The sequence below is a fragment of the Barbus barbus genome (assembly GCF_936440315.1).
Source record: "Barbus barbus genome assembly, chromosome: 50".
Taxonomy (NCBI): domain Eukaryota; kingdom Metazoa; phylum Chordata; class Actinopteri; order Cypriniformes; family Cyprinidae; genus Barbus; species Barbus barbus.
Genome location: NC_136728.1, coordinates 6,112,233 through 6,230,064, shown reverse-complemented (window position 1 = coordinate 6,230,064; position 117,832 = coordinate 6,112,233). Strand labels below are relative to the sequence as shown.

General features: G+C 35.9%; 7 protein-coding genes across 8 annotated transcripts; 5 read left to right on the top strand and 2 right to left on the bottom strand.

Moving 5' to 3' along the window:
• The first annotated feature begins 5,262 nt into the window (after nucleotides 1-5,262).
• LOC306868446 (troponin I, fast skeletal muscle-like) lies at nucleotides 5,263-6,817 on the top strand. Its single transcript, XM_079414613.1, has 6 exons — nucleotides 5,263-5,284; nucleotides 5,719-5,755; nucleotides 5,852-5,980; nucleotides 6,060-6,149; nucleotides 6,228-6,404; nucleotides 6,492-6,817. The coding sequence occupies exons 1-6, from the start codon at nucleotides 5,277-5,279 to the stop codon at nucleotides 6,585-6,587; spliced, it is 537 nt and encodes a 178-aa protein (XP_079270739.1). The 5' UTR covers nucleotides 5,263-5,276; the 3' UTR covers nucleotides 6,588-6,817.
• A 9,455-nt stretch (nucleotides 6,818-16,272) lies between these two features.
• Nucleotides 16,273-21,867, top strand: LOC306868448 (troponin I, fast skeletal muscle-like). Its single transcript, XM_079414615.1, has 7 exons — nucleotides 16,273-16,337; nucleotides 17,030-17,061; nucleotides 17,162-17,198; nucleotides 19,353-19,481; nucleotides 19,972-20,061; nucleotides 20,176-20,352; nucleotides 21,606-21,867. Exons 2-7 carry the CDS (start codon nucleotides 17,054-17,056, stop codon nucleotides 21,690-21,692), a joined length of 528 nt encoding a protein of 175 aa, XP_079270741.1. The 5' UTR covers nucleotides 16,273-16,337; nucleotides 17,030-17,053; the 3' UTR covers nucleotides 21,693-21,867.
• A 1,551-nt stretch (nucleotides 21,868-23,418) lies between these two features.
• LOC306868447 (troponin I, fast skeletal muscle-like) lies at nucleotides 23,419-25,147 on the top strand (the record flags this gene model as incomplete). The annotated part of the gene is made up of 5 exons (XM_079414614.1): nucleotides 23,419-23,463; nucleotides 23,600-23,728; nucleotides 24,606-24,695; nucleotides 24,775-24,951; nucleotides 25,058-25,147. The coding sequence occupies 5 exons, from the start codon at nucleotides 23,419-23,421 to the stop codon at nucleotides 25,145-25,147; spliced, it is 531 nt and encodes a 176-aa protein (XP_079270740.1).
• Nucleotides 25,148-40,042: 14,895 nt separating this feature from the next.
• LOC306868055 (uncharacterized protein) lies at nucleotides 40,043-69,834 on the top strand. Of its 2 annotated transcripts, none has more exons than XM_079414046.1 (13): nucleotides 40,043-40,172; nucleotides 47,768-47,914; nucleotides 52,743-53,109; nucleotides 53,201-53,340; nucleotides 54,059-54,317; nucleotides 55,794-55,934; nucleotides 61,248-61,291; nucleotides 62,170-62,251; nucleotides 62,590-62,730; nucleotides 63,405-63,503; nucleotides 64,456-64,548; nucleotides 64,666-64,774; nucleotides 69,637-69,834. In XM_079414046.1, exons 1-13 carry the CDS (start codon nucleotides 40,114-40,116, stop codon nucleotides 69,660-69,662), a joined length of 1,707 nt encoding a protein of 568 aa, XP_079270172.1. In that variant the 5' UTR covers nucleotides 40,043-40,113; the 3' UTR covers nucleotides 69,663-69,834. The 2 variants fall into 2 exon arrangements, with proteins under 2 accessions (XP_079270172.1, XP_079270171.1); XM_079414045.1 differs by having other exon boundaries at nucleotides 54,056-54,317.
• prr33 (proline rich 33) lies at nucleotides 66,182-72,297 on the bottom strand. The gene is made up of 3 exons (XM_079414044.1): nucleotides 72,040-72,297; nucleotides 71,695-71,745; nucleotides 66,182-69,480 (listed from the first exon to the last, which is right to left on the bottom strand). Exon 3 carries the CDS (start codon nucleotides 69,463-69,465, stop codon nucleotides 66,481-66,483), a length of 2,985 nt encoding a protein of 994 aa, XP_079270170.1. The 5' UTR covers nucleotides 69,466-69,480; nucleotides 71,695-71,745; nucleotides 72,040-72,297; the 3' UTR covers nucleotides 66,182-66,480.
• Nucleotides 72,298-76,147: 3,850 nt separating this feature from the next.
• On the top strand, nucleotides 76,148-79,932 carry LOC306868067 (troponin T, fast skeletal muscle isoforms-like). The gene is made up of 9 exons (XM_079414060.1): nucleotides 76,148-76,278; nucleotides 76,367-76,412; nucleotides 76,513-76,629; nucleotides 76,728-76,805; nucleotides 78,149-78,262; nucleotides 78,351-78,463; nucleotides 78,540-78,630; nucleotides 78,764-78,804; nucleotides 79,718-79,932. The coding sequence occupies exons 3-9, from the start codon at nucleotides 76,609-76,611 to the stop codon at nucleotides 79,752-79,754; spliced, it is 495 nt and encodes a 164-aa protein (XP_079270186.1). The 5' UTR covers nucleotides 76,148-76,278; nucleotides 76,367-76,412; nucleotides 76,513-76,608; the 3' UTR covers nucleotides 79,755-79,932.
• Nucleotides 79,933-81,464: 1,532 nt separating this feature from the next.
• LOC306868164 (myoblast determination protein 1 homolog) lies at nucleotides 81,465-83,498 on the bottom strand. The gene is made up of 3 exons (XM_079414215.1): nucleotides 82,791-83,498; nucleotides 82,424-82,502; nucleotides 81,465-82,268 (listed from the first exon to the last, which is right to left on the bottom strand). The coding sequence occupies exons 1-3, from the start codon at nucleotides 83,295-83,297 to the stop codon at nucleotides 82,042-82,044; spliced, it is 813 nt and encodes a 270-aa protein (XP_079270341.1). The 5' UTR covers nucleotides 83,298-83,498; the 3' UTR covers nucleotides 81,465-82,041.
• Nucleotides 83,499-117,832: the final 34,334 nt, after the last annotated feature.

The following is a 117,832-nucleotide window of genomic DNA, read 5'->3' as shown; positions in this document are numbered from 1 at the left end:
ACCACAAAATCAGACTTTAGCATGTCTTTTTACTTTGAGATCGTTCTGATTTTTGCTTTTTAAATTTCCAGCACTGGAATGCATTTTTATTACTCAACTTTGTGGCAACTCTCAGACAGGTTGTAGCCTAACAGTGCGTTCACACCAGATGAAACTTGCGCAAATAAATCGTGCGTAGTTGGACGCTTGAACATGTTGAGTTTACTCGCTTCATTCGCGCGTGAAATTCACTTCACAACAGACGCGAATTCGCGTCATGGGAGGGGCTTCTGCCAGGAGGCTCCAATCTCGTTGCGAAATGGCTGACAAGGATTTTGTTGAGAGGGTAGTTGCACCGTGAGCAGAATGTCTATTCGCGTCTTTGCATTGACTTAACATGTAAATCACTCGCGCTTAACGCTTCATTCGCGTCTGGTGTGAACGCACATGCTTTCAACGGCAATGTGGTGCGCTGCAAATTCAAAGAAAAGCATCAGAATAGCATTGCTTTACTAAACAACCTTTTAATAGCAGGAGGCATTCTGCACATCAAAAACAGACAAAGCAATAAATTAATATTAGTCAACATATCCTAACTTTTTGCAGAAAATATTTAGATGTAAATATTAGATGTAAACATTTTAATAAGTAACTGTAATTTAATAATTACACAATTTTTTTCAGTAACTGTAATGGATTATAGCTGCATTTATTGTGTAATAAAATTAGGTAACACTGTTACTCCCCAACACTGCCCATCCTTTAACTGTTGAGGTTGTTGAATGCCGCGCTTCATTAACATCACTGCCGGCTGGCTTACGTCACTTCAGAGTTCCTACTGGTGGTGCAAATGCCATACATTTTGTTCTAGGTGGACCTCCCTGGTGGCTAGTTCCTATAACAGAGTTCCTATAACTCCCTGATGCGAAATAATTATGTAACATTTAGTTATAATATGCACCCTTTAGGTATTAATATGTACCGTTAATGTAAATAAGGTAACAAAGGTGTACCTTTTGAAAGGGTGCCACCCAAGTAACAGCTTTTGTACCTAAGGGTGCATTCACGCCAGGAAAGTCCGCTAGTTCACTTGCTTTGGTCCAGACCAAATACAATAGCCCCTTTCGCACCGCTTTAGTTCCAGAACTAAAAGTACAGTACTAAAGTACTGGGACGATTTTGCACAAACTATTTCCCAGTACCATTTAAAGGGTTGCATTCGCACCAAGAGTGGGTACTAGGAAGTGACGTAAGCCGGCTGACAGCAACGTCATTTGTACGCGGTGTTCAACAACGTAAACAAAGAAGAATAGCGTTAACAACAGGAGGATGGAGGACGCTGTGATCAGAGCTGTGTTTTTGTTGTGTCTGGCGGGTCTCACAATAATGGACATGGAATGTTTACACAGTATGTGTTTACACAGCGTTTTAAATCATGGCTGGTGACGGCGTTTTCATACGCGTTTAGCCAATCAGCGTACACTTACGTCCTATGGAACTGTTTTAGACCCTACTCTGAAGAAGGAGCTAATTTAGTTCCTCCAAATGCAGTTCCGGGAACTAAAACAGTTCCTAGTTCCCGTGGTGCGAACACGCCAAAAAGTGGGTAGATCCACAATTAGTTCGGGTACTATGAAAAGGTTCCTGCGGTCCGAAAGGGCCTATTGTTGATTTTTTTGTTTTGTTTGGCGTGGTTCGCTTTCACACTGCCCTTTTTGCAAGTGAACCAGATATTGTAAACAAAATCACATGTGTGCTAAGGTAATCCATTCATTGGTTCATCCATTCAACCGTACCAGAGTTCGTCTGGAACCGGACCGAGACCACCTCTTCAGCTGGGTCTCGGTACGGTTGTTTGGTCTGCACCCGAGTGCGATTGCTGTATTCACACCTGCCCAAAAGTTCCGCACCAAGAAGGGATACAAACTTGAGTTCGATTCAATCGAACCAAACAAGACAGGTGTGAATACACTATAAAGGCCTTTCCACACGGAGCGCGATGCGGAAAAGCGAGGCGAATTGCCCGCAAATGTTGCTTTTACACCGAGCGCGAAACGAATGTTCGCCTTCTGCTACTTCACGCCTGCACGCTAGGGGGCGCCGACCAACAATGTTTTTTTTCTTCACGTAGTGTATGTATCTCGTGTGGTTTACATCGTCCGCTGCTCAATATACAGCATTAAATTAAGATAAATAACTTGCGTTTCTTCATCAGAAACACAAAATATCCATAATGCTTACAAGAATACATCTGAAATAATTAGAGGTACGCTACATTGAAAATGTAATTATTAAAGTTTTTGCTCAAAACCCACTTTAAATCATCATCGAGTGCTTGTAATAACTTGTGATACAAAATGGATTTTGATTCTATAATAGGCAGACATGCAATCTTTGCACGTTTTATACTGGATTGATTGCTTGTCATGTGTCATAAACCTCCTTTATTGTTAAAATAAATACCATGAACTGCATAAAAACATATACAGAAAACCTATCTGCACAATTATAGGTCTATTTGCTTTCATATTTCATGTGTAGAAAAATATTTCTCTCTTTTTTATATATACGGAAGGGCAGGAGATACGATTACATGATTGACAGGTCTAGATGAACGAGCTATGACTCATAAACACTCGCGCTTGTAGAAGAAAATGGACGGTGCTCGTCAGATCACATGATTCAGTGGAGAATTAATATGTTACACTGTATAAAGAACATGTGAGAGTAGTCTGTTCTTAAATACCAACAATAACAAGAACTCGGCATTCACTCTTCTCTCGCAGAAAAAGTCCTCTACTTCGGCGTTTTTGCGCTCGTGCTCAATACAGTCTTCTGAGCTTTTAGCACCACCGCGTTGACCTTTTGGGTAACAGCAGTTGCTCTGGTCAGGCTCAAATCTTATTGGACTGCCCGTGTTTTCGCTTTGCAAAAAGATTCGTCGGACTGGACGGAAAAAAAAAAACATTTGCATTGTCGGTGCGCAAATGTTCACGGTCTGTGTGGAAGCATCCATAGGAAGCTGTTGTTTTATTGCCGTGCATCATCGTGTGCAAAATTTGTTTCGCTTTTTCGCGCTCAGTGTGGAAAGGCCTTAAGTTTGTAGATCCAAATTCTGTAAAAAAACAAACCTTGGCCTACCACCACTGGATTCTTCATCACTGGATTCTTCATCATTGGATTCTTCACAAGTTGTTGTACAGTAAAAATTGTGGTCAAGCAAATGTTTGTGCTTGTTTCTATATGATATAATTGTACATATAGGCCAGGGCTCGACAGTGCGAGCATTTCACTCGCATTTGCGACTAAAAATAGATGTGTGCGAACTGGAAAATGTATTTAGGAGCACAAGTGCGAATACAAAACAGCCTAACTTATACAGTAGCCTATAACAAACGTATTAATTTATTCTGTTTATTTATGGAAAAATTGCGATGCAGCCTCATATGATTACTTTAGAACTTTAAAAAGGCAACGGTTTAATTTAAATGAGCACAGATGAGAAGAAAAGCGGAGCGAGTTAAAGTGAAGACGCGCTGAATGACGCACATTCGCCACTAGAGGGCGCTGCCGCTGCCGTTACCCCGGTAACCCAGTAAACACATCAGCTGCGCTACTTTCCTAAAACTGTGTAAATAATGTTTCACACTCATTTAGATATTTATATTCGCTTTAGTCTTCACAATAGCATCAAATAATTCTTACTTAAAGACTTAATGAACTATTTATTTTCAAACATTGTTTAATTCTAACCTAAAACATGGCCCATCCACTGATCTATAATAGAGAACAGTGGGCCTATCTATATATCAACGACTGATTCGTTATTATTGTTCAGTAACACAAGCTCCATTAGTTAACATGAAAAAAACAATGACTGCATTTATTAATAATGCTATCTTAATTTCAACTTTTAATAATACATTATAAAATCAAAAGTTGTCTTAATATAATTCAATGGAGCTAACATTAACTAACCCTGATAGCACACATACATCTCGGAGACATCTATTTGACGTCTGCATTTACATCTGCAAGACGTATTTTTTAGGGTGTTTGCTCATCTGCAATACATCTATAGGACGTTTCCTTTTAGATGTCAAATAGATGTCTATTAGATGTCTTTAAGATGTTTATGATTTAGAATGTATGTAAAACTTAAAGACATTTTCAGACGTTTGTAGACAGCAGATGCTTTCCAGATCAAGAGATCTTTAACAGACATCTTGCAGACGTACGTGTGCTATCTGGGAACATAGTTGTATTTTTTATTAATCAACATTAACAAAGAATATTAACTACTGCAACAATTAGCTATTGCACATTTTTAGTTAATGTGTTAACCTGCTTTAACTAATGTTAACAAATGGGACCTTACTTACCTATTGTTCTTTCGTTCATTTGAACAATCTTTTGCACTCTAATCTTGAAACACTTGTTTACTTTATATTTTTATGTATTTTTTATAAAAGTCTTTTAGTAAATTATCTTTAATAAAGTTATTTAACCTGTTAGGAGGACAACACTTTTTTTTCACTTAGAAATTATATATTGTGATTTAAAAACAAAAACATATACCGTGACAAAAGCTTCAATGATTATTGTGAAAATTTTATACCGACACAGTTTAATAGGATTATAACTAATTACATAATTAGCCTATTAAATAGTGTCTGAAGTAAAATTATTTAAGAACCTTGTGTACTTTCTGTATTCTGATAAATTAAATAATGGTGCTTGTAAATGTCTCTTTGTATCCCCTTATTAAAACACCTAATTTGAAAAATTTGCATTGCGCCCCTAAATTTTTTGACTTAGGAGCACATGTGCTCCTTGGTGAAAAGGTAAGTGTCAAGCCCTGTAGGCCTATTAAAATACTGATATTCTGGTCTATAACTCCTCCCCGAACTTCCCTCTGCCCTGTATCTTTGTCTCTCATTGGCTGAAGGTCATCGCCGATGTAGTTTTCAGTCAGAAATCATTGCACAAAGCGTGATTGTGAATCGGCGACATGATCTGATGATCTGAATCAGGTGTGTAAATTAGGGAGACATGCAAAATGTGCAGAGCTGTGGGTCCCCAGGAAAAAAGTTTCAAAACCACTGCTCTAGATCATATAATGGTTATTTAATTTTTTTGAGCTTCACTGCTTTATTTTATTGTACAGTAAAGTTCAGGAAGCAGTGTAGGGAGAGGGCTCTGATATATTTTGAAAGTATGCATAACCCACTGTGCCACAGCTCTGATGCATTTCTCTTTTTTCTTTCGATCAAAAAGGTGCAAATAAACTCTTGGAAATGTCTGAGTAAGTATGCCTTTCCAAAACTTTTTTTTTTTACGACCCTAACTCCCGGTTTCACAAACAAGGCTTAAGCCTAGTCTTGGACTAAAATGTAAATCTGAGCTGTTTCAACGGACAGAAACTTGCACTGACTGATCTTAAAACATGTCAGTGTCTTTGTTTTGTCTTAAGATGCACACCAGTAATGCTTTTTTCTAAGGCATGTTTATAAAAATTACTTAAATGCCCTAATTAAACTATGGCCTAATCCTGACTTAGGCTAAGCAAAAAACAAAACACAAACCAGAATGCTTGAGGAATATTATTGCTTTGCTGCCTTACAAACACTGTTAATATTGTAGAGTGCATTCCTAACAAAGCACAATCTTACTATGGTGTCACAACAGAGAAATCAACATCCTAATGTAAAGTATGTCCTTATTTCTCCTCTTGATAAGAAAACGAATGTCTAGCAGTAAAAAACACAGCCTGAAGGTAAGAGCTCATGACTTATTGAACCAATCCAACATCAAACTGTTTCATATAAAAGTAAAAGAATAATGAGTCTTAATGAGTCACATTTGCTTGTAGGGCATGATGCTCCAGGTGGCAAAAGAGTTACTGGAAGCAGAGGAGATTGAAAAGAAAGAGGAGAGGAAGAGATACATGGAAGAAAATTGCCCTGCGTTGTCATACCCAAGCTCCAAACAAGAACTACAGGTCCAATTCAATTATTACTACAACTAGAAGTTGGACATTTTTGGAAATTCAAAGCTAAAGCATGAAATTCTGTCAACAGGAGCTCTGCAAAGAGTTACATGGAAAAATTGAAGTTGTTGACGAGGAGAGATATATTTTAGAGCACAAAGCCATCATGGTTGTCAATGAGGTAAGATGTTTCACATGTATCTCCTTCTATGTGGTCCATGATCAAGGTGCTCTTTAGATTATTTTTTGTGTGTTTTAGGTTAAGGACTTGAACATCAAGATTGTCGACCTGAAGGGCAAGTTCAAGAAGCCTCCTTTGAAGAAAGTGCGCATGTCTGCGGATGCTATGCTACAAGCTCTGTTGGGATCCAAACACAAGGTCTCCATGGACCTGAGAGCCAACTTGAAACAAGTCAAGAAGGAGGTCAAAGAGGAGGCGAGTATAACAGATGACCAAATTTTCACATGATAAGGTCAAGAAATTCCAAGTTGCAAAAGCTGAAAATCTCACCTTCATTCACAGGATAAAGAACTGCGTGATGTTGGTGACTGGCGTAAGAACATCGAGGATAAGGCTGGTATGGGTGGCAGGAAGAAGATGTTTGAATCTGAAGCTTGAAGATGTTGATTATGAGTATTCCACCATGATCCTTTTATTGGCTTGGATCTGGATAAAATGCACTGCTTAAAGGTTTTGCAGGGACTGTTCAGAGGACAGTTCAGTTTATAATCCATAAAAATGCCAGTCAAAACTTGAATTGTGCTCTTGAACAATGAAGTGTTCAGTTTGTAATTCTAAACAGATTGACTGTCAAAATTATGCTTTTTCTAAATAAATAACCCAACTGTAATAATCGTTGCTTTCTGCTTTTTCTATAACCTTTTAAACTATAATTGTAACCTTTACCTTGTTGTATTTTTATTTACTTATTTATTTGTGAACAAGGAATCAAAATCAACCCTATTTACTTTCTTACAAGACATTCCTGGTCTTACTGTGATCAATTTGTTGATGTTAAAATTACGTTCTTTTTTGTTTGATTCAGTCCCTTAAAACCACCTGATACAACTTTGTATATCTCACAGACCTGCCCTACGTTTTTTTCACATTGAATATCCCATTTCACTCTGAAATCTGCCACTTTATGCAAGTAAAATGGGTTACAAACAAGGTTTCATTTTGACTTTACACACAATTTTTATAATTCAGTGTAACTTCAAATCTAAAGCAAGTACTGCTCGTTTTATCTTCAAGGTAAGATTCCTAATTTTTTGTCTTTATAAGGTTAATATTCAGCATGAGGTTAAAATCTAATTAGAATATTTTATAATTCTTGCAGAATGATGTCCTGTATATGTCTTGATGGATCATTGGGTGAGTAAAGTCAAGACCCACAACATCTCCCTGTATTTGCTGGTGTATTTCTTCATCTTAAACTGTATATGTCTCTCTTTTTAGCGTAATAACTTTAAGTAGGCACCAGATCTAGCAGAGGTCTCTAAAAACATAAATTAAATAAATAAATAAGAAAGACATCTAGGTTAAGTTATTTTTAAGAAGGGAACATGGAAAGTATTTGTGGTGTGAATTTCAGATGTGTGCTCTGATCCACTGGTCTTAGCAACACAGCAGTGTTCCTTAAAGAGATATCTGAGGTTTTGCTGAGCTATCAAAGAATGCCATTAAAAACCCTCATTGCCTGTCAACAGCATGTGAATCCTGCTCGCCGCCTCCTCTATGGGTGGTGAGCACCTCTCGGTTGACTCGCCTCAATCTTACCTTGGATCTGAAGGATTTAACGCACTCTTTCTTTACTGGATCTAACTGCGAACACCAGCTTTCCGGATTAAACCTGTAATTCCACTATTAATCTATTTAACACTATTGAGAATAGCAAAATTTACATGTAACCTATGCAAGTTTATTTATAAACTGTCAAATTGTTTGCAGTGTGGCCTGTGATGATATACTAATTTTGCAATAATAAAAGCCCTTTATTATTGCATATGTAAATGTCATGGGAATGTGTGCATTTCAAATGTGTGTTTGGATTTTAAGTGATCGGATATTGTTAACTTTAATGGCATTATTTAACATGTCATTGTGCCAGCTACTTTAAGTCTAATATATAATATGATTTTTAATAGTTATGAATTATGAATGCAAACCGATCTCTCATTTACATTGAATAAACATGGTCCTGTTCAGTATGGCTCGCATGTTGCTCGATGACTTATGAAGTGATGATTTGACACTTAGTAACCGAATACCACTTTAAGGGGCTTATTTGGGCTATGATTTCACTTGGTTTGCATTTGCTCAAAATTTATGTATGCAAGCATAAATTTTCTAACAAAATGAGAGGGATAATATATGTGCTGTGACAACTGATTGTTTCACTGCACTATTATTTGTAAAGTGAAAAACATGCATTTGTCCAGGATCTTAAGGCATGTATGACTAAACTAGGCAGTTACGTAGTTTATCTCTGTTAACATCTTAAGCATGAAACCGACAAAGACATGATGACTAGACCGTTTTTGTTAATCATATAAGATATTGCATATATCATTGCATATATTCCAATATAAGGTTTATGCAATTTAGTTTCCATAGTGTTCCTATTAGTATTTTACTTTTAAAACTATTTTAAAGGCAATGTTAATATCATGAATGCCTAAGAAACAAAAAGCTGTACTTGCAATGTCAGTTCAATGTACTTCAAATGGAAGCATTGCTAACAAGTCATGGGGTCGAAACAAATCCAACATATCAAAGTGTCTAAAGTAGATATATAGCCCTGATTTATAGGCTTCACCATAGTATGAAAAGTATACCTTATTTAACGACCCATGCCAAATTTCACCAAAATTGTTACTAATACAAAGAAAGAAAGAAAGAAAGATTACCTGTGGTAATTTTACACCACCGTCATCAAATCTGTCATGGAAATTAATTTATTATGCCCTAAAAATGTACAAATGAATAGTTCAGATGCAAAAGCCTTCTTCTAAAATGAGCATTTTTTCTCAGGCTCCTTTGTTTACGTTCAGTTATTTCACTTTAATCAAAAGAACCTATTCATTGCCATTAAAGTGAAATAACTGAACCTACACATAGGAGTCTGACAAAAATGCTAATTTTAGAAGAAAATTTCAAACGGCTCTCAAAGGCTTTGGCAAATGAACTCTTCAAATGTATGTATGCAATGGAAAAATGTGCATTCAAAATGATTTATATGTGTATTATCAGAACTCTTTACTGGTTTAACAAGTTTATTATTATTAAATATTGAGTATATGTATAGGATATAGAATGTATAGAGGTATATGTATATTATATATATATAGAAATATTGAGTCTGACCCCGTGTATTAATTAGACCGCTTGTCAGTCTCCGTCAGTTGAAGGTGGGGCTCGTGTTTGTCGAATAACTGGAGAAGTGTTTGGTAACCTGTAAGCATCTGTCGGTTGAAATATGACTTAATCACTCACCTTACGCTTGGAGCACCGGTTTCTGTTTTTAACCTCCGGTTTGGTGCTTCTCTTCAGGGACTGAAAATGAGGAAGGGAGATGGATGGAGAGTTGGTGAAGTCTGTAGCGATATCTGCTGGTCATGGTGGGAACTGCAGGTAATACTGCATGCGCTTCCTCCAACCCTAAATATATATATAAACCTAAATAGATTCACATTATCGTGTGTTTAATGCATAATACATAACTGAAATTGACAGAACAGTATACTAACCACTATTTTTTTTCAACGCCATACAGTATGCAGTAGGCAATGATAGGCTACTGATAGATTTGTGTGGTCATGTGATCTCAACATGGCAGCCACCATGAGGGGGCGACCTGCCACTTGTACAATAAAAAGCTACTCATGTGACTCGAGTTTTCATCTCCTGATTAAACATACAAAACTACTATTCCTTCAGAACTGGAAATAGAAACTTTTTTTTCCCTCAGTGAACAAAGTTACTTAAGTACAGTGCATCCGGAAAGTATTCACCGCGTTTCTTTTTTTTTCCACATTTTGTTGTTACAGCTTTATTCCAAAATGGATTAAATTCATTATTTTCCTCAAAATTCTACAAACAATGACAACGTGAAATAAGTTTCTTTGATATCTTTGCAAATCTATAAAATTAAATGGGAAAAAAATAAATCACGTAAACTGTAAAAAAAGAAAAAAAAGAAAAAAGTTGAACCAACTTAAAATTTTAAGGCATCCAGCTTCAGCAGATTTTTGAGTTCTCTCAACTGTTTTAAGTTTATACAACAAAAAGTTGAGAATCTCCTACAAAAATAAAGTTGAGAGAACTCAAATCTGCTGAAACTGGTTGCCTTAAAATTTTAAATTGGCTCAACTTTTTTTTTTTTTTTTTTACAGTGTACATAAGTATTCACAACCTTTGCTCCATACTTTGTTGAATCACCTTTGACACCAATTATAGCCTCAAGTCTTTTTGAGTATGATCAGTGTTGCCAAGTCCACGGTTTGCCCACGGAATTGGGCTACTTTAACACTGTTACCACGGGTTGTTTTTCATGTCCGTGGGATTATTTAGCCCCTAAAATGCAAATTTAACCAATGGAACCCCACCAAAAAAGGGGAATTCCCTCGATTCTGTCTAGTCTCCCAGTTCCTGCTGCAAAACATCCTCACAGCTTGATGCTGCCACCACCATGCTCCACTGTAGGGATGCTATTGGCCAGGTGCTGAGTGGTGCCTGGTTTCCTCCATACATGACGCCATTCAGGCCAAAGAGTTCAGTCTTTCTCATGGTCCTTCAGGTGCCTTTTGGCAAACTCCAGGTGGGCTGTCATGTGCCTTTTACTGAGGAGTGGCTTCTCTCTGGCCACTCTACCATACAGGCCTGATTGGTGGAGTTCATGGCTTGGTTTGTGCTCTGACATGCACTTCTTCTTCTTCTGTGGATTTATTTGTAGGTCGCATACCAACTTTTTAGGTGCATACTGCCACCTCCTGTGCTGGAGTGTGAAGTGATTTTAGTCAAGGTATATATTATGATATCTATCTATATTCTATTCTTAAATCCACTATTCTTAATGAATTTTAAAATTGTCTTTATTATTTTACCAGATCCTTGTTTTATATTTAATATGTTGCAGATTGAAAATTCATTGCTTCCTAAATTCTGCAATTCTCTTTGTAGTTCATTCCTTTCCTGGTCATACCTAGGACAGAGTAACATCACATGATCAACTGTTTCCTTTACTTGGCATATTTCACATAATCCAGTACTGTGTTTTCCTATTATATGAAGTGTAGAATTAAGTTTTGTATGACCCATCCTTAGTCTTGTTTAAATGACCTGATCTATTTGCCAAGATGGCGCCGCTGTGTTCGGACGCCGTTCGGGTCGCTCCACTGAGATTTTGCTTTAACTTACTTTTTTACTTACTTTTACTTTCTCTTTTTACACATTTCACGTCGGCACTGATCACCTACAACATAGAAACACTTTTGGACATTGGAAACCGCTACACCAACCTGCTTCAGGACACCTTATCCACGAATCCTGCGTGGCCTCTGGAGATTCTTCGGAACGCGGAGACGAACAATAACCCCCCGAGGCGACGGATCAAGAAACACCGCGGGAAGCGCGCTGGAATTCGAGTCAGACTCAGGAAAAGGGCTCACAGTCCTCCTCTTCGAAGCATTCTCCTCGCTAATGTCCAATCCTTGGAGAATAAGATGGACGATCTTAGAGCCAGGATTAGTTTCCCACGGGACATAAGGGACTGTAACATCCTTTGTTTGTCAGAAACGTGGCTTTCGTCCTCGGTCCCGGACACTGCTGTAATGCCGAGTGATAACTTCTCTGTCTTTCTGGACAGAACAGCAGAGGCCGGTAAATCCAGGGGTGGAGGAGTATGTTTCATGATCAACAAGAAATGGTGTGATCCCAGGAATATCTCCATTCTGTCGCGTTCCTGCTCGCCTCATCTGGAACATCTTTCCATTATTTGCCGCCCATTTTATCTGCCCCGGGAGTTCTCATCGATCATTGTTACTGCTGTGTACATTCCAGACACCGGCTTGGCTTTGTCTAAACTTCACGATGTGCTCAGCGGCTACATTAACAAACATCCTGACGCTGCCTTCATCATCGCGGGGGACTTTAACAAAGCCAACCTCAGACAGGTCATGCCGAACTTCCATCAACATGTATCCTATCCAACTAGAGGACCGAACACACTGGATCATTGCTACACTCAGTTCAAGGATGCCTACAAAGCCTGCTCACTACCGGCTTTTGGCAAATCGGACCATGCCGCCATTTTTCTAACACCGGGATACAAACAAAGGCTCGTTCAGGAACCTCTGGTGCAGAGAGTAGTGACGCGCTGGTCCTCCCACTCAGAGACTATGCTGCAGGCGGCGCTTGATGACGTCGACTGGGACATGTTCCGGGCGAGTTCTTCTGACGTCAGCGAGTTCACGGATGTAGCATTAAGTTTTGTAAACACGCTAACCGAACAAGCTACAGAAACAATAACGATAAGGACATTCTCCAATCAGAAACCGTGGGTGGACAGAACAATCCGTGCCGCGGTTAACACACGCACTGCCGCTTACAATGAGGCTCTTCTGTCTGGGAATACGAGCGAGTACAAAGCATCGTGCTATGCTCTCCGACGCGCAGTAAGAGCCGCCAAACACAGATACAGAGAGAGAATTGAGTCTCATTTCCAGCTCAACGACTCTCGACGGATGTGGCAGGGACTGGGGACCATCTGTGACTTCGGAAACAAATCCTCCGCGGAGGTGAGAGCAGATCCGTTGCTGGCCGACGAGTTAAACATCTTCTACGGCCGCTTCGATGGCAACGGCATCAGTTTGCCTATCGCCCAAATAGATCCACGGACAATGCAATTTCTCACGTTCTCCACTCTTCCCTCACACACTTGGACAGCAACAATGGGAATTATGTAAGGCTGCTATTCATTGACTATAGCTCAGCTTTCAACACTATAGTCCCCATCAAGTTGGCATCTAAACTCACAGACCTCGGCCTAAACTCCTCACTCTGTGACTGGATTCAAGACTTCCTCACCGGCAGACCTCAAGTGGTGAAAGTTGGCCAGTTCACCTCAAACTCCATCACTCTGAACATAGGAGCCCCACAGGGCTGTGTCCTGAGTCCCCTGCTCTACTCTCTCTACACGCATGACTGCGTGTCCTCTCACAGCTCCACATCGATTGTCAAATTCGCTGATGATACTGTGGTTCTGGGCCTCATCTCCAACAACGATGAGACCGCATACTTGGATGAGGTAGAGAGACTCACATCATGGTGCCAGGACAACTGTCTCTCTCTGAATGTGAGCAAAACTAAAGAGCTGATCATGGACTTTAGGAAGAGACAGCAGCAGCCCTACACTCCTCTTATGATCAGTGGGACCCATGTGGAGAGGGTGAGCAGCTTCAATTACCTCGGTGTAAACATCTCAGAGAACCTGACTTGGACTACACACATCCAATCACAGGTTAAGAAAGCCAGACAAAGACTGTACCATCTGCGACAGCTGAGGAAATTCAGGGTCTCACCAGCAATCCTGAAAACTTTCTATTCAGGGACCATAGAAAGTGTATTGACTCAGTGCATCTCAGTGTGGTATGGAAACAGCTCCAATCAGGACTGCAAAGCACTACAGAGAGTTGTGCGCTTAGCTGAGCGCATCTCAGGGTCTGCTCTCCCCTCTCTGCAGGACATCTACCTCAAACGCTGCAAAAACAGAGCTGTCAAAATTATCAAGGACTCAAATCACCCTGCTAACCGACTATTCACTTTGCTTCCATCTGGTAAGCGCTTCCGTAGCCTGATGGCAAAAACTGAGAGACTTAGGAGGAGCTTCTTCCCCAGGCCATCAGGCTCCTAAACTCTAACTCTGTGTCATAACATCACTTGACTCCATGTAAATATCACCATATCAATAAGCTATTCATAATTTTTCTCCATGTAAATATCATATATTAATAAGCTATTCATAATTTTTCTCTACCTCATATTGCTTCTATTCTAATACCCTGTACAACTTTTTGCACATTATTTTTGCACATTCCTCTTATTACTATTTAAGTCAACAACATACTGACCTGCACATTTATATTTATATTTTTTATCTTATCTTATTTTATTTTATTTTATTCTTTTATTTTATTTTATGTTTTGTACTTCTCCTTCTTAATATTTGTATTCTATATAATTGCACTGTCCTTGGAGCGGACCTGACCTACATTTCACTGCTGGTTATACCCTGTATAATTGTGTATGTGACAAATAAAAACTCTTGATCTTGAATCTTGAATCTTGAATCTTAAGTTTAATATCATTTTGCTTTGACTTACCCTGTTCTATATATTATAAAAATGTGTTCCTGTTTTACAATCATTCAAATTCTCTTGCCATTTCCAGTTGCAAGCTTCTTTAATTATACTTTTCCCCTCCATCCTGCGTAGTGAAACTGAAATAGTAGGATTATTCAGATTAAGCGACGCTTTAGCCATTTTTATCAGACTTTTCATTTCCTAATTTCTATAAAAATATAATTTCTAACGGTTTAAAAAGTTTGAAGACTGATAAGTGAGGCCATTGAATCTGAAGAAATCACCACCTTATTTGGCATCACTTCTTCTACCCAACTAAGTGCCATCTGAATTGCCACCATTTCGGCAGTGCATGCTGAAGTCCCATCCGATAACCTCCCATATTTTCCGATTTTAAATTCTGGAACATAGAATGCAGATCCAGTACGACCTATCTCTGGGTTTCTTGAGCCGTCTGTGTATATTGGAAGAAATGCATAATAAAAGGTTCTGATATATTCTGTTGAATATCTTTTGATATTATTGTCAATCTGTCCTTTTTGAATACATTCATGAATTTGTAAATCAACGCCAGGTTGACTGAAAAACCAAGGAGGTATTGGGGAAATTGTAACTGTTGATGAAAATGTAATATTATTTAATGACATATTTGCAGCCCAATCCTTAACTTCCCATGCAAACCATGTTCCCGTTAAATTCATTGTCTCCCAACTCCCCTCTAATATTGATTTTGTAAGATGATCTAAATTATGCCCTTGGTAATGTCAACCAAAAGCCAACAATTCAGCCATTGTTTTAGCAAACTTGGATTCAGGTTTGCATCAATTTTGGAATGTAACACCTACTTTTATGGTATTTTGGTATCAGAAATCACTTCAAATAAAGGTAATTAATTTATCATGCCATAAATGAATGTTGACTATAATAACATTCTGCATGCAAGTATAACATACTGTCCCTTGGTTTCTTTGTTTTATAAATTTTACACCTACTTTTTTCATGATCCAGTCAGGTTTTGTGGGAAAAAAATCAAGCCCCATTCTATATATATATATATATTGCTCATGAAATATCCAATTTCAAAGGGAAATACATCACATTATAGAAGTCAAATGAGTTGTGAATGTTGACTTAAAACAACCAACCTTTTTTTTAACTGACTAAAATGTAACTGCAGAACCTACTAAAATAATAACAATAGTTTTTTGAGCATCAAATCAGCATATTATTATGATTTCTGAAGGATCATGTGACACTGAAGACTGGAGGAATGATGATGAAAATTCAGCTTTGATCACAGAAATAAATGACATTTTACAATATATTCAAATAGAAAAGAGTTATTTTACTGAGTTACACAATATTACTGTTTTTACTTAATTAATTATTCCAAATGTTTAGCCAGCAGTGTGCACAAAGCTAGACCTATACAAAAAAAATATAGGCTTTGGAGTCTGCTGAACATGCTATTGCCATCTATATTTACAGACTGAGTTTGAAAATAACTTCAAAATAACCCACACTTGTAATTTGGCCTAAATAAGAACGTAAAACATTGCATAATATATATCATATCCTGCTGGCAGCACAATGATGCACTCAGAGGAGTGTCTGAAAATAGCTTAACAACTGTGTATGTATTTGTAAATGATCTTATGTTTATTAGTCAGCACTGCTGACAGAGGAACGACTCCTGGCGGCCCACACATCAGATCACATTCAACAACCACATTGACCCACTTCTTCCTCTTAGTTTAATCTTACAGACATCTGGAAATTATGTCTTTCTCATTCGTCTATTTTAAGCAGTTTTATTGGCAGACATTAGAAGTGGATATTTCAAGGGCCTGGCAAACAAACTGCGTTTAGTTCCTTACCATAAAGAGGGAAGTCGTATGATGATGCCACCCTTATATACGGTTCTTGAGCACAGCTCTGCTGCTAGTGCTCTGCTTCCCTCAGACGTTCTTCTTTCAGGTCTGCACGGCTGCCTAACTTTCTCATATAGGTGAGGAAAACATCTTCCTTTTCTGAGTTTGATTCCATTTTGTCCCTCTTTTTGTTGCTCAACATTTTGAGGGACTAGACACTTGGAAATGATGGTATTTTGTGCCAAAATGAGCTTGGCACAAAAGTGAGATATTTTAAATGGATGATATGTTTGTTGACATGCCAATCAGGTGGTGACAGAATTGTATTTATAATGCATTCTGATTATAGTATTAATGCATATGTGAAAAGAAAAATTCAAAACCCGCAGTATTCATGGAAAAGCCCTCCTAGATATCTCTTGAACTGCTTTGAAAGGATCTGTTATATTTATGTAAGAATTCTGAATACAGCAAAAAATCTGATCTATGTGATTTATGCAGCTGTCTGTGGACAGGGTTTAAGATTGGTTGTATGGTTGGCATCTGTATAGATTTTTCCAGAAGCAGGGAGGGGGTGTGTGTGTGTATATTCACACCCCTCCCTGCAGATCGCGGTGGGCATATTTACAAGTGCTGGTTTCAAATTAGGAATGCAGAAAATATAGTCCACTCTATATGATGCAAATGAATACTGATGCCCGCCATATGATTCTCTCTGCATGCATATATTACATAAGGGCATCTAAGCAATGTATACCATTGTCTAGTCAATATATCAAAGTTGTTTGTTGACATACTTGATATTTCCTGTGTTTTGCTCTCTGTACAGGGGTGAAGAAAACAGGTGGCCAAGATGTCTGAGTGAGTATATGAATATATCAGTTATTTACATTTAATATCAAACAAATGGGAATCTGTTCTTGTTTTGCTAAATTGTAATTCCTTCATCTACTCATGACAGAAAAAAGATGACATCGAGCCGGCGGCACAATCTCAAGGTAGAGTAAATAATGCACAGATGTCTTCAATATAATATAATATAATATTTGTATTATTTATTTATTTGTTCGTTCATTTATTTATTTATTTATTAGTTCATTTATTTATTCATTCATTCATTTCTTTATTTATTTCCTCCCTCCACATTTCATTACGGTTGTCGGCACGTCACTCAGTGGGCGGCGTCACATTTCAAATTCGATTTCTTTGGTCTTTCTAATTTAGACGCCTTTTTCTTGTTTTTCGCATCACGAGCTATGGCTGAGTATGGTACAGTCCAATAGGTAGCTGAATTTGTCCGCACACTGCCAAGAAAAAACTGACCAAAAAAGGTCTAGCAAAAATCAAATAATTTATTTTTCAAATGCAAAAGTGAAAAAGTGACAAAAGTGCAAAATGTATTAAAAACAGACCAGAGAGCAGACGTTTCAGCCCATGCTTTCTTCAGTGCTCTCTGGTCTGTTTTTGAAATGAATGAATAAATAAATGAACTAATACATAAATAAATAAACGAACGAATCAATAAATAAATATAATGAAATTAATATTTATATATTTATTTCCGCATTTAATTATTTCAATATGTATTTAACGATTTATTTATATATTTCAACATTTATTTAATTATTTACTTTTGAGTAATTTGGCCCTCCATAATATAATATAATAAATATAATATAATATAATATAATATAATATAATATATTAAATAAAAATTTAGAATAATAGCATTTTAGAATAATATAATTTAATGAAATGAATGTCTTGTAATCGAAAAGTTGAGGCAAACAGAGTGATGTCACACCACATTAAAGAGCATGAAAAACATTATTGTTCTGCATTTCGCTATAAAACTGACAGAATTTGAAAGCTGATACTTTGTTTTATATTAAAAGTACTAAAAGCATAAATATTATTATTATTATTGGGGGCTATCCATCCTAAATTCTATGTGATAGTAGTAATTTTCAATACTATTTAGGATGGATCAGATGGATCAGATAGGATGGATAGTATGCATGTTGGGACGCAGGGATTGTGTGATTATGAGAAGCAAACACAGAGAGAGAGAGAGAGAGAGAGAGAGAGAGAGAGATGTATACTCATATTTGGTAAGGGTACAGCGAACCAGTGTTGTGGTTTTCCTGCACAATTGGGTTATTTTGAAAATACAGTCGCGGGAATAATTACAGAGCCATGGGTTGCGTTTTTTGTGCTATTTTTATAATTTACCACGGCTGCCCAAAGTAGCCTATACACATGTGAGATCAAAAGAAGTTGTTACAAACACTTGATGGTGGTTTAAAGTGAGTTCTGAGTAAAAGTGTACTATTAATCTCATAAATTGTCTTATGTAGCATGATGTTAATGTTAGCTCTAATGCACCTGCAGAACAAGTCCAATTCTTCTTCATAATGCATTTTGTCATAATACTTCATGTAAGGTCGCATGAAAATGTTTTGTTGTGTTTATTTAGAAATACTTTTGATAATAGTTGGGTAAATGTGTTCTGGGATTGAAGCGATGTGGCTTGGTAAACGTTTTATTGTCAGTATAAAGGCTGATAATGGCTGAATTAAAACAAAAGAATAATAAGGATTATGTCTCAATCCTGGCGGAGATGTGAAAGGTTCTGTTTCTTTAAACTAGTTTGTCATGCATTCCTTTATTTCAACACATTTACAGGTAAATCCTAGTATTTTATCTAGTCCAGGACTGTGATTAACCGCAATTCAATTTTTTAATTGATTGACAGCACTAATAACAATGTAATTATTAGTAACCACATCAAAATAATATTTGACTTTTGTGGCTTTTAGTTGATGTCTTTTTGCATTATTTGACCTATCAGCTCCTGAATGTTAATTAAATAAACTTTCACCATATACATACATTTCAATTTTACTTCTACAAATACAGAGCAAAACATATGACTTTGTCCAATCAAATGTTCTGCAGGAAGAGAATGACCCTCCATTTAATACCGTCTGCAACTGGCTGTAATGTAACTAATAATCTTAGTGAGTACATGGGGTCTTTATAATAGTGTTTTTTCACTGACTGCTTCTGTTTTTGTGTGCATTTATAGCTGTAAGCAACACTGTAATGGTGTTTTATGAGATTCAGGGGCTCAGTAATATATTTGTCCACAGAGTTTGGTGCTCAGCATTGCGAAGGGTCTTCTGGAGAAAGAATCCGTTCAGGTCAAGGTAGACAAGGAGAACTACATGGCAGAAAACTGCCCTCCTCTGTCCCTGCCCGGATCTACACAGGAACTGCAGGTCTGTTTCCTCACTCACGGTCCGTTCAGAAGGCTAAAGCAATTAAACGTCCTTAGCACATGTACGCCACTTAGATATTTATTCCTATACATTTTCACCAGGAAGATGGCATTTTTGTGTAATTATTTTTAAAATGTTCCTTACAAAAACAGTAATAGCTATATATATATCACCAACAGCAATAACTCCATGATTATTGTAGTTAAACTAAAACTTAGCCATAAAAGCATTTTGTTTACCTGAAAGGAAATAAATGTTAATTGAAATATGTACATGTATGTATAGATATAATTATTATTATAATATAATAATAATATATATATATACACTAAGTTGTAAATGAACAGATTCCAGATGTTTTGCAGAAGTTTCGGTGACGTGTGTACAGTACACTTGGGGCTGATCGAAGTTGTATTGCACACTCTTGAAATAATATGTTGCAAAAGATGGTTTGAAAACAGAATCTGAATATTTAAACATCTCCATTTAGGATCTGTGCAAGAAACTTCACCAGCAAATCGACAAGGTTGATGAGGAGAGATATGACTTGGAGTCCAAAGTGGGCAAGGCCAACAAAGAGGTAACATCTGATAACTCAAACATACCTTATTATGATGGTAACAATGTTTCTGATGAGTCTATATACTGGATTCTCTGAGCTTCAATTTGACTCCTGTTTCATGTGTGTGTATAGATTGAGGATCTGAAGATCAAGGTGGTCGACCTGCAGGGCAAGTTCAAGAAACCTGCGCTGAAGAAGGTGCGCATGTCTGCCGATCAGATGCTTCAGGCTCTGCTGGGCTCCAAACACAAGGTGTCTCTGGATCTGAGAGCCAACCTCAAACAAGTCAAGAAGGAGGTCAAAGAGGAGGTGGGTTAAATATGATATTGTGACATTATTCCTATGCAGAGAACAGAGTAGTTATGGCTGTGAAGTCTAATTGGATGAACAAAATGAAAACCATCTCATGGTTTACTCCTTCGATAAAGATATTTTAAAGGTTTTGATGGTTTATAATGTGTTTTTGTGTAAGTGACCCTTTGGTTTATATGCCAAGTGAGGTCACAATTATTTATATAGCACTTTATACAATACAGATTTTTTCAAAGCAGCTTCACAGGAATAAACAGTAACAAATGCATCACTTATGAAAAAAACAACAACATTTCAGCTGCAAAGTAGCTCAACAGAAAATAATAGTGTCATTATTCAGATCAGTTTATTTCAATAAGAGTGTCCATGTATTGTCATTATTGGATAAAAGAATAAAAAAAAATGAAATAATAATATACAGGGTTTCTGCTGGTCTTAAAAAGGTCTTCATGCAGTAAGTATTAATGAATTAATCCTTCCTTCCACAAAAGCTCTGAAATAGGAAAAGAAAATGAGAATACCTTCCTCAATATTTTTGTTTTCTTTTCAAATACAAATATCTGAGCATAAGCTACATGAACATAAGTCAGAAATTGAACACAATTGAATTTATGCGTAAAACAAGAACATGCATCTGAAAATGGGGAATGAGAACTTGTTTTGCCTTTGTTATGTGTGTGTGTGTGTGTGTGTATGTGTGTGTGTGTGTGTGTGTGTGTGTGTGTACCTACTTAATCATATTTTGGGGACAAATTTGTACCCAAAAGTGAGGTAAACCTGACAAAATCTCCAAAAACCTCTCTTTGGGGACGTCCTCATTTGTAAAACCGGTTTAAAAATAAACTAAACAAAGTTTTTTTGAAATTGTAAAAATGCAGAAAGTCTCCTGTGAGGGCTAAGTTTAGAGTAGGTGTAGGGCAATAGCACACACAGTTTGTACAGTATAAAACCCATTACGCCTATGGGATGTCTCCATTTAGATAGCTAAGTAAACGTGTGTAATTAAAATTAAAGTAATGAAGCTCTATAGAAAGTTGCATTTTTATTTAGAGACCATATTGATGTATTGAGTTCCATTTCATTTATTCCTTAAATTTTCTTTGCTTAGTCTTACATTCTCTTAAATTGACCTTCATGAAATCTGCATGAACCCTGATAGAAAATAATATGCTGTAGGTGTGTATGTATAATGTATGTATGTTTTATATGAGTAGCATGCCTTGACACTCAATCCCTCTTTCATAATCCAGGGTGCAGATGTCGGCGACTGGCGTAAGAACATTGAAGACAAGTCCGGTATGGACGGCAGGAAAAAGATGTTCGAGGGCGAGGCCTAAATTCCTGGACGTTTCTTTGTTTAATAATCATAGGAATTTGTCAGCGCTGCACGGTCATTTATCTTTGTGCCATAGTTTTATGTCTTTTCTGCATTTGTTTCACGCAGTATGTACGTCCTGAAAGGGAATTGTGTATCATCACTGAGCCACTACCATTAAATGAATGCTTCTGAGGAAAATCCTTTTTCACGTTTGTTTTATTACGCACTAGTGGTTTGTTATGACTTTAATGAATAAATACTGCAGTGCTGCTATTACAGCAGTAGTTTCTTCTGCCTTTCCCAACTTCATTGCTTCATCATTATTCCTTTAAATTCATTTGATTTTAAATTATTTAATTTTGTTGGTACACGACATCCAAAAGAAATATGGATGGCATTTCAGATCATTATCGACACTTTTGCTGTATCTTATCTGTATCTTGGTGTGTTAAGCATTGCTTCCGTTTACAGCACACACACACACACACACACACACATACGCGTCTTGAAGGAAGGGAAATTTACGAGGCTTGCCGAGGATGGGCCGGGGATATTTCAGGAGCTCATGGCCTATTGGTCTGAGGAGGAATCCACTTCCATAAACAGTACTCCGTGGATCTGCTGAGCCATCAGACCACAACATATATATCCTATTGAATTTTTTCTCTCTCTGGGGCTCACCAGTCTTTCCAGTTCTGCTTCCAAGTGTGTACTGCCCTCTTCTTCTCTCCTAGGTGAGCGTCAATCCAGAACTCTCTCTAGATCTTTATGTAAAAGACAAAGGACAAACAGTTACATATCAACTGTGTCCAATATGTGTCTAGACACTTATTGCTTTTTTATATATTCATGACCTGTTAGAATATGTTAATAAGTGTGATTTTAATATGTTAATTTTAAATATGCTATATATTATGATATATAATATGTTATGAATTAGCAGAAAGTATACAACTTAATTGCTATGTTTTCAATTTCTCTTATAGGTGAGCGTCACAAAAGAAGTGATATTTTGTTTCTTGAATATTAATTATTATAAATATAATAAATATATTATAAATGATATGACAGTCTATCACATGACCTGGACTGTGGTTTTTATTAATAAAATCTGCTATGTAATGCTTGCAACCAGCTTACAATGTGACATACATATGCAAATACTTATATTTGATGTAATAGTGTGACTATAATATACTATAATCTAATTGAATTTGAATTGAACACAGCAGCTGATCTCTGGTATCGTGTTTAATGTGTCAAATTAACTGTCCACGAGGACGTCTCAAGACTGCTGGACTAAACTTAGACTCAGATGTCCCTGATTGAATGTATTTCTTCAAGTGCTTGCCCTGGATTAGCTGATTAACTCAGCTGTCTCCACTGTAAAAAAAACTAAATTGTTCCAAAAAGTTGTTTCAACTTTAAATTATTTGTTTCCCCGCTGACTTAAATTTTGTAGTTTAGTTTAATTTTAAGTTACTCAATGTTAATTTAAGGGACGACTGGAATATTTTTGTAATTTTAAGTCAGTGGGGTAACAAATTATTTTAAATTGAAACAACTATTTTTTTTTACAGTGTTGTAAATAACATCGCATAATTGATTTCTATCCAATCCAGGTTGAGAACACACTAAACCGCCGAGATGTCAGAGTAAGTATTCTGATTCTGGTTGGATTGTGATTTGTTTTTTATTGAGTAATCCAGCACAAGCACAGTGTGTCTCATGATCAACTTGTTTTCATGAACAGAAAAAAGATGACCTCCAGCCGTAGGCATCATCTGAAGGTAAGACGTGTTTTTTTTTTTTTTTTTACTGTAATTTCATAAATTTGCTGATTTTAAATGTAAAATTTGGCTAAAATGACTGTAAAAAAAAAAAAAAAAAAAAAAAAAGTTCTTGTTTTCCTGTCTGTGTCGTTAGAGCCTGGTGCTCTCCATTGCCTTCAATCTACTGGATGCTGAAGCCAAGCAGCTTGTTGTTAATAAGGAGACTTATATGAATGAAAACTGTGCTGCTCTCGATCTGCCTGGATCCATGCAAGAGCTGCAGGTGCCAATGCTATATTATTATTATTAGTAATAATAATAATAGTTAAATAACATAATTATTGGATTGATTATTATATTAATACTATTGTATCAATTTTCACCTTTTTTGTATTATTTTGCATGTATTATGTTATGTATTATATATGTGTTTACACACACACACACACACGTTATATTATAATTATATAGTTACATAAAAGTTATATATAGTTTTATTTCTTTACTATTTGAGCTACAGTAAGACAAAACCATAAGTATTATAATTATTTTAATGACAACATATTAATACACTTTAAGTATCATTTTTACACACTATTATAGTTTTTATTAATATTTTGAATCTTTTCTGTTAATTTTGTGAACTTTTAAGTAAATGTGTTGGGTAACTCTTTATTTTAAGGTGTCCGTGTTTCGCGTTACATGCACTTACTATTATAATAACAATAAATTATGCATAATTACATGCAAGTAACCCTAGGCCAAACCCTAACCCTAACCATACAGTAAATACATATTACACAGTACTTAAGTGTATAATTACACTGTAACAAGGACATCTTAAAATAAAGTGTAACCCTGTGCTGTTTTTGTCATTTGTAGTTTTTCTTAATATTTATTTCAGTTAATTCTTAATATTTAAGTCATTTCATTTTATTTTAGTTAATTTAGTACATGAAGTAAAAATAATGAATGTAGAAATAGCTGAAACAACAACAACAAAACCGTAACGTTTACCTCATTTCAAGTAACGGAAATGTTTAATTTTAGTTTCAGTATTAGTTAACTATAATATGATTACATAATTTTATAATAATGTATTTATGTAATATACTGTAGATGGATGGATGGATATGTATAATGTTGTTTTGGTCTTCCAGGAGCTGTGCAAGAAGCTTCACCAACAGATCGACAAGGTTGATGAGGAGAGATATGACTTGGAGGGAAAGGTTAACAAGGCAAACAAGGAGGTAAAGATCGTGAAACCTCAAAGAGAACTATTTGGTTCTCTGAGCTCCTATTTGACTCCTGTTTCATGTGTGTGTACAGATTGAGGATCTGAAGATCAAGGTGGTCGACCTGCAGGGCAAGTTCAAGAAACCTGCGCTGAAGAAAGTGCGCATGTCTGCTGACGCTATGCTTCAAGCTCTGCTGGGCTCCAAACACAAGGTCTCCATGGACCTGAGAGCCAACCTCAAACAAGTCAAGAAGGAGGTCAAAGAGGAGGTGTGTTGCAGATTCTGAAATGTTTCTTGTCTTTGATTGGCCGTGTTACCCAGTGTTTGGTCTGGATCCTGCTGTGCTCGCGTCTGATGTTTTTGTGTTTCCACAGTCTGCAGAACAAGTCGGAGACTGGCGTAAGAACATCGAGGATAAGGCTGGTATGGACGGCAGGAAGAAAATGTTTGAGTCCGAGGCTTAAGATGTATTGTGTTTATTCTACAATATGTCTTAAAAATTCTCTGGTAAACATCTTTCTATCCCGTGAACCTCCCGTTCCAATAAAAATATATTTCCTGGACTGTTTTGCACATTGTACATTGTTCCAGTGTTGAATGGCATGGCATTAAAGATTAGTGTATGCATATGCACTTGCCTTTGTGTTTTTCTCAGAGTTACAGCACTATTGAACAGCTGATAATTATATTACCATGTACACTAACACTTGGGGTCTATAGGAGTTGTTTTATGTTTTTGAAAGAAGTTTCTTTTGCTCACAAAGGCTGCATTTATTTGATTAAATATACAGTAAAAACTGTAATATTGTGAAATATTATTTGAATTTCAAATAACAGTTTTCTGTTTTAATATATTTTAAAATTATATATAGCTGATTTTTCATAATCATTACTCCAGTCTTCAGGGTCACATGATGCTTCAGAAATCATTCTAATATGCTGATGCTGCTCAAGAAACATTTCCGATTATTATCAATGTTGAAAACAGTTTATGGAAACTGATACGCTTTTTTTTTCAGGATTCTTTGATGAATAAAAATTTAAAAAACATTTATTTAAAATAATAAAAAACATTATAAATGTCTATACTGTCACTTTTGATCAATTTAATGCATTCTGGCTGAAGAAAAATATTAATTTCTTTTGAGGATTTTTTTTTTTTGCATTTTAGCATTTTTGCCTGCAATATGTCTTTATTTTGATGAAAGATATTAAAAGGCATAAAGGAAGGCATTAAATTACTGTATTAACACATTTATTATAATAACTTATACTGAAGTAGTACTTCTATAATACAGTAATAGTGTCATATGATAAAAACCAAGGTACTATTTAAATAAAATGAAATGCTACTAAATGATTCCACCATATTCACGTCCCATTTTTTTTTACGTGGTCCCCTGAGAAAACCATGGTAATACCACGGTATCATGCACAATTACCAATAAAAGATGGTAATTACATGGTACATTAGGTATTTTTTCTTAGTTCATTACACTTTTGTAAACATGAATGAAAATACGGGTATAAAACATTAATGGCTGATACAGCTGTTTATTAATAGGCAAATATGATTCTTTAAAAAAGTACTTTGCTACCATGGTACTGTAATGGTATCAGATGGTAAACCATGAAATTTACATTGGAATTGATAACGTTGATCATGTCCAATTACGATCTTTATATATATAATGTTTGATTCTGTAACTTTTCATCTCATAATTTAAACTTTTTGTCATAAACATGACATATTTAATAATTTTGACTTTTTAACCTGAAATTCTGAATTTATGTCCCAATTGACTTGAATTTTATCACTGAATGTTTATCCTAATTTCATAATTATTATTCATAATTTCAGCTTTTTGGGACTACTATGACTTTTACCTCAAAGCTTTAACTTTCTTATCTCATCATTATGACTCAGTATTATAGAATTTCACTGTTTGTCATAATTAGGACTTTTCGTCTCATAATTTAAACTTGTTGTCATACTTATGGCTTCTCTCATAATTTCAACTTTGTATCTCGAATTTTGAAAGCTTGTCTGAACTGACTTTGAATTTGATAATAGAGGTTTTTATCTCAGAATTTCAACATTATGAGACTACTATGACATTTATCTCAAAAATTCAACTTTTTAATCTTATCATTATGACTCAGTATTATATAATTTTGACTCTCATAAATATGACTTTACATCTCATAATTTAAACTTTTTGTCATACTTATGACTTCTCTCATAATTTCAGAAAATCTCATGATTTTGTAATTGATTATAAACATTTTAAATGTATGCAATAATATAACAAAGTATGCTGTGTTTTAGTATTATTAGTGAGTATATTATTATGAATATTTCCAGGGTCCTTTATTTAGATTAAAAAAAATAAACTATCCATCTCAATCATCCCAGCTGTTCCTACTAACAAATATATTAGGCTTAACCATTTAATTTTTGACAAATACAACACAAGAACCCCCAGCACTTTCACTGTGGGACCCTGAACCATTTCAGGCTTGCACTTTCACACCCAGTCCACCCATCAGCTCCTCTTTCTGGATCCAGGGCTCTCATCGCCTCCATGTAAGGGCAGGCCGGCCTGGATTTAATAGCTTGTGTGGTCCGGCCATGTTTAGGGACCCTCTTAGATTTCTCCAAGGAGCTCAAGTGTCGAACTGCGAGGAGCTAACTTGCTAAGTATATCTCCTGACCCCGCTGCACCAAATGCAAGAAGATGCCAAACTATGTTGAGGGCACATAATTTGCACAGGCACTTAGAAAGACACCCTGAAACCTAAAACAAGGGTTATAACATTTGGAAAACTGCCACCATGAGATCTGATGTCATTTGGGTCCATTTAGGAGATTGAATTTCAGGTTAAAAACAACCATTTACATACATATTATTAGCGTTGTCATCATTTATTTTTTAACACTCTGGATACTGCATTAGAATCAAATGCAAATGGAATGAATGGTAAGAGTTTTTAATGGCTAATGGGTTTCTGCTCCATGCACTGCTGTGACACATTATGATGTCAGTAATGTCACGACCCATCTGTGGTCTCTGGCCTTGCTCTGTCACATGAACTTATGAGAAACAGCTGCTTTTAACTGGCACATACAGCCAACATGCACAAGCCAGGGTTTAACACAGGACTATCACAGCTACTGCTCTGAAGTTTTGCAGTGCTGCAGAGTGTTAAGATTCATTCACACCAAGGACGATAACTACAGTGGTAAATCTTCAATAATCACCCAGTAAGAATTGTGAAGTCCACACCACAACTATAGTATAATGATGATGACAGGCATGGAATCCTATTCCTGTCAAATGAGAAGAAACGTCAACATTTTGAAATGAAAAGTCATACTTTTTTAATCTAATACTGAATTAATTATTATCTCATAATGGCTGTATGAACTTTAATGTAATAATTCTGACTTATCTCATAATTGACGTTGTATGTCATAATTTAGACTTTTTAATCTTATCATTATGATTCAGTATTATATCATTTCAAATGTTTATCATAATTATGACTTTTCATCTCATACTTTAAACTTTTTGTCATAAATAAGACTTATCTCATAATTTCGACTTTGTATCTCAGATTTTAAGTTTATGTCCAAATTGACTTTTGAATTTGATAATTGACTTTTTATCTCATAATTGTAATTTTCTGGGACTATTACGACTTTTACCTCAAACTTTCAAATTTTTAATCTCATCATTATGATTCAGTATTTTATAATTTCAAACGTCTGTCATAATTATGACTTTTCATCTCATAATTAAATTTTTTGTCATTAACATGACTTCTGTCATAATTTAAACTTCATATCTCAAATTTTGAAAGTTTATGTCTAAATTGACTTGAATTTGATAATTCACTTTTTATCTGATAATTTCAACCTTTTGTTGGTCTACAACTTTTATCTAAAAATGTAGACTTTTTATTCAAATTATTATAACTCAATATTATATAATTTAAACTGTTTGCCATAATCATGAGTTTTCATCTTATAATTTAAACTTTTTCTCATAATTATGACTTACTTCATATTTTATACTTGGTATCTCAAATTTTGGACGTCTATGTCCAAATTGACTTTTGAATTATCTCATAATTTCAGCTTTTTAACACTTAATTTTGACCTTGTTACTCATAATTATGACTGCATTCCATAATTAACTTAAATTGAGTGACCATCTTATATTTTTTGTATGACTCAAATCATAAAATTTATTTATAAATTTATAAAATTCATTAAAATGTACAACAGTTACGTTTTCTCATGAGTTCGGAGAATAACTATTTCTGCATAACTTGGCCATTAAAGTGAATGGGACTTGACAAACAATACATTTTATACATTCATATATACATTTTTTTGTTGTTGTTGCTTATTACATGATCAGTTTACACTTACAAAACGTTAGCAACCAATGGTGGCAAATTATCTCACATTTATATTAGAAAATTTAAAAATGTTTAGATTTCATATTTACACTTTAACACTTTTATACCTTGTAATTTAATTTATGCATATATAAAAATTAGAATTTTATGTTTCATTTGTATTTTTTAAGAGAGAGAACAGATTTTGGATAGCAGGCAGAACTGCAAATGAGGCAGCAGTGTTGCGTTGGCTGTGGGTTTCAGCTTCCACTGGACTGCTGGTCAACTCTACCACCATCTGGGCAGTCGCTGGAAATCCAGTGTCAGAGACAAATCCATGTTAATACAAAACCTGATTACTCCAAATCCAGAATATTTCTGTGCAGTTCTGCGTGTGCCATCGTCCAGGCCATGAGAATGTCACCTTGTGTCTTGCTTGTGGATATTGCACTTCTGTTCCCATGGAAAGAGCTAGGGACTGTGATTACATCAGCACAACAGGAATGTGCCTGGGTCTCATCTGGTGTTTGTGTATTTGGCCATTAGAGGGCAGATTAAGTCATATATTTGTGTGTTTTCTTTACCACATATAGGAGTCCATACAAGATTAATACAAATGACAGAAAGGAGACTGGCAGCAATAGTAACTACATTTCTTAATAATTACTACCGATCATATGTCTTTCTTTCTTTCTTTCTAAGAAATTAAGCATGATCACATCACTTTATATAATATGTTTTTAACACTTACAGAAAAATGGGATATCCATTTTTTTCCTGCTGTCTGAAGTTTTGATGGCATTTTTTTTTAGGTTGTTGGATAATAGTTAACAAATGAAAAGCTGATGACCTCTCTAGTAGCTAAAAGGTAACAAAATTGGTAGGGACTTTTGTCATGGCTGGTAAGTTAAACTAAAACTAATTGTAATTAACTATTAATTTCAATTTACTACATTTATTTTTCATTATTATTAAAAAAAACTTGAAAATGCATAATGAACATGATATTTTTTGCTTCAAAATCTAATTTCTAGATAAGAAACTAAATACGTTTGTTTCCTCAGACTCAGTCTCAGACTATAAATATAGTTCATGGTTCAAACTGGGGTATCAAAGAATGATAAACACTTGAAGGCATTCAGAGAGGGTCTGAGAAAGAATGATGGGATTGAGATGTCATGGGACAAGCCCTATGATGGGAATCCAAGTCATTATTCAACATTTCCTTGCTTAAAGTGGTTGCGTTCAGTTAGCGTATTTCCAACTGGACAAGCAAATGTGAAAAATGGGACGTTTTTTTATGAGTTCACATTTCACAAAAGGTCATTTTTGAGGTATACATATGTGTAAATTAGAACAAAATGTAATTAAAAACACCTTTGCTTGCCACCTTACTACACCAAGAACTACAAACATGTATGTTTCTCATCAAATCTCCTGGATCTGACAATGAATATAACCAGCCTCGTGACCTAACATGCTCTCTTCTTCTCTTAGAACAGACTCTATCGAGCCAAATATGGTTGTTTTTATTCTTCCATCAAAATTCTGGCTTTTTAAATGGCCAATTTGCTTACACAGGTTTCACCTGGGCCTTGATCAGCAAGCAGACGTTGTTGTAAACATCCACTAACGTCAACCCCATTTGCACCCAATCGCCCACTTGTAAGAAGTGAACCACATGGCATTTGATTACCCTATTAGAAAAAGTATCACCTCTGAGCTGTTATCTCAGTCTGTTGGTATGTGCTGCATGCTGTTCCTATTCCCAATACACAGCAGGGTTAACAACCTCTGGAAACTCAATTCCTCATAGTGGGGGCAGATTACTGGGGCATTAGTCTGTCAAGACTTGATGCTTTGCCTTTGTGCTGAAAAGCTTTACATTGAGACAATGCTAGAAACAAAGACAATGCAATGGACCACCACTGATAAGACAACAACTAATTAAACAGGTACAATAATTATAACAAAATTGCTCTTTAACATTATGCTTGCGCTACTGAATAAGATAACAGTGAGTGTTATACCCTAAATGTGGCTATAATCAATAACTGAATCATATTAATAACCACTGAAGATTATAATCGACTACGAATTTCATTATCAATTAGTCATGAAAATCCACCGTTTTAGAGATTCCCTATAGTGCACAGTTTACATTTTATTTTTATAGCATCATCTGCATATATCAGAAATTCATGTGAGTATTTACATTTTGTATAATACTCATCCGAACTCCTAACGGCAGGAAAATCTCACAGTTACATTTCGCATTGCGCATGCGTGTAAACAGACGGAATGCATTAGAAGTGCAACAATTTAAACAGTACGTTACTGTTTTTACTAAAATATTTCTGTTGAACTTAATTTTTTCATTAAAAAAAGGTAATGGCGAGTTTACATCTTACAATTCGATCTCGTAATTGCAAGTCTATATATGTGGTAGAATTCTCAGAATTGTGAGAAAAAAAGTCAGGATTGCGAGATAAAGTTGTAATGACATTTATTTAACTTTCGAGAACAATCAAGAATGGCAGCACAGGTTTGTTTGAGCTGCGCCCTCTAATTTACAGACGTGCATTTACATTTCCTTCATCGTGAGGCTTATTCGTTTCACTTTTGGTGAAAAGGCTTTTACATTTGCCAAAAATTTTACTTTTTATATTAAAAACAACCAATCATGCCCAGCCCAGATGAGACAAAGTAATGCAGTAAATGCATTACTTTCCATAAAAAGTATGCTTACTTTTTGGGGAGTAACTCGGTATTGTAATCCATTACTTTTAAAGTAAACTTTTCCCAACACTGGTTAACAATTTGAGATTTTTTTTTTCTTTATTAACCTGTTTATTTTGGTAATTTGAATTTTAGATTTAGAGCTGAAAACCAGCAATTGTATTTGTATGAAATGTGTTTTCTATTCAATAAATCAAAGTTATGATTGACCATTTAGAGTATTTATCTTCTCATTTATTCTTCATGTTTAGAGTATGGCTTTGACACAAATTTGTGTTATGCTTGGAGTCTCTAATGAGATTGCAGTTTAACGTAATGGCATGGCCTCTGGTTTTCACTCCATTTTAAAAGGCTATAAAATTGTCCTGCAGCTTTGTCCAAACAACCTGAAATTTATGGAAAAATAGAGAGCAGCTCTATGAAATTTGTCATGATATTGGCCCATGAAATCTGAACATAAAGTCCATGATGCATTTTAGGGAGGAGTGATGGTGAAGTGGTAGTGTGGTGTGCTAATTTAATCCCTGCTTCATCTACAGCAACAGTCCGGCCTCGAGCAAGACGACTAACCCCAGACTAATTGTCCCTATAATAAAAATAGGCAGAAGGACACTTCAAATAATAGCGAATCTTCATCTCCTAGTGTTAAAACATGCTCATAAAGGTAGCAAATTTCTGGTATTTGTATCTCATTAATAAATGACTGGCATCAAAACTGGCTGGTTTTATTGTGCTTTATCAAGGGTTTATAATAAACAGATAACTACTAAGGCCTGTTTTGCGATTTTTTCCTTCTATGGTAAAACTCTAGGTACTGTGAATCAAAATGATAGTTGTGTAAAAGTATTTGAAGTCTTGTGTCATAGTAATGACTGAACATAAAAGCTTATTTTGTTTTTCCGTTGCATCACTGTGCAGATCTCCAATCTTGATACTTTGACATTGTGTTCTGTTGATGTCAGTTTGTGAGTTGGTGTTTGAATGTGTAATAGATTGCAACCTTTTGAAAATAATGTTGCCAGAAATTCAGAATCCTAAAACGAAACCAGATGAAGAACCATCTTACTTATATAGAGCAAACTAAATTGGAGAAAAAAAAAGAATTCTTTCAGAATTCCCTATATGATATCAAAGCAAAGCAATCATTGGTCCACTAATTTATGATTTCAATAAACTCAAGACAGTGAATGAACCACTGAGCTCCTAAGGTGCTCAGTAGCTCAGAAAACCAAATGCCCAATTTTTTCCATTAAATAATCAAATATTAAACCAATAAATACCTATAAAATTAAATATATATAAAAGTGTAAGAGTAATGCATAATTAAAGAAACAAATGCTTCAGAGGCACAAATTATTATTATTATTTTTTCCTGCTGAGAAATGTATTGTGACAATGACATTTGTAGATAGTTGTATTAACATTTTTACATTATTTACACTGCATTTATGGTATACATTTTATCATGGATTTTCTGGGAATTGAACCCACAAACATGCGATTGCTAGAGATAAAATATCTCTAGTCCTGAAATTAAGGATTTTTTTTTTTTTTTTTGAAGAAATTATTTGAAAGAAGAACTTTTTTGGTAACTTGCCTCTCAAGCAATTTTTCTACAATCATTAATATTTCACCGTTTGTTCTTGATTAAAATATTAACAAATATTTTAAGAATCAGTCTTAAGAATCAGTATATTTTGTTTACAAGCAATGAAACAAGTGACAGATTTTACAATTTATTTTCTTTATTTACTTTTTTTGGCCTATAATCTTGATCAGTGTCATGAATAGTTTCTTTCACCAGCAGAATTGGTTAATATCTTAAACATATAGGCCTATTGACAACTTGAGATAGCATAAATGAGATAAAAAAGCCAAATAATTAAGGTTAATCAATTGACTTCATGTATCAAACATTTTATGTCAAAATTATTTCTTAAACATGGGCAAAACTGCATGAGCAAAAATAAACAGTTGCTGCTAGTCAAAGAACTTTGACAGGAATGAACACTTCACAGGCAGTGCCACACATCTCTCTGACCTTAGAATTTATGGCAGGACTGGGACGGAGTAAGATAAAAAAAGAGTAAAATAATCTTCTGAGTCATCTCTTACCCTGAAGACCTTAATTCTTGTCTCATCAGGACAGAGAATGTTTTGTTCTTGCTCTCAGGGTCATATAAAAGCCATTTGTCAAACTACAGGGGGTTTGTCATTAGCCTCTAAAAGTAATGTCCATCTAGCCACTCCGCCATAAAGAGCTGTTTGATAACATCCTGCTTAGAGGGTCGTTCTTCCTGAAGGTTCTCCCATCTCAGTTTGATCTTTACCTGACTTTCTCCATGTAAGTGCAAGCATAATATCTGGACAATCACAGCCAAGATTAGCAGTACACAATTGGCCAGTCCATTTTTTTAATGGGTGTCCCCCAGGGTAATGTTATGGGCCCTATTGTATTCTCTCCACAACTCCAAATTTAAAGTACATGGAGCAACATATTGTCACATAATTTTCTCAAAAGATGAATGCAATTATTATAGAATTTGAAAATTAAATATATGGTTTGCTTTCCCTTTTATTGAAGCCCGTCCACAGCCATAAGGGTATTCCTGGTGATGGCCAGTGTGTTGCTATGGAGCTTCTAAAATGTTTAAGATGGTTGTTAGGGTATTGCTTGGGGTGTTCTGAGTGGTTGCTAGGTAGTTATTTATTAATCTACGCAAAAGACTAGTTTATGCGTGTTTTTGTATTTGAGAGGGCAGGACTGTGTGAGTGGGAGACAACAAGAATGTGGGTAGTGGCTTGAAACTCTTGCTGTGTGTGTGTATGTTTGAGTGAGGGAGTGCAGGACTCTGCATTATCATGGTGAGTCATAGGTCAGCTCATAGTCCTGCGAAATGACAGTGTCTATTTCCTGTGATAATTAGCATTTTCTTTTTATCTGTGAGTTGAGACAAGCAAAAAGTGAAAGGTTGAGCAATAAATACACAGTCAACTCTTTCACTAAACCCACAACACCACTAGCTCAAAAACTGTATGATCCTACATTACAATTATTCAAAGGTGGTATAAGATATGTATCTACATATAGATAGATTTTTTTAATACCACACATACAGTGTTCTCACTACCAGGCAGATGTCACTGAAATAGGTGTCCAAATTTTAGTGCTCACCCAGGGATGGCTAGTGGGAGAGACTAAGTTCTCTGAATATTTCTCTCAGTGGAGTTGTATCTTGGAGAGGGAGGCAGATGGCTGCAGGTGCTGAAGTCTCTAACATACCCTGTGAGGATTTTGAGACGCAAAGGTTTCAACGCAGCAGTTTATTAATGTCAGACTGCTTTTGGTGTGCTTCAACTTCACTACCAGACATCATGCTGAGCATGAGGTGATACGAAAAGGTATAAATTATTGCCCTCATGGAATTAAAGGAATAGTTCACCCAAAAATAAAAATTTGCTGAAAATGTACTCACTCTTAATTTGTTCAGGATGTAAATTAGTTTGATTCTTCATCAGAACGGATTTGAATTTTTTTTACATTACATCACTTGCTCACTAATGTATTCTCTGCAGTGATTGGGTGCTGCCAGAATGAGTCCAAACAGCTGATAAACCCCACCCACCCCCAAAAAACATCACAATAATCCACAAGTAATCCAATTCAAACCATTGCTTTCAGCTAAAGAATGTCCATCATAATAGTTATGTCTCCCAAGAAAAAGTCTGAATTAGAGAGTTTGCAAAGATCCAGTACCATTTAAAAGTGATAACAGTTCAAAACAGTACTAAATACATATATGAGTGAATGTTGATGTGAAAGGATAACAGGGGATATACTTTTTCACTGGAGGAAGTGTTATTATGAATTATGAACTCGTATTTGAAGTAATGGCTAAAACACATAATGATGGATTTGTTTCTTACAAATGTGCATCTTTCCACTTGACAAGATGTTAAGATGTTAACTGATGAACTGGAGTGGTGTGGATTACTTGTGTATTATTGTGATGTTTTATCAGCTGTTTGGACTCTAATTCTTATGGCACCTATTCATTGCAAAGGATTCACTGGTGAGCAAGTGAAGTAATGATGAATTTCTCCAAATCTGTTCCAGAGAAACAAACTCATCTCATCTTGAATGGCCTGAGGGTGAGTACTTTTTCAGTAAGTTTTCATTTTGGGTAAAGTATTCCTTTAATATTCTATACTTTCGAGATATCCATGAATCCACAAGTTCTAAAAGCTGTTATAGAACATTTCTATAATCAATAAATTAATTTTGAGATGCAAAAATAGGAACAAAACAAGGCAAAATCTGACGGCAACTGGTGTTTCATTCCTGGATGAATCAGTGTTTTTAACAAATTGGTTGAACAAATAATTCAATGACTCACTCATACTGTCATGAGCTTCTTTTGTCAAAGAGTGATTTCAGGTTTCACATAACATGACTCATATTTATGAGTCTGTGAGCTGAACTGTCATTAGCACAGCTGTGCTGGAGTGAGAGAGTATTGACATGTTTGACAAGATCTTGGCCAACATCCTGGAACCCATCCTAACTTTTGTGTCATTATGTGTGTTGATTTATGTTGATGTCATTACATGCAGTACGTATGCAAATACAATATTTAATACTGACATGAAAACCAATAACAACAGAAAAAAAAAATCTGGATATTTAAGAGTTTTTAGTTACAGTAAGTTCCAACTTTGACTCAGATGTTTCTCAGCAAAAGTCTCAATTCATACAGAATTGAGAATTCAAACAGTCCAGATTTTAAGTGACCCCCCCCCCCCCCAATGAAGAGATATCAATTTCACATTATAGAAAGAAAGGCATCCTATGGAAACATGAATTGTTTGAGCACTAATGGAGATCTGTGAGTTCCTTACTATATGCTTTGACTTACTCGCAATCACATTCACGATCAGATGATTCACGCAGTAAAACTGTCATGGTCTAGACTACAGAGTTTTCCAACCGGTTTTGTCATATGTCCTGACACGACGCCAGCAGTTAAAAATCCTCAAAACTCCTTCATGCAGCACCATGTATCTTTAGGTGTTATTTACTACAACTAAAATTATAGATTATTTCAGCTTTATATTTTATATATATATATAACTGAAAAAAGCTGAAATAATGTAAACAATTTACAAATAAATGAAAGAAAAATAGAAATATTCAAAATAATAAAAATAAAAAAACTATTAAAAGTAATTTTTGTTAACTGAAATAAAGCTGAAATAAAGTATAAATATTAGATGAATTTTCTTTTTTTTTAAAGTTGAAATACTAAAATGACTAAAACAATAAAAAAAAAAAAAAATTAGTAACACTAATAAAAATGACAAAAGTAAACTATTTAAAATAGTTTTTGTTAAATGAAATAAAATAAAACATAAACATTAAATCAAAAATAAAACTTGTTAAAAAGTGTTTAAAATCTTGCTAAAATACTAATACTGAAAAAAATAGAAATACACAACTTAATCTAAACTTAAACAAACACATTAAAGATAAATAGAAATATTAAGCACATCATAAAATGATTACAACTCTAACTAATATTAAAATGAAAACTAAAAATTCAAACATAGCTCATCCACAATAATTATAAATACTAAAATAGCATGTATAAATAATACTAAAATTACACTGGTAACTTTAATTCTAGATATATTATTATTATATTAGCTGCCAAATATGTTAACATTTCCCTTGCTATGATTCACTTTTAATATTAAATTTAAAAACTAATCAGTATTGAGGGTAAAAATCAGACTCTTGAGCTTCCTCTAGCAATGATTTGGGGATTTTAAACTATTCCATTACAAATATTAACAAGGCCACTAAATCTGCAACTGAAACTCAAAGTCAAACAGAAAGTTCAGCTGTAACTCAACCGAAGGACTTGAGTTGTTCCTGATGTATTTCTCTGTGTGGGCCGGTGGGCCAGTGTTCAAGCGAGGGCTGGACTTGTTAAACAAGGCTCAGTAAAGAGCTGAGGGCTGCCATGCTGAGTGCTGGTATTGTCTGGAGAGAGACCCTAACAGTCTACAGGCCTGAATGCTGTGTAGTTTACCATAGTAACCGGGTTAACGAGGCGGTCGCTTCAGTGGATTGAGACAGCCGTGTGTTTATGTGTGTGAATGTGCCTGTGTGTGGTGAAAAATGAGAGCAGAGACGGTGTAAACATGGAAATCTGCTTTGAACAAATGAGACACTGATTAGCTTCAGTTGCTGAGGTTGAGAATTAAAAGCGAATTGTGTGATTATTTTCCTGGTTAAAATGTCAGTTTAATATGCAGAGATAAATAAGCAATCCGTAGGTTGATTTCCTGAAAAGTGTAAACACTGCATCTATTGTGGTTACAAAACATTGCTCTGTTTGTTTGAGAGACCCTTAAAACACTGGCTGAAGACAGTCTGCTTGACAAATCAATGGAAAAATTACACACTTCACCTTTAAGTATCAAGCAATATTTTGTTTAAGGAGTATAGAGTTTAATAAGGTGAATGAATTAGGGAAATCCAATATTTATGTTCTGTGATTGATCATAATTTATTGTGTTTTCACCATTTTTAGTCAAAAATTCCAAGTATTTGCTCATAAAAAAGAGTGGAAAACTTCTCATGCTTTGTTTTGCTAAAAGGTATTATTGCATCTCACATTTTATATGTGACCCTGGACCACAAAACCAGTCATAAGGGTCTTTTTTTTTTAAATTGAGATTTATACATCATATATCATAGAACAGGACAATATTTGGCTGAGATACAACTATTTGAAAATCTGGAATCTGAGGGTACAAAAAAAAAAAATGAAAAATCACTTTAAAGTTGTCCAAATGAAGTCCTTAGCAATGCAGACTAAACAAAAATTAAGTTTTGATATATTTATGGTAGGAAATTTACAAAATATCTTCATAGAACACGATCTATATTTAATATCCTAATGATTTTTGACATAAAAGAAAAATCGATAATTTTGACCCATACAATTTTTTGGTTATTGCTACAAATACCTGTGCTACTTATGACTGGTTTTGCGGTCCAGGGTCACAAATAAGTATTTATCCTAAATATTTGTCTTCATTTGACAGTCTGGGTTTGGAACAAGAGTAAAACAATTAAATACATTAATTAATGTCAGAGTCATTAAAGGCATGATGTGACTCCTTGACGAATGACTTTTGTTCATCTGCTGCAAGTCACTTTGGATAGAAAACATAAATGTAAATGTAAAATAAATGCATGAAGTGCATAAGTATTTCTTATTATTTGCAGAAATACACTACCATTCAAAAGCTTGCGGTTGGGTAAGATTTTGTAATATTTTTGAAAGAAGTCTCTTCTGCTCACCAAGGCTGTATTATTTCATCAAACATACAGTAAAACAGTAATATTGGGAAATATTATTACTATAACTGTTTTCTATGTCAATATACTGTAATATGTCATCCATTCCTGTGATGCAAAGCTGAATTTTCAGCATCATTACTCCAGTCTTCAGTGTCACATGATTCTTCAGAAATCATTCTATTGATTTGCTTCTCGAGAAACATTTCTGATCATTATCAGTGCTGAAATCAAACCGCTTAATATTTGAATGGAAACCAGGTTTGATGTAAACAAAGCTCAAAAGAATAGCATTTATTTGAAATATCATTTTCTTGCAACATTATAAAAATCATTTCTGTCACTTTTGATCAATTAAATGCATCCGTGATGAATAAACATATTAAATCTTTAAAAAGTAAAAATCTCACTGATCTCAAAGTGTTGAATGGTATGATTAATATTGCAGGTATAGGAGACAAACAATGGGAAGTATCAATATATTTGCTGAAGTTTGTTTGTAAGCATGTCTGAGAGCTTTGTTGCCAATGTAAACACAGTTAAAGAAAGACTGAATTCTGGATTTGGGACGGGGGTCTTGTGGGGGGCTAGATTCATAGCATGGGATGGGGGGTATCAACTTACATTTTCCCCTGGGACGGCCACATGACCCTGGAAAAGAGGGAAAAGGAGGGGGAAAAGATGTTAGGTTATGGTCTGAGCTCTCTCAATGAGAACCACATGCAGGAAAGAGAAAAAAAAGGAAAAAAAAAAGAGGGAGGAGAGGAGGAGGGGACAGAGTGTGACTAAAACCAGTCTCTGAAACCAGACCGAGTGCCGCGTGGATCTCTCCTCAAAAGCCAAGCGTCCGAGGAAAGAGCGTCAGCATTTGTGAATCAGATTCCACGGAATACCAAACTCGCAGAAGAAAGAACAATGTCAAGTGCAATCATGAGACGAAGCTCCAGCAAGCAAGGCTTGCAGAACCTCCTGAGGTGAGGACTTTCGCATCAAATCATTTGAGGCTTGCAGATGGGATTTCAGGTGTGATGATGGGCATATGTTTTGTTTTCTTTGTTCTTTTGCAATTGCTAATGTCAGTTTTATGGGTAATGATACAACATTGGTTATTCTTGTTTGAAATGAAAGGGATTCATGTTAATATTTAATGCACTAAATGCCATTTGAATGCCATGTTGTGTTCTTTAAGAACCTGTCATCCTTTGTTATGAGAAGACCAGAACTTTTTGCATTTGAGTAATGAATGTGTCTTTTTGGGGTAGTTCACATTAAACATTAAGATTGTAGTTTAAACTTTGCATATACATGAAGGAAACTGGTAATCATTTCTTTTGTAAATTATATTTTTACTAACTATTTTATATTGAGTCATTCTTAATCATAAAATTAAAAAAATAAATGTTTTTCTTAGTTTAAAATGGGTTTGTGGAACATCAATATGAATATATAAACTGAACAGTATGAATATTCCCACAATTTACTTGTAAACTAATAAACTTTACAATAAATTAACCAACAAGAAATGGCAAGTAATACATTGTGATTTGTGAATATGGAAGCTTATTTCTGCCACAGGATGAAAAAAATAATAATAATAATTGCGACTATTTCTCTCAAAATTCAAACTTTTTTTCTTGCAATTGGGGGAAAAAAGTCAGAATTGAGAGATATAAACTCAGATTTCTGAGAAAAAAGTCAAAATTCAGAGGAAAAAAGCCAAAAGTGTGAGACGTTAATGCAATATATAAACTAGAAAAACCTGGGTGGAGGGAATCTGAATTTTGAAGCAAAAATAATAAAATAGTATTTTCTTGTATTTCTGTATTTATTTATTTTTTTGCAGTGTCCCTGTTTACACACATGTTCGTGATTATGTTCTTCATAGACATTTTTTAACAAGAAAACTTTAAATTATCAGCATTGTGTTTGTTTTAATTGCTTAACAAATAGGCAAATACCTAACAAAACGACCTAAAGAAGAAGACCAAAACAAAACCTGAAAAAAGTACTAAGATCAATTTACATATATTTGAAAAAATACAATAATTAACTCATAGCACATTTTACTACATCTTAGCAATTTGTTGCACCTTCATCCGCTTCATCCGCATGGAGAAATAGTTTAATGTGACTTTTATAAACTGGAATGTTGTCAGTGTTCTAGATGAGAGTTTATTGTTTCTTCCAGAGGTGCTGCGGGATTGTGGATGTGTGATGGGACAGGACAAGGGAGGAAGGGAGGGTTGACGCCCCCTAATTAAACATGTGACCTGTTGACAGTCATTGTGACACATATGCCCGGTTATCTGTAAAGGTGCTGCAAACCAACTGTAAGTTAGGTAGAAAACTGCAGTTTGTTTACTGTAAACAATGAAGCAGTATACCAATTCAAATACGTAAAACTAGCCGATTGTGTTTTTCCACAAACACAAACGTGTCTGTTCAGAATTTGACTAAAATGATCCAGAAACAGCTTAGTTCAACTAAAAATTAAACTTCAGTCATTGTTTAGCCATCATGTCAAACCCCTATAGCTGTCTTTCTCCCGTGGAACACAATGGTTTAATGTGTAAATGATGACAGATTTAATTTTTAATAGCATGCACACATATAGTGAAAGACTATACAAATAGCATAACCTTTGTGGATGTGTATGCTGTGTTCATTTCGGTATGGAGAGGATTTGAGATGGATCAGGTGTGCTTTGTCAAATACAAACAGGTTGCATTAATGGCAGACAGGATTTATTTCCCCAAGGCTTTTCAGAGCTGCCAAAAACAGCCTTTTCTCACACTCAGCAAGCTGCTACATTCATCAGAACCATTGTGTGGTTTGCTGAGACACATACCGGATACATCAATTATGATGATGTGTATACAATATGTTGTATACACTTGTCACAGTATTTTGAAAACCATTACAATGCCTGCAGATTGTACAGTACACATAGCATGTTAAACTGACACTTACCGCAAAACCAGCTGATGAAAATCATTCCAAAAGAAAAAAAAAAGTTGTAAACAATACAAAGATAATAAAAAATTCACTATTATGCAAACTCACAATTCTGAGAAAAAAGTCAAAATTCTGAGGAAAAAAAACTCAAAATTGTGAGCTGTTAACTCAAGATACAAAATAGAAAAATCTGGAAAAAATATGACTATAAAATTTTAAATAACTATAAAACCAGTATATACCTGTATTTACTGCAAATATAAACTGCAGTTCTGAAAAGAAAAGTCTGAGTTGTGAGATAGAAACTTGAAATTATAAGAATAAATTGTGAGATAGAAATTCACTATTACCTTTATTCTGAAGCCAAAAATAAAATAAAAATAAAAAATAAAATAAATATAGAAAAAAGAATTGTGAGACATAAACTTGGAATTCTGAGAAGAAAAATCATAATTCTGAGTTTACATCATACAATTCTGAGAAAAACAACAACAAAATAACCCAAAACATAAAAATAGTCAAATATGAAAAAAATAAGTTTTTATCCTTTGGTGGAGACAAACTTCAATACTAGCAGTTTATCATGAATGAAAATGGTTTCTATGCCATTTTTCTCCCACTGCAGATTTGGCAGGCTGTCAATATTAGTTTTGTGGTGTTGATTCTGTAATGTAAAAATTTCACACCATTGTTTTTAACTCGAAAAATCTCTCTCTCTTTGTGGTCTAAGCCATGACCCCCTGATCCATGGACTTTACGTGAGCCGCTCTTCTATTTACGATACTCTGATAAGAGCTGCTGGAATGCAAGGGGTTTAGCCGTTTGACTGAAAGGGGGAATAAATTTGACCATCCCTGTGGCAGTGTGTTTTTCTGAAGGTTTTCGGCAGCAGAGTAAAATAAACACTGAGGGCACAGTGTTATGTTTAGTTAAGCATTACAAGAGTATTTAGAGAAGTATATGGGGGGGGGGTCGGGGTAAGATGTGCCACCGAGGATATTCTCTATAGGCAATGAGACAGAGGTAAAATTAGGGTTAGTTCATGTATATATCAATCAATTAACTAAAATGAGAACAAGTGTCTATTCCTGGGCCATAGAAAAACAGAGAATCAAACAATTCATATTCAAAATTCATATTTCACATAAAACATTTTTTTATAAAGTGATAATTAATTTGAATTTTAAGCACGGCCATTTATGAACCTATCCTCTCTCTTTGAAGTGTGCTAGGAAATAAACCATTTTTAGAGCTCTCCCATTAAATGACACAATTATAGATATTTCAGTTCTCATGATTCATAACGCCACACTTTCCACAGCTTAGATCAGTGCTTTGAAATGTCGTCAGCCGTTCAGGGAACACTGGGAAACATATGTGAGGTTTGCAGTGATGCGACCACACACTGACAGCAGGAAGACACTAACATGCCTGGGAAAATAACTCTTCTTTGCTCTTTAAATCTGTCGGTAAGATGACATCATCTGACTCGCAGAGTCAGTAAACCTCACAGCTACCCTGCAATGCAGCTACAAAATGAGAGAGGAGCAAATAACAGCATCCATCAGTTCTCAAAGAGCAGGATATGCTTCCCTGTAAACAAAGAAAAAACAAGGACTTGCTTCCCTGTAAACGAGAACAAAAAGGAGCATTTAGATGGTTTCAATTAAGAACAATGATTTGTTCTTTCATACAAAGAAGATCAGAAAAGAGTAAGGTTAAGAAAAAAACTTTTTTACCCTTCACATTTTAGTCTGAGATGGAAAAACTGAACACAGTAAAATGGATGTGAGTGTTTTTGCAATTGCAGCTGGCTCCATTTGCATAAACTGTAGGTGTTTTTTAACCTCTGCTGTGGAGATTTCCTCTAAAATGCCTCAACCTTATTTTGTGCATATAACTGTTTAATAATGAATTTAGGGATATGATTTACTGTAACGTTCTTTTTTCTAGTTTATTAACACGACTGAATGACTTTGCTGAGGTAATGTTGCGTTACGTAGGTATTGATGTCTTTCCGCGGCTAAAATATAGATAAAATATATAAATAAAATATATATATATAAAATATATAAATAAAATAAATTATATGAGAGCTCATGCAATTCAGTAAGTTGTAATATACCCTTTTAACATACCTTTCAATGTCTCATTCGTACAAAAACCAGCAGTAAAATGGAAGAGATGATTGTTATCATGTGCTTCGCGCTGCCATTTAAACTCCAGGCGCGAGTTAAAGAGCGCCAAAACGTCATTTATTGTTTGAATTCGGTAATAAACGATTTACACGCGTTGTTTTTATGTAGACATATATAAGTTCCTCACAGTAACATTTACCTGTTTGTATTTCACATTTGCTTCTGTATTGTCCTGTCTTCTATTGAACAAATGGCTTCCATTTGCTTTGTCACTTTCAGTGTAAACAGGGCTTAAAGGGACAGTTCACAAAAAAAAAAAAAAAGAATCTCTGGCTCCATTCAAATATCATATGCACTATACATAGTAGGTGAAAACAAGTGTTTGAAAAGAGTATTCTGGATTCTGGAGTGTACAACCAATGGACAGTTTACTATGAGGCCACGGGAGAGGAGTTGGTAGTGTGCAACACATCTAATGTTGGTAAGTCACATTACAATAGCTGGGTTTCCATCACCCTGTTTTAATGCACATTTTGAAGTATCGCATGAGAAACAAGTGATGTAAACGCAGAATTTCGAATAAAAATGCCTCAATTCACAAAAACGTTTTTATGCTCGCTTGAGGTGGTTTTTGGCTTATGCGAAAAAGGGTTAATGCGAATAATGGGAGATGGAAACGCATTTTGCAAATAAATTCCTCCAAGCGCATCAAAAAAGTCATGTGACAGCAGCATTCCCTAACAGCAGCATTCACCTCCGAAAGTAATGACGGCATTTATTGTGTTTCATCTGCTCGCTCTGAGGCGCTAGTAATTTTTCATATATGAAAATTATTATATTCAGTAGCTTATCCTAGTTTTCTATAGGCTATTTAGTGCCAGTTTGCCAGGAAGTGACGATTTTGTTCTCTTTGACTCGTTGGATGGAAACGGTGCTTGTTCGCAAATATTTTATGCGATATTGCACAAGTTAAATTCGCAACTTTGAATGGCTAACCTGACAACTTGATGAATGTTGCTGGTGTAAACAGGGCTTAAAAGTAGTTAAATCAATCAAAAAAACTAAAAATTTCTATGAAAAATGTTATGTTCTGCAAATGGATTAAAGTCATACAAGTTTGAAACGAGGGTAAAAATGAGCAATCACTTTCAGCCTTCCAGCATTAATAACAACACCCTGTCTGGAGATCATATATCAGACAACTGACATTTACTGAGCAGTTTCACTTTAGTAATTAAGGTTAAGAGCTGGAAAGGGAAACTCAGGTCGGAGGTCAACTTCTATGTGACCCATTTGAGACTGACCAATCTAGCTCAGCTGGTGCTTTGCAAGACCAGACTTGGCTGTGGCAAATTAGGGCAGGCAACAGTGGCGAAAAACATATCCCAATCCGTCAAGCCCTCCAAATCCTTTCAGCCTCAGGGCACCAGTCTGTGGAAGTTTAGTCAACACATTGTCAGGGGAGGTGATACATGCTGAATATAAGCCAGGCTCTTGTTTTCTTTTCCAGTTCCCTCCCTCTCACTTTATTGTTTTCATTTAATTCAGAAATGGGCCTGAGAAACATTTTCTCAGTCTGCGTTTGACAATATGCTCACCATGACTGAAAATGTGTTTTCACTTCCATAACTCTTGGAAAACTGTATTTCCAGACATGAAGGAAAAAGAAAAGCAGGCTACATAATTGGACTGATAGTGGTAAATAAATCAGATATTGAATGACATCACTGGCAGGATTGACATCATTCACATGGTTTCTGCCAAAAAATGAAGTAATCCTTTCTGGGTGATTAACAGCCTATAATAATCAGAGGCACAAGAACTGTGTGTGACACATCAGATCTTGCCTTAAGCCCTTTGTGAAACTTTGGGTTATTATGAGTAGAAACTTGTTCTTGTTCTTGAGGCTTGTTCTTAAAAAAACCCCACTATTGCTGCAGGCCGAGCACTACAGGTAAATGAAGCTTCGCTGATATTCAGAACATCTAGATTACAATGATGATAGCACTTTTCTACGTGGTTAAATACATTAACCTGTTTCAGCATAAATTAACCTGTTTCAGAACAAATTTAGCCAGTTAGATTGCATATTTTTCTTTGCTAGTGAAAATAATTCCAAGATACTCTAGTTAGAGTAAAAACTTTGCTGCAACAAATTTGATCTGCAAGTCAGTAGAACTTTCTGAGAACTTTATTAATGGTTCCTCAATCACCCTTAGGAAATCCACATCCATGAGGTGTTTGCTTCTCTGGAACGGGTTTGGAGAAATGTAGCATTGCATCACTTGTTCACCACTGGATCCTCTGCAGTGAATGGGTGCCATCAGAATGAGGGTCCAAACAGCTGATAAAAAAATCACAATAATCCACAAGTTATCCACACCGGTACATCGATTAACCTCTATAAGAAACATCTGCAAGAAACAAATTCATCATTAAGGCATTTTAACTCAGAACAATGCTCAAATCTAGAATCACGGTTCTTTGCCCAAGAAGTTCATTGAAGGAGTGTTGTGGGGTTTGTAGATTCTTCAGTTGCTATCTGCTTCTTTAGCAATTTAAAATATGTTTTTGGAGTTACATTATAGGCTCTTCATGTCGGTTTCACCACTATCATTGATAAAGAACTCAAAAAAAGTTGTGGAACCTAAAAAGATTTACCTATGGTATCAGTCTGAAAAACCTTTTTGTTTCTAACTGGAACTTTTTTTTTAATGTTGATAAATGAGTTTTGATCTGTCAACATCCTTTTATGGCTAGCTGTAAACTCATCATAGCAAGCTGTGACCTCAGCTGTAACCTGGCCTGAAATTCTTCTGAGGGTCATTGGTGACCAGTGTTCACCTTTTATTGAAATCCAGACTGAGTCCCTAAAGTCCCCAAAATAATTACTCAACCCTCTGTCCTTAAAAACCGGTGTGAAGATTTTACTTCTACAGAGCTCAAAATATTTAGGAGAATCTTGGGGTTCATTACATTGGAGCCCATTGAATTCCATTGTACGAACAAAAGCACTGAGTGTTTTCAAAATATCCTCTTTTGTGGTCCACAAAAGAAAGAAAGTCATACAAGTACAAGCACATCCACCAAAGTTACCATGAACATTTAGCAAGAACTAGCATTAGTAAATACAGCTTCAAGTAGCAACTGAAATTAGTTTGTTTGGCCTACGTTTTCCAGCATAGAAGACATGAAGAACACAGAGATGCTTCAGAATCTTGAGTGTGAGTTTGCAGGGTCTCTGTCACTCAAGCATTGGTGGTTCGAATGCCAGAGCAAATGTTCCACTGGCTCTGAATCTCAAGCAAGGGACTAAACAAACAGATTTCTTGAAGGGATCCATGTATCATAGTCAATAGCACTCTTCTGGGCTCAGGCTCATTCATCATTCGAGCACGGCTCTCACATGGGTCAAGAAAGAAAAATGATTGTCTTCTGGTGTAACAAGGGGCTTGTTCTCGCTTCCCTTCTTGCAGAGTGACGGCTCAGCGAAGTATTGAAGATGCGGAGGAGATCGAGAGAGAAAGGCGACGTCGGGCCCGGGAGGCCTTCCGCAGTCAACAAAGCCTGTCTGGATCTGCCGGTTCCCCTCAGGACTGTGTGAACCCACCTGAGACCGGCCTGTAAGTCTGGTTTTTGGTTTCTGGTTTTTGTTAGGCTTGTTTTGTTGCCTGGCATATTTCTTTGTGAAATATGGAAATACAGACTTGCAACATGTCTGGTTCTCATTGCCGCTTTTTCTGTCCAAAGTCTGTCCACTTCAACAGAAGGAGACCGTCTGACTGACATGCAAAGCAACTAACCACAGTTGTTTAGTTTTAAGATCAAATATAAGAGTGTCCATGATAATGTAAAGTAAAAATCTCGTTTAAAATACATGTGCCAAGTTCTGCGAAATGTACTCTTTGTATTCATGTTGGTTTCATTCTCAAGACAAGTACATTTACATTTAGTCATTTAGCAGATGCTTTCAAAGCGACTTACAAATGAGAAAAACATGGAAATTAAATGAGTAAATATAAAAAATGTAAAGTAACATATTTTGGGAGTTACACCACATGACATTTTACAATCTTAACTAACATTTGCTTGTCATAAAAATGTTAATTATCTGACATTTCTTTTTTTATCTGACTTAATTCACTAGTTCTCTTCATTATACAATTTCTGTTTTTTAGTTTTGAATAGTTTTCTTGCATGTTTCTGCACGTTGGTCACGCCACTTGACATTGTTTGGCAGATATTAGTTTTGCAAAAACTAATACTTCACTGCTTTATTATTATTATTTTTAGAACAAATATTAAGTGTTGTCCCAAACTACTTAATAAGGTTTATTTTCAAGAACTGTTTTCTTCATTAAAGCTCTCTGGTCAATTTGACAATTTTGACTTTTTAACATTAAAAATTAAATGAGAAATTAAAAGCATGCTAAATTATATAAATACACAAGCAACTGTATGTATGAACTGCAGTTTTAATGTATTTTTGAACACAGATGTGGATGAAAAAATGACTCATATTATGTGATTAACCCTATCACATGTCTTTTAGTGTCAGGATTATGGTTTTAAGGTTAGGCTTAGTAAAAGGTCAGATTAGTTTTCTTTCTCTCTCTCTCTCCTTTTCTCTCAACTAAACCTACATGTGCATATACAGTGGCACAGCTGTTCTTTCATCATTACCTAATCTCTGAAGAATTTTCAGCAAACATGCCTTTGGAGCAGGGTTTATGTCATATCCCACACCACAGCGCCTTGCTTTTAATCAGAGAAACACAGACCTCACATCCCACATATTTTTATATGTGTGAAGTTAAACACAGCTGTCTGAGTCAAACTGTTTAAAGCAGAAATAGGTCATCTAGGGGCACTTTGTAATTATCCTTGATCAGAGAAGATTTAAAGGCTCACTCTTGTCTTAGAGACACTTGAATCATTTTCAAGACTTTTTAGAACGGTTCAACGCGGAAATCCCGTGCAAGAGTTTTTAAACTGGGCTCATTCAATAAGCTTGGGTGTAGTAAATAAGCATTGAGATTTATAACTGTGCAATTGAATTGTATTGACTGATTGTTGATGTTCAGTCATTATGCTTTGCTGAAAATCTGCTTAATAATCTTGTGGAATGTGCTTTGCATTCCTTTCCGGCAGCTCCTGGGCAGATGAAATAGATTTTAATTCAAGAGTGTGCAATGAACAGGGTGAAAGGGGCAGTTGGTGTCAGTACAAACAGCCTCTGTTATCACTATATGAGCTTGAGTGCAGGTGTGTGTGTGTGTGTGTTTAAACCTTTTGTGAACTCTTTGAATAATCCCTTATACAAATTTACCCTCGCAACAATAGTTAGATTCCAGTTTCCAAGTAGTGTGGGTCAGTGATGTTAATCTAATTTAAACAACAATACATTTAAATTGCATTTCAAACATACAATGACAATATGTTTGAAATATGTTTTAACATTTGAAATTTTCATCTGCCAAATCAAATATGATCAACCAACCAATCAGTGGAGTGGAACTTACCAAAAAGCAGAAAAAACTAAAGGAAATGATGTCATAGAGAGGGTCCACTTTCTAATGACTTTATGTAAAGGTCAATAAGTCTCTTATAAATTAATTAATTAATAATTTGATCTTTCTTGACAAGGCAAGGTTAGTTGTAAAGTTGTAAAATGCCATATGGTGTATCTGCCCAAAAATGTAATGATATTTATGAATCAATAATCCAAGCAGTGTTGCCAAGTTTGTGATTTTACTGTAGTATTGCGCTTTACACTGTTGCTGTGGGTTGTTTTTTCAGTCATCCCCTGTGCCCTCCCAGAATGCGAATGGGCTAGTTTTGGCCGTGATTGGGCTAGTTTTGATTAGCAATTGGGCTGGTTTTGTTACGTAGACCTGGCAACCTTGAAACCAAGATATTTGTATTTTAAAATACATAAAAATAATAATAAAAAAAATTAAAATAGTAGTGGAAATTTTTGTGTACATTTCTTGCACATTTCTGTGAATTAGCAAATTTATTTCTTTATTTATTTTAGCAAAAAACAAAACAAAAAAAAAAACAGTTTACTGTCAGTAGAACGAAGCCTTGCACGACATATAAAAATTATGTTGTTCATTTCCCGGAAATTATTAGTTGTTTTCCTCTTTTTAGTTAAATTGTGGCTATAAATTAAGAATTGCTACCCTTGTTTTAGTAAATTGTGGCCGTGTTGTACTAATTTCTTTCCTCATTTTGGAACTAATTTGTACAATGTGGCCACAATCTCCTAAAATGAGGGAAAACATTAAGAAGTCACAGGAATGAATTTCTAATTTGTACCCAAGATTTAATTAAAATGAGGGAACAACTAGTAAATTGTGGCTACAATATACAAAACGTAGGAAACAAATTCTTAAGTTGCGGCCACTATAAATATGTGTACAATAATGTTGTGTTACTTTTAAACCAATCAGCTTTCTGTTTGTTAACCTGATGAATTCACATGACAAACTTTGGCCCTTCACGAAATCTGTGCACACTGGATACTGTGCAGTATACACAGCATACTGCCTATTTTTAAAAAAATATTATGTGAAATAGTTGGCATTATGCAACAACTTTTCATGGCACTTCATCAAAATCCTCTGGTCGCCCCTGGCAAACGAAAGAAAACAAAAACAAACTAGCACCTGCCAGATCCTCACACGCACCTCTGTTCACATCTGTTTTGTGAGGAGCATGTTTGAAGTCGGTCTCTGGTGTTAATAGGCTGGCACAGTGACTTCAGCACATAGTTTCTCTCGTCAAAGTAACAGGTGTGTGGGCCCATGTGCTGCTTTCACTGACTGGAGCTGTTCATGACTGACTGACTGTTAACTTGCCCAGATTCCCTATGAATGTAATTATATAGGTCTGCCTCTCATCCCTCTAAGAATATCCAATGTCTCACTCCAAAGTAATGTCTAGAGTCTGTAATGGAGTCCATTATATATATATACACTCACCTAAAGGATTATTAGGAACACCTGTTCAATTTCTCATTAATGCAATTATCTAATCAACCAATCACATGGCAGTTGCTTCAATGCATTTAAGGGTGTGGTCCTGGTCAAGACAATCTCCTGAACTCCAAACTGAATGTCAGAATGGGAAAGAAAGGTGATTTAAGCAATTTTGAGCGTGGCATGGTTGTTGGTGCCAGACGGGCCGAGTATTTCACAATCTGCTCAGTTACTGGGATTTTCACGCACAGCCATTTCTAGGGTTTACAAAGAATGGTGTGAAAAGGGAAAAACATCCAGTATGCGGCAGTCCTGTGGGCGAAAATGCCTTGTTGATGCTAGAGGTCAGAGGAGAATGGGCCGACTGATTCAAGCTGATAGAAGAGCAACTTTGACTGAAATAACCACTCGTTACAACCGAGGTATGCAGCAAAGCATTTGTGAAGCCACAACACGCACAACCTTGAGGCGGATGGGCTACAACAGCAGAAGACCCCACCGGGTACCACTCATCTCCACTACAAATAGGAAAAAGAGGCTACAATTTGCACGAGCTCACCAAAATTGGATGGTTGAAGACTGGAAAAATGTTGCCTGGTCTGATGAGTCTCGATTTCTGTTGAGACATTCAGATGGTAGAGTCAGAATTTGGCGTAAACAGAATGAGAACATGGATCCATCATGCCTTGTTACCACTGTGCAGGCTGGTGGTGGTGGTGTAATGGTGTGGGGGATGTTTTCTTGGCACACTTTAGGCCCCTTAGTGCCAATTGGGCATCGTTTAAATGCCACGGCCTACCTGAGCATTGTTTCTGACCATGTCCATCCCTTTATGACCACCATGTACCCATCCTCTGATGGCTACTTCCAGCAGGATATATATAATAATAGCTACTTCCAGCTATTCATTTGTTATGTCTCCCAAAATGCGTAATAAACATGTTTTAGTCCCGGTGTCCTCATATGTATGAAATCAACATCCTGTTTCGTAACAGAAAGTCATATTTTGATTTGAAACCCCATAACATTTTCCTGAGATGTTGATTTATGACACACAATTAAAAAATTAGACAGATTTAAATTATAATTTCAAAATATTAGCATATTTCCATAAGAGTGTCACTAAATTAATTTCATAAATTTTTGAAGACCAAGGAGAGGGAATGGTCATGGTGAAACATCCAATCATTTGGTATCTCTGAAAAGCCCTGAATGTGTTCTGTACAGGACATCCAGACTGTGGCATGTATAGTCTCAGAGAAATTCACTAAAATATAATGTCCTCATATGAGGCCGCAGGGTCTTAAGAGGTTAATTTTAGTTTAAGTTTAAAAGCAAGACTCAAATCTTCATTTCATACATGAGCACCACAGCTCAATGTACATGCTGTAACTGTTTAGCCATGGCTCATGTAAGATTGTATTTACTTATATGTACATAACTACATAATGTTTTGTGTTTTTTTCAGCTATGAAATTGAATTCAAACCTAGCAGTCCAACCGCTGTGGATGAGGATGAGGGTTTCAGTGACTGGACCCAGAAGCTGGAACGGAGAACACGGTCCAGAATGGCTGAGAACGGCAGTGGAGAACAGTTACAGGATGAGAAAAATGTGAATAAGAGATCTAGACAAAGTGACAAAAGCAGCTTTACTACTTCTATACAGTATCAGCAAATACAGGACAGAGAGAACGAGGAGAAAAGACCAGAGAGTAGGAGGAGCGCTGAAAGACGAATGGAGATCAGTGAGAGGGTGAGCAGCCCGAGACCAGAGGAATGGCATGACGACAGCAAAAGGAGACAACAGGAAATAAAACCACAAATGGAGAACAAGGTGCCATGCGAATTAATACAGTACAATATCAGAAGTACAGAACCTCATATCATGTATGTTACTATATCTAAATCAATACCATCACTCACAGATGAAAGAGGAGAGGAAGGAGGTGAAGGTGTCATACACGTCGAAAGTCTTCCTACAGCAAGACAGAATGCCTAATGGCAATGGAGAGGCAGCTGCAGAGGAAATTACATCACATCTGGTCAAAACCAAAAGATCACCCAGGTAACTTATTTCCATGCACTTTGTCATCTGTAGGTTTTTGGGGAAATCTTATGAAGATATGCTTAGGTCACATGTTTCCTCCAAACAAATCAACCAATCAATCAATCAATCAATCAATCAATCAATCAATCAATCAATCAATCAATCAATCAATCAATCAATCAATCAATCAATCAATCAAAATGAAGCCTGTTTTAGGATCATTACAATTTTGTATGTGTATAAATCTATCTATCTATCTATCTATCTATCTATCTATCTATCTATCTATCTATCTATCTACATATATATATATACACTGCCTTCCAAAAGTTTGGAAACGCCCAAGAAAAGTGGGGTTTTGGACAATATTGGCATGAATCCTTTTTAATTTGTGATAATTTTGCTCTGATAAGGGACAACACAAACCACGGAAATATATTTTATTACATAAACAAATTATACATAGAAAAAACTAAAATATTTGATTCATCAAAATATCCATCATTAGCAGCTTTTACAGCTCTGCATAATCTGGGCATCCGAGCTGTCAGTTTATTCAAACATTGACTTGATACTGTATATTACTCCAAGCCTCCTGAAGGATTGCCCAAAGATGATTCACACTGGTTGGACACTTCTTACGGACATCACGGTCCAGTTAATTACTGATTGTTTCATGACCACCATGCCGTCTGAGACTAACCCCGTTTTCCTGTTCTCCACTCTTCTCCAGCAGGATTGTAGATGTAGATCAGGTCTTTGAGACTAAGAAGGACATGCACGCTGGTCTGGAGACCGAGCTGAAGCTGGAGAAGGTCAGACGTAGTCACCAGGAGAAGGAGAGCCAGGAAATCGAGCAGCTACGGCAGCGTCAGGCCGAGGCTGAGCTGGAGCTGGAGGAACTGAAGAAGAAGAGAGAGGAACGACGCAAGGCTCGTGATGAGGAGGAGCGGAAGAAAGACGAAGAGGAACAGCAGAAACTAGCCAAAAAAGAGGTGGCTGAGATGATTTCTATTCGTCTAAATCCAAAGTTCTGGCATAAAACTCTAGATGGCACAGTCTGACATAATGACATGTCACAGCTGATCGGTTCTTTTTGTATCAGCAGCTAATGAGCTTGTTGCTTAACATTCAAATACTTGGCTAGTGCTTGATGTAGCAGTTGCAGCTTGGTTTAGAAACCCTTCACCTCCCCCAGCTCCACCTTTATAGAGTTATTAAACATTGTATTGTTAAAGTTGGTATTATACCTTATTTTGCTATCATATACTGTTGTGTACCAACATTAACACTAACACAACATTTCCCCAAAATCATGTTTAATCGGAGATACAAGATTTATGACTTGGGAGCAGGGAGATACGAGATTACCCTGTCATTGATAAGAATGGTACGGACACAGACGTCGCTGCTGCCAGCAGTTTTCACCAAAGTCTGCGGTCGCGTTGAGCCTTTTGACAAGAGATAAGGCTTTAAGAGCTAATCAAAGCTAATGATTGTGGTTACATACATCTTCCTAAACTCTATTTTAAAGGTTTAAAAGCTATAAGTGATGCAATACAAAAAACGATGAGCTGACTAGGCTGTCTAATAGGTGGAAATTAGCCTAATCTGCTTGCAAATTTACCTTCGTGGCTCACGGGATTCCTTCTGCAGAGAAGCACTACAGCTATCGATTTTTAACAAAACAGGCTCAAATGTATCTAACCTAACTATTTTCACTCGTTATTGTCTAAAAAACAGACAGAGGAATCCAAAGATAGGCTTACTTGGTGCCAGTAGACAGCCCTTTTTTCTCCCATAAATAAAAATAGATCAATATAAAACTTATAATATATTAACTGTTATTATATAATTCATATAACTGAATCATGAATAACCAGTGTTTTGAGGACATTTACCTCAGAGGACGTGTTGTTCGACAAGGATTGAATCTTTCAATCTTGAGGAGATATAATGCCGCAAGGCTCCCGTGGAGTGAAGAAGAGGTGGAGTTACGAGACTTCTGAGACAGTTGAAGTGTCCAATGGAGTTAAGAGATTTGCTCCCAAGCTATTTTCAACACTTTAGATTGGTTAATAATTTGTAAAAATAACAGACCAACGTGGGGACTTACCAATAGCACCGATTTGTGAAAAAATATGAAATTTGGACATAGGAGGTTTCTGCCCGACAGCGACGATATGTTATATGTGCAACAGCTGTATTTCTTACATGCTCACAGCAGCATAGTATCTGTAGATGTATGGGCAGTAGCAAGTCTCAGTACTTGCTCTGCCACAACAGCAGCAGGAGCAGCGTAGCAGATCTATTCCACCAAGACCAAACACATTAACATTGTCATGTACATTACCATGCCAATCCCTCCGAGAGTTGTCATGATAGAACTCTCGGAGGGATTGGAAATAGTAGAAAATTATTTATTAGGGTTTGCATAAAACATAGTCAATTTCATTTTGTATTAATTACAGGAGGACAAGAGACAGATGAAGGAGGACATTGAGAGGAGGAGGATGGAAGCAACGGAGAAGAGAATGAAGAATCTCAACATCATACCTACAGAAGGTGATGATCCATTTAACCCTCTAAACCCCACAAGTCCAACTTTCAAGGTAACTATACATATCTGCATAAACATTCTCAACCTTTTCTTAAAAAAATGTACCATGGCAGTACCATAGTATAGTGATGGTATCAGTAATTAATGCCATTAAACTTTGACAAACACCATGGTACTGATTGATAACCATGCATGTGGTTTTTCATGGTACTCCAAGGTACCAAAAGAAAAGAGTAATTATAGGTGCTTTCGCACCGCAGGAACCTTTTCATAGTTCCTAGATCTATTGGTGGAAGTTCCCACTTTTTGGCATGTTCGAGGGAACTAATTTAGCTCCTACTTCAGGTCTAAAATTGTTCTATAGGAACTCTATAGGCCTCTAAGATAACACTACAAGTTGTCAATGGAGATTTAGTCAGATTTTCATGCTCTTTCAATCACGTAAATTGAGTGTTTACGTTCCATCTCCATTTTTGCTAAACCCATGACACGCAACAAAAGCAGCTCTGAACACAGCGTCCTCCATTCACCGGTTGTTGATGTTTGTAAATGCCACGAATAAAGACATCACGGTCGGCTGCATCAGAGCTCCTGCTACTGGTGCAAATGCAACCAGTAAAATGGCCCGAAGGAGAAATTGGTTCTCTAGGAATGACCCTGCCGGCTAATTCCTAGAACTGAGTTCTTTAATGGTACACTTTCAAAAATAAAGGTTCTTTATATTTTGTCATCAATGGTTCCATGAGGAACCTTTATCATCCAACGCAACTTTCCATCCACAAAAGGTTCTTTTGATTAATTAAATGTTCTTCACACTACACTCTTAAAAATTAAGGTTCCAAAAGTGGGTTTTAACAATGATGCCATAGAATAACCATTTTTGGTTCTGAAAACAACCTTTCAGCAAACAGTTCTTAAAATAAAATTTTTAAAAATCTTAAGAACTCTTTCCAATATAAACAACATTTGTGCAATGGAAAGATTCCGTAGATGTTAAACTTTCTTCATGGAACCATCAATGCCAATAAGGTACCTTTATGTTTAAGGGTGATTCTATTGGATCACTATGAAACATCTGGAAACTTTTATCTTTTTAAAGGGGACTTTACAACCTAGAAATCAATCACAACAAACGAGCATTTCTCAGACATTGAAGAATTATAACAAATAATCCTGTTCTTTTTTTCCAGAATACAAGCTCCATTTTATTTTGTAAGTTGTTTGTGCTTGTTGTGCTGTGAACATACCCACATGTTTGCAGTGCATAAGTGGTTGAACACATCTTCTGAGTCAACTAACAAGCATGCATATTCATATATTGGTCTTCAGATAAGGGTTAAAGGAATATTCCTGGTTCAGAACAAATTAACATGTTTTGAATATTCCATAAAATAATTATGACCTGCATTTTAATAAAAACAAACAAATAAAATATAAATAATAATACTAATAATAAAAATAGTAACTTGGTAATTAAATTGCATGTCATTAGAACATCACTTTGCAACTTGGAATATTCCTTTAAATTGATTTAATTTATTTTTAGGGCATGTTTTTTTTTTTTTAAGTTTAATAACCACAACTGCTCGATGAGTGTAACTTGTTTATTTGCTGCACTTGCTTTACAGTGTGTGAAAAGATTTGTGGTTTTATATATGCACTTATATTACTTTCATTATTGTAAATATTAATTTGGACTAATTTTTCCACCCATTTCAAGATGTTTCACCATTCGTTTGAGTGATTTCAACAGTTCAGACAACTGGCGAGTTAAATTTCTTCAATTTATGAAAAAAAAAAAAAAAACATTCAGAGGCTTTTTAATAAATTTTACATGACATTCAATGATTATTGAGCATTTGCATTCATTAATGAACTGCCTAAATTTACTAAAAACATAACGTACGTATAGAAAAAAATGGAAACTCCATAATGGTAGATTCATAACCAGTGGTGCTTAAGGCACAACAACAAATAAACCCCTAATCACAACAAGAGACCAGAGTATTGAGAGAGTTGTGGACAAACTCAAGTAACCAACTAAAACATCTTAACAACTGTTTAGCGATGCACTGGCAACTACACAGCATTATGGCGTTGAGGTTTGCATGGTTCTGCAGACTGTTTAATGTCAAAGGTGATTCGTCTCTAGTCAAATCTTACTGACATAAAATAAAATGACTCAGTCTAAACACAAACTGTAGGTCATGAGCCTATCAAAAATAAGATTTATCCACTGGTACCCCAGGTCAACCCACAAAGATGCAGAACATAGTATGAAGAGCACAAAACCAAAAGAGTGCAAAAATTACAAATGAAGCCCCAGTCCCTGCTATTAAGTTTATTATACTAGTATAAGGTTAGGTGTTTCTGTTATTGTATCTATTCCTTGTGTTTATCCACTGCTATGATATAGCATTTTATCTACCCAAAATGTGAAATCGACTCTGTAATGGCTTAATACAACAATATGTTAGGAAAACACTCATGCATGAATAATGCTTGTATTAATGGCATCAGACTTATAATGTCTCATGAAGATAAATCTGAAATGGCTGACACCACAAAAGTAAGGTTAGCAACATTTGAGAGTTTGTTTGAGGACAAAAAAAATCCCCATTGCACAGATTATTGTTTATCGACCACAAAACAACAAAAGTGTGACCTCATCTATGGTAGTTTTTCCATTAAAACTCAAATGGACCTTATTATGTTTGGATTTGCAGTCTGTGTTTTGAGGACCCTGAGTTTTCCAGTGCTTTTCTGTGTAATTACGTAAGAAACAGACGTGATTGACAGTTGAAAGTACATTCTCAGTGAGCAGAGGTTAAAAAGCCAGCGGGCCCAAAAGAAACACAAGGGATGCTTTTGTGAGCCTGAAACAGGAGCTTAACATGTACAATGTTCGTCTGAGGAAGTGAGAAAGGACTAAATGGAACTACAGTATGGATTTCTCTGGTTATTATAAATTATTGCAATAGATATTTTTTAAGAGGTTTTACTCAGGTCTTGTCAATATAATGACAGTTCAGAGTGACCAGGACTCCTCCTAAAAAACAAAAAGACCAAAAAGTACCATAAAAGTGGTCTGTTCTATATCTGTATATATATATATATATATATATATATATATATATATATATATATATGTGTGTGTGTGTGTGTGTGTTGTCAATTGATTAATCGCAAGCAAAATATACTGTGTATATTTATTATGTATATATAAATACACACACATACTGTATATATTTAGAAAATATTTACATGTTTTATATTCCTATATTTTATATTATATATAAATATATTTAATATATAAACATGACTTATTTTTCTTAAATACATGCATGTGTTTATATATACAATACATAATAAATATACACAGTATACACACATATAAATATGTAAACAAAAACTTTTATTTTGGATGCGATCAATCGCATATTATATACACTGAAAAATTTTTGAAACGCAACACTTGTTTTTGCCCCTGTGTTAGTGAGCACTTCTCCTTTGCTGAGATAATCCATCCACTTCACAGGTGTGATTATTGCACAGGTGTGCCTTAGGCTGGCCACAAAAAAAGGCCACTCTAAAAAAGGCCACTCTATGTGCAGTTTTATCACACACCACAATGCCACAGATGTCACAAATTTTGAGAGAGCATGCAGTTGACATGCTGACTACAGGGATGTCCACCAGAGCTGTTGCCCGTGAATTGAATGTTCATTTCTCTACCATAAGCCGTCTCTACAGGTGTTTCAGAGAATTTGGCAGTACATCCAACCGGCCTCACAACCGCAGACCATGTGTAACCACACCAGCCCAGGACCTCCACATCCAGCATCTTCACCTCCTAGATTGTCTGAGACCAGCCACACAGACAGCTGCTGCAACAAAAATCGTTTTGCATTACCAAAGAATTTCTGCACAAACTGTCAGAAACCGTCTCAGGGTGAGCTCATCTGCATGCTCATCGTCCTCATCGGGGTCTCGACCTGACTGCAGTTCGTCGTCGTAACCGACTTGAGTGGGCAAATGCTCACATTCGATGGCATCTGGCACTTTGGAGAGGTGTTCTCTTCATGGATGAATCCTGGTTTTCACTGTACAGGGCAGATGGCAGACAAGCGTGTATGGCGTCGTGTGGGTGAGCGGTTTGCTGATGTCAACGTTGTGGATCGAGTGGCCCATGGTGGCAGTGGGGTTACGGTATGGGCAGCCATATGTTATGGACTACGAACACAGGTGCATTTTATTGATGGCATTTTGAATGAGATACCGTGACGAGATCCTGAGGCCCATTGTTGTGCCATTCATCCACGATCATCACCTCATGTTGCAGCATGATAATGCACAGCCCCATGTTGCAAGGATCTGTACACAATTCCTGGAAGCTGAAAACATCCCAGTTCTTGCATGGCCAGCATACTCACCGGACATGTCACCCATTTGAGCATGTTTGGGATGCTCTGGATCGGTGTATATGACAGCGTGTTCTAGTTCTTGTCTATATCCAGCAACTTCGCACAACCATTGAAGAGGAGTGGACCAACATTCCACAGGCCACAATCAACAACCTGATCAATTCTATGCGAAGGAGATGTGTTGCACTGCATGAGGCAAATGGTGGTCACACCAGATACTGACTGGATTTTGGACCCCCCAATACAGTAAAACTGCAGATTTTAGAGTGGCCTTTTTTTGTGGCCAGCCTAAGGCACACCTGTGCAATAATCATGCTGTCTAATCAGCATCTTGATATGCCAACACCTCTGAGGTGGATGGATTATCTCGGCAAAGGAGAAGTGCTCACTAACACAGATTTACAATATTTGAGAGAAATAGGCCTTTTGTGTACATAGAAAAAGTCTTAGATCTTTGAGTTCAGCTCATGAAAAATGGGGGCAAAAACAAAAGTGTTGCGTTTATAATTTTGTTCAGTGTATATATATATATATATTACTACTATATTTCTTCTGTGTTCTGAAACAATATCATGACCTAAATTTAAGCCTATTCACTGATATATATATATATATATATATACACAGTATATATATCTATATCCACCAGTGAATTAAATTGAGAGCTGCTGTGACTGGTTCATGCAGAGAATCAGTCCAGATCAACCAATTCACTGAAAAGAATAAGTTCAAAAGAGCTATTCATTCACTAGTCTGATTCTTTAGTTCAGCTCACTGACACTGGCAGTTTTCAAGGGAAACAGCTCACTGGAGGGGAAAACTAGACTTTTGTTGCTAAAAACACAATCTATAATTAAATATGACATGGAATCCTCTGTTATTTATTTTTTTCAAACTCTGCTTGTAACTTTTTTAAAAATGTAACTTTCTTTTAATTCCAGATCACAGAGAGAACAGAATCCTTGAATCGATCTTTAAAGAAGAGGTGAGTTCATTCATCAACATAAAATTAGTAATACGACACTTCAAATGAGAAAGTGCACGGTCTACTTGACTTCAGTGAGCTTGCTATAAATGGCAGATTCTTGACAAAAACTTACAAGTATGTTGGCAAAATGGCTGTCTAAAAGTAAATATTGACATAGGTGGCATAGGTCACTGTAATACTTTGTTAGTCCATCGCCTTGTCAGCAGTGATTTATGGGTCAGCTAACTTTAACCAGATGTGGAGTGTACATTTTCCTGATGTCTGCTAAGATATTGTGGTGGATCGAAATTAGACTTATCTATACATACAAAACATTCTAACACTATGCACCATAAACACTATGTGAAATAATAATAATAATGATTTTTTAAAAAAGTTATGTTTTTTTATTTGGTACTTTCTTGGTAAATGTCATGTTAGATGCGATTTTGTACGTTTTTAAAAATGTAAATATGTATTATGCGTATTGTTACGATATATGGTAGCCTTACAAACATTGTAAGATCGAACTTATTTTTTATGCTTTTTGCCTTCTCATTTTAGTATTATTACTATTATAGTATTCATTTAGCTTTTATTTTTAGATTTTCAGTTCATTTTAAATTTTAAAATGTGATTAATTTTGTAATGTGCTTTTGTTATTTCTTATTTTTTATTTCTATATACTGTATATTCCTAAATGCAGTATGCTTTATTTTTATTTCAGTTTTAATAATGTTTGTACTTCTAACTTTTACTTGTCTTATTATTTTATTAGTTTTTCATCTAATATGTATATTGCATTTTAAAACTTTAAAACTAAAGCATATTTTTTAAACTTTTTTTAAATGAATAAAAACGAAACTAGTTCATACGAATCTTTGTTTCGAAAACAGTAACAGTTTCAAGAAGACCCAGAGACCTGTACTTCTGCCCAAGATTGATGACAAACTGGAACAATACACTCATGCAATTGAGGTTCAATTTACAGTCTTATATCTTGCTATGTTATGCTTTTTATGTATTGATGATATTTATGTTAATTTGCAGTCAAAGTGTGGACAATACATTCTATAATTGTATTATCTAATGCCTGGTTTAAGAACAATCTCTTAGTCAAACCATTATTTGAAGACATCAGGCCTGTCTCTGGCAGCATTTAAACAAATGGATCAGATGGTTTATATTTAGAGTGATTAAATGGGATCTCTTCTTGTACCACCTCCTGAGACAGCCTATTGCTACTTTTGCAATATTTCTTTAGAAACAATTTATCGCTCTGACTCACTGAGCCTAACTGTTTTAATGTGTTGCAGATCTCCTCTAAAGAAGCAAAATTGACTAAGTCAGCATCAGTGGACATGCCCAGTGTTTCTGCTCCGGTGGCCTCCAAAAAAAACCTGTTTGAAGCAGGAGAGGCCTGGAGTCAAAGCAGCCCGAAAGGCACACCTTTAAAGGTCAGAAATCAGATGTTTCTTTCATTGACTCACCCAAAAAGAAAACTCGGTCATCACTCACTTAACTTCACGTTGTTTCAGAAAAACAAACATTTTGAATATTGTACTGGTCGTTCTTAAAAAGGGTGCTTAACCTTTCAAGCATGATAAAATCATAAAAATGCTCTGTACCTCAAGCCTTTATGGGAGTAATAGTGGAGGAAGCATTCAGGAAAATGTCAAACTAATAAGAAATCAGCTGTTTCATATCACCCCTTTAAATATTATGAGGGAAAACAGTGATGTCAGGACACTTCTATTATTGCTTCGAATGAGTCTCAGATTGTGCAAGTTTGGAGGTCAAGAGGTGGCTCCAGCATAGCAGCGGCGGCAGTGTGAGATAGGTCATGTCGTCATGTAGTGTGGAACAACATCTGCTCTTTACACTTTCACATTCACACCCACACTATCCATTTGCCAGAGTCTGACGCACATGAACAACCAGCAACGGGAAGCTCTTGTGTAGGAGTTCTCGGGAAATGTTTGCCAGATCAATCATAAACTTATGAATTGCGCTTCACCACTCCATCAACATATGAAGCCAAAACTAAAACATACACAAAAGAAAATCATTTAGATTATTTGTAATTCAGTTCTGTTATACATGCTATTCTGAAACGGTTTTATATGTGTAGGATACAGACTGTGTGAAAGTGGGTGTAACAAACCTGATCAACCATTGGGTGAAAGGAAGTCCAGAAGTCGGGAACAGACACTCTCCTTCCACACCATCTGTAAGTCTATTAATGAACCTTGAAAATCTTTAGATGTAACTGGGGAGAAATACATGTATTTGTCCCATGGTGGAATGGAAAAATGAACTAATAATTTCATTGGCATAGTTTTTGAAATACAGAGATATTTCTGTGTAGAACAGACAGACATGTTAATTTAAATGTAATAATAATAAAAAAAATTATACGTACAGTAAAATAACAAAAATGTACATTTATGTTGTCCCTTATGGTAGACTGAGCTACTGCAACTTCACTTATTTTCCCAAAATCCAGTTAATCAATCATCATGCAGTAAACTGCAATGTTCTTTGATGTGGGTATGCGGTTTATAATGTTAGCAGTTAAGGTCTGAAGAAAAAAGTACAGATGTAATGAACATTGTTTCTATCAAAAGAGCTTTTGAAGACCAGAAAAAAAGATACATGATTGAATTTTATCTTTGAATCATTAATTGAGTGATAGTCAATTATGACATCTGGTTTATGTCAAAGAAATTGTTCACCCAAAGTCATTTACTCACCCTAATGTTGTTCCAAACCTGTTTGATTTACTTCATGTGGAAAACGAAAAAAGGAGCAATTCTGAAGACTGTGCTGGTTTCTCTTTTGCATGCAATTGCAACGAGTGGAGGACTGAAGCGTTCAAATTTCTAAAAGGAGAAAAAGAGCACCATTAAAAGTCATTTATATTACTTCTCCACTATATTCCAAGTCTTCTGAAGTCTTCTGAGTTTGTTAATCCGGTTCACAATATCAACCTAATGACTCAAAGTATCAGGCTAATCTGGTTCTCGAGTTCAACTCAATGACTCAAAGTTTTAGTCAGTTAATCAGTGAATAATGACTTAGATTTCAGGTCAACTATTCCATAAAAGGATATTGGGAGTACAACAGCAGATTTAGGATAACAAAGTCACTCTTAACAAATGCTTTCTAATGTTTATTTCCAGGATGTTAAACCTGGAGATGTTCTGCAGAAAAAGAACATGTGGGAAATTATTGGAGAAGGTTCTGTAGGAGAGAGGCCAGGACTGGGAGGAAAGGTAAATAATCCGATTTTAAAAAATCTTGTACTGATAACCTTCAAATTATATATAAAAAAAGTTGAATAAATCTCTTGCTTAATGCCACTCTCACTATTTCTTTTACTCACCGTTTAGGGCTCCTCCTTGGGTAAACAGTACAAGTTTGTTGTGACAGGCCACGGAAAATACGAGAAGATTTCCACTGATGGTGATCATTACAGTGTCTACCCGAATGGAAAAACAAGTGAGGCGCTTTCTTCTCTTTTATATCATTTAAAGCTAACAAACATGTACATTAGTTTGTTTAATGAGGAAAAGAACTTCAAAATATGTTTCTTTAAATAAAAATGCCAAAACAACAATATGGATACATGGTCTTGATGCTTTTTGCAGGCCAACAGAGGCATGCTAGGTAATGTTATCTAAAATTAACTAGCTACCAGGCTAGTACCAAACTAGCTACATAGCAAGCTAGCTAAGATTAGTTTTAAAATACTGACTGTTGTAGCATTAGCATAAAATATGCTTTTAGAATGCTTTGAAAAAAGACAAAAACCCAGAGCGACTCGATTTTAAAATAGACTGAAAACACCTGAACATTTTTAAATCTTGCTGTCTAAATATTTTTCATACACCTGCTTGATAATACATTGATAAATATCTCAGACTAATCACAGCAAGCTTCTAACACAATGCAAATGTTTTCATTCAATAGCTAGTGTCATAAAAGTAGTCACAAAATATCCTCTCAAAACAGGTATTTTATTAAAAAAAATATAAAATAACGTTCAATTTAGTACAGTGCACCTTAAAATGCAAAGCATTATACACATCAGCATCAGTAAAGAGAAAGTATTCTCAGTCTGACGGTTTCTGCAACAAAAGACAAACATGCAAACTTAACATTACCTAAGCCTGAAATAAGAACATGCATGAGTTGGAGTTGACAATCAGCATACACTGTAATTCATTTAATCATACTGAAGCAATCAGAGCATTTATATGAAAGGTTTGGAAAGCCCCTTTTGTGGCTCCATCAGTGAAAGCTCTTTGTCAACACTAAGCACCAAGCAGAGTGCGCCATGCCTTGCTTTCTATACTAATAAGGCTTAGAACAAATTTCCAAAACTTAGCATACTTACTGTATACATCTCTTTCTTATCTCTTAATTCTTTCTTCCGCAGTTAACTGGTTCCACTGGCCCACCCACCTAAAACTCACTCTCAATTGCCCCTACACCTTAAAAAACATACAATTGCAATCTGTCCCTTAACACCATGCTATCTTGTATATATATCTTATCCTCACAAATACTTTTTATGCCCCATTAAGCACCATAGAATACTGGCTGTAGAGAAAAAGGTGTGGTGTATTTTATTGCAATGTAAAAAAAAAAAAAAAAAAAGGTAACTGAAAATGTTCGATACCTAAAACCTGCATTATATTTTACATGTTCATACCCCAAAACACTCTCTTGTTTTTGCTTAGATTTTTTCTTGTGGCAGGCTGGAGTGATATTTCTGTATTATTAAATCATTTAAATTATTATTATTATTATTATTTGATGAAGGTGTTCAGGGATGTAAGTATTATCAAAATTATTACCATATTTAACATGCTCATAAAAAATGCCGAGATGAGCTTTGAAAGTCTTAAGCAATAAACTCTTTAATTTAAAAGCTTCAAAACTATATGATTTTTCTTTATTCAGTGTTCTAATTAGCTTAAATGGGTAAAGCCAGTTGACAAGTGGGCTACTACCTACTAAAAATAAGTTACTGTGCATTTGACACATAGACATTTTTTAGTTTACTTGCCAATTGACCTGTTATGACGTTATAAAAGCATATGTAAAATATTGGACTGGATAATAAACAGAATTCTACCATCGCAATGAAAGCTAACAACATCCTTGCCCACTATTTATATGTTATCCAGTTAGACGTCAGTTTAAGAAGTACTGAAGCCTCTGGCTTTTCTATTAAAGTCTTTTGGTTCTTCGTCTTTATTTTTGCGGCCTATGAGTCCCATTTCAAAAACTGTTGCAATCTTTGTTGCTGGTCGCGAAGCTGCCTCTCTTAGTCGTCTGGCATCAAACCTCGGGCTGTACAGGAGAACTGGCAAACGATGCGCAAATGTGGGAATCTCTTTTGCCGTTTTCTGTTCTGCCTCCATCTTCTTTTGCTCCTCGGGTTTATTGGCTTCAATTTGTTGCATTATATTCTCTTTGGTGGAGAACATTTGGAAGAGGACAGCATCCCACATTTTTGCTGCCCTTGGGGAGTCTCTACTGTCCTGGCTCTCAGTAGGCTTAGCTTCAGCTTCAGACTTATTTTGCATTTCATTTACATTTTGATCAGCGCTGGCAGGGACATCTTTCTTTGATGCAAGCTCTGCCTCTGGAAACTTGGGCTCCTCTGCTTCAACCACCATATGTTTCTTAAGGCGAGACCAGCCACTGAGTTTTGACTTCATGCCTTTTGGTTTCTGCATCACCTTCAAGAGAGGCTCTGCAGTTAGGGAGGAACCTTCCTCGCCCTCCTCCTTCTTTTCCACTGCAGATCTGATCTCCTGTTGGAGGCTAGCTTTTGTCTCCACTCTGTTAACCTTTTCAGGTTCAGTGTCCTTTGTTTCAATGCTCTTTTGGTCTTCTTTTGGTTTAGCCAGTGGCTTAACCACATCTTTAACCTCTCCTTTTTCTGGAGTTTTTTCAGAAGAAGCAGTTTCAAGCTTCTGCTTCTTACTTCTCTCTAACAAAGACATTTTTGTCTCTGTTGGCTTCTCTATTACTTTGGTTGTTTCAGTATTAACTTTAGCTTCTGACACCTTTGAAAGAGCTGGCTTTCCCACATCTTGGTCAGATAATGGCACAGCCTTACTATCAGATTTCGGAGTTATTTTCACAGTTGGAGGGGTTGGTGTCATTTGGGAAAGTCTGGGAGATCCATAGGTTGGAGTTCTGACTCTTGGTGTCACGGTACTTATTGGCTCTGCTTTTGCTTCTGATGGTGGTGTGTCAGCTACAGATACCACAATAGTTGGAATTTTAACATCAGGAATTTTTGCTTTTAATTCTGGCACACTTGATTTGGGAATGTCCCTTACAGAGTTTGCTTCTGGCTCAGATGCTAACTTTGAAACCTCTGGAGGTGGAGCACCCACAGCGGTTTCCTCTTTAACAACACCAGCCTGAGGTGGCTGGACTTCAACTTGTTCTTTAGGCTTTACCTCAGACTTGTCATTCATCATGGTCACATTTACATAAGGTTGAGGTACCACTGGTTCCTGTTTTGGAAGATGAGTTGTCTCTGCACTTGGTGTAGAAATGCTAAAACTGGGTGTGTAACTCTTTATTCCTCCATGGGCAACATATTCAAAGGGAGTCAATCCATAATATGTTGGTTTGGATTTAGGTGCTGTTGGTGTTTTGGGTCTTTGACCTGCAAATGGTAGGACTCTAGATAACGGGTTTTGATACCCAACCGGGGATAAAGCAGGCTGTACAGGTTCAATCTTGGGTGTTGTTGGGGTTTTAGGCTTTGGCTGCTCATTTGGGCTTTCCTGTATTTGGGTCGTTGGCTTTGATGACTCAAGTTTTGACAGGTTTTCTGTGGCCTTATCCAGCTTTTCTTGTAAGGGTTCAGCTAATTTGACATATATGTCCCCATTTTGTAATATTTCTGAATGACTTGTGTCATTCACTTTATTTGATATCTTATGCATTTCATCGTGTGGACCAGTCAAACTTGAGGTTGGCGTTTTGGATCTTCTGCCCTCCATGTGCACAGGAGACACAGCAAATAAAAGTGGATTTGGTCTTGAAATCTCAATCACAGGTACTCTAGCACGTGACACATGATCCGAAGGTGTCTTGGGACGCCCTGAAGGTGTTTTTGTTGAAATAAAGTCAAATGTTGGTGTCTTGACTCTTGTTGGTGTTGTAGCCCCCTTTGCCTCAAGCATTGGTGTTGTACCCCGTTTTGTCTCAGCTGTCAGTATTGCATTTTGTTTAGTCTCTGAAGCAGGAGTACTGGCCCTTTTCATTTCAGAAGATGGAATTGTCTCTTTCTTGACTTCAGAAGTTGGTGTTTGGCTTTTCTTAATTTCTGAAGTTGGGGTTGTAATCCTCTTGACTTCAAATGTTGGTGTTGTAACCCTTCTGATCTCTCTGGTTGGTGTTCTGTCTCTTCTTATTTCAGATGTTGGTGTCACTATCCTTCTAACCTCAAATGTTGGCATTGGGCCTTTCAGTAACTCTGCAGTAGGTGTTTTACTCCTTGTTGGTGATGCATGAGGTGTTCTCACACCTACTGACTTTGCTGTGTAATTGGTGATTTGTGGAACTTCAAACAATGGTTTTGCTGTTCTAGAAACATTCAAAGTGGCTGGCTGAGGGCTTGGAGATTTACAGGTTACATGAGTGGTAAGATTTGAGCTGACTTCCACTCTTTGTGAAGTTTGTAGAATAGTGACTGGAACAGTTGCATGTGTTTCAAGTCCCGGTACTGGTGAGGCTGTGTATGGAAATGCTGGAGACAGGCGTTGGGGAGCCGCATATGGTTGTGGTGAAAACCTTGCTGTCTTGCCATAAGTGAATCCTCTGTGATGAGGATAAGGAGACGACACATGCTGATACAGTGGTCGGATGTTGAAGCGTGGGTGTACCTTGCCAATGTAGTAAGGTGTCTCTGGAGTCTTAGGAGGAGTTGAGTGATCACTGTGCTCCAGGTCAGGGCTTGCTTCATTTACTGGAGAGAGGCTTGAGCGGAAGGGGACCGACAGTTGTGAGGCCTGGGCTGCAGCTTTTTTCTTCGCTGTCTTCTTGAGTAGTTTCTGGAGCCGGACATTTTCTTTCCCAGGTTTGGGAAACAAAGGTGGGGGGTACTGCTGGGAAAGCAGGCCTGCCTGGGCAGCATTGCCAATATTGACAGCCATTAAATCTTCAGCCCCCTGAAACAAATAAATTACAGTTATTGTGTACTTTGCACACAACAATGAATGTTCTTGCTAATAATGGTAAAAAGTTGCAAACTATTCCAAAAATAGGCAATAAATTAGCAAAAAGCTTTGCTTGCTAATACTGTTGTTTTCTCTATTTTTTTTCAGGTGAATTTTCCAGCGATCGCTTGTGAGGAATTTAATTCAGCAATAACATCTTTCCTGAATACACCCAAGAACACATTAATTGACATATATGTAGTACAATATTTCAATCAACTTTTCACAACATAAGGAAGAAACAATTACACTTCGTTATATGTGCTTTTGTGTTGTTTTTATGATTGTTCCATTTTTGACTGTTCTAATGGCATGGCAATGTTTTTATATATATATATATATATATATATATATATATATATATATATATATATATATATATATATATATATATAAAATGTAAAATTATTCTCAGAATTCTGACTGACTGCAACAGAATAAAAGGTCTTAGTTTCTTTTCTTTTTCCTCAGTATCACCTGCAGTATTTGTGCTGATATTATGGCCACTTCTAACAATTTATGAGTATGAACTTAATGTAAATGTCAAATAGATCAAAGTCATGACTTTTTTCAACTGTTTTTAAATATATTTTCTATGCTTTTTTATACTATGGCACATTGTTTCATTTATATAGACTTGAATAGATTAACAGTAGAATAATCCAAAAACATATTCCAGAATTCCTGCAGCTGATTCGTATGCATTTTAAGCCACAACCAATCTTTTACTGTTATATTTTATTACAAATATGATATTGATTTTCTTTTTTGGTTTTCATGAAAACACTGGAATTACTCCATTTATCATATTTATAATATTAAAATAAGCATGTTTGTTTAGGTATGAGCATTTTGCTACCCAATGGTATTGAGAATGGTTAAAATAAGAATGTCATTTATAGGCAATTACAGCTTTTATTTTCAATAAATTTGATATTTTGTATGGTTCTTAATTTGGATTTTGGCTACTTATTCTCAATGTAAAATGGAAATATCAGAATAGTTTTCACTTGATACAATGCCTCAGTTAATGACATGTTCCCATGCAGTAAACTTCCACAACACATCTAGGATAGCTCCTTGGCCTAATTTTAGGGTGAAAGCAAATGAGCAAGTCATCTGCTCCATGTCACAGAGTGTGGTGCCACTTTCCACCCTCACCGTAAACCAATGCCAAGCAGTCACTGCTTTAGCCATAGGTGCAGCAGCTACATTAAATTACATAATAAATCACTGAAAATTTACTACCAATCAGATTCAGTGGTTTCTGTTGACGCACAACCTAAGATCACATATCACAGAGCTGCTTTTAAGTTTTTCATACTGTATTTATATATTTACTAAACTACCCTACTATAAAACATTAAGATAATAATTAGCTTTAAGACTGGACTATTCATAAAATATATTCATGAACCACTCATGGACCTTTCCTGGCTCATTTATGCAATAACTAGATGATAATTAATTTTATATAAAGGTTATGAATCGCTAGCATTTTTGGGAAAGCATAAATGTAAGAATAAATCTATTATAAGAAAGGAATCCAAGGAACTTCTTCTGGTATAAAAGAAGAATACAAGATTATATTGATATAATAATAAATCTCACAAAATTTTGCTATATTTGTGCTTAAAATAAGTTTAAAAACATGCCATTGGGGAAGAAAAACTGAATTCAGTATATATTCTCCCAAAACAAATTTTTAATAAAAGCAATTTCTTCATCTTATTTTAGGGATGTTTAGATATTTGACCAAAAAAAAAAACTGACTACAAATTAAATCCAGTGAACTTGGGAAAATTTTTTAAGGATAAAATACTAAGCAAAATGACTTATTTTGTGTCCATATAACACATTTTTTTTGCAATAGTGCAAATGTAGGCCACCTGTAAAAGCTTGTAAAAGAAGCCCCAAGCCCAGAGTGACACGAAGAACCATATGAGAGGAGGTCCTCCTTTTAAGGCCCTGGTAGGCTGGGCAGTTTGGAAAATTTCCAAGATGCAAGTTCAAAAGAGGAAAGGGCAAGAATAGCAAAGCAGTAAAATCATGCACAGCATAATTGCTTCTTAGCAACCACCTGGTGAAAAAAGTCATCATTGTACATGTAAAAATATATAGTAATATGTACACTTATACGCTTGTGCTTAAAAAATGATAACTTACCAAGAGATGACTGTAACAGAAGGCAGTTGAAGACACTACAGACAAGGTCCCCTGTAAATTTAAACGTATGATTTATTTTACATGTCCTTTAAAATAAGAAACTGCATTTAGTATTAAGACATAATATATGGTGACAAGGAAACCAATATCAGTATTATTAATTTCAGTTTTACAGTGCTATATTACAGTCCCTATTGCACAAACCTGTCAAGATAGCCTGCAACAAACTGCTGAAGCCTTTTCCAAAAGGACAGACATGGCATGCACTTCTACACTAGGAATTAATTTAATAATATCCAGAAGACAAAAATATCCAATTTCAAGCAGATTTGTCTGGTCTTATACCTGTTTGTCTGCTGTTCAGGGGTGTCCGGCGGCTGCCTGCTTGTCCCAGCTTGGACTGTCAGAACGGGAGACTCATGTTGAGTTCAACTATTCCCCCTTCCTTCAAATGGAAGGCACAGGCTCCATAGCAGTCCAAAAATAAAACCCTGAGTCTGTTACTCAGAATGCACAGAGAATGGTAACGGTGTAGAGGGAACCGTCAGCGAAGCAGGGGGGATCCAGGTCACATTAGATATCACCAAGTGTCCCCCCTCCCCCATGACACCAGATGCACACCCTCATTTGCACAATCTATAAGCACAGCGCCCCCTACAGTTAAGAAGAAGTTGTTGTTGCGGCCCAAATCTTTACAGTAGTCCGCTGTGAATTGTCTTTGCAAGACTTTTCTTCAGAAATGACAAACAGGACTTTAAACAAGAAATAAAAGTGATTGTTCTTATTTCATCTTGATTGCCAATGTTGCAGCTGAACTTTGAGTAAAGTTGTGTAAATGAGCACTAAGTGTGATTAAACCTAGTTTAAACTTAATCCTGTGAACTAACTAAATACTTACATAAGCTTCTGACAAGGAGTAACGGTTGGAATAAAAAGCCATCTGATTTGATTACACTAAAGAGCTCATGTGTTACGTTACAACCATCAATCTTCCAGGCACATATGATGAAGCTGACATTTACACTTTTTACATTATAAAAGAGAAGAGCATGAAACTCAAATTAATGGTACATGTGCATAATGTGAATTGCAAACTGGTGAATTCATTAATCCGTTGTATGTAAAGTGATATACAAGTTTCACCACCCCCTGATTTATGTAAATGTATTATTTACATTTTCAAATATACTAATTAATGTAATTAATAATTATTTATGCATTGTTACTGACAGGCTGGAATCACTACAATTTGTACTTCAATGAATGTACATTAAAAATGTAAAATAAAGTTTAGAGTTACTAAGTCACATCTAGTTATTGAATGGCATTTAAATTCAATTGTAGAAATGTATTGCCTTATTAGTGACCTCTATACATTTACAATGAAAAAGGGAAACAGTATCTGTAGGAAATACTTACACCAGTGGGAGTAAGTTGGAGTACAACTCATATAATTTCACAGTTTCATATCACTGAGGAGTTCTTAACACAACATATGCGGACTTGGGAGCGAGCCCTGGGGAACACCCCAAAACTCTGTCTGAAGTATCTATCCATTATTTTGAAAACAACACCAAAATGCAAGCGGATCACACTCACATTCATCCCATTCAGAAAATGTGTTAATTGTGCTTACGTAGTACCACAGCAAATATAGCAACAGTCTCTCGGACCACTCCTCCAAACTTGTGCCTCTGTTACATTTCCTCAAACCCTCGTCCATCTCCTTATTCAGTGCCTAGGCCAAGATCTGGACCTTCCCGTCTTAACCCTTCCCACTACGGAATCTCCACCAATGAGAGATTTTCACAGATCAAGTGTCACTATAACAGAAAGACTTTTTCATGCCTGCATGTTTGCTGAACTTTACAACCAGTCTCTGCCAGCAAGGAATCCACTTCTTTCAGCTTTTCTGAGGTAAGAGTGAAAGAGGGCACAGGTGCAGGGAAATATTGTGTGTAGTTTTGTGTGAGTTTATACTAAGACAATTTGTGACAATGAATGTGTGAACTAATCAGGTTTTTACACAAACTTGTGGAGTTCATATAGCCTAATGCATTTAGTTGCATCAAAAGCTTGGTCAATTATTGACTCCTTAAATTTTATATATATATATATATATATATATAATACAGTTACATTTACATTTAAGTTGTCTGAATGACATAATCTATTCAACCTATATTATCTAAATTCCCTATGTCCAAATATAGAAAAAACTTGGAAACTGGATCCTGAACAATGTTTGGGCCTATTAAGTGCAGCTGTCTTGTCAAAGTCAAATTCTTTTTGACCTGAGATGTTTGTAGGGATTGCTTACATATATTTTCTGCCTGTTATTCAGAAGTTAACAATTGATTGTTTTTATATTTTAATTCATCAACCCTTTAATTATTTCTGATTGTGTAGTATTTTGTATAATTTTTTTTTTTTACAAAATTAGAGTCCTGCAATATATAAAGAAATATTGCTTATAAAATTGGGAAACAACACTTTATCCACTAAAGATGTTCTAAAGGAAAGTGTCTGTCTTTTGATAATTTCAACGTTTGATCAAAAGGCCATGAATCTACCAGGCAAAGCGGAAAACAAACGTCCACATAAATCTGAGTATGAGCAAGGGCACTTCTTATTTATCATGTGTCAGCCAGTTCATAGGTCAGCTAATAATATAATTCAGCCAATGCTTAGCTAGAATGAGTTCTTGTGAGAAATATAGCAGACTACTATAAACAAAAAATTAATGGTTGCCTTAAAATGTAATACATATTCTGGTATATGTCAACATAACTTAAGTATGTGCACCCTACATTCTTAGTCATCACTGACAATCTTGATTATTTAATTTGGCAAAAAGCCGATTAGTTCAGCATGAAGGGGTCAACAGGGGAAAGGTAAGAGATAGTTTCATGACAGTTTTATGAATCACTATATGTGTTCATTAGACTCTTTGCAGTCTTGCCTTGAGGTTCTGATTTGAATTATTTCATTTTCTTTTAGTCTCAAAGTATCACCATGTCAGACACAGAGGACGTGTAAGTATCATAAAATTAGTCATTTTGTAAAACATGCTTTTCTATGCATATTGAACTGAATTTTTATGACATACACTAACCGAGCATAATCAGGCTTCTGTTTATTATTTGTTTTTTTACAGAGAGCATTTTGAGGGTGAGTACAGTTTTTCAATGTTTTCTTGTAAAATCTAATTTGTTTTTAAATTCTAAACAATATAAATATGTGTGCTGTATTAGTACGTCATTTCTCCCTATGGTCATTGTTCTTTTAAGAAAGTAATGCAAGTAGGCAATCACAATGGGATATTGTGTAGACTTTAATGTAATAATCGTGCAATCCATGATAGTGCTGCACTGGTGATAAAATTATTTCTGCAATTATTATTGTATGAATGCAGATTTCATCTGTTAGTAACAACTTCTACTTCTGTATATGCCTACAAATTTACAACATCCCATTCTCCCTCTTTGAGCTTTGATTTTTACATTCTATTTGATCGATTTTATTACACAATAAGTGTTGTAAAATGTTATTTTGACTTATTTACACTGAATCTGTAGTGCATACATCAGACAATGTGAAGAACATTATCTTACAGACATAACAATGTATAGATAAATAAATGCGCAAATAGATTCCGTCAAATAAATGTATAAATAAATACAATGAAACATAAATAAGGCAGGTATTTCTTTTTAAAAATGTTTTTGATGGTGAAAAAATGCTCTTGTTGGCAGATTCGTTCCCTTGTTATCATAGTTTCAAATAACATCCATTCTGTTCTTGCTTTCTGTTCTTGTTTAATGCTTGCTGTCATTGAAGGGGAAGGTATGTTGATTACAGATGTATTACACTTTACTTTGTTGAAAGGACAGCTGTGTCTCCTCCTGGTGGACAACATCTATAATGCTGTCCCTTCTAGTCAAGGGTGGCATATTGGAGCAAGACTGCCATTAATCAAAAAATATACACAAGCTAACCATAGTCCAAATAATCAGACTAGGCTAAGTAATGAGTGCAAGAGTTTCAAATGATAACAACAGTTGCACTGATCCATTGTTCGAGTTTGCTTTGCATGGCTTGTATTGAAAGCTGAACCACTCATTTCAAGGACACACTGCTATTTTAAAAGAAGAACATACACCATGACAGGGACAGGGGAGGGGAAAAAATTAAGTATATGTTAAGCTTTTCATGGCCATTGAAAACTTTCAATATTTTAATGTTTTAACATAAATTAAATCTTTTTTATATATTTTAATAATAATTCAAAAATAATAATATTTAATCAATTTGAAATTTCTAGAATGCATTTTAATTATATTTTATTATATATTTTTTATTTTTAATAAATTATCTACATTATAATTATTTAAAAAAATTGTTACATATAAAAATCCAGTTAATTATATATCTATATATACTGTATCAAATAATTACATTTTTAATTCCTTCTAAAAATACTAATTATGTGGCAGTGATATGCCAATGTTTGAATATTGCTGTGTATCGTTAACTGTGTGGATCTCCTCTTACTCCTAATACAGAAGAGAAGCCAAAGTTCAAGTAAGTAGCCTGTAGGAATGTGCGCATTACAGTAAACTATTTAAAGAGATTTTAAGACATAATGCTCGTTTTAATTCTTTAACTACAGGCCATCAGCACCCAAGATCCCAGATGGCGAGAAAGTGGACTTTGATGTAAGAGTTAATGTATTTTTGGGAGTCTATAAAATACAAATAGCCTTGTATGTATTTGTCAATGGGATGACAGCATTGTTTCTCACGTGTCTCATTGCAGGACATTCAGAAGAAACGTCACAACAAGGATACTCTTGAGCTGCAGAGCCTCATCGATGATCACTTCGAGCAAAGGAAGAAAGAGGAGCAGGAACTGATGGCCCTCAAGGAGAGAATGGTAAGGAAACGTCCCTCGAGAAATAAACTGTTAGCCTAACCTGATCTTCTTCAGAATAAGAAGTTGTAAATAAAAATGTGTTTTCCATCCCCGAACAGGAGAAGCGCAGAGCTGAGAGGGCAGAGCAGCAGAGGGTCCGAGCTGAAAAGGATAAGGAGCGCCAGGCCAGACGTGAGGTGTGTATCACTGACTCTGCAAATCTAGTGGTTAATTCATTTCCAAAAAAATAAATACATGTGCGTTGACAACTTTTCCCCCCATTTTTTCCCATAATGAATACATCATATGACACAACATCATTAAACACAAACTGTGATTTTTTTAACACACGAGACTAAGATGTAGTTTAAATATAAAAACTTTACCAATATCTATATTCTCTTCAACAAAAAAAGAGAAGAATTTTTTTTTTTTTTAAAAAGCCTCATACTTGGGGTTCCCAGATGTCAACAATTAGAGCTTGCCCAGTGTTCTACTTTATCTTAGCAACCTGGCAACCATGAGCACACAGAAAATTTTTTACTATATTGACCCGAATATAAGACGACCCCCCTTTTTCCAGATGTACCTTTCGGAAAAAGGCTTTTTGAAAACCAAATCTTGTTTGGTTTAAATTTTAATTTTGAAAGTATGGTAAATACTGGTAAAATGTACCAACAATGATACACTTTTTGATATACCATAAAAATAATAGGTAGCCCATCTGAATTATATAACATTTAGGCTATCCATCTCATAGTAGCCAAATTTTATTAACAGTAAAATTGAAATCTTATTGTAGTCTTCAAATCTGGGTACTGTCTTATGTTTTAAAATCACTTACAGAAGAAGTTTGGTCCCATCAGGCTAACATGACAGTCACGACTCATGCCGCTGTAAGCATTTTGTTTTCTTTTTTCATTACATATTTCATGGCACACTCGTTTTATGCGTGTTTGGCGCCACCTATCGTTGTGGGTGTATTACTGACATGTTAAAGTCTAGACCCTGAATATAAGACGGCCACATTTTTTCAGATGTATTTCCAAGAAAAAACAAACAAACATTGTCTTATATTCGGGTCAATACGGTATTATTATTATTAGTTTTTTTTTTCTCTCTTAGCAACCAGGCAACCATGAACACACAGAATAAGATTTTGGTAAAGCCCATGATGAACATGAACTTTGGTGATACATGGATCTTGATTATATTGCTTGCAGTTGTGGTTGCTGAATAAATTAACTTATGCAACTTTTGTGTGACACTTCAAAGTCTTTTTTTGTTGTTGTTTTAATATAAAAAAACAACATAAATTGGAATTAATGGAATTAATATTAGGAATTTCACCGTTTTAGCATCTGAGAGACACTTTTGAGCTTTACCAGTTGTCAGATAAATCAGGAAACTAGATAAGTAAATTAGTAAAATTCTGGGGGAAAAAACAGGATAGCTTGAGGACTATAAAACTAAAAAACAGCAGACAAAACCTAGAAAGTGTCCATCTTCTAGTAAAACCCTGATTTGATAACTCCTACAGGAGGAGAGGCGAAGGAAAGAGGAGGAAGATGCCAAGAAGAAGGCAGAGGATGACGCCAAGAAGAAGTCAGCTCTGTCTGGTATGGGCTCCAACTATAGCAGCCATCTGCAGAAGGTGAGCTCTGCTTCAAACACTTAAAATTAACTGAAGAGCATGAATTGAAAGAACTGTGACTGAAACCCGACATACTGTTGTCCTTCAGGCCGATGCCAAGAAAGGTGGCAAAAAACAAACAGAGAGAGAGAAGAAGAAAAAGATCCTGGCTGAGAGACGCAAACCACTCAACGTCGACCATCTCAACGAGGACAAACTGAGGTGAGTTATGCTCCAAACTGTTGAAGTGGCCATGTAAACAGTCTAGACTTGCTTACATATGTCTTGTGGACTTCAGGGACAAAGCACAGGAGCTGTTTGAATGGATTAAGACCCTGGAGGCTGAGAAATTTGAGCACATGGAGAGGTTGAAGAGACAGAAGTATGAGGTGAGAGAAAGAATAGTGAAACAGACAAGAGGACAAGAAACAATGATGTACCTATACATGCCACTGTCACAACCAGTATTTGATTCTTTGAAGTTCATTTAGAGATCACTGATACATCTCTGGTGTTCTTCAGGTTACTACACTGCGCAGGAGAGTCGAGGAGCTCAGCAAATTGTAAGTTGCAGGTTTCATGAATGTTATGGCACCCCCTGCTGTGCATGGCCTGACGTGTGTGTTGTGATGGCAAGAACACTGCACTCGCTTTCTGAGAACAGTAACAGAAACAGATTTGGAAATTCCAAGGAGACATTTCCAATACATTTTAGGATTTAATAAAATGATTATTAAATTATCAATATGCAGTTCAAAACCACTGAATATTATAGAAAATAACAAGTGTTTTATCAAGAAATATAGGACTGTGGGGACAGTGTACTTGAACATCTGGAATTCACATTTCTTTCTTTCTTTCTTTTTTATTGTAAATCATCAAATTTGGCATTGAAAAAATCTTCACCCAGAAACTGCTAGTAAATTAATACTCCAGTAACCTTTGTTTTATTTACTACAAGAAAACTTTTTTTTTTTTTTGCAGTGCATAGGCCCTGTAATAATAATACAAATAATAATAATAATAATATATTATTATTATTAATAATTATATTATATTATTATTATTAATAATAATAATAATATATTATTATTATTCATACATTTTTATTCATTAATAATAATTCTTAGTATAATTTATGAAAGTAAATGTTTATACTCTTTTAATAGTATTTGAGCAGTTGTCTGTTTGGAGAGATAAACTAGTTTTGGTTCATTTGAGTTATTTTGGATTCATCTGTGATTAGAGCTGCCAAAAAACATAGCATTAAGATACTGTGACAGTAAGTAAGGCCTGGTTTGAACAGTGCATGCTGTGGTGTGAAATGTAAAAATATTCAATCAGGGTTTTTTTTCTCCACACAAACAAATAGAGTAAACAAGCAGACAGATATATATATATAGATGGATGGATGGATGGAATTAAATAAAAATATAATTTGCTCACCTGTTGTCTTGTTGGATTCCTGCATTGCAGCAGCAAGAAGGGCGCCGCCTCTCGTCGCAGAAAGTAAGTGCATCGTCCTGCAGGCCAAGACCACCACAATGAAGATCAAGATACACCCCTCGATCTGTGCTGACCACACAGGACTCCGTAGTTGTTGATCAACCAACTCTTCCTCGTCTTGGACTGTTATTTAGTTCCCTTTTTATGTCATGTAAATAAAGTGTGACTTAAAGCCTTTGACAGTAGCTACTTGTTCCTATTGAAACATCAATAAAATAGTTGTTTTTAGATATTGTCATGCAAGACCATTTTTGTTTAAGTTCGCCGGTGGATAAATATGTTCTAAGTTCAAGATAAATTAAGCTGTATTGATACTGCAACTGGAAAAAAAAATGCTTTATTAGATAATGATAACTCGCATTAAATTCGCGGGGTTTATTGCATGAGGATAAACGTTAAAATACACTGTTCCGAAATATTGTAACACTGTCTCGTATAATCACAAGATTTAAACATCATAAGTGATGAAACTCGTTAGACAAAACTGCATTCTTACCTTAGCTTTTGCTAATTTTATTCCATTCAACTCCTGTCTCACCGGTAAACTGAACTTTCTAGTGACAGGCGGAAGGATACCAAATAACTCGCCATTTAAGTGAAAACTCTACAGTGTCAACCTGTCACGCGCGTATCCAGATGTTCATCCGCCTTCGACAATAGTCCCAACAATTCCAATTTTATAGCTCAAATAACATTTAAGCAAGAATTAATATAAGCATTTTAACAAAATTGTGAACTTCACATAAGTTATTTTACCAGTCGAAAATATTTGGTGGTAACCGACAATCACATATAGGCTACTGTCGATAATCTTAATTTAATAAATAAATAAATGTGGCAGAAAGTTCCTAGATCTGCCTTATGAATTTCTTCTGAATGCATGAAAAAATCTTTACAAACTGCACACTGAGCATGCGGCGTGTAGGCCTACAACAACACACCATAGGCATGATACCCTATAATGCACAATTTGATGATCAGTTGGTTAAAAAATAAATATAGTTTACCATAGGTGATGGTTTATTAATGACGTATGAGGTTCAGTACACATGATGGTGTTGTTGCAAGCCTATATCATGTCTGTCTTCTATTAGAGCTTCTTTTTTAGCAAATAAATAAATAGGGCCCTACAATAAAATAAAAATAAAAAGATGATCATCTCTGAAATATCCGATGTAGCTATATCTATTATTTAAAAAAATGTATGTAGATTAAACTGGAAGCATGTAGCCATTATTATTTGGATGCATTCATAATTAGCTAAATGTAGCGTTCATGAATGGTACAAAAAGTTTATAGATTATGGACCTATACTGCTTTTCAAGTGTTATCGAATCACGATTAATGTGAAGCCAGCGTTTTATGCTACTCTATTTCATAAAGAGCTATTTGCTTTTAGCTATTTTGATTGAGATGGTCCACTAGACTAGAACCAAATAATTTGGGGAAGCTTCGAGAAAATCATTATTTCATCAACTGTAGTTCGTTGGCAATGGGCAAAATGTAAACATCTAAAATATTTTATAGATTAAATTGGTAATTTGCTATGAGAACCTTTTTTTTATTGAATGAGTTTTACCAAGATGAATATTTAAGAACAACAACCTTCACTTTCATTGTTTTCTGTCCCGCTAAAACAGTTTTGTTTTAAACTAATAATCCATTTGTGTCATTACTATTTAATTCATGGAATAAATCAAAGCATATCCAAATATTTGAGTATAAATAGTTATATTTTTATTAATTCGACATTCACTCGTTTAAGAAGTATAAATATAAAGTTTAACACAACAAGCTAGTGTTTCAAACAGGCATCATTAAATACAATAATATGTTTGTTCGTTTTCGTCGCTTTAACAAAACAGATCTTATTTACACATATACAAAAGTGGTCCTACTTTTCGTATCTGGATTACGATTCTCTCGTAAATAATTAGGAAATAAAAGGTGATGGTGACAGAAAATATATATTCACAAAGGGAAAAAAATATGGTCACATTTTCACGTGGATACAATAATATAAATAAGCGTAGTTAAGAAACTCACTTCTGCTGAGCCATTTTCATAATGGAATTAATTTTCCACAGCAATGAAAGAAAGAAAGAAAGAAAGAAAGAAAGAAAGAAAGAAAGAAAGAAAGAAAGAAAGAAAGAGAGATCTTTCGTTCCTATAGTTTCCAGCAGTGGATCGAAATAGTCTTTCTTTAGTCGTTAAGATCGGATTTGCCGGCGTTTTTTCTGCTGAATGTTTCTCAGATTTGTCCTTTTCAATTTGTTTTGCAATGTTGCGAATCTTTAAAGCACTTGATAGATGGGATCCTGAGCCTGCTGTTGAGGGCAGTTGGTCGGGGACGGTGCGGGGGCCCCGGTCTCACTCAGGACAGACCCCTCCTGCGGAGAACACGGCCCCTCCGGGACCGACAGCACGGGGCACGCGGGGGTCTCTGTGGAGATTCGCTCCACGATGCTGGACAGACAATCCAAACTGGACACCACTGAGCTTTTAGTATTCCGCGCGTCAGCTGTAAAAACATACACAGCAGATTTTAATTTCAACTCAAATATTATTATTATTTTTTTTATAATTTTGTAAAATAATTGTAACTTTGAGTCACTCAATGTTTGTTTAGCTATTTATTTAGTGTGCTACAATGCCAGTTTTCGACGCATGACCTACCATTTGGCGTGTCGTTATAGTAAGAGCTGTCATAACTGTTCCGTCTTCTCGACTGACATGTAGGACCCATGAAATCCATCTAGAAAATGCAAAAAGAGAAATAGTTAAAGGCACATTTAAAGCATAGCATATTTTGCAAATTATTAAACAGGCGAATGCTTAAAATTACTAAGCTAAAATATTTTTTTTTTTTAATGTGACATTGGAGAAAGATAACATTGCCCAAGTAAACCACGTTTTAAAGTTTTAAACCATTTTAAACCAAGTAACCCATTATTGAATGAACGAACGAATGAATGAAATATATGCTAAACTAAACTAAATAATATAATTACGATCTCTACAGCATATGAAATGAATTTCTCACCATGCCATCAGAGCAGTTGGATCTCGGGCTGGAGGCATCGGAGTCTCCACTGTAATGTTCCAGAACGGGATAGTAGTTATCCTCTTGACCCCTGAGCAGCGCCTGCAGAGACTCGATGTAACTAATGGCGTTTCTCAGAATCTCCACTTTGGGCAGCCTCTGGTTGGGGTTGGTGGACGTGCATCTCTTGAGGGTCTCGAAAGCGTCATTGACTTTGCTCAGTCTTCTCCTCTCCCTCATGGTGGCGGCTTTGCGGCGGTCAGCGTTGGTGGTTTTTCTCTTGCAGGCTTTGCATGCCCACAGCAGGCACCTGCCGGCCTGATGATGCCCGCTGGGCGCCCTCACGTGCTCGTCCTCGAGGTGATGCTCGTCGGGCTTGAGCAGGCTCACGTGGACGAGCCTGGGGTCCAGGTCTTCAAAGAAGTGCATGTCGTTTGTGTTGAAGCAAGGGTCGTCGTAGAAATCATCAGCTGACGGGATGGGGAAGGGAATATCCGACAACTCCATCTTTATGTGCTAAGTTAAAAAACCAAGCAAAGATCAAATGGATAGGCTTATTCTTGAATGCTTACCAAGTGGAAAAGTTTTTAAGGATTTAGGAATATTAAGACAAATTCCTTCCAATCCTGAAACAACGTGTTGCTCAAGACAACCTTTAAAAATCGCAGCTCCTGGAAAGGTTTTGCTTGTACCCTTCAGGGACTTGTTGCTGGTGAGAGCTCAGGGCCTGTTTATGTACAACCCAGCCGGTCGGGGGCGTGTCCTGCAGAAGACAGACTGACCAATGAACGTGCGTTTAGAAAGAGGGCGTGGTTTTGACGGCCTGGCACTTCAGGTAATGACGGGGCCATAAAAATGTTAAAATGGTAAAAGTTGCTATTACTGCGTTGTTTCGTATGTGTATTGAGTTGAAATCTCTTTCATTTGTTTATTTGTCATCAAGTCACAGATTTTTAGCTTACAATTAATTACAATTTCCTGAATTTTCCCAGGAAAGACTTCCTTTTTATCTTTTCTTAAGGAATTTTTCAACTATCATTTGTTGCTTAATAAGTATATATGTTTGTAGCCTACTATTTCCATTTGATAAGACGACAAACAGTATACCCTAACAGAACAGAACAGAAAATAAGCCGTTAACATTTTGTTTTGATTTCCAGTGCTGCATGCATAAAGATGTTCTTCCTTATGCTTAATCGAAAAACGAACGAGAGTGCCTAAATAACTCAAAATATCGTTAAAATACATCGAAATACATGCAATACATACATGCATGTGTATAGCAATTAAGGCTTAAATATATTGAATGTTATGGATGCTTACCAGTGTTGTAAAAAACACAACTAGACCTACTCTGAATTATGTTTGGTTTGTATCAGTTGTTTAATGAAACACTGAAGCACTTATATGTTAATACACTTATGTATTACACATGCTTTAAAAAATAAAATAACACGTACACACAACAGATTACAAATGCTTTTCCAAGGTGCACTTTATTTATTTATTTATTACAGAAAGATCTACAAGATAAAGTTAATTTATTTCATGATCTATTTATGATGTTGCCAAGTTTATTTTGCGTTTCTTACAATAGCTGCTAGACGCACAACAGTCCAACAATAGGGGGCGTTAAAGAGCCAGATGAGGGTTAAAAACTACTTTTCTGTTTGAAAAGCCCTAAATATGTGTGTGTCAGTGTGTGTGTGTGTGTGAGAGAGAGAGAGAGAGAGAGAGAGAGAGAGAGAGTTCCTCTATCTCTCCTATTAGTACGTTTTGCCGGAATACAGGCTGCTGGAGTTAATAGCCTATTGTAAACTGATTTTACACATATTCTAAGGTTTTATGTTTAAAATGTTTTAAGTTAAACTCATTTGTCACATAACCTGACCATTGGGTGTCACAATCATATTTTACTGTATTTATTTTACCATAACTTTTTATACTGTAAGAAAAAATACACATGTACGCATATAAATTGTGTTTATTAATAACAGTGCAAGATAACATTCAAAAGTCAAAACATAGAAGATGAGGAAAAATATTCTAAAATATTAAATTTTCCAAAAAATACAAATGTACTTTACTTTTCAAAAGTAGATTTTTTAAAAAAGAAATACAAATAAATATCTCACACACAGGATAAACAGGGCAATGGAGTGTTCCATAATTGTGAAGCACTACAAAATAATAATAATAATAAAATAAAACGAGAGGGAGAGAGATCTGCAACAATTAAGTTTAAACTCTTATTCGGCTTACTCTCACTGAAGAATACATTAATTTTACTGGAATGACATTAAAATATCTACAACTGGAGAGACTTGTTACATACAAAACTGGCACTATTGGGAGTAAATTTATGCACTTTATTTTCCCTTTTGGACCAATATGTAATCTGTCTCAGACATATGTAATATGTAATCTGTCTCAGACATATGTAATATGTAATCTGTTTAAGGGCCAAAGACACACATTCAAAAAATGAGGTGTAGGATTTACTTTGAAACATTATTAGGCTGGTCAGTCTCACAAATTATTACAAAGAAGTGGCAAGTAACACATTGAATTAAACACAAAATCATTAAGTTGAAATATTAAGATGAAATAGGCTCTTCTTGTAAAAGGTACTTTGATAATCTTTGTTTTATTTATTACTTTGAATAATCACTTTTTACAGTGCAAACATGGTTCCTTAATGATTAACAAAGAGGAAGTCTAAGCGGTCGTCAGCATCTCTTGTAGCCAGTCGATGAGGTACTCCCTGAAGCCACCCATACTGTCACCGGTGCAGCCCACTCTGCGAGCGCTGGTCAAGAGGTCACCGATGAGTTTGACCTTTGGGACGAGGGGCTGAATGAACTGACTCTTGATTGTGCTGGCGGTGTGTGGATCTCCGTACTCATGCGCTAGCTGATTCAGCTCCAGCATGATGCTCATCTCCTCCTTCCACTGGTTAAGCATGATCTCCAGAGCAGGAAGGATGGCACACACCTCTTCAGTGCCTGGCCTCTGTAAATGTTACATATTATTGGTTAAATATAAAATGAATCGGTTCTGGATGCTGATTGGTGAATCCAGCGTTCCAGCACCCTTCTGAAATCTAATAGCCCCTACAGGCCCCTCACATATACATGTGAGGGAAGCCCGTGAGTCCCCGCATGTGAGGAAGTCTGTGTCAAGTGTGCCATTTGGGACGGGGCTGATAAAGCTTGGCCTTGAGTGCTGCTGAAGTTACACATGATTTTCTAAACTAAATTTTGTGTTTAATTGGTTAGGTATTCATCATGGTAGAATCACTGCAAGTCACATTTGGGCCAGTGACAAATAAAAGTGTCCATGACAAAAAAAAGTAAAAACAATTCTTTAAAACTTTAACAAAAAAGTACATTGAAATGTATAACTTTTGTATTAATGTTGGTTTCACATGGTTTAAAAAATGTAACATTTAAAAGAAAAGTTTCACTTGAATCACTATAAAAATGTCATGCGGTGTTGCCATCAAGTAAATAGTAACATTTTATGATGTGAGTATATGTGATGTGAGTGTGCTTAATCATTATTTTGGACAACATCTTTGAATACATATTTTTAAGGTTAAAAATTTTTACACATACAGATTATTTATTCAAAATATCATTAATTTTTTAGTCACACCACATGACATTTTACAAACCGGAAAAAATTACCTGATATTTTATAACATTTTTTTAAATTCTAATAATAATAAGAATAAGAATAAGAATAAATGAAAATATTTAGTTAATTTTCTCTAATGAAATACTATGCAAACTACTTCAAGAATTTAATTCTTTTAATTGCATCTTTCTTCATAATATATCAGGACAGCTGTAGCACTATGTTCCAAAAATATCAAAATTTAATTCAGAAATGTAAAAACGAGCTCATAATTAAAAAATAGGTTAATGCTTTTATTCTGTAAGGATGTATTAAACTGATCAAAAGTGACAGTAAAAACATTTGTAATGTTACAAAAGATTTCTATTTAAAATAATAGCTTTTGAACTTCACAAAAATATTAAGCAGTTTTCAAAATTGATATTAATAATAAATTTCAGCATAATCAGCATATTAGAATGATTTCTGAAGGATCATTTGACTCTGAACACTGTAGTAACGATTCTGAAAATTCAGCTTTGATCACAGGAATAAATTACATTTTACAATATATCCACATAGGAAACAGTTATTGTAAATTGTAATAATATTTCACAACATTTACTGTATATTTGGTCAAATAAATGCAGCCTTAGTGAGCATAAATAACAAATATTTTACATGTATTTTTGAATAAATAATCATTGAAATAATGTAAAAAACTTCTATGCTGTAAAAATGCTGCAAAAGCTTTATTAAACAACTTAAAAACCATCTAAATGGACCAGTCCATGTATAGGTCAAATTTGAATTGAGCTACAATTAACTAAGATAGCACACAGTTGTTTCCAAGTGTGTCCAACCATCACCCAGCACGGATGAGCGGATAACAAGGTGTTCAAAATCGCTGCTGATGGACCCTCACCAGTCCCAGTCCGGATCAATTTTACACGAGTCATAAAATCAGGGAAGGCTGGAAAGAAAAAAAAAAAAAATAGAAAGAAGAGAAAGGAGAGGACGCAGTGTAAAGTGACAGCAGTGCGAGTGCCATGGAATCCATCTGGAACTACAATTAATGCACTGTCCTTCCGCCTTCGCATTAATCTCGCCAATTTTCCGGAACTCAGGGGAAACGTATACCCTAACAGGCATTAAAGGGGAGATCTCTGCAAAACCCCCCCGCTGGTTTACCCCCATTGCTCTCGTTCTCCATCCCCCTTAAAGCTGCTGCTGCCCCATACAGACAAGAGTCAAAAGAAAAAATAGGCTTATGATCATAACACTTTGAGTAAAAAGGACTTTAAATGAACGAGATGCCTTCTTTGTTCTTTATCTAGGTGCTATTTCTTTTAAGAAAAAAATACAGGGCACTTCGGCGAAGTCTTGTGGTGGTGCTCTGGTTAACTGGTTAGATGGGTGAGTTACCTGGATGTTCTTACTGCAGTATTTTCCTCCGCGCTGGGACAGATACTGCAGCATTGCCTCTGCCCGCTCTAGTTCCTTCACTGATTCCTGATGAATATATGTAAAGTCATTTATAATTCTTAATGCCTCATTTTATTCAAAATAGAATATATTTTGGTGAAGTTTCATCTCATGCTTTCTGCAGATGTTCATTTCATTTTGATTGGCTTGTATACTCAATTACTATTAAGTTGCTTTAAATGCTCAAGCTCTTTAAAACTGGATGGACTATGATTGGCTGTAAAAAAAAAATCATTCATCAGCTCATTATGAAGAATCATTCTAGAGGTGATTCCAATGATATTGTTCCTCTGTGTCATTCATTATATCTGTGAGGTGGTCTTAACTATTCAAATATTCAAATATATATATATATATATTAGTTATTGTTATAGTTATCAGCCATCCAATGTTATCGTTATCGTTGGCCATCCAATCAATAGGGTTTTTTATTTTTATTTTGCCACTTTAACTTTCTTCTTATTAGCTGCTAATGTCAGATGTGATTTTTTTTCTTCAAAACTGTCTAAAAGCAGTCTTCTCTGATAACAATAGATTGATGCGTTTAGAGAAATGGTCTCTCTTTGGCTATTTGTAAAAAAACTAAATTTGACTTGTATGTAAAGTGATTTGCATGAAATACATATTTGTATAGACAGGTCTGTTCACTCTTGAATACTCTGAGCAACCACCGGCATATAGAAGTCGCCAAAAAGTCATGCATGTATTTGTGATAACATGCTCCTTTTCCACTCAAACCAAGTGATTCGGTTGTGTTTTGTGGTCTTCGCTGGTTCACCCCTGCCCTCTTCCCTGGTGGACCCATCTCTTGTTTCATCAGTGGCCCGTGTCATTGCACCCTACTCAGTGCAGATGACTGACACGAGGGACTGGGAGATCCCCGGGGGCTTGTTGGGTCTGGATGGAAGAAAGGGGAACACTCAGCATACGTCCAGCATTGGGTCAACAGGACCTGCACTCTTGACTTGACCTCTGCACCTCTCAGACACATATACAATGACCTGAGCTGAACTTAAGTGTAACAAATTACACACACACTCTGGGGAAACAGACCCGTATCAGGCAAAATTTCAGTTTGAATTCGGAATTGAGGTTGCGAGTGTGACCCACATTTTAGGTCACAGCCTGTGGCTCTTGTACATCGTGGTGGGTATGTGTTGTGTACCCTGAGATAACGATGCAACAGAGCTGTCATACATTTGGGCAGCTTGCTGTAGACCTCCTTCAAGGATACCACCTGCCTTTTGTCCATGTTTTGTCTTTGTCTGTGAGTTTCTTAGTGCAGCTGTCCAAAAACATTCAAGACTTTCAGTCTTGTTCCTGGTTTTGTTTCTCGTCTCACCTGAAATATTCTCCAAACATTCTGCAAATATTGCATGTTTTGACGGCTCTTAATACACTTGTATAAATCCAGTGACAACAATGTCTAACTTGATATATATACATGGATCATTCTTGATCTTGAATCATTCTTTGACATTTTTTCATTTGTTGCAGGTTTAGTCCTGGTTATTGATTAAAAAATGTGTGTGTGTGTGTGTGTGTGTAAACCTCCGAAAGTCTCTTGACTTCTTTCTTTTCTGCATTTCTATTATTTAAATATTTATTATTTAAATATTATTAAAATATTTCAGTAAAAAGAGTAATATTGTCAAATATTACTAACTAGTTTTGTTTTCTATTTTAAAATGCAATTTATTTCTGTAATGGCAACTTTTGGAAATTTGTCCATTTTTTCAGGACTGTTTTATGAATGCAAAGTTCAAAATAAGTGATTTGAAATAGAACATAAATGAAGTAGAATTAGAATGTTAGAATAGAATTAGAATAGAAACAGAATCTTGTATAAGATTATAAATGTGTTTACTATCACCTTTGATCAATTTAAAGCCTCCTTACTGAACAAATGTAGTAATTTTGTTAATGAAGTCATATATTACTTATCTTTATATTATTCTTAATTATTATTAGATTCTCATTAAATGTTTAACTATTTATTTATTTAAATTAGTATGTTTAATAAATGCTACCTTTATTTCTAAATACTTTTCTTTACAAATGCATGCCAGAAATGGAAAAATTGGGGGGTTTCACGTTCTTTGTGCTATATGCATATATTCATTTTTAAAGTGTTTTACATTTCTTTCTTTTGCTTTTTAGGTGAAATATGATATGACATTTATCCTAAAATTAAGTTTTGCTTATGTTTGTTCTGTACTGTGTATTCTTAGTACTTATTATAGAAATTTAACATATTTACATGCGCAGGCACACAAAAGCTGCTCTGATGCATGCTGGTGATGGGATGAGCAATTTCCACACCTGCTTTGAGCTGTAAAGATTGTGAACTGCCCTGACGAGACATTTTTACAACAACCCTCACTCTGTGTTTGGACAGGCCCAGCGCTAGATTACATTACCAATGGATTACACAATGGACAATGAGTGGACAGAGGCTTCTGCTGGACAAGTGGGCTCGACCGTGTTGCAGAATTACAGGGATTATAGCCCCAAAAACAGATTTATGAATATGACATCCAGGAGTCAGTCATAGTCGCTGTTTGTCTTGCCTAAGTTCAGCTCTGTAGGCTTAAACGGACGAGGCCTCTAGCTGCAGTGTCTGGTCTTGTTAAAGATCAGCAGTATTGTCTTTACTTATTGATAGTCTAGGGTGGCTCATACTGGCTAGACGTCTCCCCCTTCATGTTACCCAAACGCAGCAAAGGCTTAGCTGTTTAACCCAAAGGGATATCATTTTATGCCCAAGCACAAGATTCACGCACCCTTTAATGAACGTTTGTGGAGCTAAATTATTTTTAAGCTTTAAATTATTTTTAAAGTTGTGATCATTCAGTATTTACTTGTAACCATGAAATATAAGTGTTGAATTTTTATTTAAGCTGATTATATATATATATATATATATATATATATATATATATATATATATATATATATATATATATATATATATATATATATATATATATATATATATATATATATAGATTAATCGATATCACAATACACAATATCAAACGATTAATCACGATTAATCGCATATAAAAAAGTTTTTGTTTGCATAATTTATGTGTGTGTTCTGTGTATACAGTATTTATTATGTATATATAAATACACACACATACAGTATATATCTACATTTATATATTACATGTATTTACATGTCTATATATTAATTTAATTTATATTATAAATAAATATATTTAAAATATAAACGCAATTTTTCTGAAATATATACATGCATGTGTGTGTATTTATATATACATAATAAATATACACAGCACACATACATATATTATGTAAATAATAAATATGCTTCATGAGCACCAAATCAGAACACACACACACACACACACACACACACACACACACACACCCACACACACACACACACACACTCACACACATGTATATATTTGCTGATTTGGTGCTCATGAAGCATTTTTATTATCAATGTTGAAACCAGTGTTTTCTTCTTAATATTTTTTGTTGTTTTGTGAAAACAGTAATACACTGTCATTCAATAAAGAAACATACTTTCATTCAGTGTGAATGCATTAAATGTATCACAAGTAACAGTAAAGACATTTATGATGTTGCAAAAGTTACAAAAGTAAATGGTTTATGAACTTTCTATTCATCAAAGAAGCCTGACACAGCAAAGACAGTTTTCATCATTGATGATAATAATAAGAACCTTTATTAATAATTGAGCAGCAAATCAGCATAACAGAATGATTTCTGAAAGATCATGTAACACTGAAGACTGGAGTAATGATGCTGAAAATTCAGCTTTGATCACAGGAATAAATTACATTTTAATAAATATTCACATAGAAAACAGTTATTTTGTATTGTAATAATATTTCACAATTTTACAGTTTTTACTGTGTTTTTCATCAAATAAATGCAGCCTTGAGGAGAATAAGAGTCTTCTTTTTAAAAACATTAATACTTTTAATAATCTGAATTATTTCAAATTTATATAGGCTATCTTTTATGCACAAACATATTATGTACCAAGCCATACTCTACTACTGCAGCTTGAAAAATACAACTAGTTTTGACCATCCCAAATCCTCCCACAGTAATTACAGGATGTCCTTTCCGAAGTATTCCTCTTTAGATGTCTGGAAGGGCTGCCCAGTTGGGTCATTATGCCAGCTATGTAAATCCGACCCCATTTATCAATTACAGTCTAAATTGTTAAAGGACATTGTCTCATATTTCTAATACATTCTTAAGAAAAATCACACAAGTGTTTTATTTCAGATTAATGAGGGTGTCTGCTCTTTTATAGTTTACCATCTCATTTGTGGAGCTATTTTTGTGGTTGTTGATCCTGGACATCAGGGAGTGTGTGTGTAAATTCATACCACATCAGCATCGGAATGTGGCCTTTTGCTTTTAATTCCCATCTCTCATCGCATGACTCAAAATATAAGAAGTAACTCCCACTCATCTGAGACTTAGGAATTTATCACAGTGCCTTGGCACTTGTTTTTAACAGAGAAGACACATTAACACTTTGAAAGTGACGTATATTTATAGGTTTATTTTGTTACGGGCTGCATTCATAATGTGGAAGTGTGGAAATGCAGATTTATTGTTACATTATTGGCTTTATTTAAACATTTTCTGGTCCCACTTTATATTAGGTTTCTTTAAATACTATATATTTAATAATAAAATAATGAATTGTTACACAACAATAGGTACAATATGCTCATGTTGAAGTGCAATGTAAAAACATGTATGTATAAGTATGTTGTATCAGATACTAATTTAAATGTAAGTACATAATATTTCAGGACACCTAATATAAGGTGGGTCCCATTTTCTTCATCTCTTCATATAGCGAGAAAATAAAACAAAAACAAGCTATATCAATATCAATAAAACTGTAGCAACTGATTACATGTAATCTGGATTATGTAATCAGATTCCAAAAATCAAGCACTTGTATTTTGATTGTTAAATTTTAATATTCTCGTAATCCGACTACAGTTACTTTTTAGCAATAAATTATTCATAATTTATTGATTCTCTATAATTCCTTATTTTCATCTTTTAAATGCTCCCTTTTAAAATTGCCTACTGTTTATGTAAATTCACCAATTTTGCAGACAATTTTTTATTTATTTTATTTTTAATTTAAATCGTAGTTTTTATTTTTAATTTAAATTTGGTGAATATTTTTATATTTATAACTATATTTATATTTATAACTATTAATTATTTGAACACAATTTTATTTTTTTAATTATCAGGACGCACATTTTTTGGTCTTTGTTGTCGTTAACCAAATGTAAAGAAAATAATTTGTTAGCAAACGTTGTTAACAGAAATTGTGTCGACAAAATTAGCACTGCTAGCAACTGGCTAGCATTCCCTGGAAACCACCCATAACTTCTCAACATCTTGTCTGCTAGCTTTGCATAGTAGTGCACAACTAATACACTCTCGGAAAAAAGGCACAAGAACTGTCACTATTTACTAATATGTATCATTTTGGTACCAATTTTTGCCTTTAAGCTACCTTTAAGCTTTATTTATCACCCTGTCGTGATAAATAAAGTACAAAGGTGCACCATTTGAAAAGGTACCGGTGTACGGCCCTGTGACTGTTCACTGCGAGCTATACGAGGGGTCACTCTTCAGGTTCGACAGCTCTTGACAGAGTAGTGGAGGCAGCCTGTAGCTTACAAGCACAGCTGGTGAATACATCTATGGGCCTTAGCTTTTATCAGGGCCAGCAGCTGTCTATAAACAATACATAGTGACGTCACCCGCACAACTCGGCCCAAGCTGGCAGCTCACTAATTGCCATCTAAACAGGGTGGAAAGAAGGGCAAAGAAAAATACAATGGTGGATCATAACACTCGAAAGCTAATCCTTTGGTCGGCATGCTCTTTCATAGCTGGCATTTGACACCGTCCCTAAAGTCATCCCCGTTGGAAAGACTCTGTTATGGGATCCTTTACGGTTGTGTAAGAGGGTTTCGGAGTGTGCGTAACCAACTCGTGGCTGTCGTTTGTAGCGCTGGTAAAGGTGTAGTTAAAAGCACTGCGAGTCAGATGCATGCCGTATTGTTGACGACCAGCGTGCGTTATGGGGATATGATATGGGTGCGAGTGAGGGGGTGTCCAGGCACAGTTGTCCTAGACACAATGATTAGGCCGAAAGCTCTGCGGAATGCTGGGCCCTCATTAAAGAGACAAATATAGAGTAGTGCATTTCGGTGCATGTAATGAAATCCTCCACGTTATGTGCCATGAATTAAGAAATGATAAATGGTGATGGTAGATCAGCAGGAGAGCTCAGGTCATCAGATGCCTGTTTGTTTTCAGCATTATCAGTTACAACTAAGCTAACACTTAAAACTCCCTGTCTCAACATACACTGTCATTAAATTGAGCAAGAAGCGTACCTTTTGCTTGTTATCAGGGCACACCTTTGAATCTTATCCACCTCTTATCTATCCTTAATGTAACAACATGCACCCTTTAGTGATAGATAAGGTACAAAGATGTACCTTTGATGGTACTTGCCTAGTGACAAGCTGTTGTACCTCTAAAGGTACAATTTTAGAGCTTTTCTGGCAGTTTAGGGCAGTGGTGCTGTTATAAGGGCCGTTTGGGCCCCCTGAACAGCATATTGACTCGATCCCCCTCGGTGGGTGGGTGTGTGCGTCAGGCCCCCTCTCTGATCAGGGTCCTTGAAATCGTCCTAACCTTCCCCCTGTTACGACACACCTGGTTTAGGGTGTTGTAGGTCTTTACTTTTTGGACCAAGTTTAAAGATCCCACCCGAAGATCCAAGTCTCTATTGGGGCTTTCACACTGGAGGAACCTTTTCATAATTCCCATAATTTCATAAGTACCTGCTTTTTGGCATGTTCGCGCCGTAGGGACTAGGAATGGTTCTTGGAACTCTGATTGGGGGAAATAAGGGTGCTTTCACACCTGGCCCGTTGTTTCAGAATACTGACGCGTTTCCCCCCTTAGCCCGGTTCATTTGGGCATATGCAAACGCGGCAATCGCGCTCGGATCTGCACCAAAACAATTGGTCTGAGATTGCCTGAACGAGGTGGTCTCGGGTCGACTGAAAACAAACTCTGGAGCGGTTTGGTTGTAGTGAGAAAGCAATCCAATCCAACGGACCAACGAACCAGGCTATATCACAATGTATAATGGGTAATTACGTAAGTTCCGTGAAAAGCAGTAGACGATGTCTGAGGGTGAGCATGTCTTCGCCATTCAAAATCAAAGCGCACTTTTCTATTTTATAATGCCTTCTTATTGCTCTTTGTAGTAGGTGCATTTTAACAATGTTTACCGACGAATCCTGGACTCCTGCTCAAAATTATAAATTAATAAATTAATATAACGACAGCTACAAAAAACCCAACAATGAGCCCTCGAAGCTGTTGTAGTTCCATCCTGATGGATGACAGCTATGAGCGGAATTCCTGAAAATAAAGCACGAAACTTTGACCAATGAGAGGACAGTTTATTCGCTCGTGACTTGTATTAACAATTTTGGTCCGTTTAGAAACTTTGCCATGTGAAAGCAACCCGCAACAAGAATAAAAAGCAACATTGTAATTATTTTAATCCCTGTTTTGGAACAAAGCAATCGATCTACAGGTGTGAAAGCACCCAAAATTAGCTTCTACTTCAGAGTAGGGACCAAAACAGTTCTATAGGAACCACCAGTGATGTAACTCTATGCTGGGTGTACGCATATGAAACACTGGCTACCGGCATTTTTAAAGATCCATGTAAAAAATATTTACTCCACGAACATGGAAAACAGCGGTAATGACATTTAGCTACCTGTTGTCTGCAGCGTTGTTTTCTTTTCTCAGCTTCGATGATGTAACACTGTCGGTGCAAATGCAACCAAATGGACCGAGGGGGAAATTGCTCCTCTAGGAACCACCATGCTGGCTAGGTAAATCTCTTGAAACTCCCCTTTAATTTAATTAGTCATTTTATTGCCCATCAGGTGAAAACTGGACACCAAATCGCTTTGAAAAGTAAAAGCATATCTCTCCTTAACAAGCCACATGATTGGAGGTATCATTCATGTCTGTAGCACATACAATACAGAACAAGTTGCGGTCAAGTGTTTAATGTCTATTGTTAAGGATTTGGTCAAATCCCTAACCATAGGCAGTTATAATACCAATGCTTGCCTTAGCACATCCCACTACTAAAAATAACATTCAAATGACACCATTTTCGAATAGACAAAGTAAACTCAAAAGTACATCTTGAGGTTAATGCCTCACTATACCAACAAATGGAAGTGTTCAATTCTATAACTAAGAATCACTGGTGTTAGACATCCAAGTTTGTATGTTAGAAGTGCTACAGCATTGTTCACTTGGCTGTAAAGTTGGTTTGAAGGCTTCAGCTCTCTGACGTTGAGTAGAATGTAAGTCATGTCTAATGTTGTGAAGGCAAGAGTTGGCCCAGGCCGGGGGCTGGATGTTTGGGAAGGTAGAGCTCTGGCACTGATGCCCTGATCACAGGCTCATGTTTCAGTAGAGATTCTGTGAATAGTGATGATGACGCCTGTACCATATGAAAGTCATCTTGGCCTCATAGCTGTTCCATCGACATGTATTGTGGGCTTTAAGCTGCCCACTTCCTACTCAAGAGTTTCGCTATATCTTGCCTATTAGTGACCATGTAGGCACTAGCTTAAAATGTGTTACGCCTTTTCAAAATTGAGACCCCTCTAAATTTGAAGGAAATTACTTGGTGATTGTGCTTTTAGTTACTCATTGATTTTGTTAGCAACATCCAGTCATACAGTTGAACAAGAGTACAACATACTTCAACAAACGTTTTCTCTCTGGCAACAAAAATTTGTCAGTGCTCAAAACTAGTTTCTTATGACCATTAGCCTCTAAAGTAGTTGGGCAACAGGGATGACACGTGATAATGAATGGATTAAAGGTGTATGAAGTGTCATGGTGTGGATGTTTGTCTTTCAGATGGCCGAGGACTTAAACTAGTTGGGGGAAGGGGAATTCAGTAGCACTTTAAATGGAAACTCAACTCTATGAGATACAGGGATGAAACTGAATACTTGGGGATGTGAATAGCTAGAAATGTGGATTGGGAATGGGGTCCATAGCTGCCCTACTTAACTCTCTGTGTGTGTGTCTCTGTCTGTCAGAATCCCTGGTGTTCTGTGCCCAATTTTTCGCACCCCTGTAAACATGTGCTTTGAAGAGGAGCCCTATAAAAACAACACTAGTGGTCATCAAGGTACACCTTCAGTTTGGCCCACCCAGAGACAAGTTCTGCTGGGAACTTTCATGGGTTATTCTGGTTGCTGTGTTCCTGTTCATTGAGTCCAAGTTGTTGACACAAACATTGTGTGCATCAGATGATTGTCAATGTACATCAATTACATCAGTGGTTTAGTCTCGGGGTTACTTATCTGGCCAGAGAGAATAACTTTATGATGTCCTCTGTAATGAGCTATGTCAGTCATGCCACTGGAATGGACAAGGAATGGACATCTTCTTTATTTTACCTGCAATATCAGTACATTACAGAGATACTGATCACAAAGCAGGAGGCATATTCTTGTTTTCGGGCATTTTCAGAATATCCTGAATTATGGAATATTCTGGGTGCAGGATACTGGCAGTTGTGAATAGGCAATACACTGAAGAAACACATTTTTAAAATCAGATACCAGTGGGCAAAAACATACCAGTCTTATTGTGTACATATTGAAGTAATTGTGTCTAGGTATGTTATTGTCAATGAAAAGATGAAATGAAAGAGTATTAAATAATATGCATAAAATGAACTATATTACACAGTTACACAGTATATAACACAGTTAAGCAGGAAGAGAACTGTTCAAGCTTTCCATCTTTCGATTCTCTCGTAAGATATTTCTAGCTGTAGTGGCCCTCTGCTGGGGTCATTGTCTATCCTTCAACAGTCTGACCAAGATCACAGAACTTCAATATTTTCATAGTGTCCTCTCTTTGATCACCCTGTGTTAGCTTGCATCCCATGGTGAGAGTGCCGGGGAACACACACATAGACTCTGCCCTGCGACAACAGGACATTAAAACGTCAGCTCAGAGTTTGGGTCCTGGATGGTGACGGGGTGACAGGTGTGAAAACCAGCCTGAAGACACACCGACTTTTGCCAAATTTAGCTACTGGAGGCTAAGAATGAGGAGGTGATGGCCCAAAGTGAGGTCTCTGTTGTAGTTAGCTGCTGTCACCTCCACGGCTTTGTTGCTTTTGTCTTGGTGGTCCATTTTGCAACATTTTTTGTCACATGCAAATGGTGGAAGGGTTTGCGATGCATGGTGGCCCAAATGTAGGCTTTAGGTGATGTAAGGAATGTGTACTGTTACCAGTGGCAATTTCACTCAGCAAGATTCACACCTTTGAGTGTCTTAACTGTTTGTCAATGGAATGGAATGCAGCGAATGGTGTCGAATGAGTCATTTACTTTTTTGAAAATAGAATTCTAAGGAATGCTTGTCCATTCAACTCAACATAAACTGAAAATGTGTAGTACCCTCCTCAAAGATGGTTGGCACCTTTAGCCTTAAAAGGCTAATTTAAGTATTAACAGTCTGATGCTAAATGGATGCCACATGCATATTGGGAAGAGATTGTGTGAAACAGAAGGTGCTTCTTGCTAATTACACTAATTTACAGTAATTAGTAAGGTGGGCATATCTCTCCTCCCCCTGGCTTGTTTACTGACTGTCACTAATCGCATGGAAGGAAGAGAGTATCTTAAACCTGTCACCTACCATTTGAAAGACCTGAGATCAAGGTCCTTGATAACATTTGGTACAACCTGTAAACATTGGGTGTGTCCTTAAAGAGACAGTCGCCATAGTGTTTGAACTTTACATAAATAATTTTGGGGGCTTTTGTTCTGAAAGGAAATCAATGGTTAACATTGTTAGTTAAATCTAACTAAATAATAAATGAATTAATTTATTAATTTGTATTATTAAAATAACAATTTATTATTTTGGGGTGTGTTAACAATAATTCACACAAAATATCACATTCTAAAAAAATATTTTATTTTATTATTATTTTTTATTGTTGACGTGCCGAAATAACTTGCGTATGAATACATGTTTCTTTCAGATATTCAAACTTTTTTCAAATAATGAAATAAATTCAGCTATTGTAAAATTTGTAGCATTTGTTAAACATTTATAGTGTACTTTTCTGTTCTTTTGTTTAGTTGCATCCGATTTGGTCCTTTAGTTTAATTGCACCAATACGTCTTCTTGACATTTTATTACAAATAAATAAAAACGTAAAATTTATCAGATTTTGTGTCAGTAAATAATATTATACACAAATATAATTTTTGTTTAAATATTTTAAAATAAAATAAATCTGACAAATTTCTACTATCAATAATAAATGCATTGCATCTGGTTGATGCATTTTTAATAGGCAATGCATAAAGATTGCAAACTTAATTTTCTCTCCATTCACAATCACCTAAATCATAAACCTTTTACGTCTTAATTCCCTGAGTTCCTGCTATTACTCTCTCAGTGCCCATGTGACTTAGTTACTGCTCAAATAATTTAATGCTAATCTGAAGCGTGGCTGTGACAAAAGCTCTGGAATGTGCTTGGTGTGGACAGTTACGAGTCCACCTTGGTGTTTATAGCCAGAGAGATGCAGTTCCCCTCCTAATGCGAGGTGTCGGGACCCCTGTAATACTGCTAGCTTAGGTTACACGAGCATGAGGGTGAACTTCACAATAGCAAGTGGGTGCCTTCAGGTTTTGGGGCCTAAAGCCTAAAAATCTACACAAAGTGTTTGACATTGCTCATTATTACAGTTATATTTTGACTGAAGTCTAATTTAATGTCAGTATGAAATTGTTCTAGAAACAATGTGTATTCATGCAACCATTTTATTCTATAAATTGCAACTCAAAAGTAACAATAAAATACCATTTATGGGCATTTACATATCTGTGGCAGTTTATGTCACAGGATTATTAAACAGTATTATTAAAACAAACAAATTTAAACTATACCATTATAATTGGAAATTACATTTGTTGATTTAGAAAATGACATAATCCCTCTGTGATGTATGAATGTTGACTGCTGGACAATATTGGAAGACAAAGTTTTAAGTCTAGTCTAATTTTTAGGTTTTGCACAGGAACACAAGTGTAGATAGTGGAAGAAACACTCTTAAATGAGACCTGAATTCAAGATCAACATCATCTTTGAATTGCAGTTTATCGTAAAGGGCCAGTTCAACCAAAAATGCTCACCTTCATATCGGTACAGATCTGTAAATTAAGATAACTTTCCATTTAAAGTCCAGTTGAACAAAATTAAGGGGGCATTTACTTGGCACCATTTTCAACTTAAAATGGAAAACTTTTTTGGCCGTTCATTTACATGACAACTGTGTTTTGGGGTCTTGAAAATGCAAACTTTTTTTTCTTCCAAGCTTTATAATAGCAGTGAATGGGTGTTCAATGAAGTGCATCCATCCATCAAAAAATGTACCCCACACAGCTCTGGTGAGTTAATAAAGGCCTCCTGAGGCGAATCGATGCATTTTTGTAAGAAAATATCCATATTTAAAACTTTATAAACCTTAAACTCTACCTTCCGTTAACTGCCGTATGCACATTCACAAGAGACTGGTGTTCCAGCAGATGACATAGGTCGTACCCTCTCGAGTTTTATTAAACATATCATAATTTGGGTTTCAAAAATTATCCAAAGCCTTGTGGGTTTGGAACAACATAAATGTGAGTAAACAATGACAGAATTTTCATTCTTGAATGAACTGTCCCTTTAAATATATAGGTCATACATTACACTACAGCTTGAATTCAGTTCCTTTGGTATGCTGAGATCGAATATCCCCATGTCCAAAATGCTAGTTCCCCTCTGCCAAACTCTCAGCTACGCCATCCCCTCATAATTCTCTTTTTGTCAGTGCTGCCATTACTGAAAACATTATGGACCTTGTCCTATCAGCACTTGCACCCTCTGCCAAATCTCCCCAACTGGCCTCGGTCAAACGGAGCAAAAGTGTCTGAAACCATGTTGCACATTAAAGCGCAGAGCTGAACTCTGGAGGCACTACTAAGGTTCCAAGAAGTGAAATAGGAGCTTTTCGCTTTTTCAAAACAAAAGACAAAACGGGAATGGAAATGATGTGATTAATGTCCTGAGTAGAACATGCATTGGGTGGACATCGTTTTAGGGGATTTTGAGTGCTTTGGCAAAACTACTGTGCATTTCTGACAGCGCCATTTGGATTCTGTAACGCTTCCATTGTTTCTCATTGAATGCCATGCTGGGTGTCTCATCTAAGGGGCTTCCCGACCCAATCCAGACTTTCAAAGCCCCCCTCCTTCCCAAAGAAGTTTTATTATCATTTCTGAAGCAGTTTGAAAATGTAAACACAATTGGACATATCCGGTTAGATGAAATATCTGGTGGCACCAGGAGCATTTTTAAAGGAATAGTTCATCCAAAAATGAAAATCCCCCCATGATTTACTAATCCTCAAGCCATCATAGAGGTCATATGAGTTTCTTCTTTCAGACAAATACAATTGGAGTTATATTAAAAAATGTCCTGGCTTTTTCAAGCTTTATCATGGCTGTGAATGGACGCTGAGGTTTTGAAGCCCAAACAATTGCACTCATCCATCATAAAAAGTACTCCACACAGTCCCTTTGTTAATAAAGGCCTTCTGAAGCAAATCAATGTGTTTGTGTAAGAAAAATATCCTTTATTTAAACAGTAATCTCTTGCTTTCACTGTCACGAGAGAGTGGTTCATCATTCCAGCGGATGACGCAGAACGGCGTATCATAAGCTCCAGTGAGAATATGTTAGTCTCACGAGAACCCAGTTTTATTTACAACAAATGAAAACCAGTCCCCTCTTGGCTCATTGGAAATTCTCTGAAATTCCTTTTGTACTTCTAATTTGTGGCCAGTGTTTTGTTTTGCTTTCTCCTCTGCTGTTGGAATTCCACTCTCTTGTGATTGCGCACACAACAGTTAGCAGAAGCTAGAGATTACAGTTCATAAAGTATTAAATAAGGATATTTTCTTACACAAACGCATCATTCATGAGGCCTTTATTAACCCCCTGGAGCAGTATGGGCCACTTTTTATGATAGAGAGATGTATGCACTTTTTTGGGCTTCAAAACTTTAACCCCCATTCCCTGCCATTATAAAGCTTGGAAGAGCCTATTTTGTTTAATATATATATATATAAAAAAAGAAAGTAATATCACATACACCTAGGATAGCTTAAGGGTGAGTAAATCATGGGATAATTTTCTTTTTTTTGTAAACTATCCCTTTAATTTCTTGCTTTGGTCATTTCATGCCCAGATCAGATTTGGAACTGTTCTCCAGTGCCTTGTCTGACTAATGGGATAGTTCACCCAAAAATGAAATATTTCTTAATTTTCTCATGCTTTTCCAAACATAAGGTGTTGGTTAATCTTCAAAACACAAATTAAGATATTTTGTCCCTCCTTTGAAAGTCCAAGTAACCAAAACTTAGAAGATCCAACAAGGTCAAAATCCTGCTCCTGAAGGGCCAGCATCCCACAGATTTTAGCTCCAACACACTTGCTTGGACGTTCTAGTGAGTCTGAAGACCTTGATTACTTTGGTCTGTGTGTGTTTTATTAGGGTTGGAGCTAAACTCTGGATGACAGTGTCCCTCCAGGAGCAGGATTGAACACCTCATAAAGGCATCATAAAACTGAACCATATGAAATGAGCGGTTTAATCCAAGTGTTGTGAAGAGATACGATTGCCTCATATGATGAACAGATTTAAATTTGTGTTTTGAAGATTAACCAAAGATTCTGTAGTGCTCCTGTCATTTCTCATTGAATGCCAAACCATTGTCTTAAAGGGGCACTCTGACCCAATCCAGAATTTCAAAGCCCCCTTCCTTCCCAAACAAGGTTTTATTACCATTTCTGAAGTGGTTCTGAAAATATAAACGCAATGGGCTGCATTCAGTTAGATCAAATGTCAGGCGGCACTGGGAACATTTTTTATTGGTCATTTCATGCCCATGCCAGGTGCAGGTGTAGCCCTCCAGATTTGGATCCGTTCCCCAATCGTGCCCTTGTGTACCGAGGCAAAAAAGCAGCGCGCTGATTGTTTCCCGCACTGCAGGCTTTAAAGTACTGCAGAGTGTAATCCTGACTCCTACAGCCTTGTGAAACATTAAATGTTTCTTTAAGCACCAGTGGCGCCGTCCAGCCTGTTCTGCACTTAATGCGGGCACCATGCCAGCCTCAGGGTGGGGGGTCCGCACCGCTGGCACTGAGCTCGGAAAATAGGAACGCGTTCTGCCGGGAGAGGGAGGAATGTCAACGAAGTGACGATCAGGTCCAAACGATGAGAGATACCGAAGGGCTGTGGTCATGGCCCTCCACCAACCCCTGTCCCAGTAGGGCTGGGCACAAAGAAAAGAGCTTTGATGCCGTGGAAGAGATACGGCTGTGTTCATATTTGTTTAGACAGAGACCCAAAGCTTGATCTACTTTAAAGAAATAGTACACCAATAAATGAGAATAATTTTATCAATGCTGTTTCTGTGGAACACAAGTTAAATTTTAAATTAAATTACTTTTAAAATTAAATTTGGCATATGGAACAACATGAGGGTGAGTATATATCAACTGAATTTAAATTATTTATTAATTTTCTGTTTCATTAACAAGCTTTTATTTTAACTTCATTTAAAAGTGTAAAATCCAACGTGTGATTTTCTGTTTTCAGCAGAAGGAAAACAGCACGAGTCCTCTGATCTAGTCCACCGTGCTTGGCACAATGCATCTCAATGGCTTAAAGAGTTAACCGCTCTTGTGGGGTGGCATGGAAAGTCTCTGTGAGGTGTTGACAGTGGACGTTCTGCAAGGGTCCTTGCCATGCCCAATCCCATCCTCCATGCTGCATTCACACCGCCCATTAACATGCGATCACCTCCTGCCCGTCCGCTCCTAAAGTCTTGAAGGCAGAAAAGCAGAAAGCCCAGTGCCATACATTCTGATTTACTTAATCTCTCACAGCAATAAATTTCTGTGTATGTCTTGGGAAAATTCCTATGGTCCGATCCTTGTGTAGAATGTCTTGTAGTCCATTTTTGTTTAATATGTAATATGTTTTTTGTTTTGTTTTGTTTTGTTTTTTTACACACTTTTGGTAACACTATGTGTACCAAATGTGTACCAAAATATATAATAAAAAAACATGATTTTAAAATGTTTAAATTAGAATACTGAAATATTTTCATTATGAAAATATATTAAAACATTTTTGTACATAAAAATAAACTAAAATAAAATATATAATGCTATATAATATACAATTAATACATGCAATACATGTAATTAAAAGTGAAAATTCATTATAACAAGCTAAAATAGTTTTTGCTTTTATTCATGAAATTCTATAAAAAGTTATATATACAGTATAATTCTACATAATGTACTATTAATATACGAAAATCATTATAACTGTCACAGATCTACCAGGCTCCCACGCCAGCCAATCAGAATGCACACCATCACCTGAATACTAATGGAGCACACCTGCACGCCATCTGACCCTCAGCACCAAGCACCATAAAGCCACACACCTCACTTCACTCAAACATCTGGTCTCATTCTAACGAAGTGGACTCTTAAAGCTATCGCAGCGACTTACCTGTTACTTACCTGCTACTTACCTGCCTGTTAACCTACCTCCTGTGTCCTCTCCAGCGTCGTGTCCTCCAATCTCCTGTGTCCAGTTTCTTCCAGCGATCTCCTGCCAGTCTGTCCAAGTTTCACAGTGAGGTGTGTGGTTCTTCCAGCATCCACGAGTTCCTGTCAAGGCAAATACATTCCAGTTATCGACTCCTCTCTCCATTGATTTGATATTTGAAAATAATACTTACCATCCCTTAATTTGCTTTTACTCTGCTGTCAGATAAATCCATCTGCATTGAATTAACCCATTGTGCGAAGTCTGCTTCTATAACAATAACAAGCTATATATAATGTTTGTTATCATTATATACACACACACACACACACACACACACACATTATATTAATATATATAAACCAATTCTTGCTATTTTGTGACATTTATCCAAAAATTAAGTTTTGCTTTACAAATGCATGCCAGGAATCTCTTTCTTTGTGCTACATGCACATATATAAATATATATATATATATATATATATTAGACACGCATACATACAGTATGTGTGTGTTTAATATACAGCGTGCAATGAAAATGAAAATTATTTATAGTAAGTTATCAATTTCTTTACATTTATTAAAGAACTTCTTATTCTAAATGTTACATGAATCATTTCTTGAATTTGTTAAAATATATATTACAATTCAAATGTTCAGAATCCTAAGTGAGTTTAATGTCAGCTTCATTACTTCACATTTACTGTGATCATTGCCATTACAGAGAGTTAATTAAGCTGAAACACAACCTGTTCTCGAGCTCAGGACTAAACGGGCTGAACCTTGCCTTTCTCACAGTCTCATACTGGATAACAATGGCGTGTAGTTAAACCTCAATGTGTTTTACAGCTTTGGATTGCCCTGTCTGGCAGGATAAACACCATTGGGTATCAGATTTAATATCAACCTGTATATCTGTATGCTCGGTGCTCCTAAAGAGCGTGGTAAAGCGCTTGTGCCCCATGCACGCTGGAATGTGAGCGAGTGTGAATAATCGCGCCACATCCAGGTGTATTTAGTCTGGGTGGCAGACAGGGTTGTAAATTGGTTGGTCTGGACTTTTGGATAAAGTTGTGTTGCTGTAATCCATTTTAAAATCCCAACCAAATATCCAGATGTGACTTGTTTTGACATTCAAGGTCCGTGGGAAACATTTGTAGAGAGTTTTCTCTCTTTTGACTGTATACAAATTCTGATTTGCTCATCTCTTCAGTTTGGACCTTTCTGGCAGTTTCCTCGTTTTTAGAGGATTCTTTCAAAATTCTTTCTTTGAATATACTCAAAATATACTAGTAGAATTAGCACTATTATAGTGATGTTTGTGAAAATTAAAAACTGGGGAGAATTAATCACACTTAGGCCATCTAAGATGTAGATGAGTTTTTTTTTTTCATCAGAACAGATTTGGAGAAGTTTAGCATTGCATCACTTGCTCACCAAAGGATCCTCTGCAGTGAATGGGTGCCGTCAGAATTGGACTCCAAACAGCTGATAAAAACATCAAGTAATCCACACCACTCCAGACCATCAATTAACATCTTGTGAAGCCAAAAGCTGCATGCTTGTAAGAAACAAATCCATCATTAAAATATTTGTAAGTATTTTAGAACTTTAAATCCTCACTTCTAGACAAAACATTCATACAGTAATCCATAAAAACACCTCCTCTACGGAGAATGTCCATCTACTGTTGTCCTCTCACATCAAAACCCACTGACATATTTGTTTAGAGCTGATCTGTGCATATTTCTCTCCTAATTAAGACAGGATGACTTTTATTTTTACTGGAGAAAGCAACATTATGCATAGGGAACTTGTATTTTAGCCAAAATGATTTGAAGTTTAAAAAACATCTTGATGGATTTGTTTCTTACAAACACACAGCTTATAACTTCCCAAGATGTTAACTGATGGTCTGGAGGGGTGTGGATTACTTGTGGAGTATTGTGATGTTTTTATCAGCTGTTTGGACTCTCATTCTGATGGCACCCATTCACTGCAGATGATCCATTATTTAGCAAGTGATGGAATTATAAAGTTACATTCAAACTTGGTGACAATATAAGAGCCAATGGCATTTGATTTCAAATTACGCCAGCACTTGTGAAGACTTCAGATAACGCCAAATTTGGATCAACATACAACACTGTCAAATATGATCCTTTATTATATTGTAATCACTCATGCTGTAATCACGTTTGTTGAATTGAATTCAATTCAAATTTAACATTACTGCTGTAAAACCAGGCTGCTTTGAGGTGACAAGTTTTGAACATTTGAGTGTAATGAGTTTTAAGCGTTATGGGGGAGGGTAAAATTTGACTTGACTTGGGTTTAGTTCATACTCCAAATTATCATCGGGCTTCAAAACATTAGAATTGCAGCGCATTAGTTTTGTATATCACTTTGCCATACTTTCATATCACTTTTTTTTTTCTCTGTTTTTATTTTTATTGCCTGGCGATTTAAATAATAGTCAAAACCACTTTCAGAAGAAAATCTTTTGGGATCAAAATTTAAATCAAACAAAAATCAAACTATTTTCAATTTTACAAGCTTTACATTAAATATGGGTTTATGCATTTTAAATTAAAAGCATCATCTAGACGTTTTGGCGATGCAGGATTTGAAAAAAGTTTGAGACCCCTAGAAAAATGAATCCGCTTTGGATCTTCTAAATTATTTCTTTTTAATTTGTTAATATTATAATATTATTTATTTATTTATTTAATGAGTAAAAAGCTGAATTGAAAAAGTAAAATGTCTTGACAGCAGCACTCAAGCGGACACGATCTCCACGCTTTTAAGCAAAATCTGATAATCCATGATATTATTTTGTTATAGTATCAGCTTTGAAATTCTCCAGATCTGGGGATTTAACTGTCAAATGAGTTGTCCCACTTCTCAAGAGCTCTCAGAGCTTCTGAATCATTGCTTTCTCACGAGTTTGCTCTGAATTAGTCCACCACATTGCGTTCCTCTGCAAACAAATCTTTGACCCTAATTAGGGCGCCCTCAGTAGCTTCGACAGGTTGGGTTCTGTGGGACCAACACTTCCAGCTCCTTCCCAATCGCTGCAGCACTGACTTGAGAAGCGCTTGTCACAACGGTCCCTTCCTCTATGACCTGAGCTCAGTGTCTTGAGTCACACCCTTTAGCAAACAGACTAGAAGCTGATCTGAGATCAGGATTTCAGTCAAAGGGAGGTATCCCAGGAAGGGACATGTTCCAACATGCTGTTCTCGCCTGGGTGTTAATCACGCTGGACTGTCCCCACCCTGCCCTGCCCCTGTAGGGGGTCTTTAGAGGGGCGGCTGAAAGAGGGGTCTTTATTGAGGTACCTTTTAGATGAACTTTCCATATGAGTGCTGGGATTTTCCCCAAGCACTGTTTTGTTTGTTAGTTTTTGCGTTTTTTTTTTTTTTTTTTTGTCTTCTCTGTTATTAACACTGTTATAATGCAGAGATAACTCTTCTGAAAATCTTCTGAAATTGAATTGTATTGATGTTATCAGGCTATGTGTCTGCAGGTCCTGTCCTCACCCTTGACCTGAGCACTATTGTGCTTTGTTGTTCACTGGAAAGCACAATGACCTTTCTGGACAGGTTACTCTGAAACAGGAAAACCAAACAGGTGGTCTGAACTCTGACTGAGCATCTGCAAAACACATACAAACCAGAAATACTGCACAGCGAGGCTTGTCCATTTAATGTGTTCATTTAGTACAATTAATTATTGACATAGCGTTGAAATATTAGCACATTTTATCACAACCTAACTAACACACACAAAAACACTTATTTTTCCAGATGCACTGGTTATTCAATAAGATCATGTACTTAATAAATAAGGTAAAAATATATAATAATAAAATAAATTCATGTCCCATGTACAAGAGACAAAAAAATAAAATAATATAATAAAGGATATCTATCTATCTATCTATCTATCTATCTATCTATCTATCTATCTATCTATCTATCTATCTATCTATCTATCTATCTATCTATCTATCTATCTATCTATCTATCTAATTGAAAAACCTTTATTCTGTCGTTCTCAGATTCTCTGAGCTTTGATGGAAGGGAATCCTCATTACATAAACTGGATAGAATATTATACATAACATTCTAATATATTTTGAGAGTGTGTCTGGCCAACAGTAACTACGCATCATCTAAACAGACGTCGACTGAGATCTGATTCTTTGTGGCTAAAGTGCTCAGAGAGCTGCTACTACGCCACATTAAACGTTTCTTTCATAGCACACATCAGACAAGCCTTACTCATTAATCTCAATAGAAATGACGAGAGACATGCCACCGTAGCAAAAATGAATTGTTATGAATTATTCATTGATTATGTTTAGTCTTTGCCTGACAAGGCTCTAGTTAACAGGTGGACTTGATGGAGGGGGTTGTGGGTATGAAATTGGCACTGGCTGCCTCTAAATTACACTTCAGCTTCCTGCACCTCGACCTCCAGGTCCCCGACCTACAACTGCAGTGTATTTCGTGTGACTAACAGCTGTAATTCTCCAATTATCATGCTGTGTTGTCCAACTGTGCTGTAGTTTCAGTTACCAGGAGTCTGCAGACAGGAGCTGGGCCTCAGTCGTGGCCCCTGACTGGGGATGAGAGGTTTAAGGTGGGATTCTGCACTGGGCATTTGTTGTGCTCCTTCAAATCTTCTTTGAATATTAGTGAGTGCAATTAAGTAAAGATAAATTGTATTTAAAGGCATGGTTCTTTCTTCTGTGGAAAACAAAAGATCACACAAACAATACTGGACCTCATTGAACTTTCATTGTATGGACAAAACACTCAGAATGTTTTCAAATTATCATTGCATTGAAACACCCACACTTTTATGGCTGCTTTCGTTATTTCCATCTATAAAACACAAATGAAACCTCATAAATTAATAAAAGTCAAAATATAGAATAATCAATCTTATTAAATTAAAAAGCCAGTAGGCTTTATAGAAACCTTTTGCAATGCAATTCTCATATTTGTTTATATGTGCATTACATGTATTCTTAACAAAATGTATGCAAATGAAACTCATGTAAACGTCCACTTCTTGGCACTATGAATGTGCGCAAAGTATAATTAGTGCGTAAAGTATTTTTGAATCTGACTAAAGCCCTGTTCGCATGAGATTAGTGTTACCTGGTGACCTCTAGTCATTTGTAATAATAATCCCATGCGAATCGGCCATGTCTGTAGTTTGTGAAATAAAAATTCCCCCGCAAATGACCTACCATATTTCGCCAAACAAGGTCCTGTGATAAAATAAGTATTAATATAAGTAATTTGGCCAGGATTTTCTTTTTTTTTTTTTCATCTTTCGCGAAGAATGAAGGCTGCATTGGAGTGTTTTAATAGTATTTTGGGTGCTGGGGTCATATTGCTATACACCATTCAACTATACAATTTGCAGAAAGAGAACGCTGAAAACCATCAGACCATTATTTCAGATCTAAACCACCTCTTTCAATCTGAACAAAATTTTACTTGGTTGAAGCTCAATTGGATCAATTGAGGTGTTTACACAAAGGATATTCAGTCCCAAATGCGAACTTTCATTAAAAACTCTGTTGAGCAATTGGAGTCTAAATGGATTATAAAGCATGAATGTGACAAAGTCATGATCATATCCATGTTTTTTTCTTTTTCTGCCACCAACTTTAAACCCCTCGCTCCCTCCGTTCCCCCGGGACAGCATGAACCGTGACATTACGCAGCTTTCTCTCTAATTAACTAGTGACTTTCTCCAAGACATCAATCTGAGTCAGTCTAGCTCCAAACAAAAAAGCTAAAGATCGTCTTAGCTATCAACAGCGAGGACCCGAGAGGTGAAAACTCAGTGGAACCTGATGAAAACACCATTTAAACGCTCCGTCTGGCTACTCCATTTTAAACAGGACATTTTCAACACTTGCAAGGAAAGTGTGAAAAAAAATGTTACCTTCTGTGGCACAAGACACATTATAAATAGTCCCATGAGTGTGTTATGGTGTGATGAAGCCCAAACCCTTATTACTTGTGCTTGAGATTCTGGTATGGTGATAATCTGGGACAATGTGTGAGCAACAAGATTCAGCTTTTGCTTAGAGCGAGACAGAAACCCAAGCATCTGTGAATATATCGACAAACTCACACAATTGTCTATGAAACTGAATATGCAAGTGGTGAATCAACAAAAAAGTGGGAACATTCATGTCTCTGGGGTTGATTTTTATTCAAATTAAAATTTAATTTATAAATAATTAATTTTAGTAATTTAATAAGTTTCATTTTATTTATTTTTTTAAATGGCTGTTTTAAGGCTGTTCTACAATTGTGGTGTCTTTTCCACCACAGTGAACAATTGTTTAAATTAACCTTTTTTTTCCCCTTCAAAAATTTGTGTAATTGTTTACCAAGGGAATGACTGTCACGGTTCTCTCAGGGAACATGGAGCAAGGGAACGAGGAGGTGCGGAAACACGGAAAAGTCACAATTAGAGTATTCAATATCTAGAAGGTAACACAGATCACAGGCAGGGAAGACAATTCAAGGACCGACAAACATTAACTGAAAGGACTGGGGCTTTTAAAGACAGGATAATGAGGGAACTGAAGAGACACACCTGGAATCAAATTAAACAATCAATATGAGGGAGAAACTGGGTCACAGAACACATGGGGAGCAAAGCACACAAAACAGTCCATAATCCTGACAATGACATTGTTAATAAAGATGTTTTAGACTAAATATAAGACATGTGATGTGTGAAAAAGGTACTGTAAATTGATATAACTATCCATATGCGCAAAATGTTTATTGTGCAACATTTCCAATCAAACTCAGATTACGCAAAACGAAAATAGAATATAATTTTTATTTATTATGAAAATAGCCTGAACTAGACAAAGAAGTCTGCCATTTTATTCCAAATCTTTCAAAATCTCATTTCCATTACTGTCATTTCCACCACAGAATGCTATTAAATACAAAATATAATTTTGGATGTTGTGGAAATGACACTAGCGGGAATTTTCGTTACTTTCAATGGAAAAATGGTAAACATGGCAATACCATAGAAGAACCATATTTTGGTTTCCCAAAAAACCCTTTAGTGAAGAGTTCTTTTAGTGTGAAGATCATTTTTAAAATCTCAATAACTTTTTCTTTTTCCACTATAAAGAACTTTTTGTGCATTTGAAAGTTTCCATGAATATGAAAAGTTCTTCATGGAACCATCAATGCCAATAAAGAACCTTTATTTTCAGGAGTTTATTTTGTAGAGTCCTCGGGGACAAAAACGCCCATAGATGTAGAAACACCCCAGTGCACGTTTACTGAAATGTTTCATTTCCAGCAGAACCTTTCCTAACCAGTCCATTCCGGTTTATTTCAAGACTCTCATTGGTCCAGTTGGCTTTAAAACACGGGGAGATTCCTGTTCTACTTGCCTCAGGTTTCTCAGGGCATTGAGGTCAAGTTGGCTATCCCATCCAGAGGTTTGATTGATAGTGATGTACCAAAATAAGAACAGTCAAGTCATACTCACATAACATGCATATCAGCAGCTGAGAAAGCCGTGAGGGTAGAATCAGGGCTGGAGGGTCAGACGTCCGGGAGGAACCAGACACGGATGAAGCTTTATAATCAGTCTAATCTTCTGCTAGTAAATACTCTGGTATCAACAAGCTCCAAGTCCAAGGACAGAAAACGCCTTCATCAAGAAAAACGTAGCCTATTTTTTTTAAAGATTTGAGTTCAAGGAAACTAAAGAAACCTGTTGATAATAATGTCTCATTTTATGTTAATTTGAGTCATGGCAATTATTGTTTTAATGGCAATAAAACAAAATAGAACAATGTTTTTTTTATTTATTTTTTTTGTCTGCCATTGGTATCTAAACAGATAGTCCCACCCCAAACTATTACTATTGGTAGAGCTTTTAATTGTCAATATTTCTCAACTTTAAAATGTTGATTGTGTATGTTAAATGTTGAGCACACATTTTCTCCTTTCTCTTTGGCTTTTCTGTTTATCTTTAGGTAAACCTAGTCGTTCCATGATTTAGGTGTGGAAATGGATACCCCGTGATGATTCCAGCCACTATTTACTCAACTGCTGTGTCCTAACCCTAATGTCTGATTCTTGACATGATCCATGTTAATGCTGACAAATGACCCTTGGATCAGGAAGTTGGAGAAACGCTGAACTGGGGGATTTCTGCAGATACTAAACTTGCAAGAAAATATGAAAAAGTATGAAAAATTATTTATGTATTTTTTTTTTTTTTTTGCATCTTGGATTTTCCAAGAATAAAAAAAAACTTTTTCGAACTCCTAAGCTGTTTGTCCGATTTTCACCAAAACTGGCACAGATCATCTTCAGACCATGCTGACAAAAAATAATAGAATTCAAGTTGATTAGTCAAACCATTTGCGAATAACACCCAAACAAATTTGACCAAAAACACACCAAAATACATACTATATAAGACAAAACTAAAGTTTACTGTAATCAGATGAGAATTGGTACATGTAGACACAAGCGTGATCTGAAAGTACATGCACAATTTCGGCCCTGCAGCACCTACTGGGCAGGAAATATGAAAAATTAAAAATTTTTGCTTTGACCAAAAATCAAAAGACTGGGATTCCTTGTGTAAATGTTTAGCTTTTTTTTTGTTGTTGTTGTTTTTTTTTTTTGCAAGAAATAAGTTTAGGCAGTTCTACATTCTAAAAATGTCTCCTAAACACATAAAAAGAAGTTTAAGGAGCAGTTCATACAAACATATTTTATGGAGATATATATGGATATATATATATATACGTATAATGGAAGTGAATGGGAACAAAAACCACAAAAAAAGTATCTTGAAAGTACTTCATTCAACTCGCGTATTATTCAACTTCATTCAATATTTCATGTCTTCTGAAGCCACATGACAACTTTGTCTGAAATGTCACTCATTATATACTAAAATCTCATTCATATTTGTAAAATATGGTGCATTTAGATGTCAGTAACATCAAATATCGTGGTTCTTATAGACCAATTCGGTGTTGGCATAAATTTGAGTTTATATTTAAAAAGTCTGACTTTATTTTCGCAATTCCAAGATTATATCTCACAATTCTGATAAGGAAAAACAACTCGTCATTCTCTCTCTTCCCCTCTGCTCAGAGTCATGAGTTTATATCCCACACTTCTGCCTTATTTTCCTCATTCACAAACTGACTATTGTTGACTTAAATCGAGTCATAAAGCCTGAACTAGGATATATAATCTCGCATTTGAGATAAAAAAAGAAGTCAGAATTGTGAGATAAAATAGGTAAATGTTATGTAAAATGTTAACCGTAATAGGTTTAAACAGTATTTTATGCTTTTAACAATATGTCCTCTATGAACTGCATATGTGAATATTATGTAGACCTAGTGTTTAAATCAAATTTATGCTTTAAACATAATCATAGTAGTTTTCATACATAGTCTGTTCACTGTAAACTTTTGACCACAACTGTAATTTTTGGGTGAACTGTCCCTTTATTGTTGACAAACAAGCTGAAATTCATTATGGTTTAATCCTGTTTATTAGTAATGGGAATCTGTTAATGACCCTATTAGACCTGAATCCGATCTTGGTCAGTGACGGTATTATTTCAGCTGTCGTGGATTTCATTAAGATTTTTCTCTGCCTAAAATTAAAACTCCAATTAAAGTATTTAATAGCTAGCACATTAAGGTATCACGTCACAGATTTTATACAGATGAATTAATGCTCTCTTTGCACCCTCTGATATTTTCTTTGATGTTTAGGAATAGCACTGTGAAGTGTGTAACTGTAAAGCTGTGAAATACATTAAAGCTAGAGTTTAGGGCTTCAGATCTTGTCATGCTGATTAAGGCGAGATCACATCCAGTGTGGTGTAGATGGTCCAAAGCCAACACTACAGTCTTTTTAGCATCTCTGCATGATGCATAAATTACATGCTTAAATGTGCTGAGCATCAAACACTTAAACCGTTACACTGACCTGAGATCAGTTTAGCTGTGGGTACAGAGGGTTATGAGGGAGAAAGCTAGATTTAGATGGGTGTAGAAAGAACACACACTAATTGTTCACTGGTTAACTTACATTATTCACTGTACAAATTCATTACTTATTAATAAAATAAATGTTAATTTTACATTTTAAAAAACATATGTATATATTTAATATAAAATGTCCATACTAATTTCATCGTTTTTGTGTCAGTGATGTGACTTTCTTTCTTTCTTTCTTTCTTTCTTTCTTTCTTTCTTTCTTTCTTTCTTTCTTTCTTTCTTTCTTTTCTGTATATTAATTTATTCAAAAATACATGAAAAATGCAATTTAAACCAGTGCTGTTACTATGAAAAAAAAATAATATTGAAATTTAACTGAAATAAAATGAAATATAAATATCAGATGAAATAAAAATACATTTATGTTGGAATGACAAACAAATTGAATTTGAATATACAAATTACTAAAATAAAAATTAATAATAGCTAATAGAAATTTATTTAAAACAAAAAAAGAACTACAAACCCGATTCCAAAAAAGTTGGGACACTGTACAAATTACGAATAAAAAAGGAATGCAATAATTTACAAATCTCATAAACTTATATTTTATTCACAATAGAATATAGATAACATATCAAATGTTGAAAGTGAGACATTTTGAAATGTCATGCCAAATATTGGCTCATTTTGGATTTCATGAGAGCTACATATTCCAAAAAAGTTGGGACAGGTAGCAATAAGAGGCCGGAAAAGTTAAATGTACATATAAGGAACAGCTGGAGGACAATGATTGTGTACAATTTGCAACTTATTAGGTCAATTGGCAACATGATTGGGTATAAAAAGAGCCTCTCAGAGTGGCAGTGTCTCTCAGAAGTCAAGATGGCAAGAGGATCACCAATTCCCTCAATGCTGCGGCAAAAAATAGTGGAGCAATATCAGAAAGGAGTTTCTCAGAGAAAAATTGCAAAGAGTTTGAAGTTATCATCATCTACAGTGCATAATATCATCCAAAGATTCAGAGAATCTGGAACAATCTCTGTGCGTAAGGGTCAAGGCCGGAAAACCATACTGGATGCCCGTGATCTTCGGGCCCTTAGACGGCACTGCATCACATACAGGAATGCTACTGTAATGGAAATCACAACATGGGCTCAGGAATACTTCCAGAAAACATTGTCGTTGAACACAATCCACCGTGCCATTCGCCGTTGCCGGCTAAAACTCTATAGGTCAAAAAAGAAGCCATATCTAAACATGATCCAGAAGCGCAGGCGTTTTCTCTGGGCCAAGGCTTATTTAAAATGGACTGTGGCAAAGTGGAAAACTGTTCTGTGGTCAGAAGAATCAAAATTTGAAGTTCTTTTTGGAAAATTGGGACGCCATGTCATCCGGACTAAAGAGGACAAGGACAACCCAAGTTGTTATCAGCGCTCAGTTCAGAAGCCTGCATCTCTGATGGTATGGGGTTGCATGAGTGCGTGTGGCATGGGCAGCTTACACATCTGGAAAGGCACCATCAATGCTGAAAGGTATATCCAAGTTCTAGAACAACATATGCTCCCATCCAGACGTTGGTCTCTTTCAGGGAAGACCTTGCATTTTCCAACATGACAATACTAGACCACATACTGCATCAATTACAACATCATGGCTGCGTAGAAGGAGGATCCGGGTACTGAAATGGCCAGCCTGCAGTCCAGATCTTTCACCCATAGAAAACATTTGGCGCATCATAAAGAGGAAGATTGACAGTTGAGCAACTAGAAGCCTGTATTAGACAAGAATGGGACAACATTCCTATTCCTAAACTTGAGCAAGTTGTCTCCTCAGTCCCCAGACGTTTGCAGACTGTTATAAAAAGAAGAGGGGATGCCACACAGTGGTAAACATGGCCTTGTCCCAACTTTTTTGAGATGTGTTGATGCCATGAAATTGAAAATAAACTTATTTTTCCCTTAAAATAATACATTTTCTCAGTTTAAACATTTGATATGTCATCTATGGTGTATTCTGAATAAAATATTGAAATTTTACATTCCACATCATTGCATTCTGTTTTTATTCACAATTTGTACAGTGTCCCAACTTTTTTGGAATCGGGTTTGTAAAACAAAAGAATCCAAACTGAAATTTTAATTTAAAATATTAATAAATACTATTATAGTAGGCCTATATAAATATTCTAAAATAATAATTTTGATATTTTTCATCCTAATTTTTCATCCTCAGATAAAAACAATTATGTTTTATTATAACAAACTCATTACAAGATTTTAATTATTGTAATATTTTTTTTATTACAACAATTTGTAATAGTTTGCCAATATCTTTTATATATTATATTATATTATCTTTCTTTTTATTTCTTAGGAAAAAGGCTTCAATGCTTATAATAACTTATGTTGTAATATTTTGTCATGTGGTGCGACTTTCTAAAAATTATAAATTAATAATGAATCTTATTTTTTAATTTTTAACTTGTTTTTAGAGTCAATAAATTGATTTTTGTTCTCTTGATGCATTGCTTAAAAAAATTCTGAACCTAATGAAACCAACATAAATACAAATAGTACATTTCTAAAAATTATATTTAAATAGATTTTTAAAAACTTTTTTCTCTATAGAGGACATTCATTGCCTCATGCAAGGTCCAGATATGGTCGATATGCTTAATACAGCTAATCAAATACACGATTTTCTGTTTATTATCTGTAAATATTGCCCGGTGGCCTCCAGCATTTAATAGTGCCGTTCATCCTACATCATTAGTTTCAAATTTCTCTCTTCTCCTCCCTTAATGGACTAACAATTTAAGCAAACACCCCCTGTGATGTTGGAGACGGACCAGATGGAGCAGCTAAAGTGGTCCTGTACCACTCTGCTCTTGAAAAGCTCTGTACGGGGCGTATCGTGACAGAGTCTGTCATAGGCCTGTCAACACTGACAGTGAGCTAATTGCACAAATCATCAGAAACACATACAGCAGGACGCTGTGACCTCCTGCAAATGGATCTGGGATTTGCCCTCTGGAATATCAACAAATATGTTTCTACGAGATGAA

Bases quoted from the DNA above. Each gene is read 5' to 3' on its own strand.
- LOC306868446 (XM_079414613.1), top strand. The intron at 5,756-5,851 runs GTAAGAGCTCAT...ATTTGCTTGTAG, and splicing joins GTAAAAAACACAGCCTGAAG to GGCATGATGCTCCAGGTGGC. The intron at 6,150-6,227 runs GTAAGATGTTTC...TGTGTGTTTTAG, and splicing joins CCATCATGGTTGTCAATGAG to GTTAAGGACTTGAACATCAA.
- LOC306868164 (XM_079414215.1), bottom strand. From the start codon at position 83,297: ATGGAGTTGTCGGATATTCCCTTCCCCATCCCGTCAGCTGATGATTTC. The intron at 82,503-82,790 runs GTGAGAAATTCA...TGCATTTTCTAG, and splicing joins CCAACTGCTCTGATGGCATG to ATGGATTTCATGGGTCCTAC. The intron at 82,269-82,423 runs GTAGGTCATGCG...ATGTTTTTACAG, and splicing joins CTATAACGACACGCCAAATG to CTGACGCGCGGAATACTAAA.
- LOC306868448 (XM_079414615.1), top strand. The intron at 17,199-19,352 runs GTAGAGTAAATA...ATTTGTCCACAG, and splicing joins GCCGGCGGCACAATCTCAAG to AGTTTGGTGCTCAGCATTGC. The intron at 20,062-20,175 runs GTAACATCTGAT...GTGTGTGTATAG, and splicing joins TGGGCAAGGCCAACAAAGAG to ATTGAGGATCTGAAGATCAA.
- prr33 (XM_079414044.1), bottom strand. From the start codon at position 69,465: ATGGCTGTCAATATTGGCAATGCTGCCCAGGCAGGCCTGCTTTCCCAG.
- LOC306868067 (XM_079414060.1), top strand. From the start codon at position 76,609: ATGGCCCTCAAGGAGAGAATG. The intron at 78,263-78,350 runs GTGAGCTCTGCT...GTTGTCCTTCAG, and splicing joins ATAGCAGCCATCTGCAGAAG to GCCGATGCCAAGAAAGGTGG. The intron at 78,464-78,539 runs GTGAGTTATGCT...TGTGGACTTCAG, and splicing joins CTCAACGAGGACAAACTGAG to GGACAAAGCACAGGAGCTGT.
- LOC306868055 (XM_079414045.1), top strand. From the start codon at position 40,114: ATGTCAAGTGCAATCATGAGACGAAGCTCCAGCAAGCAAGGCTTGCAG. The intron at 40,173-47,767 runs GTGAGGACTTTC...CCCTTCTTGCAG, and splicing joins GGCTTGCAGAACCTCCTGAG to AGTGACGGCTCAGCGAAGTA. The intron at 62,731-63,404 runs GTCAGAAATCAG...TTATATGTGTAG, and splicing joins CGAAAGGCACACCTTTAAAG to GATACAGACTGTGTGAAAGT.